Source organism: Pyrus communis, chromosome 16, assembly GCF_963583255.1.
Source record: "Pyrus communis chromosome 16, drPyrComm1.1, whole genome shotgun sequence".
Lineage (NCBI taxonomy): Eukaryota > Viridiplantae > Streptophyta > Magnoliopsida > Rosales > Rosaceae > Pyrus > Pyrus communis.
In genome coordinates this window covers 7,290,711-7,427,837 of record NC_084818.1, presented here as the reverse complement: position 1 = coordinate 7,427,837, position 137,127 = coordinate 7,290,711, and the positions used below count along the sequence as shown (strand labels likewise).

The 137,127-nt window shown below is 37.5% G+C and overlaps 19 protein-coding genes, 1 long non-coding RNA gene and 1 pseudogene across 28 annotated transcripts in view; 12 read left to right on the top strand and 9 right to left on the bottom strand.

The window, feature by feature from the left end:
* Positions 1-8,013: 8,013 nt before the first annotated feature.
* Positions 8,014-19,529, bottom strand: LOC137720221 (regulator of nonsense transcripts UPF2-like). 3 transcript variants are annotated; one of them, XM_068459261.1, is made up of 18 exons: positions 19,428-19,529; positions 18,592-18,682; positions 17,980-18,067; positions 16,892-17,094; positions 15,690-16,034; positions 15,399-15,503; positions 15,157-15,284; positions 14,162-14,338; positions 13,924-14,005; positions 13,348-13,626; positions 12,986-13,183; positions 12,769-12,870; positions 11,868-12,119; positions 11,553-11,771; positions 10,658-10,828; positions 10,035-10,220; positions 9,352-9,807; positions 8,014-9,101 (listed from the first exon to the last, which is right to left on the bottom strand). In XM_068459261.1, exons 2-18 carry the CDS (start codon positions 18,652-18,654, stop codon positions 8,595-8,597), a joined length of 3,561 nt encoding a protein of 1,186 aa, XP_068315362.1. In that variant the 5' UTR covers positions 18,655-18,682; positions 19,428-19,529; the 3' UTR covers positions 8,014-8,594. The 3 variants fall into 3 exon arrangements, with proteins under 3 accessions (XP_068315362.1, XP_068315364.1, XP_068315363.1); XM_068459263.1 differs by having other exon boundaries at positions 19,250-19,499; XM_068459262.1 differs by having other exon boundaries at positions 19,302-19,499.
* Positions 19,530-30,457: 10,928 nt separating this feature from the next.
* LOC137721501 (uncharacterized) lies at positions 30,458-33,773 on the top strand. Its single transcript, XR_011066646.1, has 3 exons — positions 30,458-30,810; positions 31,412-32,416; positions 33,065-33,773. It is a non-coding gene; the product is annotated as an uncharacterized lncRNA (long non-coding RNA).
* A 22,267-nt stretch (positions 33,774-56,040) lies between these two features.
* On the bottom strand, positions 56,041-60,776 carry LOC137720364 (zinc finger CCCH domain-containing protein 11-like). The gene is made up of 8 exons (XM_068459424.1): positions 60,358-60,776; positions 60,126-60,210; positions 59,854-59,997; positions 59,680-59,768; positions 58,667-58,855; positions 58,361-58,491; positions 58,179-58,278; positions 56,041-56,533 (listed from the first exon to the last, which is right to left on the bottom strand). The coding sequence occupies exons 1-8, from the start codon at positions 60,517-60,519 to the stop codon at positions 56,333-56,335; spliced, it is 1,101 nt and encodes a 366-aa protein (XP_068315525.1). The 5' UTR covers positions 60,520-60,776; the 3' UTR covers positions 56,041-56,332.
* A 2,265-nt stretch (positions 60,777-63,041) lies between these two features.
* Positions 63,042-66,138, top strand: LOC137719527 (probable disease resistance RPP8-like protein 2; annotated as a pseudogene).
* Positions 66,139-67,486: 1,348 nt separating this feature from the next.
* On the top strand, positions 67,487-69,491 carry LOC137720340 (serine/threonine-protein kinase ATG1t-like). The gene is made up of 8 exons (XM_068459396.1): positions 67,487-67,746; positions 67,876-67,993; positions 68,092-68,150; positions 68,363-68,427; positions 68,561-68,654; positions 68,732-68,812; positions 68,890-69,001; positions 69,109-69,491. The coding sequence occupies exons 1-8, from the start codon at positions 67,498-67,500 to the stop codon at positions 69,207-69,209; spliced, it is 879 nt and encodes a 292-aa protein (XP_068315497.1). The 5' UTR covers positions 67,487-67,497; the 3' UTR covers positions 69,210-69,491.
* Positions 69,492-69,530: 39 nt separating this feature from the next.
* LOC137720339 (leucine aminopeptidase-like) lies at positions 69,531-72,395 on the bottom strand. The gene is made up of 4 exons (XM_068459395.1): positions 71,356-72,395; positions 70,571-70,804; positions 70,159-70,485; positions 69,531-70,072 (listed from the first exon to the last, which is right to left on the bottom strand). Exons 1-4 carry the CDS (start codon positions 72,337-72,339, stop codon positions 69,776-69,778), a joined length of 1,842 nt encoding a protein of 613 aa, XP_068315496.1. The 5' UTR covers positions 72,340-72,395; the 3' UTR covers positions 69,531-69,775.
* A 601-nt stretch (positions 72,396-72,996) lies between these two features.
* On the top strand, positions 72,997-75,845 carry LOC137719729 (probable disease resistance RPP8-like protein 2). The gene is made up of 3 exons (XM_068458763.1): positions 72,997-73,280; positions 73,449-74,050; positions 74,302-75,845. The coding sequence occupies exons 1-3, from the start codon at positions 72,997-72,999 to the stop codon at positions 75,843-75,845; spliced, it is 2,430 nt and encodes an 809-aa protein (XP_068314864.1).
* A 5,407-nt stretch (positions 75,846-81,252) lies between these two features.
* Positions 81,253-81,612, bottom strand: LOC137719728 (leucine aminopeptidase-like). Its single transcript, XM_068458762.1, has one exon. The coding sequence runs from the start codon at positions 81,610-81,612 to the stop codon at positions 81,253-81,255; it is 360 nt and encodes a 119-aa protein (XP_068314863.1).
* Positions 81,613-82,357: 745 nt separating this feature from the next.
* On the top strand, positions 82,358-83,430 carry LOC137719727 (putative disease resistance protein At1g50180). Its single transcript, XM_068458761.1, has 3 exons — positions 82,358-82,985; positions 83,049-83,129; positions 83,237-83,430. The coding sequence occupies exons 1-3, from the start codon at positions 82,358-82,360 to the stop codon at positions 83,428-83,430; spliced, it is 903 nt and encodes a 300-aa protein (XP_068314862.1).
* A 177-nt stretch (positions 83,431-83,607) lies between these two features.
* Positions 83,608-84,879, top strand: LOC137719726 (probable disease resistance RPP8-like protein 2). Its single transcript, XM_068458760.1, has one exon. It carries the CDS (start codon positions 83,608-83,610, stop codon positions 84,877-84,879), a length of 1,272 nt encoding a protein of 423 aa, XP_068314861.1.
* Positions 84,880-86,205: 1,326 nt separating this feature from the next.
* Positions 86,206-88,165, top strand: LOC137720664 (serine/threonine-protein kinase ATG1t-like). Its single transcript, XM_068459755.1, has 8 exons — positions 86,206-86,458; positions 86,587-86,704; positions 86,803-86,861; positions 87,053-87,117; positions 87,251-87,344; positions 87,422-87,502; positions 87,580-87,691; positions 87,799-88,165. The coding sequence occupies exons 1-8, from the start codon at positions 86,210-86,212 to the stop codon at positions 87,897-87,899; spliced, it is 879 nt and encodes a 292-aa protein (XP_068315856.1). The 5' UTR covers positions 86,206-86,209; the 3' UTR covers positions 87,900-88,165.
* A 61-nt stretch (positions 88,166-88,226) lies between these two features.
* LOC137720663 (leucine aminopeptidase-like) lies at positions 88,227-91,045 on the bottom strand. Its single transcript, XM_068459754.1, has 4 exons — positions 89,853-91,045; positions 89,216-89,449; positions 88,804-89,130; positions 88,227-88,717 (listed from the first exon to the last, which is right to left on the bottom strand). The coding sequence occupies exons 1-4, from the start codon at positions 90,960-90,962 to the stop codon at positions 88,421-88,423; spliced, it is 1,968 nt and encodes a 655-aa protein (XP_068315855.1). The 5' UTR covers positions 90,963-91,045; the 3' UTR covers positions 88,227-88,420.
* A 774-nt stretch (positions 91,046-91,819) lies between these two features.
* On the top strand, positions 91,820-94,662 carry LOC137720648 (protein TONNEAU 1a-like). Its single transcript, XM_068459737.1, has 8 exons — positions 91,820-92,071; positions 92,411-92,543; positions 92,636-92,724; positions 92,838-92,960; positions 93,453-93,586; positions 93,694-93,719; positions 93,804-93,960; positions 94,367-94,662. The coding sequence occupies exons 1-8, from the start codon at positions 91,985-91,987 to the stop codon at positions 94,416-94,418; spliced, it is 801 nt and encodes a 266-aa protein (XP_068315838.1). The 5' UTR covers positions 91,820-91,984; the 3' UTR covers positions 94,419-94,662.
* A 698-nt stretch (positions 94,663-95,360) lies between these two features.
* On the top strand, positions 95,361-97,955 carry LOC137721185 (probable adenylate kinase 6, chloroplastic). The gene is made up of 4 exons (XM_068460291.1): positions 95,361-95,850; positions 95,938-96,078; positions 96,943-97,215; positions 97,457-97,955. Exons 1-4 carry the CDS (start codon positions 95,542-95,544, stop codon positions 97,598-97,600), a joined length of 867 nt encoding a protein of 288 aa, XP_068316392.1. The 5' UTR covers positions 95,361-95,541; the 3' UTR covers positions 97,601-97,955.
* A 1,287-nt stretch (positions 97,956-99,242) lies between these two features.
* Positions 99,243-104,098, top strand: LOC137720948 (two-component response regulator-like PRR73). Of its 3 annotated transcripts, none has more exons than XM_068460076.1 (9): positions 99,243-99,422; positions 99,911-100,316; positions 100,930-101,091; positions 101,201-101,334; positions 101,500-101,670; positions 102,097-102,193; positions 102,273-102,726; positions 102,818-103,601; positions 103,701-104,098. In XM_068460076.1, the coding sequence occupies exons 2-9, from the start codon at positions 100,025-100,027 to the stop codon at positions 103,806-103,808; spliced, it is 2,202 nt and encodes a 733-aa protein (XP_068316177.1). In that variant the 5' UTR covers positions 99,243-99,422; positions 99,911-100,024; the 3' UTR covers positions 103,809-104,098. The 3 variants fall into 3 exon arrangements, with proteins under 3 accessions (XP_068316177.1, XP_068316175.1, XP_068316176.1); XM_068460074.1 differs by having other exon boundaries at positions 99,243-99,486; XM_068460075.1 differs by lacking the exon at positions 99,243-99,422 and having other exon boundaries at positions 99,494-100,316.
* A 3,676-nt stretch (positions 104,099-107,774) lies between these two features.
* LOC137721325 (elongator complex protein 6-like) lies at positions 107,775-109,977 on the bottom strand. Of its 2 annotated transcripts, none has more exons than XM_068460423.1 (5): positions 109,701-109,977; positions 109,436-109,505; positions 108,843-109,039; positions 108,601-108,747; positions 107,775-108,160 (listed from the first exon to the last, which is right to left on the bottom strand). In XM_068460423.1, the coding sequence occupies exons 1-5, from the start codon at positions 109,914-109,916 to the stop codon at positions 108,038-108,040; spliced, it is 753 nt and encodes a 250-aa protein (XP_068316524.1). In that variant the 5' UTR covers positions 109,917-109,977; the 3' UTR covers positions 107,775-108,037. The 2 variants fall into 2 exon arrangements, with proteins under 2 accessions (XP_068316524.1, XP_068316525.1); XM_068460424.1 differs by having other exon boundaries at positions 108,981-109,039.
* A 1,774-nt stretch (positions 109,978-111,751) lies between these two features.
* LOC137720886 (probable serine/threonine-protein kinase PBL7) lies at positions 111,752-114,832 on the top strand. Its single transcript, XM_068460007.1, has 5 exons — positions 111,752-111,893; positions 112,555-112,745; positions 113,215-113,404; positions 113,628-114,019; positions 114,246-114,832. The coding sequence occupies exons 1-5, from the start codon at positions 111,794-111,796 to the stop codon at positions 114,516-114,518; spliced, it is 1,146 nt and encodes a 381-aa protein (XP_068316108.1). The 5' UTR covers positions 111,752-111,793; the 3' UTR covers positions 114,519-114,832.
* Positions 114,833-115,660: 828 nt separating this feature from the next.
* LOC137720706 (uncharacterized) lies at positions 115,661-123,142 on the bottom strand. The gene is made up of 18 exons (XM_068459809.1): positions 122,692-123,142; positions 122,066-122,135; positions 121,188-121,805; positions 120,915-121,100; positions 120,690-120,803; positions 120,081-120,139; positions 119,777-119,843; positions 119,639-119,690; positions 119,454-119,546; positions 119,270-119,353; positions 118,704-119,128; positions 118,457-118,518; positions 117,504-117,573; positions 117,080-117,160; positions 116,884-116,985; positions 116,551-116,672; positions 116,258-116,372; positions 115,661-116,117 (listed from the first exon to the last, which is right to left on the bottom strand). The coding sequence occupies exons 1-18, from the start codon at positions 122,745-122,747 to the stop codon at positions 115,998-116,000; spliced, it is 2,496 nt and encodes an 831-aa protein (XP_068315910.1). The 5' UTR covers positions 122,748-123,142; the 3' UTR covers positions 115,661-115,997.
* A 4,643-nt stretch (positions 123,143-127,785) lies between these two features.
* LOC137720739 (CDP-diacylglycerol--glycerol-3-phosphate 3-phosphatidyltransferase 2-like) lies at positions 127,786-131,319 on the top strand. The gene is made up of 7 exons (XM_068459855.1): positions 127,786-128,569; positions 128,945-129,042; positions 129,144-129,194; positions 129,341-129,454; positions 130,120-130,176; positions 130,299-130,384; positions 130,503-131,319. Exons 1-7 carry the CDS (start codon positions 128,014-128,016, stop codon positions 130,621-130,623), a joined length of 1,083 nt encoding a protein of 360 aa, XP_068315956.1. The 5' UTR covers positions 127,786-128,013; the 3' UTR covers positions 130,624-131,319.
* Positions 131,320-131,855: 536 nt separating this feature from the next.
* LOC137720557 (protein IN2-1 homolog B-like) lies at positions 131,856-134,505 on the bottom strand. The gene is made up of 10 exons (XM_068459640.1): positions 134,271-134,505; positions 134,022-134,093; positions 133,872-133,932; positions 133,378-133,464; positions 133,004-133,102; positions 132,824-132,926; positions 132,662-132,738; positions 132,403-132,510; positions 132,198-132,278; positions 131,856-132,116 (listed from the first exon to the last, which is right to left on the bottom strand). Exons 1-10 carry the CDS (start codon positions 134,480-134,482, stop codon positions 132,105-132,107), a joined length of 912 nt encoding a protein of 303 aa, XP_068315741.1. The 5' UTR covers positions 134,483-134,505; the 3' UTR covers positions 131,856-132,104.
* Positions 134,506-135,014: 509 nt separating this feature from the next.
* LOC137720634 (probable protein phosphatase 2C 38) overlaps positions 135,015-137,127 on the bottom strand; it is a 4,019-nt gene continuing 1,906 nt past the window's right edge. For 2 of the 4 annotated variants that reach the window (XM_068459721.1, XM_068459722.1), the window contains exons 3-5: positions 136,697-137,079; positions 135,839-136,075; positions 135,015-135,652 (exon numbers count right to left, since the gene is read on the bottom strand). In XM_068459721.1, the coding sequence (XP_068315822.1) occupies positions 135,425-135,652; positions 135,839-136,075; positions 136,697-137,079 (848 nt within the window). In that variant the 3' untranslated portion in view covers positions 135,015-135,424. Of the gene's footprint in view, positions 135,653-135,753; positions 136,076-136,696; positions 137,080-137,127 lie in introns of all 4 variants that reach the window. The other 2 variants (XM_068459724.1, XM_068459725.1) reach the window with 2 other exon arrangements.

Genomic DNA, 137,127 nt, shown 5'->3' with positions numbered 1-137,127 from the left:
CGAAAGACTTTTTTTATAAAGAAAAAAAAATGATCATTTGACAACTAATTGAATCATATTATTATATGCGTGCAAAAAACTTTTTTTTATAACTGACACTATACATCTCTTAATTAAAAATTGAGAAATAATATTTAATAAACAATCGCATGTAAAATGTATTTTTTGAATCACAGCGCGTCACCCGTGATTTATACATTTTAAATGTTTTTATCATTTGTTTATTTTTTTCTTTCTTCCCTTTCATTTTTTTTTATTCTTTTATCTCTTCCCACTTATATTTATATTATATTTTATGATAGTCAAATTACCAAATTACCCTTACTACATTCAATTTTACTATTTTTTGTGGCTGAGGGTCATTTTGGTCCAATCATGCGTGAGCCCAAAGTTTTGGCCGAGGGGTATTTTCGTCAAAATATTTTGTCGGTGACACCAAAGTTTTGTCCGCATGCTGTGACCCAAAACCACTGTTTTGCACTATTTACTTTTCCTCCGGCTTTCTATGTATATAAGATATGTGGTATGATCCTAACTTGACATCCAAATCATTAAGTTAGTTGTGCATGTTGGTCAACTGCAATTTACAATATAAAACATGTGACACACAATTTTATAATGGAAGGTACTTGCTGCACTTTTATACAGTAATCTTATCTAGATAATTAAATAATAATAATAAAAATAAAGGAGCCAACTGTTCCCTGCTTTTTTTGCAGCGAAACCAGCCACAGACGTACACTGATAATCTTTCCACGAAGAAGGAGATAGTAATGCACGAGAGGGGCTCCTCCTATCAGTTGCCAGTTGTTCATTCGTCAGTGTCTTTTTATGTAAATTAATTAACCCAACCGCCAATCAACTCCACCTAGAAAAGCAAAAAAAAAAAAATATATATATATATATATAATAGTTGTAATATGGTAATACCATATATGTGTATTGGACGATGATTGACAGACGACCAAATCTGGCCGTACGTTTCTCGATATGGGAACAAAATGGTTGACAGAGGGAAGCACGAGGGACTCAATCGTTCATACCCGCGACGCCACGCGTAGGAACATTTCTGCTTATAGTAACCCTAGCAAGCTTCCTTCTACTTTAAATCTTATAAATTAACTTTCTTTTCTTTTGTCTATGTATGTATTTTGACCTAAAACTGACATGCTAGACTACTACTTCTGGTAAATATCTTAACATAGTATCTTCCAGCTCACTTCTGGTAAATATCTTACATAGTATCTATTCTTTCCAAATTTCGTCCCCACCAATCTTCTCCTTTTTCATTTTTCTCTTTTCTTTACCTTTTTGTAAAGAAGTTAACACTTTATATTTAATTGTGATTATTCAAATAAAAAGAACGAAAAAAAAAAAATTTTAGAGAGAAGAAAAACCTACTCTCCAATTTAGAGGGAAGATGATCATTTTCTCTATGTAATGTATACAAGATACCATTCATCGAATAATGTTTGCCTCCACCAATTCATTACATTTCCTTCTTATTTTGTTGGCTTTTGGCTTTTGCTTTCCCCTTCTCTTTTTTTTTTGGGTTTTCCATTTCTTGGCCATATATGATTCATCGTGATGAAGATGTAGAGCAACTTTCAAGTTTTCCACGAGGAGTGATCGTTTACTCTCTTAAGCATATGGCACAAGAACAACTTCGTATCTACATTTTCTTTTCTTTTAATTTACGTAATTGATTACGCAATAAGAGAAATGATTAGAGAGGTATATCAAGTCAGTTCTTCGCTCTAGCATTCTTAAGTAACGTTCTCATAGATGTGTGCGCAACTCCTTGAGAAGATATATGTATTAGGGTTTTATCGAAGAAACGGATTTTGCAAATCATTTTACTTTGTTAATTTAGTACGAGTCCAAACCAGTATATTCTACCAAAAATCATATTATTTATGTATTTGACAATAACTTAATGTGTTTTTTATTCATGTCGATCAGTCAATTACAAGTTAGTAGTCCTTGCTAAGGAGCTATATTTCACAGCTTTTGTGTTGAGAATTTCTAATTATATATGTTCATTATAAAAATCGTCAATCTGAAAATTAGTACAAGTTTGTGTGGTCAAGAGCGCATGAACCGTAATCAACTGTTGAAGTACGTCATTGCTTATATCATTGAGGATTATTAAAATATTATCTTCTGTAAACTAATAAAATTAAAAAATTGATCCCTAAAAAAAGGGGGTCAGATATTCTAAACTTCTTTGGACAACCAAAGAAGAAATATTCTTGAGTTGTCTCACCTGAAATACAAGGTCAATGTAATAAGTATCGCCTAATTTATAATTAGGGCTCCCCAAAGTTTCCCTAATCAAAAACAATAATTTCCAAATTTCCTAACCAATAATACTAAACATTCGTGTTTTTTTTTTATAAAAAAAATCAAGTTGTATTTTTATCATGACAATTCACCTTTCAGAAAATTATGAGAAAACTAACGAAAACAAATATTCATGTTTATTGGGAGGGGCTATAAAAGTGGATGATATCATTTTTAATAATTAATTTATTTCGAATGAAGGACCAACATGTGTCGGATTAAATAATGCCGAACAAGATAAAGCTCTTTTGTGTGAATTAAATATTCAATATAAATTTTTTTTTTTCTGTCAAATTAAATCTAAGTTGTTGGTGTGGCAAGTTGGGACGATATGTGCTTTAAATCTCCTTTTTGGAAATAAATTATTTTCGAACCTCTTTCATTAAATCTATGTAATCAAGTAATTTAGATTTTTAAAATTTGATCTAATGACTACAAATAGAGATAATTTAAAAGTTATAATAACTTTAGCCGTTAGATTAAATTTCAAGAGTCCGAATTCCTTAATTTGGTGGATTTGGAAAAAGGGATCCAGATCTGTTCTTTTTTTATTATTTCTGTTGGAATATGATTATTTTGAATGAAAGATAACCAATTGGTTGGAAGAGATAAGAAATAATTGCTTCTGCTGTATTTGTCGGCAAGTTTACGAGGTTTCTAAGGTTCTGACTAACGTGGCTGCTTCCCCTCCTTCCGTACTAAAGTTTTCAATCTTACAGCTTTACTCAGAGATTTGCATCTATTTACAGTTTTACCATTTATTTTCTCGCGCGTGTTATTAAACGTGGACTCGAACTTGAGCATTTTTTTGGGAGGTGATTGATCGGATTGGATCGGAAATATGCATTGTTTCGGAACTAAATATTAGTTCGAAGTTTAAAATTATGAATTATCAAAGGAGGCAGATTGTCTGCCCTCCTGTTTGGTGCTCTTCTTATCTTCTTCTATTTTATGCAGTCACGGTTAAATCACGTCAATATTTTATATTGATTTTTTTTATAGAGATAATAAAACAAAAAACAATAGGAATATAAAATGTTAACGTGACTTAACCGCAACCACACAAATAGGAGGGGATGAGAAGGGTATTCAAACAGTAGGGCAGACAATCTGCCTCCATTATCAAAAACTTAGAAATCAATTTATTTTGAAATTTTAGGAATATGAATTTGAAAATTTCAAACTTTTACGTATTCACTATTTAGATCATCTCCAATGGAAGGCTGGCCAAATGGCTCATTTTAGACATCTGGTCCTCCAAGAAATTAATATTTTAATAAACAGTGCAGTGCCATATTTCTTACCATCTCCAACCGAGAGCCAAAGAGCTATAGTATGGAATGTGAAGAATTGAAATAAAATAAGCTAAGATAGTATGAAATTGTGAAAAATATGGCGTAGGAAAAAAAATTAGAAATTAAGATTAAAAAAATAAAATGTCCAAAAAAAGAAAAGAAAAGTTGGCTGGGCATAAAAAATAAATGTTGGGACAAAAAAAAAAAAAAAAAAACCTAAGCCCTAAACCCTAAAGTGGGCTGGGCAAATGGAAAAGAACCACAAAAAAAAAAAAAAAAAAAAAAAAAGAAACCAAAGATGAAAATGGGCTAGCCAGCGGGCTGGTTGAAGATGGCCAACCGGTTGATCCTTTGGCCTTTTTTATCCAGTGGGACTCATGAGTTCTTTGACCTGGCCTTCAGTTGGAGATGGTTTTGGGACTATTTTCGGCCCTCTTTACCCTTCAAATGGAGATGGCCTTAGTATTTTTTTTTCTTTTGAATTTTTGTAGTGTTCGTAGCCAGTACGTGTGTATGAGATAAAATTATATTAAACAAGACAAAATAGTATGTATTATTCTACTTTTTAGTATTAATATATAATAATATGATTAAAGAAACAAAATTTCAAATAAAACATATCTATATACACCATAAATAAACATGACAAAATATGTTTGAGAAATTTTGAATTAAAATTTCAGAATTTTGAATCGGATATGTAAATTCCAATTACCACCCAAATCGAAATAAAAAATGTTCGGATTCAAGACGGAACTTTTCGGTTGAATTGGAATTTCCAATCGAACTTTTACCTCGATGGAGGTCCAATAATTCCAAACATGAAATAATGCGAGTACTGTTTGAGTGTTTGGTCGGCCATTTTCCATATTATTTTAATACATTGTGACAATGTAGCATCTTACTTATATATAAGTAGGGTAATTATTTTTCCCAACAAACTTCACTATTAGTTTAGTTGGTGATTTAGTAACCCAATTAAAATTTATCACAAATGACACAAGTTTTATCATTTTTTATCTTTTTGGGGAAATAATTATAAGCTCTCAATGTGTCTTCATTGTTTTTAGAAAGATTATTTTATATCTTAACTTTGTGCAAGTGATACAAATAATTCTTATATGAACATTGGGTTTTTGGTTCATGATCTTTGTTATACAAGCTTCAATTTTTTTTTTTTTTTAACTATTTGCATTTCCCATTTTATGTGATAATGTGTATGGATGGTCACTCCTTTATGAACGTTTCTCATCCATTCTCATTCAATATGATAATTTCAAACATAACTTGTTAACTTGACATGAAGCGACATGAAAATAACAGGTTTTGTTTCCTACTCTTATTACAATGAAAACCTCATAATTCGTCGTGTCCTACAAAATCGTAAAGAGTAATTCTTTGCGTATGTTCAAATCTTACCCAAATAATCTTGATTATATACTAGTATATAGTATGATATATGAATTCAAAAAAAAAAAAATTATATTTCAAACTAAATCTTTGACTTGAATCCTTTTACTTGATTTCATACAATTAGAAGAACATTATAGAAGACAGTAAAATCGGAATTTCTTCTTTCTATGGCCAATGAACAAGAACAAGCAAGCACCCTTGCAATAATCGTGGATCGCATGAAGCAAAATAATATATGTGTATACATACGTACGTACATACATACATACATACATACATACATGTATGTATTAATCCTTCTAGTTAGATAAGTGGGTTGTTAGGGTTGATATGCTAAATTTTGCGGCAAAAGGTGAAAGTGGGGAAATGTGGGAACCACATGTTCCATTTATAATAATGTGCTCCTATAGCTTTGCTTAGATTAGTCTTTGGAAATAAGATAGGGCATAAAAATTTTGGGAACCAAAAATTCCACACTTTGGTTCCAGCCTCTTCTTTCTCGAAAGGGAAAATTTTGGTTCGTTTCAGGGATTACATCTCCAACTTGCAAGGCTATTGCCAATATCTCCAAGATCTTAAAGGGGACACATAATTCTTGTTTGATACAAACGATATTGAGGAAGAAATCAAACACATAATTTTTTTTGTGTAAGAATGTACGTAATTAGCTATTAGAGTTACAAACCAAAAAATAGATTAAGTTACATGTGATTTTTTTTTAATACAAATATATGTTTACGCTAAAGAATGTGAGAATAAATTAGTATTGAACTCGATATTTTATTTCTAACTTACAAGTATTTTACATTTGTTAAAGCTTTGTACGAATGCATAAATTGTAGAAAGGTTGTACAACCTACCAACCTCTAGAAACCCATCCAAAAAGGCTAATCATAGTGTTTTGATATAATATAATGCACAACTTTTAAATTTGGTTCAACAATCTATGTCATTAGGAGTCAAATTCCACTCATTAAGGCAAAGAAGTACAAGGCTTTTTCACTCATATCTGGGGCCGAGGTTTCCTTTTGTTTTTGACATGCTTCCTTGCAGGGTTCTTCCAAGGCCAACTTAATAAGAAATTATAATTAAAGGGTTCGGGGAATTGCAAAGTAAAGAGTTAAGCTCCAACAGAAGAAGCAAAGAATAAATTACTAATAATCATAAAAGTATTGGAGTGGACCATCAGCATAATGATGAGATGCGACTAAAGCTAATGTGAGGTATCAAGTTTGCCTCACTTAGATGATGAGTTTTATATTTATTATTATAGATGATTTATTGTATAACTTTGCACAAATCTATGACCACTTATTCTTTTTCTTGCCGAAACTTGAAATAGGTTCTTCTTTGGATTCTCTTTATGGGGATCCGGTGAATCAATCAATTGTGTCTATTTATCTTATATCGTACAGTTAGAAATTATTTTAAATTTAAATTTAAAATTAAATATAAATAGTACCAAATGAAAACTGACGACACGATATACGTGAACATACATGATTGATTGATCCCCCGGATCCCACAAAGAGGATCCGGAGAGGATCCTTATCCTTGAAACTTGAGGTATGTCATGTTGAAATACCTCACATCAACCGCATCTCTAAGAAAATAAGAGTTTAAATATCAAAACCTCACTCCAAACCGCATCTCTAAGAAAAGAAGAGTTTAAATATCAAAACCCCACTCCAACTAATACCGAGGCCTTTTGTGATAAAACTCCATACCTGACGGATTGTGTAGGTGGTAATTTCTACATCTCACACCCTGAAGGGAAGGACTAATCCCTTGTAAGGCCTAAAAAGTCAAAGACATTTCAGCCTACAGTCAAATAACACACATCCTTCAAAAACTTTCAACCAAAGAATCATTAATTTTTTTTGCTAACTTCGTATCGAACTAAATTAAAGAGCAAACTTGACTTAAAATTTACCACATTTTTGTTCAACCACTTGTTGTGGTTAATCTCTCAGCACTTCTTAGAGTAGCATATCATTGTGAAAAACGAAACTAAAAAAGAACTAATATGCAACCAATTTTAACAGTGAATTGGAGTGGACCATTAGAACAATGACAAAGAGTGCAAACACATGCAATCAATTTGTTAAACCATATATGATTATGCAGGTGGAAAGTGTCCAAATTGACCTGGAAGAAAGTGATCAAGCTAAATTGTGATGATCTCTTACCGTTCATCGTAAATTGTGCAGTTAAAAATTATTTAAAATTAAATATAATACCTAACGAAAGCTGATTATATAATATATGATAAACGATTAGCATGTGAGAATCCTAAGAAAATCTTCATCCAACAACATGACATATGGCTCAAACGCTTGGGACTAGATTCTCCGCATATCCGCACGACTCTTCAGGCAAACATGTGGCCACTTTGCTCATGTTTTACTTTACCTCTTTAAAAGAAAATGTCTTTCGGTTGTGCACAGAGTTAAGAATTACTTAATTAAGAGCCGGTACGGTCCGGTTTTTATTTTAAAATTATGGGCCGAACTGAAAACATATACTTTGTTTGGATCGGTTTCAAAACCGATGATTTTGAGTGGAAACCAAAACATTACAATTTGGGACGGTTTCAGTTCGATTTCGGTTGGGCTGTTCAGTTTTGGGATGCATGGTGGTGACGTCAGGGTTTAGATCTTTGGAAAATCAAAAGAACAACATAGACTTGTAAGTAGGACATCTGATGATAGCATGCAACTTTATTGTTAGTGATAACACATTATTATTTTTATACAACAATATTCTACAAGAACGGAGGATTTGACTAAATTTTACACGATATCAAATAATCTAACATCAAACTCGTCATCTAAACGAGCCAAACTTAAAACTCAATTGCAAGTGAAGAGAGACCAAAATTATAGTGCTAGTGAAATATGAGTATAAGACCAACTTTAATCACCATTAACGTATCTATGATGGTAGTACTAGAAGTTTAGAGTAGTTTAAAATAGAACATCGTTCGAATATTAAAAACAAAAATTAAAATGACATCCGGGTAAAATTCCATTTAATCATTTCTGTCTAGGCAGTTCTTAATCCACATGGGCACATACAAGGTACACAAAAAAGCCCAAGCAAGTTTGCATCAGATCTTTTACTTCATATCGACAAATTTACACGCAGGGAGACCCATACTTCAGGTTCTAAACTAAATGTAAGATCGATCTAACTAACGACGGAACAACCCGTGTTCGCAGAACAGTGACTCAGTACCACACGAGCACCTTTCTTGTGCACTGCTGTCTCGGTTCCTGGTTAGCTATCCCGATTTCCTTCTATTGGTTATTTCTTCACACCTGCAACTATCTTCTAACAAGACCACAAAACATATAACCCTTGCAGTAAGGAGGAATGGTCCGAGTTGAGTGTCCCAAAAAGGCATGGCTTCTCTGTCAGATAGGAACGTCAGTTGCGATTATTGTTGGAAAAGCACGAGTTTGCGCAGAATGAACCGCATCTGCAAAATGAGGGATATCCGAAGAGAGTTTCTGGCGTTCCATCGTTGCAAAATCACACTTTTTACTTTTTCCTGCTGTAGTGAACTCCGCTACCGGAATAACTACTGTGATATCTATGACGTGCTCCACCACCTCTACCGCTAGTTCCTTCCCAAGTGCTGCCACGACTGGCAAGTCTATTGCTGCCACTCTGCATATAGTTCAGAGTTTGGTTCCCCAATCCATTAAGCTCCTCTTCTTCTCTGTCATTGTATTCCAAAACCAACCTCTTGATGTCTTGTTTCTCTTCAAACTCTGCTGCTTCTTTTTGTTTCGTGCTCTGGATAAGTGAGCAATCCCGAGGGATGTACATCTGCTTTGTTTGTTGCTTGTTACCACGCTTGACAAGAACTTTCACCTGGACCTCCTTGCTTCCTCCAGACTCTTCATCCAACGCCTCATCTCCACTTTCCCCTCCAACCACTCTTCCATGATGGTCCTTGGTGGACCCCTCAAACACATTCATCGGTATCGTCATGTTTAATGTTGGTCGGCTTCTCAGCTCTAGCCTACGTTGCTCCATGCTTTCCTGCATTCAGAAATTGTTTAATGGGTTAAAAACTGCACTCAAATAATATAACACCCTTCAGCATCAATACATCATGTACAAAATCATTTCCAGACCACGGACATTAGGACCGCATGATTTTCAATTTTTTAGTGACCGTGATTGCATTCGTTCAGAATGTGCTAACAAATACATGCGATACCATAATAAATGAATCTGTTGTGCAAATCATGCAACAGCAAGAGCACATACAACAGTAATATGATCTTACCTGCATAACAGCTTTGAGATCCAGCTCAAACTTTTCTGCTTCTTGAGGGTCCACTTCTGCAACCTTCTGTCTGACATGGACTTCATCGTCCTCATCGGATACCGGTCCACCACCACCATCATCATCATCATCCTCATTACTGTCAGATCCACCATCATGATTCTCTTCACCCAATCCTTCTTCATCATGTCTATCTCGATTAATGGTGCCACTTCCTGAATCACTGTCACTATCTCCAAGGTCTCCATGATCAACACCATTTTCCTCGGTTCCATTCACTGACATTTTGTTGGAGGTGTTCCTCCTTGAAGGTTTTTCAGTGTCGGAGTGCTTCTCATTATTGTTCTTGTCAATGGAGACAGTACGATCACGTTCCTCAAGTTCTACAAGAGCTGCATTAACTTCTTCAATGGAAGAGTATCGAGTCATGTTGGGGCGTAGATCGGCAAACAAGTCCTGCAAGTGCTTTACTACTTAAGCTTTCCCATGTGGAATTATAGATAAGATAGATTATTGGAATAGCGTATTTCACATAAAGGTACAGTAGTAGTTAAGAGAAGAAAAATAGATAAAGGTCAGTTTACTTCAGAATTTATATATGATTCTAGTTTTTCATTAGCAAGAAAAACAGAAAAATATGGAGGGTGGGGTACAGAATACAATATATGGGCAGCATGACTGACCTGTAAGTCAAATTCAACATCAAGCGGTAGTACACCTTTACTTAGTATATATCTCTGAAAGTGCATCAAGAATCGATCAAGTTTCCTCTTGGAAGAGCCTCGATCAAAGTAGTGACCACAGGTTTCAAGAAGAGTAATGACCATCCTCATGCGGAAACAATCTTCTGGTGGATCCAGTACATCTTGCTGGTGAGACAGAAAAGAAAGTATGGCCAATGTAAGAAGATCATCATGTACACAATTTAAGTAACTTATGATTCATAATTTAAAAAAATGGAAATGATTAAATCATCCATATCTTTTTGCTTTCTTATAAAAATAAGAGACACACACAAGTAAGTCTTTAAAAAAAAACATAAACACTAGAATCGTGAGTAAACTTGGGTGACAATCAATTGTGGAATATACATTCTTGGAGATTTCAATTTTACTCCCCAAAGTTTCCTAAACATAAAAAATATTAAGATTGGAAAGATGTCCAATAGTACTATATATTCTAAATATGCATTTAAGACACCTAATTTAGTATATTGTTACCGAGATAAGTGTGACTAGCACTGACTATGGCAATAGTCCTCAAGTACTATATGGTGATGTATGGAAATGCACGGAAAATTACATACCTCTGGTGTGCCGTGGCCAAAGGCAAGAGTCAAATACAGAGTCTCAAAAATAACAGAAGAATCTACATGCTCATAGTTGTATAGCTCTCCTAAGAATCGCATATGGGCAATCCGTCTTTGCTGCATCCCATACTCATTTAATTCTAGGCCAACCCGTACCTCCTCTAGAACCTGAAAGTGAAGATATAACTTTGAGAAATCTCCAGTGGGTCAGACAGAATCAGAAATGTCCGAACTTGCACACATATGCACACTTCACATCTCAGAGATGTCAATGTATATTTAATTTCTCCCTTTTCCCCTACTGGTTCCAAATATATTTTTTAAGTTGAAAAACAATTATGACCATAAAATGGAGGCAAACTGTTAAGACTGCTAAAAATGACCTGTCCCCTCCCTCATCTTTCCTTTATCCTTTCCCTAGAATGATTATTGTACTAGCACCAAGACTACCTAGAATGATTATTGTACTAGCACCAAGACTACTGTTTGACTAAAGTATGAGACAGGCAAATCATAAGAAAGTATATTGAGCCTCAAGGCGTTAGTGACTTCAGAATTACAACCTACCAAGTCTGTTGCAGCATATAATTTATTGCTACATTAAATTTGTCACAGCGGGCAGCTTACCTCTCAATAAATACAGAAAATAAGCAAACAAGTAAGTTAAAATGTCCTCGATGTTAAATGAATGAACAATTAGTACACGTTTTTCTTCTGTATTCTAGTTAATAGCAAGAGACGATAGCCTTCCCCTTCCCCTAAATTACCCCACACTTTGTGCATCTGGAGTTAGACAAATCTAAAAGAGATACTACTGCACAGCAAAGGGCCAGTCATATTTAACATGGAAACTAAAATGCTACAAAAAGATTTTTGGAATGAAAGAGATCACCTCGTCAACAACAGATACAGCAAATTCATCATGATAGCGGCTCAAACCAGCGGTGAGAGAAGCAATCAAGTGGATCTGACCATACTTCCCCTTGTGAACCTTCAGAAAGCATTTTAAAAGATACGGCTCACATTCACCCCATGGTAGTTTACGCAGTTGCCTGAGCACATGCTCTATGGTAGACTTGTCAAGATCTGAGAAGAGCAACTTTCTTATATACTGCAAAAGAAATAAATGAATGAAAGGTTAATTCAGACTTTGGATATTACCAAAATAAATTATGAAGAAGAGTTGAACCAATAAAATGATTTACACCTGATGCAATGGAGGACGGACTTTAGTGACCCGTGCGGATCTCTCAGGTGGTTTGCATAGGTAGTAGGCATTTTCAACAAGGGTGCTGTGCCGAGGGTCTAAATTTTTTACATTCTTCAAGCGCATTAATATTTCCAACATGTTCGCCATCCGCACAGTAGTTTCAGGAGATCGATACAGAAAGCGCCCACAAGTCTCAAGAAGATTGCAAGCAACATCAATGTTATGATGACTGAAATCATCCAAACAAGCCTGGCAACAAAGTAACATCAACTGCTAAGTAAACAGCTCACAAACTAAATGCCACTATGATATTAAACTTAAATCTCACTGATAGCACTGACTGTGCTTCAAGTCTTCAACCCATCTTCTAAATTATGATTTACCACACAGATGTTGCAGTTAATAGACAAGTAAAATAAAATGAGAGCGAAAAAGGTTGACTGCAAAGACGTGCATTTCATGGATTCTCCTGCAACCAAAAGGGGCAAAAAAAATTTGATACAAGTTTACAAAACACAAATTGAAATCTGTAGGCAAAAAATCTAATAATATTTTCAGCAACTCCTACAAAGAAGTATGATATAGCTAAAAGAAAGGAAAAGGTAAGAAGAACCCTTCTCCAAGCATGAGTGCACTCAAAGACCTTTCTGAGAGATATATTATGGCTGATATACAAGGTACTGAAGATATTATCAATCAGGCGATGCTAGATAAACCATATTTTGAAAACTACAAGTAAACTCTCTCTCTAATGGAGGAAGGGCCCACCAATACAAGTAGGTCCCAACTCTATTAGAGGTGGTACACATACAAAATGTGGTCTCCCTAGCATTTTCCTTATCAATAATGCACAACTGTACCAGAAACCTATGCATCAATTCTGTTATGTGCGTATTACCTTCAAACAACTAAAGACAAGACCAGCTGGTGCAATCTTAAACTTGCAGAGTTCTCCAATAAATCTAATGTTCCTAATCTTTGTTTCAATGTTCATTTGATCCTGCATAAAATTAAAATTATATATGAAAATCATGAACTTCTCAAATGAAAGCGACACAAGTGAGCTTTGTTAAAGAACTCCTATTCGACAAAATAAATGACTTGTAAAACCCAACCTTTTTATTAATTAAGAAGTTGAACTCTTCTTCCAACATCGCTAGGAGCATGGATGAGACGTCCTTCATACAAGTTGAGAGTGTGGCAACCAAACGTGAATAGTAAGCTAGTAGCTCCAATGAGGTTCTAGGGACATTAAATACTGCCCTCACAAGCTTTTTCCGATTTGCTTTTGAATTTAAATAACAAAACTCTACCTGAATATATATAATAAATTTCAACGTCAATCATAAGGTTAGATAGCCAAATGTGTGTGTATTGTGTATGTGAGAGAGAGAAAGGAGTGGGAGTGGGGATGGGGGTGGGGGTGGGGGTGGGGGTGGGAAAGGACAGTACTAAAGCTCAGACGGAGGTAAATTACAGTCAACTGATCAATAAGATCACGGCTCACGCAACCAGGAAGCCTCTGCAGTAAAGCATCCAAATTTGTCCCTTCAATACTTTTGAGCTTCTCTTTCTCATGCTCTCCTTTTCTATCACCTTTCTCTTTGTCTGGATCTTTGATCTTGTCTTTTTCTTTTTCTTCCTTGTCCTTTCCTTTCTCTGTGGTTTTGCCCTCTTGTAAAGCACCAACATCTGCAGAAGACTCTCCAGTATCTTCTGTAGTTTGTTGACTTTGGTCTGATTCAAGCGTGGGTTCCTTAATAAAGAAAATTAAAAAAATGTTCATCTGAGTATATAACTACAAGTATAAACTTTTGCTAGAGTAATTGGGAACCTTATTCTTCCAAAGAAGGCAAAGTACTTATTTAGTCCACAAATTAAGCCACACAATGTTATGAAACCCAAGTGAAAACAGAAGATAAATGAGGAAAAAGATCACAGAAAAATGATCTAGCTCCGGAAGACCGAGATTAGTGAATACAGAACCAATTGGATTACAGAATAGCAATAACTGATGATAAATGATGATAAATGCTGAGATTTTATTCCTTACAGTTGATTGTTCCTGGGTCTTTGCAGATTGATCACTGCTTTTAGACTCTGCTTCTCCCAATAATACTGCCGGAACAAATGCTCTGGAAATAACAAAAAGATACATTTCAGGTCAATCTCTGCTGTATAAGAAACACCATCTAAGAGAATTATAAAGACTGACACAAATGAAATATATAAGACTTATTCTTTTCCCCATTTGACAAGTGACAGAAAAATATCATTGGACTGAAACAAACCTAAGATCTGGTAAGCATTCATAGAAAGCCCTTGTATCTTCATCATCCCATATGGCTTCAAGTGCTGAAGAATCCTTTCCAGCAGCAGCAGATGAAGCATCCTCCCCACTAGTAACCCTTGTTGTGTGACCATCATCTGGCATTACTGGGGGCTGCATATCAAGTGCTTCTGCTAAACTGTGAGAAAAACAGTTTCTAACATAAGTTATCCAGAAACTAATAAAGAAAAATAATCAAAAAAGAGTTTTAGTAAACTAATGGCTAGTGTGACTTCAAATTAAAGAAAGCAGGAGCATCTGGCACCACAGTAGAGATGTTAAAATGAGATGCTTTCATTTGCATCTATGGGTATAGTCCCCATGCTGCTGTTAAATTTCCAAGGCATTCTCTCAGGTCACAGTTTGCTCCTACTACTTCTCTGATTTTTTCTTTTCTTTTCTTTTGTTACATATAAGGGATTATCAAGTATTATGCACCTAGCCAATGCTTACTTTAGAGTGGTTTAACAAATTTAATTACTTATCCAATAGGTGAAAGTAAAGTTACATCATCTTCCTCATACTTGCAATCTCCAGCTAGAATCTTCAGGCCATGCTAAGATTTCATGACATATACCACTATCTAAAATTCAGGAGGGATTATAAAATTCCCATGTCAGAACCACAAGACTAGTATGCCAAGCTAGTTCATTAAGAATTGGGTAACATCTGGTTCATTTCATCCTATGTTATTGTATTATTTATGTTGGAGAACTATGCAGGGTTTTTGCTAAATGACAATCCATGAAAATTGGGGATGACAATGATCATTACATGTTCAATAGAGTAATTGGAACAATTAAGGTGTGCAAGGTTTGAAAGAAGGATCCTGGATCCAATGTCACATAGAAGACTAGAAAGTGAAAGAAGACTCAGACCACAACATTGCCAGACCAGGTCACTAGCATGATAACAGATACAGACAAATAATTGCAGTGAAATAGTACAGCAACTTACGATGAGATATTGCGGTACAAATGTTCATATGATTTCCGCAGCTTCTCATATGATGAGACACTTTCATCACTGAGCTCTCCTTTAGCATTAAGGATTTTAGCATTTTCATGCTCCATTTGGCGAAGTGACTGAAAGTATCAAGAAAATTCATTATTTACAAGTTGTAACCAGTATTCCACTATGTGAGAGAGAGAGAGAGAGAGAGAGAGATATATATCTTAGATCAGGCAGAAAACTCTTACAGTATGCTCGGATTGCAACAGTTCTGCAGCAGCAACATAATATGTTTGAAATGCCTTCCTGAAAAATTTCTTTTGATCTGTCGTGATATTAAGGCCCTTAAAAAACTGTACCAAAAATTCAGGATAAATATAAGTGACATACATGGTAATTACGTAATTACAGAGAGTCACTTCTTGTGCCTATATGATACTATAAAATAACTTCAATGGAAAGTCAGATAAGGCAAATAGAACAACACTGAAATACGAGGAATGGACTAAATAACGAACAAAGCCACAGAGAGTTCATACCTCTTCATGAATTTCCGGCCCAGAGAGTGGAAGGCCAAGAAACATTCTTCCCTGACGAGCAAAACTAGCAAGAAGAGTCAAATTTGTCTGAGTAGTATCCCAATCCTTTAAGTGTTCTCCGCTGGTAAGATCCTTAATGATATTCACGAAAACACCACCGTCTTCTATAACTCCAACAAAGAAAAGTTCCACAAGGAGTTTCAAAGTGCTTCGCTTCTTCATGGCCCTCAAGTTCTTGTCTGCTTCTAAGTCATCCCCAGACTTTCCCGGAAAAAATACTTTCAAAAGACCTTGAAGCAGAGTTGGGGAGAAGTCTTTGTACCTTTGATGAAGCAGAGAGCAGATCTTTGAAAAATAGAGGCGTGTTAGAAGTATTGCATTCAAAAATGTATTTTATGCTATACAAAATGAACAGGTAAATCTTGCAGGTGTGCATGCCCACTCGACATACTGCCCGTTTAAAAGTAACTTCCTTTTTCTCTATGAAAATTCAATTACTGCCAAACCTATCAACCTTACATACTAGCTGAAAAGTGTTACCGACTTTTTTCCCTGTAAAGACCTATGTGATACACCCTGCTAGTTTTCTCTTTTAGGCTAAAAACATCCAACTAGCTAGCAACAGCAATATTCAGAATTTTTTCCCAAATTAAAATGGGGAAAACACCAAATACCCAAAGACGTCTAACTAGATGCATGTGAAACAACAGAATGAGAAGTAAGAACCTTGAAAACCGATACAAATAACGAGTGGTGAGGCAACTTATCACTTATCCAAAGACCCAAAAGCTAGACAACATCAGCATCAATTTCAGCAGAAAAAGTACTAAGCATTTGACAATTATACACCTCGTCATTCAGCAAGTGCTGTCGTCTTTTCTTAAATAAAATCAGAAAAGATCAGCATTTGGAACCTGCGAGTACAACACTACATGACTAGAAGTTCGTGTCATTCTAGAAATGTTAAGATCTGAAAATAACCGTAGTGTTTTCTTAAGCAAACGCACTATGCAAACAGCATTAGCCAAGCACTTTCTAAGTCATTCGCCGGATGAAATCCAGACTAATAAGTTGAATGTAAAATCATGGGTAGATGACCCAAAGAACTTGATTAACTAAAACTTCAAAGGAAATGTAAAACGAGTAAAAAGGAAAACATATATAAATGCTTTTGAAATATTAATTAAAATAAAAAAATTAACCTGGACTGCTGCTTGTATGTCTGACGATCTAAGCTTGGCATCACAAATAGCAGTAACAGCTTCACTGACAAATTTGCTTAGGTTGACACCTCTCAAGTCATCCATCAAACCTTCCCGCTGCTCTTCATTTATCTGCTTCAGTTTTTTAATAACTGCTGTGTTGCGCTTAATGCTAGAATCCAGTGTCCTCAGAAATCCTGTGTCTGGAAGTCAGAATAAATTGGTTTATTCTCCAGTATCATGCAGCAATCATACATGTCCACCATGCTATCAATATTGTGTTTTTGGTTAGCCAGGTGATTATGTTGAAAAAAGTATAAAATAAACATGTCAACAAGAATATCTGAAAAAAAAGAAAGACATATAACCCCGAAGTACAAAATATATTCGCAATGAACTTATTTAATATTTATATATAACAATTATATAGTAAAAACCTTCATTAAGATGTAAAACAGGAGTCATGACTCATAATACATCACAATTAAATCTAAATGTAACTGTCAAAAGTAAACCTACCCAAAACAGGGAAAAAAAAACTTGAAAGGGCTAAATGGTCCTCAATCCTCATCGGTTTAATGATCAGTAGCCTTTTTAACGAAAACACTGATAACCTCAAATGAAGTAAGAAGCTTCCCCAATATCCCAAAATGTAACTTGGAAGCGTCAACAAAGTGTAGGAGGGTAGAGGAAAGTTTATCAGCGTTATAATATTACACTAACACACTAGTTTCGAAAAATTACCTGTTATTCATAGATTATTAGACATCTAATTTAGGGTATGACTTCAGATTGAAAGCAGCTAAAGGTAACTTATGTGGAGGACCTCAAGTCGTTTGAAAAAAGATAATGTTGTCAGCCCAATTATTTAGGATTAAATCAAAGTATAACTAGTAGAAGCAAAGAACAACCTTACAAAAATTGCCAGCCATCATCCCTTTATTAGCAATTTATGTCATTAGGAATGGCAACTGTGCAAGCTTTACACGAATCTTCTTTCCACATACATTTTCACTCATTCTAAGTACTTAATAATTAGTTCATCATTCATTGGCATGATCAATACAAGAATACCACTATGGTCTTACCAGGCCGCTCAGGGTTCAGATTGCTTTGACGAAGAGCCATCTTTGCCTCAATAGATTTCTTGACTTCCTCAAGCCGAGCAGCGGCTTCCTGCAGAAAAGAACCAATAACTGCCTTACCAAAATCACTTCTGAAAGACATTCCAATTTCCAAGAATGCGCGCAAGTAACCAAACTATTAATTTAAGTTTCAAATTTTCCTCTACAATATTATTTTAAAAAAGGGAGGTGATTTTTACACACCCTTTTTAGCTTACACACCCCTCTTTATTTTTTGCCATCAGATTGAATAAATCAAACGAAATCAATGCGCAAGATTAAAAGAGGTGTGGGAAAGGCTTAAAAGGGTGCATGTTAATCATTTCACTTAAAAAATTGTCCAGCCTTAGCTCAACTGAGGAATAAATATAACGTAAGTAAAATGGTCCCAAACTTATATCCAAAGTCTAAGAAACTTCTTCTTTTCAAATTACTAAATAGTTCCCAGAAAGTTCCATCTGACTACATGTTCCACGACTCAGGAATAAAAGAAGGAATGTTAAAAAGAACAATGAAAAAAGCAATACAGAGAAGAAGTTATAAGGATCTCTAAAAGTGCCAGATGCAGTGACTTACCTCATCATCTTGCTTCCCATGAGGTTCACTGCCAGCACCGCCTTCCTCCTCATGGTTCTCCATCTCCGTACTTGTCTCCACTCACAGAAACCTATATAAAAAGAGTTACAAGACATTGCAGGCTTAATTAACACCCAATCCACAAAAACAAAAGACGACGTAAAACTGAAAAAAAAAAAAAAGAAAAAAAAAATTCAAAAAACTAACAGAATCAAACAAAGTCACATCACAAAATTGATATATTAAACTTCCAAGCATATTAACCCCATACACGCAAAATTTCACTTGAGTTTCATCGAATAACCAAGGAATCTTCAAAAGAATCAATAACTTAACTTCTTTTCTGATTATGCAACTTGAAATTACACTATCTAGACTGATCAAATGCACCCACAACACAAGCCCCCTTTCCCTTAAAAAAAAACCCTAAAAACAAAACAAATGGGGTGTTTCCTCTAAAGTCCTCTTAGAAACTTAGTAACAATATACCACTATTGACAAAAAAGAACCCAATTGGCATGCAAAAGAAGAATAATCATCAAATAATAACTCACTATTTGATTTAGGGCAAAACATTATCATCTAATATAAGCTCCAATTAAATTCAAACGAACTTTTAGCTTTGATTCCAATAATTCTAACCCAAATGAGCACGAACCCTATCACAGCAACACGAATTTGATTCACAAACGAAGATTACTGAAGCTTACGACGTCGATTACGGCGACTGCACTCCCTACCGAGATCTCACTCGCGGAAAAACCGCAATATGCACACACGTATATCTCTGTGTGCGAGACTCTGTGTGTGTGGGAGAGGGAGAGGAATTGGGTTACCTGATCGATTAGGCCGCGACGTGATGAGGATTGCAGGGAAAGAAAGGAACACAGCGAGTCCAGAGGAGGGAGGAAGGGGGGGGGGGGGAGAGGGAGGGAGAGACAGGGAGAGCGGGCCGAGCCCAATGGATAGAGAGCAATGGGGCTTGAGTTGCGACGAGGCGAGCGAGACGATGATCCAAATGGAAAGAACCGACTGGTATCCGTGAGTTTCTAGGGTCGGACTCGGAGCACGGGTTTTTTGTTAGAAAGGTAGCCCACTTAAATAGCCCATCTCAAGTGCTGTCTTTGGGCCATTGGTTTCTCTTCCTTTTTCGGTCCAATAATTCTTTTTTTTTTTCTTTCCAATTAAGGGCAAAAATATGAGTTAGGGACTCGTTCGATAACCATTTGATTTTATTTACTTTGTTTTTATTGATTGGCGGAGCAATAATGGTAGGAGATGCGTTGAAAACATGTATAAGGAAAAGGAATACATGATGAAAACTGAAAACCAAAAATTATTTTAAGTTATTTTTACTTTTAAGACTTTATTTTCATTCATTTATGTTTGTTTTTCCCCTCCCTCCCCCAACTCTTCTCCATCCGGACCATCCCACTCTTTCTCTCCATATACTTTTTGCACAACTTCAGCACAAAACGTAAAAAGTGAAACCATATACTTATCGAATGAGTCATAAATTATTGGTTCAATATTAATTAAAAAATAATTTTAGGAAAATCAAATTTTTAGATCGTATTTGTAAATTATGTGATGTGACATCAATTAAAAACAAGCACGTTAATCAATATTTAAATAAAATTTAGTCATCAACAACCAAGTCATATAGTTTACAAAGTTTGTTCTAAATAGTTGGTCTTCCTAACATTATCCTTAGGTTAATCTGATAATTATTAGTTATATTCTTTTAACACATGATACCATTCTAATAGAGAGGTGAGGTTACATACACGGTTAAACTAGTTAGTTAGGACAGTGTGTTCACCTTTTTTAAAAATAGGGTACTTACTAAAGGGGGTGTATTCAATTGAGATTTTGAGGGATTTTAATTCTTTTAATGAATCTAGGGGTTCAATGTGTATTCAATCAAGATTTTCAGATAGTTTATTAAAATCCTATCATGATGTATTCAATTAGAATTTTAAATAAGTTTATAACATTTCAGTTGTATTCAATTAGAATTAGAATTTAAAGAATTTGGGAAAGTTGAGGAATTAGAGGGAATTGGAGATATTTTGTAGTGTATTTTAAGTATCCACAAATCTTATCTCCCCATGAGATTTCGAGGGAATTGAATCAAAATTTTACATGAAATCTCTACAAATCAGTTAAACTCCATAAAAATCCATAGATTTATAAATCCATTAAAAATCTCTCAAATTCTTAATTGAATACATCCCCCTAAATTTGGAATCTAGATATATACTAGATATAGCCTCAAAACAAATTTGGTTTCATCACTAACTAGTGACCGTGGAAATAATTAAATAAATCCAACCAATTTCTAACTGTGATAGATTCTTCTAATTAACCAACTCCAGGCGTGGGCTAGAGGGCAACCCACCATTTTTAAGAACTATGTCTTCCAGCAGAAAAATAACCCCAAATTACCAAACTACTACGATTTTTACCTTCCATTTAAACCAGTTGACCGTTATTAGGACCTAATCACAAACTATATAAATTAATAACCATCCAATTGCAAGTCACATTTAGGAGTTCAAGACAATATCCTTCTGAAAATTAAGTTAAAAACAATTTCTTCAACATGATGAACATGTCTACCAAGGTCCTAGCAGTGCTGCTAGCGATTCTCGTCGTATGTTCACCAGCGTTGACACAGGCACGACATAAACATTTGCATGTCACCCAGCACGACAAGGCTTTCATTGTCAAATCGCCGCCTCAATACGAAGCGAGAACTTTTGCTGATTTTAAAGTTGGGGAGCCACTCTATAGGGTCAAGGAAAATGCTGATGAGGTTTTAGTGCCTGCAACCCAAGTTGCAAGCATGTACCGGATTAGAGAATGATCGCACCCTAATTAAATTATCTTAGTATGAGAGCTGTAATAGTAATACGATGAGTTAAAAAAAAAATACTACAATTATCACAGTAAAGTTAGCGGAATTATTATTGTTCAGGATGTTGATGTGTTTATAATTTATCACTCGTATCTTATTTTATGTGTAATTTTGTGCCATAAAACATCAGATCATAGAATAGAATTATGTGTGTAATATTTAATCACAAGTGTAAGAGATCAAATAAACATAAGCCTCTGTCCTCGACAGAAGGTTAGGGTTAGGGTTGATCTCGAAAGGAGGGGTTTTTTGAACTAAGATCTGTGCGGCAAGTGTTAGGGTTAATTGTGACGGTGTTACGATAGACGTGCTCATTTATATTGATGACACATTATTTAGTTTGTAAATTTAGTCTATAAATTAGTTTTCCTAGCAATGCTATGCCGTTATTATTTTGTTATTGCATTAAAAGGTTTTATTGCACTGTTTGTAATTTTCAAGCCGCTTCTCCCTATAGAATCGTATCATTGAAATTATTGTGTGGTGGTTTCTTTCATTTATTCTACCATACAAAAGATAAGTATTTTATGTTATTTTATTTAATAAATTGTGGTAATAAAAATTGTCATTTACTAATATTAGTTTTATGTGATTTATTGTACGTAGGAAAAGTAACATCCGCCAAATATTTCCAATGCTACCTTCACTTGTGGCATATGGTTATTCTTCTCCGGTGGGTCGACTGATCCAACGCTGCAGTGGGCTGGGTGGAATGGAAGGAAGGCTATTCAAGCCTGCAGTTCTAGTTTTGTTGATTTGGGAAGGCATCGTGGCTGCCATGAGGATCATCTGTTGGAATTGTCAGGGTATGGGGGACAGTTCAGGATTTGGAGGATCAAAACAGGCTTCGTTCGCCTGAATTGGTGATTTTGCTGGAAACGAAAAACCATAGTAGAAATTACATGTATCTAAAGAGGCGACTGGGCATGCAGTTTTTACACTCGGTGGAGCCGAGGGGTATTGGTGGTGGGTTTGTGTGTATTTTGGAAGAAAATTGTTGACCCTAAAAATTACAAAACCTACGTGGCGCGCAGGCCGAGTAACTAATAAGCTAACTACGTCCTTCGGTCGAATGCGGGGCGTGCCAACTCGTCGGCCGAGCCTGGCCGAGGAGTAAAATTTGTTGATGTAGCTTTGAGCGCGTTGCTGACTTCTTTAACTTGCGATTGCGACCGAGGAAGGAACACTCTCGGTCTCTGGGTTCTATAGCCTGAAGACAAGGCTGCTAATTCTGCGGAGTTCACAAATCGTCCGAGCCCGATTCGGTCACTGTGATTATATTCGTGAGAGTATAAGCACGTCGAATCGAGACCAAGGTGTATGGGCACAGGTACTCGAACGTGATATATGTCTTGATGGTAAACGTAGTTCGGCCGTCGGAATGCCGAACCCTGAAACTCACCTGTGAGTATCCAATCATAAAACCACTCGGCGACCAGTACGCCGAGCAATGTGATTCGTAACACCTAACTATGCCGAGAAAGCTTAGCAAGGTGACCTCTGCCAACAAAGGTTCGAAAACCTTTCTCGACCGAGACTTGGATAGATAATCGGTCGACCTCGACGCAGTGCTGTTTATCCAAACTGAAGATGCTTCTCGGTCGGCTGATTCTGCGGCAGCAGTGCTGTTTATCCAAACTGAAGGTGCTCGCCGGGCGCTTCCACAGTGCTGTTTATCCAAACTGAAGGTGTGTCGGCAGAAAAAGAAAAGGAAAAATCTCAAGATGTTGAGAGGTTTTGCGCAGGGCAATTGTATGCTGATTTGAAGGTCCTCTCTATGGTGTTCGCAGCCTTGTATTTATAGAAGCAGATGTGTGGTGCGGCTTCACTGGTGTAGAATTTGATTTTAATTCAAACTCATCAGCTAGAGTCTAGGTCAAAGACTTCTCAAGGTAAGCAACAACCTATCTTTTAGATATCATTTATCTTTAAACGATCCGCTGGATATATCCAATATTAGGCTTAGATAATCCAATATATATTAAGAGATAATATTATGATTAAAACCACAATATTATTCCTTAATAATAATTGAAAATTATCTCAACCACTTTATCATCCAACGGTCTAGAACTTTACTCATCTAACGGCCTTGATTGTATGGGCCGATAGCGTAAATTTAGGTCCAAACAAAAATACAGCAGCTTGTTTTAGTTAATTACATATGATAATTTCTTTATTTTAGTTGTGTTGGAGGGATGAGTCAACTAAAGAGAGGTGGAGATTATTTGCTATGCATGCTAGTACAGATTATAAAACTAGGAAGCAACATTGGCGAACATTGCAGGGGCGTACTTAATAATCAAGTGGCGATTATTGCTTCGTGATTGGAGATTTTAATGATTTATTAGATGGATCAGAGAAGACAGGCGGCAATCCAAGAACAGTAGTGCTGGGAGCATGCGTCGTTTTGGAATTTTGTGACTGACAACAAGCTCTTGGATTTAGGGTTTATTGGCTGCCCATATACATGGCGTAATAGAAGCGAGGGCGGCTTTCAGGAGAGATTGGATAGAGCTTTCGCATCGGAGGGCTGGGTGCAATTATATCCGAAAGCTTGTTTTGAGCGTGTTAGAGTGGTCGGAGCCTCGGACCATGCCTTACTGGCGTTGAAAACGAGCCAATTGTGGCAAAGCGGAAGAAGCGGTTTATATTTGATCCGAGATGGGGAGAGGAACAAAGATGTACGGGTGTGGTGAGTACGAAATGGCACTATAATGGAGAAGTATAGTGAGCAAACCAGTTCGAAGATGAGAATTGAGGAAAAAGAGTGTGCCAAACTCGAAGAGGAGAATTGATGATTTGAAAAGATTGCTGCGTGAAGAGTATCAAAAACCTGCGTTTAAGGAGGAAAAAGGGTATTGGAAGCTTAAAAGCAGAGTCCAATGGTTGAATGAAGGTGACAAGAGTACGAAATACTTTCATGCTAAGACGATGAAACGCAGACGCCATAACCAACTAAAAGGTTTGGAGGATGATGGTGGTGTGTGGATGCGATGGAAAGGATTATGGTGGGATATTTTGTTAAGTTAGTTCAATCCAACAACCCAAGACGGATTGATGAGGTGGTAAGTTGTTTGGGAACTCGAATTGGGGATGTGGAGAATAATTTGCTTTCTGCCATGCCTAGTAACGAAGAAATAAGTGAGGCTATTTTTCAGACGAATTTTGCCGCTGGATTATGGACTGTGTTTCCATGGTGTCTTATAGTGTGATGCTACATGGAGAACCTAATATATTCATCCTTGTCATGGACTGCCACAAGAGGACCCAGTCTCCCCATATTTGTTCTTGCTTTGTGACGATCGAAGAAGTGACGTAAAAATAAACAAAATTAAGCCTCTAATGATAAAGCATTTAGAAACAAAAACTTATCTGCAATGTCTAGTAATGATCAACTTTGCCCAACTTTTGATTGCATTGTTTTAGGTTTTTAGTGGGGAGAGCGTAAATATGCGCATGACACTTCAACGCGTAAGCAAACTTCCAAGCTGCCCACGTTTAGATGAGGCTAGTCTGTCAAGAGAAACCTTCCATAGTCAAATATTGACCTTACAAGTTTCAATGGAAGATAAAACTCTCAAACTTTTGTTTATGGGGAAATATAGACGTGAGTAGTACATGAGTTTGTATGTAAGAGGTTTATTTTGTAAACCGGGTGTAGATAAATTTTCTTGTTTGATTGACTTATACGAATTTTTAGAATAATGATTTTCATAGAGTGATTCCTTTTATATGTATTGAATGCGAAAAAAATAAAAGAATGCGAGAATCACTTCTGTTTTTTATTTTTTTTTATTGCAACTCAAAATCCCAAAATCGATTGGCTTAAGAATAAAGGCCTATAAATCTCATTAACATAAGCGCACTAATTGCCATAGAAATTTCATTGAAGCGATGTTGTGCTTCGTACTAAACAGAGAAATGAGGGTAGGTTGGAAATTTTGAAAGAAATTAATCTGCATTGTTCATCTGCCTATTGGAATGAAAAAAAAAAGGTTTTTGAAAGCTCCTTATTGCTGCTTTGGGTTTTTAGTCTTTTTCACCTAAATTGTGAAAAAAGCTGCTTGAGGATGTTAACCAAACACCAAATCTTCCCGGCTTTTTCGAGTCGCTGCTTTTTTTTAAAAAAAAATTCAGCTGTACCAAACTGTTACTAAATCCAACCTCCCTCAGAAGAATAAAATGCAACCTCCCTCGGAAGAGTAAAATGCAACCTCCCCCAGAAGAGTCAAATGCCATCCGTTGCCAACATTTGTCTATCTGAGGACCAAATACCTTTCATACTTTTTTCACCAATCAAATAGAAAGCTTTCGTATCGTGTGGAGGAGGGGGTGTTGGTGATGGAGTGGTTGGCCTTATGACATGGCAAATAATTCAGTTTGTACTATGCATAAGGATGACTTGTAATACTTGTAAGCATTGTTCTAAAAAATACTTGTAAGCATTGTTCTAAAAATCACCGTTTAGTGTTGTTTAGGCATTTGCATCGATTGTGATTCTTACTAAGACAGAAAATAGATAACTTTTATTTTGCATTTAATTTTTTTAATAAATATATGAAACTTGTTGAATAATTGGACTCATTAAATGCTTGTTCTCAATGTCTTAAATATGTTCTAATACTTTATAATTTATATGTCATTTTGTAATTTATATGTCCCTATACAATTATATATATATATATATATATTTTTTTTTTTTTTAAGTACAATTATATATTTGTTTATATGTTATATAATAAATTTAATTAAAATAAAAAGAACTGCCTAGGTCAGACACCTAAATGCTAGGCTCTTATCCTTGCCGGACTAGTGCCTAGAACTTTTTAAAACCTTGCTTTTAAGTCTTTGATTCATCTCCTTTGGCTCTAAACACGGACAAGTAGACCTTATCTTCTACAGAGACTTGAATTAACAACCCTTTTTTAATGATATTTAGTAACTTAAAAAACTTTAATTCTTCAAAAAAGGGTTATCAAGATCTTATTAAACATTAACTCCTTTCACTGAAGAGATGGTGTGTCTTCATAATTATGGGTATGATATATAAACGAAGTTGGATAAGTTCCATTTTATTGTAGGTAAATTACAATTTGATAGATGTACAAAAATTATATCAAAAATAATTTATATAGAGCGAAAAATAATCTCAAAAATCCAGAAGACGACACGTGAACCTTTTTCCAAAGAATACAAGATTCAGGTCACACATGTTACAACCAATCAAATGTCAAGTGTATATTATATAACAATTTGCACAGTTTTATTTCAAATGGAAAAACTCAACGACAAACACAATATATTAGAACATAAACACTTAATGAGATTATATATAAAATCACAAATCACTGACTTGTTTCTTGAAGATAGAGGCTTGCAAAAGCAATCTCCTAAGACATAAATTCGTCCCTACACCAGTGCAGCAGTCCTTAGACGTCTATCTTGCAGGATACAACTATCTAATCCAAGTTCTTGCACTCGAACTCGGATTCTTGGCGAATTAGTTGTGGTGTTTCTCTGTAAACTGTGAAGAATTTGATGGAAGATATATTTTTTTGTTTCTGATCCGACAGCCATATATAATGGCATAAACGAGCAGTTGAAACTGTTCATAAATGAGCAGTTGAAACCGTTCATAAACGATTGGTTTTATCATTTCAGAAAAAAAAAACTGAATGAAAAGATCAAAAACGTAAAAATGATACTTGGGTTTTTCATCCATCTGAGCCCCAAGGCCCACATCTTTGACATTTAATATATGCACCCAAACCCTCCAAGTCTAAGGCCCAAGGTCCATGGCTTTGGCCCAAATCAATTCAAACTATAAGTGAGTCCATTCACTTATAAAGGTGATGTTCAAGGAGTGTTTGGGCGATGTGGGACTCCAAGTCCCACATAAAACACAAGTTCCAACAATACCCCACATTCTCATGTGCAACTGATCAACATCTCTATAGGCCTAGCAGCTACACCAAGCTCCCTGCTTGTGGCATGGAAAAGTAAAGACATAAAAAACAGGATCAATCACCAAATCCTATCTTTATTACATTCCTGATCGAAGATCAACTCAAATAAGTAAGGGATCCTCATCATCATCAATCAAGCATACTTACCTCATCATTTTAAGATATCATCTTGTAATTAATATTTCAGTATAATTCTTTATTTATTCATCCTACAAATAACATACCCTGACCAATTCATGGCTTAGACACTGCGTGAAGAACATTAAAACAGTTGGAATTACATTATTAGTCTGGGGTGCTCGGCCGAGTATTGGGGTGTAAGCAAGTTCTTCTCTTCCATAGGGGGGATTAGATTTAGCCAGCCACATTTCAAGTTTGGAATAATTTTGAATTTTTGTAGTTTTTGATTGGTTTTTCTCCCCTCATGTATACAAATAGAGATTTGTAACTAAAAAGACCAATAGGGTCACGCCAGTAGGGAGCATATGGCATTTAGTTGAAGTGGGAAGTTGGGTAGTTTAGGGAATTACTGTATTTATGTACCAGTTTCAGGTTCTTTGGAAATTTCAGCTATGAATTTCTGGGTTTGTGTTTTTTTCTTTTCATGTTTTGTTTTTTGGGGCTTAAGGAGAACATAGTTTATCTATTATGCAATTTTTAGCAGGAAAATAAATAAAAAACTAAATAAATGAAAAGCAGTGGCAGCATAATCAGTTATCAAGTAAGATATGTGGTAGCAAGAATCCGCCCGCCATCTTCAGTCTTGACGAATTTATAGAGAGGTGAACGGCCTTGGGATAGGGTTTTGTCCTACACATGACGGCTTTCCAAACCCTACACCTAGGTCGGCTTCCCATTGGCCAAGGTTGTGGCATCCTTAGGAAATAATATTCCCAAGATGATGGAAGCATCATTGATTGAATGTGATAACGATTCCTTACTTTTTTGAGTTGATCTTTAATTGATAATGTATTAAAGATAGGATTTGGTGATTATATGCCTTTGACTTTTCCATGTCAAAAGCAGTTAAGCTTTGAGCAGTCGCATTCAATTGCTTCGACCTCGAGAGATGCTGAGTTGTTGGTGTGAATATTTGTGTGCCCTGACCATTTAATGAGATAATCTCGTTTTCTTCAGGAAAAAAAATTACATGTCGTCTCCAAGATTTTTAAAATTTTGTTTTTGGCTCCAACGATCAATGATTAAAATACTTGTGTGTAGAAGAACTTGGTTCTCTTCCAAACTCAGAACTCTATTTTATTAGGGCATGCATGTCACATCTCAGTCTTGACTTCGCCGTAGCACGATATTGTCCGCTTTAGGCTTACCATTCCCTCACGGTTTTGTTTCTGGGAACTCACACGAGAACTTCCCAGTGGATCACCCATCCTAGGATTGCTCTCGCCTGAACTCGCTTAACTTCGAAGTTCTGATGGAACCTGAAACCAATGAATTTCCAAAAGGCATCGTGCTATATGGAGGTGGGCATGTACATATGAGACACATCACCCCCTCTCTGTTGGTCAATGTGGGATGTTACAATGCATGTCTGCATGTACTAATTTAAAAGGGAGAGGACAGTGCTCCCAACACATATGATTAAGTAAATGGGTAATGCTAGGAAGACTAAATTTGTAGATAAAATTTTGAAAACTAAAAACATGAAAGTTGATGATTGGTTTATCACTTAAATATTGATGAACATATTTATTTCTATTGATGACATATTATTTAGTTTGTAAATTTAGTTTCTGTATCATTATCCTAAGTAAATACATGCTCTCTTTGTTTTATAGAGGTATTAGCATAGTCCTAGGTACGCATGGGACTTTATATGTATATTTTATTTCATTATACATATAAATGTCAGACGGTTGCTTTCAGGTGTCTGGCTTGGTTAAAACCTTAAAACAGCCTGTCAACAGTAGAAATCCATCCACTTGTATAATTTAATGATTTTTCTCTTTGGTTGAACAGTTGAACTTGAAACCTGAGTTCAGTGTTCACACGACGTGGAATTCATTTGTTTAGGAGTAATGTTATTCATACTATGTTTTTGTACCATATTTTTATACCACCTTAGGTGCCATTTGATGTGAACAGCCACATCATTTGAATTAATTAGAAATTTAGTTCATTATTTAATAAATTAATAATTAAGACAAACTAGTTAATTAAATGATGATTGTGGTATACGAGAAGTTTTTCTTCTCTATTTCTTTGGATTTTGCAAATTTTTTAAATGATTTGATTGTTTATATACCACCTAAGATGGTATAGAAATATGATATAAAAACATGATACGAATAAAATTAGTGTTCACACTTCGTCAAAATATGGATTTGGATTCGGTACTGACCTTAGTGTCAGAGCATAGAGATTCATATTTCTAAGCCACACAAATTAAGTTTGACGATATAAATTAACCCATTCTGCTGATTTATCTCATATGACCTAACAACTTTGATTTTTCTTTTTTAGGAAAACTAATGAAATGAGTTTGAAAACTTTAAGTTTTAGTGATAAGAACAAAATAAAGGGTAAAATAAATAGTATCATGATTGACTTTTTAATACAAAAATATGATTTTTTGTTAAAGTGAACAATACTGTGAATTTTTCGTTAAAATTTTTTTTTTTTTTTTTTCATACAAATATATGGCCCAAATTTATAGATCCTTAAACTTTAGACACTATGGTCCATAATGGATCTAGTTCCTCAAAATATTTCGCCGCTCACACAATCGGCTTAATTAATATAGAAGCAATTTCCACACATAAATTTTTTTCTCTTTTTTTTACCAAAATATTTTTCTTTTTGAACACCTTAATGAATACCGCTTTCATTTTCTTTTGTTTAATCCTTAAAAAGTAAAAATAAATAAGAGCGCAGAAAAAAAAAATTTAATGGAAATCTCCCCTTAATATGTAGCTGCCTTTCTTTGATCTATAAAAATCCACCAACTATTCTTCTTATTCTTCTCTTCCTCCTCCTCCTCCTCCTCCTTCTTCATCTTGTCAATTCTTCGCCTTCTCATTCTCGTCAATTCTTCTTCTTCTTGTAAATTCTTTTTCTACACCCTTCAATCTCATATCCATACCCCTACAAACTCAAAGATGGATGACAAAATTACTAATAAGTCATCAGTTCATAAAGAAGCAGCCACCCTTCCACCCAAGAGAGGTAAAATCAAATCCAAAATCTTTGAGGACATAAAAGAGACTGTCATCAATCTGATAGGAATGGGAAATGCAAGTGACAGCTCATCAGCAGCTCCAGCAAATCAGCAGCCAAATGAAAAGAAAAAGGCTTGAAGAGCAGATTCTTTCTGTTGGTGAATCTTTCAAGTTTTTTACTGTGACAAATTTCCTGTTTTAACCTTATGCACATTGTTATGTTGTAATTTTTACAATCGATTTGTTCTTGCTTGAAGTCAAATTATTCCCCTTTTACTAACTAATTCACATGTTTGAGAAATTTGAAAATGTCCCATTTTTTGAAGATTATGTAGGAAATGAAGGTGTTAAATTGCTATAAATAATAAACAGAAATTAAATATTATGAATATGCACGCAATAGAATGGAATTAGAAAAATCTCAATTGAGTTTAGGCAAGCTTTCGACACTTTGACCTTAAGACGATTTCCGCCCCATATTTGTTCTTGTGGTTTACTATGGTGTTCATCTCCAATACGACGACTCCCTCCTTGTGAAAGAAGTACTGCAATTCATAAGGCTCATTTGAACTCGAATATGCAGGAACTTTCTTGAACGAATTATTCTATAATACATGCCTAAATGATCTCTAGTATGTAGAAGTAGTGAGTGAAATTGAATGAATAATTTGCAGGAGTATTCCTATATTTATAGAGAGTCGCTTTGTGTAATTTAACATGGGAAAGGTTTCTATATGAGTTTAATTTATGGGAAGGTGGCGGCTAAGGATTCGAAGAACTTAGGAGATGGAATACATCTCCCTTTTAGCGTGCAAGAGTTGCCTGATGATAAACACGAGTCCCCCAACGATGAACTAGAGAGTCATTGTTGTGAAGAAGAAATCAACTTTATCTGGAGCCTGGAGTTGTATGAGGTTCTTAACTTTGATCCCTGTTGTATAAATTTCAGCCAGCTATCTTTTTTACAATATATGATCTAACTTACACGTTATAATTCTGATATTAGGATCGCCTCTGGAATGCCTGTTCAGGTGAGCAGTTGGTACTTTAGGTTAATAGTTTTAATTCGTGGATAGCCACAAGTAAGTGTGCTGTGACTCCGTATGAGGATCTCCTTCCCTTCTGCCCACTCTCCGTTCTCTATGGAGTGGAAGAGGGAGATTCATTGCATGAAATAAAGCCACAACTGAGAAGCTCTAGCCATCCCATTGACTAGCAGTCCCGCAACTTGTTCACACATTTCATGTTAAACAAGGTGGAACCAGTTGTGAGCTATATTGCTTCATCATAAGCCCTGACTGAACGCAAAAATTGCTTGACAGAGAAGATACCAAATTTTTTAGACGTTCTGGTATTATGAATCTATGCTTCAAAAAATGTGATATGTTCTATGTAATATTCTGGTTTCACATTTTTATAAATACATTGAAGAAATTAAAAGATAAACAGTTTGATTAATATATATGTGTAGATCAGAATTACGCATGTTTTAGAATTTCAATCATTGCATGGTCTCGTCTATTTCCACAACAGTCTGAATGCTATGTAAGGATTATCTCCGTTCCTTGAACAATCTCCGTGTGTTGTTTGTTTATCTATATCCTTCCCCTCTTCTGGATAAGAAGTTTGTGTTTCTTAGGTACATAGAACTTGAGTCTTGACAGAGATAGTAGTGCTATCCTGGTGATGGGAAGGACACAACCAAGTGCGACGTTCTGCATTCCATCTTCCGTAAGAAAACTGCTTGAGCATCAAATGATGTGAGTGACTGTCAATTCTTTAATTCTATGTTGGTGCTTGTTTATGGAATGACCCGTGCTTGTTCATGTCATGTTGCGAGGCTGTTAGTTTTTACATATTTCATTTATGCTTAATTGTACATACGCACTTGCCTAACTTGCTTATATGGATTGGACTTTCTATTGTGCATATTAGAGACACTAGTAGTTGATCTTGGATATTGGATGTTTGCTTTGAAGAGACCTAAGAACTATCATAGTTCTGTCTAGGGTTGTAGTACTTATGTAAAGTTGTAAATAGGCAAATCAGACATTATTGTACTTGTAAATGCTTTTTACATTCGTGTAGAACAATTGATACATTGTTTTTATCATTCAATAAAATGCATATTTCTGAATGTTGCCTGGTTTAATATACTGTTAATTACTCTAAAGCATTAGAAAAATGTAGACGAATTTACAAACATCTTGACCATTGCAATAGCACAAAAAGAGATATTCGTACTTTTCAAATGCTAAAAAAATTTTATAATATCACTTTAGAAACCCCTATAATTCTCATCTATAATAACATTTCTAAAACGCTATCAAAACCATATTTTGTGTTCTAAGATGTTATGTGGTGGAGATTGTGTTCAGAGTTGAAAATTAATAATAATTTATTTACAGGTGCGGAGATTGTGGTAAGGTGTATTACATAGAATGATTCTAGATCATGCTGGCAGCATGTGTGCCGTCGCTATGCAGAGAAAGAAGATAGTGCAATGTTGTTGCAGATGACTGTGTTTGGTTTATAGAGATTGTGGAAGTGTAGAACAAGTTTGCATTTAACGGGGCAATGTCACAACCCTGGGGAAGTAGTGCAGCTACTGCTACACCATGTGAATGAATTTAGCGCTGCAAAGAACACGAGCAAGTTGCCAAGTCCTTCAACTACTCGTAGTATGCAGATGGGTGTTGTCTGAGGTACCTTCGTGGAAACGGCCTGCGGTGGGGTATGTTAAAATAAATTGTGATGCGTCATGGTGCTCGCAGACAGGTTTTGGTGGATACGGGTGGGTTGTGCGGTCGTCGGCTGGTATATTTAAAGAGGCTGGTGGCTTTCTGTGCAGCTCTAGTGCGACGGTGGAGCCATATACCATTAGAGCAGGACTAACCGCTTGTCTAGAATGGGGTTTTAGGAAAGCTGAGTTGGAATCAGACGCAAAAAGAGATATTAGATATGGTGACGACAGGGAAGACTACGGAAGGGATCATCCACGACATTCATATCCTAGCTTCTCAGTTCGAGTCAGCTGTGTTGAAATTTTCCGCTCTATCTTTTGTGGCTGCCTACGCTGTTAAGGAAAATGGTGTTGTTGAGTGGGATGGTTTTGAGCTGTCACGACTATTCATCTCCAAACAAGATGTCAAATATGCCAAAGAGAACTAAAAAATATTGAGGTGTTCTCCAATTTTTTTTTCTTTTTAAAAAGGGAACAACTGGTGGTAAGTTACAGTTATCCACCTTTTCTGGGAGCCGAGAAAACTCACAATGACATTTCAGCCTCTCCCTGACCACAAGTCTGACCTCCACACCAGCAGTTTCAAACTCAAGACTTCAAGTTTTTAATTTGGATGAAGCCTCAGCAATTCATCATTTAGCTCGTGGTAAAGGTGTTCTCCAATTGACATGTAATATATGATGTGGTCTTCTAGCTTATCTTTTTTATTACAACAAAGCAAAGAAGAAGTCAAATATATTTAATATAATTTTTTAATGCATAGGTCCTATTGACAAATAGATCGTAAAAGCTAAAATTGATTTTAATTATTTTTTATTAGTTAATCTAACTATGGAACTCAATATAATAAAAAAAAATACATATCCATTAGGAAAAAAAAAAAAAAGATTTAACGTTTATATTCACATGGTCACATCAGCTAGCAAATAACATTTGGACATATTATATTTGTCATTATTTCCTTTGAAGGTCTAATATCCTGGCTGTTGATATTCATGTTTCTATCCGTATATGATTACTAATGAAATCTAACTATTGTTTGTGGAAAAAAAAAAAGGTTGAAATAAACATAAGCCTAGAATAATGAAGCATTTAAGAGTTTTTTGCTTCCAAAAAGCATTTAAAAGTTCACCAATGCAAATTGATTATTTTCAGTTATCTGCAATGTCTAGTAATGATCAATTTTACCCAACTTTTGATTGCATGGTTTTTAGTGGGGAGACTGTAATAGGAAATGGACAAATAAATCCCTTCAACAACTAAGCAACAACTAAGCAAACTTCCGAACTGCCTACGTTAGATCAGGTTAGTCCTTGTCAAGAGAAACCTTCCATAGTCAAATATTGACCTTTTTCAATGGAAGATAAGCTTTCAAACTTTTGGTTCTGGGAAATGAAAACATGAGTACTTCATGAATGTATATGTGAGATTTATTTTATAAGCCGGTTGTAGATAGTTCTCATTGATTGATACACTTTTTCAGAGCGACTTTCGAATTATAATTTCTTTTATATGTATTGCGTGCAAAAAAAAAACAGGAGAGTGGGAAAATCAGTTTCATTTTTTTTTTCTTTTTTTTGCAAACTCAAAATCCCAAAATTGATTAGCTTAAAAATAAAGGCCTTGAAATCTCATCAACATTGGTAAATTCAATCAAAGTTTGACCTGAGACTTATAGTTTCCTTTGTTATTAATCTCCCCTCATCACTATCACTTGATCAGAAGACTCAAATGCCATCTCATGCCACCTGTTGCCTCTCTGAGGACCAAATACCTTTCATAGTCTTTTCACCAATTAAATAGAAAGCTTTCACAACTTGTGGGGTTGGAGATGGAGTCGTTGACCGTAGATATGAATAATTCAGCTTGTACTACGCATAAAGGATGGCTTTTAATTCTTTGATTCATCTCCTTTGGCTCTTAAACATGAACAAGAAGACCTTATCTTCTACATAGACTTAATACTGACATCCCTTTTTATAATCTTTAGTAACTTTGAAGAACATTAATTCTTCTAGATAAGGGTTATCAAGATGTTAACTAAACATTAACTATAATTACCCTTCAACTGCTGACATAGTGTGTCTTCATAATTATGGTTACAATGTGTAAACAATGTTAGGTAAGTTTCATTTCATTGTGGTTAAATTACAGTTTGATGCATGTGCATAAAATTTTATTTTACTTTTTTTTTTGAAAAATTATATCACATATTCAAAAGGATTTTCACACATTATTTTCTCTTTTTGCGCACCCTTATTTATTAAATCCAAATACCACAAATAAACGTGTATGAGAGAAAAAAAACGAAGAATATATAACTTCATAAATATTTAGAACGCAGTGTTGCTTCTCCAAGTCAAGTGAATTCTTGGAGACTTTTTGATTGGCCTTTGTTTGCTTGTTAGAAGATTCTACTACGTTCAAAGTTCAAACCATCATCCCACGCATGTTAACATCTAATACCACATAGACTTTACATTAAAAATTAAAATAAAAACCAGCTGTCTCTCCTTGGACACACACACTCAAACCCCACATCACATATTTTCCACTCTTTTTTGTTTTTTTTTTTTTTTTTTGCATTTCCTTTTCACACTATTGTGAACCCTTCTATGATTCCCCCCACCCAAAAATTCCCAATGTGTATAAATATATGTATCCCACCAAGTTTTATTCTCCCACAAAATCTTCCCTCTTCTGAAAACTTGAAATTTCTTATCCTCCTCCGTCTTTTTGCTCTGTATTTTTTTATGGCTTCGGTTACTCCAGTAAAATTCAAGTCCATGGAAACTGAGCTCCGCTCAAAGAGGCCACTGATAAGGCTGCCTCCACCAAGAGGTCAGATTAAATCCAAGATTTTCAGAATGTTGGGGTCAAAAGTAAAAACTGCAGCATCATCAGTGATGAAAAAACTGGGAACAAAGAAAGGAGGATGCTGTGGAAGCTGAGCCTCCACTTTCATAGGAAGAGAGGCTTCCATGCACGCCCTGTACGCCGCTATGTCATTCCAGGCCAATAGTACAATGACGTCACGTGGGGAACATTGAAACAGTTGGAATTGCTGGGATGCTCGGCGGCGTATTGGGGTGTAAGCAAGTTCTTCTCTTCCATAGGGGGATTAGAGTTAGCCACATTTCAAGTTTGAAATAGTTTTGAACTGTTGTCGTTTTTATGGGTTTTTTTTTCTGCCTATACCTACGCAGATAGAGAGTTGTAATATAAAAAGACCAATAGGGTCATGCCAGTAGGGATCTATGGCATTTAGTTGAAGTGGGGAGTTGGGTGATTTAGGGAATAACTGTATTAATGTTCAAGTTTCAGGTTATTTGGAAACTTGAGCTACGAATTTTGTAAGTTCTGTTTCTGGATTTGCGTTTTTTTGTTGTCATGTTTTGTTTTTGGGACTTCAGAGGAGAAAATAGTTTATCTATTCTGCAATTTTTAACAGAAAAATAAATAAATAAATGAAAAAACAGCAGCAGCAGCAGCAGCACTACCAGTTATCAAGTAAGATCGATCAATGATTAAAATACTGATGTGCCGAAGAACTTGGTTCTCTTCCAAACTCAAAACTCTATTTTTTAAGGCATGCATGTCAGGCATGTCCTAATTTAAAAAGAGAGGTTTACCAACTCTCTCTGTCTGATGGAGGTATTAGCATAGTCTATAGGTGTGTATGGGACTTTCTTGCATCACGAGGCTCAAAAAATATGTATACTGTCTTTCATTGCATGATCACGTAATGAGAGAAGGAAGTTTCAACTAGGCTATCCAGGCTAGGCCTGAGTGCCGACCCCGTCCACAAGCAACGAGGGCAACGGCTAGGACTTGTATTGACATCGGCCACAAAAAATATTTCAAAGTACAAATAAATAAAAAGTAAGCGACATTCGCATAAGTGACAATTAATATGATGGCATAGATGAAAAAGTAAGAACTACATGATTCGTGTTTGATTTTAATTTTTCTTCTATAATTTTAGACTATTAAGTAATTCAAAAAATTGAATAGTGAAAATTGTTCCTTAAAAAAAATTGAACAGTATAAATTGTTTGAAAAGCAAGACTACCAAGTAAGTTGAACGATGAAAGACAAACGTGTTTGATTTATTTGAAGCCCTACTGTTCTTTTTTCCGTTTTTTTGTTTTCATCAAGAGAGGGAATAATCATATTAAGATTTGGTAATAAGAAAAAACACAATCTGATGTGATCCATATATTATTTGTCAGATGCCAAATGGTGTCTGGTTTGGTTAAAAAATCAAAAGCAGCCTCATTGGCAAAAAGCAACAGCAGAAAGACATCCCCTATTTTAATGATTTTTCTCTTTGGTTGAACTTGAACTTGTCTACTTGTCTCTTGACTCTCTTAAGGAATTCCTCACGTGTTCAATGTTCACATTGTATTAAATTATGTCACGCTCGCACAACTGGCTTAACTAATATAGAAAAATAATTCTTCCTCATAAATTTTTTCTTTTTGAGGACGTCATTGAATTTCGCTTTATTTTTTTAAGAAAACTAATAAAAAAAATATAAAAATTTTGAGTTTTAATAATAAGAAAAAATTAAAAGATAAAGTGAATAGTACTATGATTGATTTTTTAGTGTAAAAATGTGGGTTTTCGTTAAAGTGAACAATACTAGGAGCTTTTCGTTAAAGTTCTTTTTTTTTATATAGGTTTTTTAGTTAAAATGGTTTATGAGATTTACATAACTCCTCATTTTGATCTCTGAGATTTGAAATCAATATAAGTGGTCCATCAGAGACTAACATAAGAAGTTATGCAAATCTCAAAAACCATTTTAATTAAAAAGCTTTTTTGTATTAACAGTTTGCATGAAGCAAAAAAGAGATTAATGGAGATCTCCTCTTAATCTATAGCTGTCTTTCCACTGTCCATGATCTTATAAAAATCCACCAACTATTCTTCTTGTAGTCAATTCTTTTTCTACACCCTTCTGTCTCATATCCATACGGACCATACCCCTACAAACTCAAAGATGGATGATAAAATTACTAATAAGCCATCAGTTCATAAAGAAGCAGATACCCTTCCACCCAAGAAAGCCAAAATCAAAGCCAAAATCTTTGAGGACAAAAAAGAGATTGTAATCAATCTGATGGGAATGGGAAATATCCTAGTGACAGCTCATTAGCACCTTCAGCAAATCAGCAGCCAGATGAAAAGAAGAATGCTTGAAAAGCAGATTCTTTCACGTTTTTAACTGTTGACAAATTTCCCGTTTTTACTGTCTGCCCATTTTTATTTTGGGGTTCGGGAATAGAATCATCTCCTGATCCTGTGGGGATTTAGAAGATCAATCAATTGCGTTCGTTTATCGTATATCGTATAATTAAAAATTATTTTAAAATTGAATATAAATAGTACCTAACAAAAACTGAATGCACGATATACGATGAACATACACGATTAATTAATCTTCGAATCCTCATAAAGAGAATCCAAAAAGGATCCTTGTCCATTATACCGTTGTTCTTTTTCAGTCGATTTGTTCTTGCTTGAAGTCAATTTATTTCCTTTTTACTAATTAATTCACATGTTAGAGAAATTTGAAAATGTCCCGTTTTGTAAAGGTTATGTAGGAAACAAAGGTGATGAATTGCTGTAAATAATGAACAGAAGTTAAATATATAAATACGATAATAGAACGGATTAAAAAACCTTCGGTTGAGTCGAGGTAAGCGTTCGACGTTCTAATTTTAAAATGATTTCCACCACACTGGTGCTTATAGTTTGCTATGGCTTCCGTCTCACAGCAACGACTCCCTCCTTGTGATAAAGAACATTGCAATTCACAAGGCTCCCTTAGACCCAAATATGCAAGAACTCTCTAAAACGAAATATTATATAATAAAGTAATACTAATAAATCAAAATTTTAAATTAAATTTATTAATTATATGATGCATCACCCTAACATTACCCTTCTATAGTACATGCCTAAAATGATCTCTAGTATGTAGAATGCAGTGAGTTTGCACTGGTTCTGGATTTTCCTGTGCACAATAATTCTATTAAAAAGAGAGAGGAATTTCGCCGGATTCTCTTTATGAGGATTATAAGGATCTTCCAATTACATCTGTTCATTATATATCGTGCTGTCAGTTTTAGTCAAGTACTGTTTATATTCAACTTTAAATAAAAAAATTAAAATAATTTCTAATCACATGATGTACGATGAACATATTTGATTTGAAGATTTCCGGAATCCTCACAAAAAGAATCCAGTGAAAATCCTCAATCCTATTAAAATAGCCTTATAAGATTAATTCCATAAAAGATCAAATCGGCCTTATCTCATTACCCAATGGACTGTTAAGAAATTTAATATTAAATTAGGCCCCTGTTAAATTAATATCAAATTTCCATCAGATTCATATTTCATCCTTATTTCTGGTTGGTAAGGTCCAGAACCAGTTCGCCAAAATCAATCACAATCTGATCCTACCACACCAGACTCTGGTTCTTCAGATTAGAATTATATCTTTTGCCATGTACTTAATTGAGCCTTGATCTATCTCAAATAGTGTCATTTAGGACTATGATATTCCATTTCATTTATACTTAAAATGTTTTAAGTTCGAATTTTGTAATGACGAGTTTGTAACTAATTTATTAGTTGTATATAAAAAGAGGAATAGTGTCAATTTAGTCTTTAAATTATTACTCGAGTGAAAATTAAGTTCCAAACTATTTTTTTTAGAAAAATCGGTCATTAAACTATTTAAAATCTACCAATACAATGCTAATATTATATTCAAAGCTATTCTATTTAGTTTTCCGTTAATTTAAATCACATGACTTGCATGTGATAAACTTTGAAGGGTAGATTAGTAATTTTTCATGAGTTTAAGGACTTATTCTTTTCGAAAAAATAGTATATGAAGTTAACTTTAGAAGGTAAGTTAGAAGTTAAAGTAGCCACCTATATGCAACGTTGAGAGCTTATAGGTAAGAAAATGACGATATTACCCTCTAAAATGTGTCACGTGCAAGTAACATGACTTAATTTGACAAACATTTGATATAATAACTTTAAATATTATAGAAAGGATGAAATTAGCAGTTTTTAATGAATTTAGAAACATATTATACCAAAAACTAGAATAATTTAGAGACATACTTTTCACTTGGGTAATAATTTAAGAACTAAATTCACAGTTAACCCTTAAAAAAATAAGTAAAGTGTTTAATTCATTGACCATTCAGCTTTGTCTTTTATTTTTTGGGGATTTTCCTAACCAACATGCAACATGTAAGCGATATTCTTAGCTGTTGTCGTTTCTAATTTCTTTTGTGTCCATCTATATTATTAAGAAATATAAACACAAAGTACTTTATAACTAGTTATAACTTTGATTCTATCCGATGCATCCACGTGCGTTTCTTGTTTTCCTCGATAATATATCCATCCATGCATGCATTGTTGTGTACCAAACATGACTTTTTTACACTAAAATTGCGAGGAGGATGGAATCTATGTATGGGGGATCCCAAACACCCCCCAATAGTTTATACAGTGTTCACACAGCATGCCATGAGTGATATGATATCACTTCTCAGTCTTTTTGACAAAGTTACCCTCATTAATAATAATGGCTTCCCCAACCACCAAGACATATAAAGCCCTACGCTTTCACTTCCGCTCACTTCACCACGACTCTCCTGCAGCTTCCTCCTTCTTCCTTAATTTCTCTCCTTTTGCTCACAAAACAGCTGAGAAATGGAAAGCAAAAGCAATAAGCCAGTGAAGAGCGGGAAAGGATCAAAAGCCGCGACCAATACTATCCCACCAAAAAGAGGTCAAATCAAAGCTAGAATCTTTGAGGAAATAGTGGAGACTGTGACCAACATAGCAGCTGCAGGAGCGGTTGGAGGAAGGTGTGGTGGCAGTTCTGTGGAAAAACCAGGCTCATCATCAACTGTTTACTCATACACTTCCGAATGAGAAATACACTAGCACTATTTGGGGAAAAAAGGGCAGAGAGAGAGAGGAAAGGTATTTTCTTTCTTTTTCAAATTTCTACTTTTAAATGTCTGAGGGTTTGAAGTAAGCATACAAGTTGTTTAAGTGTGCACTAGGAGTTAGGATTAGTACAGGTCAAGTGTTCGATCGATTTCCTTGACTGTAACAAAAAAGTAATGTCGTCCATGTTGTTTTTGCTATGAATTAATTCTTCATCTTTCTTAACAATATGGATTATCTTTTAGATGACAGTTTATGTACACAAATAACTACAACTTCTATTTGGGTTGCACTAGTTGAACCTTAGCAAGAGCTTTTGTAATGTTCTTAAACCAATTCTTAGTAAAAATGCAAGTGAATTCTTAACAAAAAAAAAAAAAAAAAAACACTTGAAGTGCTTTTGGAACTCAAAAATATTTTCTCTAAAAACACTTTCAGTCATTTTAAAAGCACTTCTAAATTCTAAATGAGCTCTACATTTATCCTATTTGGTTTGCATGCAAGAATCTCCGAAAGATAGTGAGAGAGAGGTTTGCTAATTATATAGAACAACACTTTCTAATGTGGTCCAAATTAGGCCGTTCTTTGTTTGTTTCTAGGAATAAATTGAGTCTTTGTTTGTTTTGTAAGTATGTGTTTGTTTTAATAAAAGTTTCTCGTTGGCGATCCTTTTGGATCCCACTCACCAAAAAAAAAATTTATAGTATTTCTAATTGGTTGAACTTGTCCAAAACTTTGCTCAAACAAGCAAAAACCACCCCCCCCCCCCACCCCCAAAAAAAAAAAATCCTCTACATTAGTATTTGTAATTGGTTGAGAGCTTTCAATCTAATAGGATGGGAAATCTATAAATATATATAGAGCTATGCTAGTTATGAATAAATTAAACAATGTTAAATCCATCAGTTTAAATTTTGACATTTTTGTCGCATTAAAATCTGATTTTTGAGCCACTTAACATCACGAATGATCACATAAGCCTGATCTCGAATGTAAAATCAACCCAAATTATTAACTATTTGAGCTATAAGTATCATTTGTTTATATTTTTTTGTTTAAAAGTAATTGTCTGAACAAAAAAAAAAAAAAGAGGTTGTTTAGAATTAGCAAAATAAAAATGGGACAAATGTAATCACGTGGCTCAGCCAAGTCTGTTTGTGAGGGAGGGCCGCCCCTCCTAAATCCCTGATTGACAACTTACGTTATCTGGTATGAGAATAACTTCAAGCTGTTCTGATATGAGATCAACATCTCGTAATAATTTACTAGCTGATGAGCACATATTCTCTGTGTGTGTGAATAATTTCATTTTGTTTTTTGTTTTTTTAATTAAGGCATGTGATTATTTTTTAAAATTTTAAAAAGAGTATGAAAAAATGATGGTGAGACAATTTTTCTGAATAAGTGCATATTTTATCTTAATATTACATAATTACAGTTTCATCCTCCTTAAGTAAATATTGTGTATCAAAAGTGAGAGTAAAATAGAAAAAATAGGGATATGATTGTCATTTTATCAAAAGATACAAAATTACTATTTTGCCCTCATTGTCAAAATAGTAAGAGAACCCTCCTTGTCACACATATTTTATCTATACTATTTATTAAGAGAACCCTCCTTGTCTCTTAGTAATAGGAAAAATAGGGATATGATTGTCATATTATCTTAATAATCTATACTATTATTACTATTATTAAGAGCAACTCCACCCCTAAAGACTTTGCGCCAACACCCAGCCCATTTATCCACTTCAGTGAACAGTAATAGACCCTAATGAACAATAATAGGTCAAAGCATCTCCACCCCAAAAAAAATGTGCTGACATCCAGTCTAAAAATGCGCTGGCACCCAGTCCATTTAAAATATTAAATAATATTTTTATAAAATAATAAATAAATAAAATAGTTTTAATTTCGGATAGGATTTTTAAACAATCTCGTCACGCCACGTGTCATTATCCAAACGTACTATTTTGTGAATAGATTTCCGCTAAGATTTTCAACCAATCCCGACAACCCACGTGTCACTTCCTGTTTACAATAATTTAGGCAAGATTTCGATAATATTTTTAACCAATCTCGTCACCCCACGTCATGTTCTTCTCTTTCTCTCTATTCTTCGTGGGCCCACAGTTATTTTTTCATAAAATATATATATATATATATTTTAATTATTATTTTCTTTCCCTTTCCTTCTCGAACCCATGAATAAACCCTTTCTCCCTCCTACCATTAACTCCACCTCTGGAACCTTCTACAAACAACAAAAGCGAAATCCTCTCCCTCTCTCCACCCCCTCACCCTCTCCTCTCTCTCCCTCTCTCTGAGCTGCTGGTTCCGGTACTGCCTGCCGCAGCAAGACCAGCAGCGGACGAGATTGATCGAGTTGGCTTTCGTGTCCAATCCAACTATTCTGTTTGGTTGGTGGGAAAATCCCTACTCCCAGTTCATCCCCAAACCTTTAAATCCACGCTTTCAAGGTAATACGCCGCTGGCTCCTTGATTTAATTCCTTTTATTTATTTATTATTATTGAGTTTTCCATTTCCAATACCTAGAAATCTAATTACACAAAAAATAATAGGAAGTAAAATTTTGTATCTCCAGAAAATTTTGTTTTCTAATCATCTGACGCCACGCTGGCGTTTGCATGACGTCATACGGACCAGTCCATGGCTCTGTCGATTTTAGGCTGGCCTGGAGACCAGCTTGGGCTGGGTGCCAACCTATATGCTGGGCTGGAGTGAAATGGCTAGGTGCAGGGCCAATAATTTGGCTGGGTGCCGGCTTATTTGTTCTCCGGTGGAAGTGCTCTAAGAGAACCCTCCTTGTCAACTTTTTGCCACTTTTTTTCCTATTTTGCCCTCACTTTTTATACACAATGTTTACATAAGATAAAAAATATGCACTTATTAAGAGAAATTGTCTCACCATCATTTTTTTTTTCATACAGGTAAGTGAAATCATGATGTTTTTTTTATAGTTTGAATGAAATGAAGCGGTTGCACTTGATGTGAATGTGGGAGGAGGTGGGCGGTTGAAGCCTTTTGACAAATAAACCAATCATATCCCTATTTTTCCTATTTTACACTCATTTTTTGAGAAAATAACAGTCATATACCTAGTTTTCATATGACAAAATAGTACTTATGTAATATTAAGAAAAAATATGCACTTATTAAGAGAAATTGTCTCATCATCATTATTCCATACTGTTTTTAAAATTTTAAAAACTAATCACACTCCTTAATCAATAATAAAAACTAAAATGAAATTGTGCACACACACAGAATGTGTGCTCATCTGCTAGATAGTATATATTATGTGTTAATGTTGGAAAAAAAATATATATATACTATGTGTTAATGAACGCATAATATACAATTAAATATATATATATATATATATTTTTTTTTTTTTTATTTCTGTCATTCTTCATAAATAAAGATACCAAGTATATAACACATCACTTGACAGTTGACGCTAAGCCAATCATGGACCCAAAAGATCTCTTTATATACTATGTGTGTTAAGGGTAGTTTTTCATTTTTTGTGTTTGCATATTTAACTTTCAAGTTTGAGGGTTTCAAGCAAGCGTGTTAATTATGTTATCCAAGTTGTTTCACAAGACGTATTTAACCCTTCCTCTTTCTTGGCAGTAATAAGAAATAAATCAGTGATTAAGTTCCATTTTCCCTACTTCTCTAGTTTTCTGGATCTTCCTTTCTGCAATGTAATTACAATCTTGAATTTTATGGCAGATTTTGTATCGGTGAACATCTGTTTTGAAAGAGCTCCATGTTGAATTTTAGAGTTGTATATTTCATAAATGAAACCTTTACAGGAACTAAACATATAAAGGAGAGAGGAAAGAGGAGAGTGAAGAAACAGACTTCAATCAATCCCCTTAATCACTCTTTGAAACACTCCTAATCTATTTACAATAACAAGAAAAGCAAAGTCCCTTAATTGAAGGGAAACTACAACGTGAATAAGTATCTAGGATAAAACCCTTAACCCTTGCCGAGAGCTATACACTGGATAAACAACCAACCCTAATTGACAATGATTGCTGCAATGAGACTTCCAATAGCGTCCAACTTCCAACACTCCCCCTCAACTTGGATCAAGGGGATTCCTTGAGCCAAGCTTGCACAAAATTCGCGAAAACTGAGCAGTGGGAAGGGACTTGGTAAAAATATCAGCCAATTGATTATGATTGTGTGTATAGTGAGTGTCGATGACCTTGGATTGCACTTGTGCCCGAACATAGTGACAATCTACTTCAATATGCTTTGTTATCTCGTGAAAGACAAGATTAGAGGCAATATACATGACAACTTGATTGTCCCAGAACAAGGACATTGGTTGGTTATTGGAGAACCCTAAATCAGAGAGAAGGCTTTTCAGCCAAATAAGCTCACAAGCAATGGAAGCCATGGCTCGATACTCAGCCTCAACACTAGATCGAGCTATGACACTTTGTTTTTTGCTTCTCCATGTGACCAAATTTCCACCCACAAAGGCACATAATCCGATAGTGGACTTGCGATCAAGGGAGTTCCCAGCCCAATCTGCATCATTGTATGCCATGACTTCAGTGTTGTCATTTTTCTTCATTAAGATACCTCGACCAACAGACCTTTTGAGATAACGAAGAATTCTCTTAACAATTTGCATATGAACCACAGTGGGGGCATGCATAAACTGACTCACTATGCTCACAGAGTATGAAATATATAAGCTTGCCTACCAACCTTTGATACTCAGTAACATTGGTTTGAGTTTCACTATGTGCATTGAGCTGAAGCTTGCTGTTAAAAGGGGTATGTGCAGGTTTGCAATCCACCAAGTTAGCATCCTTCAAGAAATCGAGAACATATTGTCTTTGGTTGAGAAAAAGTCCCTTTTGGGATGTAGCTAGCTCAATACCAAGAAAGTACTTGAGATTTCCCCAAGTTTTTAAGAGAAAATTTTGGTTGAAGGCTCTGCTTAAAGGAATGGATTTCTTCAACATTGTCACCTGTTGTGGTGGATTAGGTACATGAGATGTAGGCTCAGAGGTCATAACTAGGGTATCATGCACTACATGATTGTCTTGGCAGAGAGGAACGCTAAGCAAAGGGAACAAGTCATGTAAGAACTCCCCCTGACCTTCATCACCCACTTTTCTTGAGAAATAGGGAGTTGTTTCATCAAATTTAATATCTCTTGAGACAACAAGTTTTCTAGTGACTGGATTGTAGCATTTGTATCCTTTTTGGGTAGAGAAATGACCCATAAAAACACACTTAGTTGCTCTAGGATCAAGCTTGTCATGGTGAAGTGATTAAATGAGAACAAAACATGTGGAACCAAATACCCTCATGTGAGAAAAGTCAACCTTTCTATCCTTCAATACTTCATAGGGAGATTTGAAACTTAGCACCTTACTGGGAAGTCTATTAATAAGGTAGGTGGCTGTAAGCACTCCTTGTGACCATAATTTTTTTGGTACATGCATATAAAGCATGAGAGCCCTTGTCTTCTCAAGAAGGTCTTGATTTTTTCTCCCGGCAACCCCATTTTGTTGGGGTGTGCCAACACAATATGTTTGATGTAAGATGCCATGAGTGCTTAGGTATTGAGACATGTTATGGGACATATATTCAATGCCATTGTCGGACCTTAATATGTAAATTTTAGATGAAAATTGAGTACCAACAAGTTTATGAAAATCTTGGAAAACATTTACAAGCTCACTTTCGAATTTCAAAAGATACAACCAAGTGATCCTTGTAAAATCATCAACAAAGGTTACAAAATACCTATATCCATCAAAGGACTCAAGGATTGGACTCCAAATATCTGAGTGTATGATTTCAAAAGGATTACTAGCCCTAGACATAGAGGGATCAAAATGTAACCTAGCAAACTTAGACAAGTGACACACATCACACTGTAACTTGTCTTTACAAAGCTTTGGGAACAAAAAAGACATCACTTTCTCATAAGGATGTGCCAATTGTTGATGCCAAAGTTGTTGGTCTTGAAAAACACAGGAACTAACTTGAAAAACCTTGGGTTTCTTGAAGTCTTTAGCTAGATAAATATAGTCCATTCAAAAAGAAACCTTCATCAATCTTCCTCATGGTGGTAATGTCTTGAAAAACAACATTATGAAGAGAGAAAATGGCTAGGCAATTTAGAGAGTTTGTGATGGTTCCAACTGTTAACAACTGAAAAGGAAAAGAAGGAACATAAAGAGCTACCAACTCAATAAAGTCTTAAAACAGTTTGATTTTTTCCTTTCCTTACAACTGAAGCACTTTTTCCATTGGCTAATGACACTTGAGATGAATTAGACAATTTTTTTAAATCATGCAGGTTAATGAGCTCGTTGGTCATGTGATCCATGGCATCTGAATCTACAATATAATAATCATGCTCACTACTAACATTAAGGGCAGTTAAGAATGCATTCATTGTACTTGGAACACCTCTATGTGGAACACAATCACTGTTAGCTAGAAAGTTGGCAAACTTTCCAAGCAAGGCAGTGTGGTTTTTTACTTTAGACACAAGAGCTTCTTCACACTCAGTGTGCAACTGCTTTTTATTAAGATAAGTAGTAGATTGATTGATCAGCTTGCAAGATTAGCTGTGAAGTTTGACATTCCCTCAGTTGCAAAGGTAGCTGCATGATTGGCCTTGTAAGAAGAGTGACTTGGACCCTTTTGGGGACCTTTATTCTTCTTTAAGAACTTAGGTTCTAGCTCAGGATGAAGGATCCAACACTTGTCTCTAGTATGCCCCGTGGTATCATAATAATTGCACTTTAAATCAAGTTTTTTTTCCTATGTAAACCTTTGCTTCAACTCGATTATTGCTAGATATATAAGCTCTAGTTTCAGGTGTACTAGTCTTAGTCTCTTGACTCATCACTTTCTTCCTCACTTCTTCATTTTGAATGATAGCACAAACTCCAGTGAAGGAATGAAGCTCAAAGTTCATCAGAATATGGCTTTTAAGATCTTCGAACTATGGACCCAAACTTGCTAAGAGTTGAAAGATCTTGTCTTCCTCAGCTCTCTTGATTAAAATAGTAGCATTAGTCGTATGAGGACGATAAACATCGAGCTCATTCCACATGCTTGTCAGGTTACCAAGGTGTTGAACAAAGGGCTTCCTTGCTTGTTGCAAACTTGAGATGTCTTTCTTGAGCTGGAAGACATGTACAACATTATTTTGGTTGCCATACATTTCTTGAACTTGCTTTCATAGGTGCATAGATGATTTCGAATAGTTGAATATTTCAACAATTCTATGCTCCATGGAATTAAGTAACCAAGACATGACCAACTAGTCCTTACACAACCCCGACTTATATGTAGGAAAGGTGGTTTCAGGTGCCTCAGTAACACCATTGACATAACCTAGCTTGGATCTTCCTCCCAATGCGAGAAAGATAGTGACACACCCGACCCTGATATCCTTCAAATACCAAGGTAGGCATGTGCTAGCCGACACCCGAAGATGACGAAGCCATATTAGAATGCATGAGAACTAGAAAGAAATAACTAACATAAATAACTTGTAAAATTAACTACAATGAATATGCAATTAAGGAACGTGTTCAGAGCATACAAATAATCCGAGACACTAAAAAGGAATAATATATAATTGAATGAACAAAAGGATGAGTCCTACACCGAGAAGACTAGAAGATGTCGATGCGAGAGTGCCTTGACGTCGAGATTGTACGCCTCGATTCTAAGTCCTGAAAGGGCGCAAAACAAAACATGAGTGAACCAAGTTGATATATATAAGTAGTACTAACATAGTTATTCAACAACGTATTGACCCCCAAAGTTTATGAAAACTCATGTAGCATAATCAAAAATAGGTTTTCCAAAAACCCTAGCATGCCATAAAACTTCATAAAACATATATTATATATAGTGTGCTAAATAATGGTATCAGTATCGCTCGAAGGCATATAAAACTCTTCATTTGCCCGAAGGCATATAGAACACTTCATTCGCCTGAATTCGCTCGAAGGCATATAGAACACTTTATTCGCCCAAAGATATATAGAACACTTTATTCGCCTGAAGGCCTTCATTCGCCCATAGGCTCCTACAACACCCGACCAAAGCCATATATAAATATTAATCACCTAGCACCCGACCAAAGCCATATATAAGTATTAATCGCCCGTAGGCTCCTATAGCACTCGACCGAAGCCAATATAAAAGTATTATTCGCCTGTATGCAGATCGTATAAGTAACCACTAAATAAACACATAAGAATATTAACATAATATTTCTAACATATATATATATATACACACACATATATATCTCAAATCGGAGCTCAGTAACTAAAACGTCATATCGTGAAACCACGTTCATAAGTATGTATATAGTCATTAATCATATATACATCAAAGAACGTAAATCCGATAAAGCATAATATATCATAAAGTGTGAATCGAATTTGCTCATAAATGTTTCATAAAACGTAACCAATAAATCATGTTTTTCATACATGCATTTTGGAAGGAGTCCGCTCATAGATATTTCGCTGTCGAAGAGCCGTGCAAACTAGAGAAAACGGAAACACCATAAACAATTACACCTAAGCACATAAAGGTACCAATTAATAAAACTAGACTATAATGATTGAATTTCAGGAAACAAACGTCGTAAATGGGGACTTAGGGTACCCCCATGCGCCACCACATGGAGGCGGCCCGGACGGCCACGCGCCGCCGCACGCACCGATTTAGGTCGTCGAAAAGTTAGCTAGAAAATTAACCGGTGCCGCCGTCATAGTATTTCTGATGGAGGCGTGTGTGCTCCACACGCAGACCTATGCGCTAATTGGGTTCTGGGTTTGGGGCCAGTTCAGTTTGGGGTTTGGGTTTGGGCTCAATGGGTTTAGGCTTGGGCAATTGGGCTAGGTAATAGGGTTTGGGCTTGGTAGCCCGGCCCAAAGGTTTGGGCCGGTTTCTGGGATGGGTTTTGGATTCGGGTTAAGGATTTAGGTCGGGTCGACCCGGTTTCAGGCCAAAGGTTGGCCGGTTTCTGGGCAAGTTTTCAAACGCTCATAACTTCTTCGATACTCAACCAAATCGAGCGATTCAAAAACCAAAGTTAGTACTCAACAAGATGAAGAGAATGATACCTTGCACAATGGCTAACTTGCCGTGGTTTGGCCAGAAAACACCTCAAAAGTGGCGGTGTTTGTCGGAAAACTAGGAAAAGCTACTCTGAGCTATTTTCGATGATTAACACGTATGTACAACTTAAAACAAGTTTTGATCTAACCCTAAAACATATCCCAAGGGTTTCTAGAAGCTTACCAACATTGGAAAATCACAAAACACATGGGGAAAAATGATGAATAGTGACAACGTCACTGTGGAGTTCTTCGGTATTTGATACGGGGTTTCGAGGCTTCTCCGTCCAAGTGGTGGTGGTTTAAGGTGGTTGTGGTTGCTCTGTGTGTGTGGGTCAGAGAGGAGAAGGAGAGTTTGCAGAGAGAGGGCTCGGGGAGAGGGGAGAGATAGAAAGAATGAGCGAAAGTGAGCGAGAGAGATGAGAGAGTTGTGAAAGAGAGTTCACGGGTTCAAAATGAAGAAAGGAAAAAGAACCAGGGGATAAAATCAAGGGTGGGCCCCCTTGGGCACACCAATTAAGATCAAAAGCATAATTTCAAAATAAATATCCCAAACTTAGTGAAATTACAAAAATACCCTTTTGTTCCGTAAATTTCGGGACGGGTTGTCATAGATAACATAAGCCCAGGCAAGGTAATTGAATTCATTCAATAAAACGGAACTGAGACGTTGGTTGGGATTAACTTCAACGTCAGATTGAGCTGAAGTAGCCAATGAGCTTTCGGCTTTAAATGAATTTTCTTCAACCATCTTGGCATGAAGGAAAAGAAAGAAAACACAGCGAAAACAACATAGGTAGGAATCTAGGGTTCCTGCTCTGATACCATGTTGAATTTTAGAGTTGTATATTTCATAAATGAAACCTTTACAGTAACTAAACATATATAGAAGAGAGGAGAGTGAAGAAATAGACTTCAATCAATCCCATTAATCACTCATTCAAACAGTCCTAATCTATTTACAATAACAAGAAAAGCAAAGTCCTTTAATTGAAGGGAAAGTACAACATGAATAAGTATCCATGATAAAACCCTTAACCCTTACCGAGAGTTATACACTGGATTAACAACCAACCCTAATTGACAATGATTGTTGCAATAAGACACCCAATAGCCTCCAACTTCCAACACTCCAAGATCACAAATTTCTCACCTATGGTGGAATTTTTTTTATTTGATTGTTGAGTATTCTCGTATAATAGTTGATCTCAACTCTATTGTTGATTATCTTAAATATATATATATATATATATATATATATATATATATATATATATATATAATTTTAGATCCCATGAGGCTTTGCCTTACTCCTCAAGGCTTTTGCCTAGGCAGTAGGCAGGGCTATTCATAAGACGCCTTGATTTTGCTTTCGCTTTTTAAAACATGCTGGTTGTGAGGCTTTAAAAAAAGTAAAAACTATTTTGTGTTCAATTTAGCATATTACAATAACTTTTATTTTAGTTATTTTTATTTAATTTTGTTTGACACAATTAATTTAGTCTTTTCTCATTTTGATTGACAAAGAAGGTTTTGATAATGGGTAGTTTAAATTGTTTATGTATATCTATGAATTATGAATGTAATTTCGATAAAAAAATAATCAGAAAAAATTCATAAGAATTAAAGTTGCAAAAAAGTACATTCAAGTGTGACAATTTTTTAAGCAGTTCATGAACCAAATCATATCCATCCAATATTCTTATTAATTAAATTAGCTTTTTTAATGGATTTTTTTTTTTTTTTTTGGATATTTGGGAATCTTTCTTATCCTATCATTGGAAGTGATAACTGAATACTCATTGTTTACTTGAGCAAATTGTATTCATTCTTTGACTTCAATTGTCATCTTACGTCACAAAAGCCAGTGTCATCAGCATGTCACTCAATATCATCACAACTTTATAAATTAATTTAATTGTTGGGGGTTTGTTTAAATGTTTAATTAATTAGGATATCAATACGGCAAATAATATTAAATGAGAATGCTTGCTGCACGAGTTGTCCAAAAACAAATTGAATATTTGGCTAATAAAAAAAGATATTTTTCAAGTGATAAAGTCTACCTATTTTGTCTGAGAGTGAAAAGATTATGTGCTTAACTTAAAGTTCGCTGGTACCCACTCACCCATAGTCTCCTATTCCCTTTTTGTAAAAGTTGCAAGCATTAACCCTAGCCCTGGAGAGTGGCCACCACAGCTGCACATATGAGAGAGAGAGGAGGAGGAGGAGCAGGATACTGTATCCTTCTATTCATATCCTCTTCCATCATTTCTTCTTATATATTATTTTTTGTCTTATTATGTCTATAACAAAAATCAATATAAGATGTTGACATGACTTAACCGTGACCATTCAAATAAGAGGGTATAGAATAGTATAAAGATTATGAGGGTAGAGAATCTTCCTATGAGGTTTAAGTGTGTTCAAACTTTGAAAGACTATTTCTTTAGGATGATGATGAGGACTTGAAATCAAGAAAGCAATCTTTCCAAAATATTAGATTTCACATTTCACATCAATTGCATGCATAATACTAACAAGTGGTGTTAGTTTGGAAAGAAAGGTACCTAAAAGATGGTTTGGTCTTATGTTTTACTAAGACTAGATTAAAGCATGCATCTTGTAAACTAGTCTTTGATCTTATCCTATTTGGACTGCAATGTTATTGATAGTCAATTGATCAAAGAAATTGAATTAGAATTCCTGAACAGAAACAAAGGAAAAAAAAAAGCTAAAAGAGAAAACAAAAGTGAGACCATATCCCCGATAAACATGCATTCACAATGATGATGGTGACTTCTTACAAACATCTGTTGCTGTTTGCATTTTTCACATTTTTTTTCCCTCTGTTTCTGTTCCTATGATCAATTGACTAGCTAAAAAAATCAAGAGGACTGCAGGGAGAAAAATAGAATACTCTCCAATTTGGATTCGCCTCCTAACCCAATTTTCTTGCTTTCTTAGAGATCAACGTAAAAGTGGATGACAGCTTCGCTTGGAGCCCAAGTCACAGATGTCAGTAAGAAGTCACCATCACGGCATCACCGTTGTGAATGCATATGGTGCATTGGGGACATGCTCTTTCATAATTATAAAACTAATAGTGCACCAAATGGCCTGCAGCCCTAAATTAATTACCCCCAAGATTATCAATGGCTTAAATATAAAAGGATAATTAACTCGTCAAATCGTGCCTAAACGCATCATTCATTTTCCCGTCGAAAAGATTGTCAAGGGACAACATATCTGTCATGTTCTTTATTTGACAGAAACATATACAGAGGTTCCCACATGGAAATTCAGGAAGATTATGTTTTGAAATATAAGGTAATCTTAAACAAGGACATGTGAACTTTTGACTATCCTTTTGCACTTATCTCTACAAATAGAAAAGAGTTCCCACCATTCAATTCACGTTTCTTTGTAATTACGAATGTTGCCCGTCTTACTGGTTGACTGAGACCGAACAATATTAAAATTGGATCCAAATTAGTTCTATAGAATCTTGATATTAAAAGACAAGATATTCTTCTAATTTAATTGAAATAGGTCTTTGGACCGAGCCAGCAGAGCAAGTGAATATGTTGAAGCTTTTTGACTGGAAGTTTGGATCCCAGTTGTTTGTTGCCCCTAGTGAAGTTACTTTGAAGGTTGATCAAGCAAGTCAAAAAAAGCCATCAACTTTTGGGGTTGCCAAATTGTAACTGGTTACTAGATACAGCTGTGTCAATACATAACTCTAATTTGAGTTAAATTTAGAATTAATCTGTGAACTATAACTCTAATATAGATTTCATCTGTTAATTTTGATCCTTAAATTTAACAGAACATGGAGCAATGATCCATTCCGTTAACTTCTGTAAAAAAAAAAAAAAATTGTCCTTCATATACTTAGGTTCAAAGTAAGTTTAATCCTCAAAGACGCCAGCGATGAGACCAGTGCCATCATCACTGGTAAACCGGCTAAACGTTTATTTGGAACTTCATGTTATGATTTAGTTGTCGAAAAAGGTTTACTGATCAACAAGAGTTACCATATGCAATTCTCTAATGTCGAGGGCAGATCAAAAATTTTCAACTTCAATTTTGAAATTTGAAAAATGATTTCAACAGAAATGATCTTTTGATCCAAGCGATTTTCGACGACAAAATACAAGATGTTCAATCAAGCTCCAAGCTTCAAATAACCTGACATTTACTAATGTATTAATCGCTCTTCTGTTTATATGGATTTAAGGGAAACTGAAATTACTGAAGAAATAGATGAACAAAACACTTCGGACACTGAAGATTTTCCCATCAAATCTCTCAAGAACAAAGTGTCTCCAAACAAATCTGAAATAGTGTTTACTACCAAAACCTAGTACGTTACATCTATTTGTTATTAATACATGTAATTTCATAACTCAAATTTTATCATATTTCTCATGCAAAGAATTTAATTTCAATCTACAGCAAGAACAAGTGCAAAGATGACTGAAGTTCTATGTAACAATATAGAACAAAATATTTTTTTATGAGCCCAAGGACATAGTCGTTCAAATATGCTTTTTTGGTTGTACATAGAACTTTTAACATAGAGTTGGTAAAATACAGGTGCAAAATGAATGACTAATCAATGTGGGAGACTTTTGGAAGTGTATAATTGTAACTTGGAAATTTCCCCTTTGGATTGTAAATATGCTTTTGATGTAAAGTAAATAGAATGTCATATAATTGTGATAGATTTTATTGCACCACCTCCTTTTCTACTTATGCTACAAGGAATCATGACTTGATTTTGAGTCTCTCATTTTAGCCACATCACTGCCAACTACTATTGCACCTTAGATACCAATTAAGCAGCCATCACTCTCAAATTCATATGGAAAACTCATCATATGAATGGTATATTGCTGGTACTTAGAAATCCGATATTGATGAATTATTTAGAAATAAACGTGTTAAATTGTGATTACTGATTCATAACCTGCAGCGGAGCGCGGACAATTTTGCTAGTTAGTTCTATAGAGTCTAGTCATTTATAAGAGGATTTATAAGACACAATATGTTGTACTGTTTTTCATTTTAAACGTCCGGTCATAATATTTATAAGTTCACCAAACAAAGGACAAGATATTCTTCTAATTTAATTGAAATAGGTCTTTGGACCGAGCCAGCAGAGCAAGTGAATACGTTGAAGCTTTTTTACCGGAAGTTTGGATCCCAGTTGTTTATTGCCTCTAGTGAATTTACTTTAAAGGCTGATCAAGCCAGTCAAAAAAGCCATCAACTTTTGGGGTTGCCAAATTGCAACTGGTTACTGGATACAGCCTAATTTGAGTTAAATTTAGAATTAATCTTTGAGCTATAACTCTAATCTAGATTTCATCTGTTAATTTTGATCCGTAAATTTAACAAAACATGGAGCAATGATCCATTCCGTTAACTTCTGTGAAAAAAATGCTGAGCCCACGTGTCCGGTTTATGATGCCACGTAGATAATTATGAAAAATAAAATTGAAATAACAAAGTTGAAGTTAAGTCAGCACTGTTTGAAAATGCAATTATAATAATACAGAAGACTACCAAAGTAGATGGTAAGAACAGCAATCTTAATCAAAATTTGGATTTTTTTTTCTTGCATAAAACACCAAGTCAAATCCAGAACACCCAGAATTTAGCATAAAGACAGCATCTCAGGATGAATAATACATTATTTCCTCTCTCATTTCTCGATATCTCGTCTCTTTCGGCCCCCAACAAGCAAACTGTCAACAGTACTCTCTCCCCCTCTTCAAGATGTCTCTATACCGGGCTCCCGTATCTGAATGGATGTTTTCGACAAACTTGCTTCAAGTTCATTTAACTCATCCAAGTCCAGCTCGTCGTCATCATCATCATCATCATCTTCATTATCATTATCGACGGGGACTTCAGAACCAGCAGCACTAGTAGAGGCGCTTGGTCCTACTCCTGCTGCTGAGTTGTCTTTGGCCTGAAATGGAACACAGTCAAACTCGGATAACAAAATAAAATGGAAATTGTCAAGGCAATATAAATTGTCCATGTAAATGGGAACCATGCGACATTATTTGAACCAGGTAATCTAAGAGTTTAGGAAAGCACTGTATACAAAAGCACATCCATGATACAAATGCTCCTTGTTTCAGAATATTTGTTCCTCGGGTAATGAGCGAAACATAGTCCTTCAAAGTTATGATAATACTTGTCCGCCAAAACTGGAATTACCAGAGCGGAGATTTTGGTTCATGGGTTACTGATTAATAGTCTTTTTTATACGAAACAAACTTTTATTAATGAAAAAAATAGGACAACAAAGGTGAACCAAGTCGTCCACTACTAAGAAAGTATGAAATTTTCTCTCCATAGCGTTTTCACATCAACATTAAACTTCAATCTCAAAATGTCTTCATTTTCTTTGGCATAAGCGAAAAGCGTGTATTAAGGTTAAAATCATGCTTTGAAGAAAATGGTTTTTATCACCATAAGTCCCGTAGATTCCCCCCATAGACTATCTATAAGTCAAAAGGGCACCACTCCTTTGAAACAGGAGGAACCTAAACTTTTGAAACAAATTAAAATGACCAGTTTTATAAGGTTTGACCTCCTTGATCACAGGAAAGACGGGGAGAACAAACAATAATTCATGGCCAAACAAATGAAGTAACAAGTAGCGAAATGAATATGATCACACAAGTGAACTACGGAAGTTCAAAGCACCAGCCAATTAATAGAATTTTTGTGGCCTAAAATAACATGGCAACAATTAACATGAAGACAGTGCACATACATGTAGGTATGTTAACGGTAAGAGCACAAGTTTACGAGTCACAGATGCTCGCTTTACACGGTTCATGGTTAGAACAGAAGTCAGTCAGAGAGTATGCTTATAATGCATGGAACAAGGCAACAGACAGAACCAGAAAGGGCTAAGAAAAACATAGTATAAACCCTTAAAAGGATCTTGATGCATGCATCTGTAATCAAAATTTTATGATCTCACCAGAAAAAAAACTTCACACCATGATCTACTATAAACGAAACCAACAAAGAGATACAATGTGAAAAACAAAATGAGATAAGAACAAGGATTTGAAAGAAAAAAAAAAATCACATCATGACATTACCAACAGAGAATCTTATTGCATAGCTTCAATCACATTTTGGTATTACCTTGGCGAACTTATAAGAATGTTCAAAGATCCCTTCAACCCATCTTTCACAGCGTTATTACTACAATAACTGTCAATTCTGCAAACCCGCCCCCCCCCCAAAAAAAACAACAAAACCAAAATGGAATGACCTGAACCCCAGCATTAAAATTATGTGATTGAAAAAGAGCAGATGTGGACTCTTATCTCTGTTGGTAAGCCAATGATTTTATTTGGCAGCAAAAAAGCTTTCTGACTTGAGATACGAAAACCTCTCTTAATACAAAAAGGAAGCAAATTCACAGATAGAAATAATATTCACACAAGACAGCAATGAGATGTTGGAAGTTAAATTTTAGCCAAAATAATACCAAAAGAACATACTAAGGCTTCACCGACTTCAAAATGGAATGGTATGCTATCAGTCCATAAAATCAATCGCACGCATATACCGAAGGGACATATTACCTTCTCTTCAGAAGCCTCAGGATCTTGTCTTTGGTATTTTTCATATGCTTCAGCATCATCCACAAACACACTAGCATCCGAAAGAAACAACTCACGACCACTGAAATACAGGAAAACTTCAGTCAATAGCATAAAACAAAAAAATTTACAAAAATGCAAAAAAAAATAGAAAGGAACAGAACCTCATGCGGTCATTCTTAGCCCTCTCAGCTCGTTGTGCAGCCAAGCCAGCCTCCTTCTCTTCTGTCTTTTTATTCCTCCATTGCATGAACAACTCAGTGGTCATTGGAGTAATGGTTGTTACTTTTGCACGCTGCAGTAACCAGCAGATGATCAACAGTAAGAATTAGATATACAAAACTGAAGAAATAAAGCTAAAAGTACTTAGGGATACAATACATATAGTTGCAAATGTACAAAAGGTCTCTATCACAACACATATGGATAAAATGAAAACGTAAAGTCAACAAAATCAATATGATCATCACCTGATTTTCAATTTCATCCTCAATGGCAACTTTTTCAGCCTCTTCATCAAGAAGTGCCTTCATCTGAGATTTCAAAACATAACCAGGAGGAAGAGCATGTCTGTAGTGGCACTCTTTTCCACCATTTGGACAAGACCAAAACCAACCATACTGTTTCTTTTCCACTGCATCTAAGAAGTGTTTGCAAACCTGTACATATAGAAAGCCCGCCTTAGATTCATAACTACATTCAGAGATTTCACATTACCAAATGAATATGGCCAAAATTAGAAAAAGCATGTTACTTTCTACCAGTCACTATTTTTAATGCTTATATTTTCTCATCTCGAAGCCAAAAAATAATTCCGCCTCTATTATTCTACAACTCAACCCAATTTAACTCACTAGCATAGCCTACAAACGAGAATCCAAACTAAATCCCAAATATTGTTTCACATTACAGATTCTTTACAAGAATGTCTTAAGTAACATTCAGCACCGCAAACAGCCAAACAGAGTAAACGAACAACTGAAAAGAGTAAAAGTAAAAGTATCCACCCGCCAAATCTATCTACAGAAGACATAAATTGATCACCTGAACTCTATATGTACTTGCATAAAGTTGCAGCATACCCTATTGTCAATGACTTGTTCTTTCAGTTATCAGATTACGACATTAATAATTTAACTCTTAACATAACCCTTAGGATCAAGGATTGCAAAACTGACCTACATTACCTAAACTAGTATTAAAAGAAGACCGATGTCCCATGCAACTAAGACTGTGCCTCCCTCGTTTTTTTTTCCTCCTCATGAAACATATTATTGATGTAATGGGTAATATGCCCAGCAATGCCTCCATATTCCATCCTAAATCATCAGAAACATTTAAAGGGTGGGTATGGAGGAAGGAAGGAGGGATAGATAGATGAATATCTAAAGACAGATGGAGAGCAACACATTCAAATGCAAATTACACTAAAAGCTTCTATGTCAGATATAAAAAACAATTTACGATAAGAAAACCAACATACAATTTCGGTGGGCTTATTCTGGTTATACTCATTCTTCTTTGACTCCACAACCTTTTCCAACGTCGCTTGATCCCAATCCTCCATAGTGTCTGAAAAATAATCAGTCTAGAATAAGCAAAACATGTGCGATAAATTAGCATCAGAACATTAAACACGATATGTCAATCCTCTCACCTTCATCATCACGCTTATCACTGTAAATATCAATCTTTTCACCCTTCCTCTGGACATTCAAGTCATGCGAAAACTTGCACTTGAATCCCTTGGTACATTGCCCAAACTTGAAAAACTCGCATAATATAGACTTGGGATCAACACCTATTCAAATTCCCAATTCGATTACAAGCATATCAAAACCAATCCGCGATCGAACACAATATAATCGACCATCACCAAACAAAATTAGGAAAAATGTGAGAGTTGGAGTACATACTAATACTACATACCAGCTGGCACTTTCGGCTGACTAACAGCAACCTTAAACAAATCATTGAGCTCCTTCTCTTTGGCTTTCTCTTCCTCTTTCTTTTTCTGCAAAATCCATCAAAATTTGATAAAAACCAATTCCAACCCAAACACTAACTCCAATAAAAATAGTTAATTTACATTCTCAGCTAATTTTCTGCGTATCCAAACAGAACCCAATGGGGGAAAAATCAACAAAGATATAAATCGGACCTTGGCTTTGGCTGGGTCTACTTTGGGCTGGACTGCCTGCTTGAGATTCTGGACGTACTTCTGGACGTTCTTGCTCTTGTTCTTGTTCTTGAGCCCGAAGGTTTTGTCCTCCACAACCTTCTGCTTCTTCGCCAAGTCGGCCTTCGATGCCTTTGGCGGCATGGCTACGTCGATTCAACGAACAGAACAAATTAATGGAAAAAGGGGGAAATTGGAGCAATCAGTGTTTCCGAATTGAATAAAAGTTATTAACTTCCGGTGGGGATTTTGCTTAATTTTGAATCAGAGATGGCGATTAGGTTTTCGAGAGCCCTCTCTGTGCGCGAGAAGGAAAAGCGAGCGGCGGTCGAGTGAGGTGTTTTGTTTGGGTGACATAAAATGTCCATTTTGCCCGAGCGTCGAGTGCGGCATCTCCCTACCAAAGGTAGAGGCAGAAGCGAAACGCGTGCAATTTATCATATTATTTAGGTTTCGTAATTCTAACATAAAATGATTGCAAGTAAAGAGAGAAAGAGATGAATATTGATATTATTACTTTCATTTCTCTTCTTTTTTGTATAAAGAGAGGAAGAGAGGGATATTGATATTATTGCTTTCATTTATATTATTGCTTTCATTTCTTTTCTTTTTTGTGTAAAGAGAGGAAGAGAGAGATATTGATATTATTGCTTTCATTTCTTTTCTTTTTTGTTGTGTATTGTGATCATACGCAGAGTGTTCTTTAAATAAAGTCACACCCGTGAAAACTTATAAAGGTGAAATGAGTGTTCTTTGAAAAACCTCATACAACACCAACATGGTCACTATTCTAAAATCTTCCTCACATTTGGCTAACAACGTGGGACATTTACTCCCACAACTTTTACAACAATAAGTTTGTATTTTTTGTTTTTTTTTTTTTACGTCAAATTGCTTTTAGAGTTTTGAAGTTTGAAGATATCTAAGTTCAATGTTCAAAATCTACTCAAGGTTTTTAAGTCTAAAGAATACCAAATTTTCGAAGTTGGCGTCATCTGTAGGCTGTAGCCAATTTGGTATGTTTGCAGAATCCAAATTGGCGTTAAAGCTATGTGACAGGGAAAAAAATCAAGGGATTGACCATCAAAAGTATGGTTCCTGAATTATGTAGCAGGCTTGGGGAAGGAGGAGAGGGTTTTTACAAAATCCAACATGGGCATTCTGTTATGATTACACCTGCTGTGAGTAGATAATTTCCGTTGCGTTTTTAGGATAATATTTTGAAATGACAATAATAACTCTCTTTTCTTTTTCTTATTTTTTCCCTCGTTTTACAGATACGTATGGGGCTGGGCACGGCAATTTTAGGCAGATGTCAAGCAGCTTATGCGTAATCTCAACGAGTTAAGTGAGAACTCTGTTCCTTGTTAATGAGTAAATAAATGAAGTTAGCAAACATCCATTATCTAGGTGCTATATCTAAGTAGTACTTTTTCAAGCAACACTTAAAGTCAACATGCTTCTACTAAAAGCACTTATAGCAAAGTATGCTTACGCACAGCAGGGTTCTATACTTATATTGGATGCATTTTCCATGTCTAACAAAAGGGTTCTATTTGGATGATTTGCTCCATTCCTGTATTGAAGAACATCGTAGGTTATTAATTTTTTTTGTTTTCGTTGTCCTTTGTAACATCATCAACTCCCTTTTCTTTCAACTCTAAGTTTCATACTATAATTGGAATGATCCAGATCAGCCGCCTGCTTACACACAAACAGGCTGCATTTCTTCCACGCGACTTGGAACGGGCACTTTCAGAATTTCTCCAGCAAGCATCTTCCAACAGGTGAGACTGGGATTCCTGTCATGTTCAAATTGTTTAACACCCTACCTGTGTGCAGACGTGGGTGGGTGTAGCCACATTGGCTATAGCAAATTTCTCCCCCTATGCATCCGAGTTGGAAACACTCCTGGCACTGCATTTAATTTAAAGTTGAATATCGCTTGTTAAAAAGAATCTTGAACCGTACACTATCCTGTCTCACAGAATATATGATACGGGAGTGCTTATGCATATTTGAAACACTTATAATGTACACTGATATGCATATATCATTAGATTCATTACCATACTTGGTTGTGGATACTGGAGATAAGTCTCTCACCTGCAAGTCTAAAAATTGCGTAGTAACTTATAACTTGCATTTGATTGCATATTGTGTTACGAGTGAAATGAATTCTATGCGCGCTAAGAAGTTCCTTCCCTTTTGTTCTTTTTGTAGATTGTGGATAACGTAGAAGCGGCAGTGGACTACATTCTGCAGAGGAAAGGAACTTTTTAGCGCAGAATTCATTTCACCCACCTGTAGAAAATTTACCTGTGATGATTTTATGCAGACTGGTTTTTGCTGGCAGATATAAAATTGGATTGACCACCTCTTCAAAATATAATTGGCAACTTGCATAGGAAACTTCACTATCATATATCGTTGACTTTGATAAGGTCTTTGTAAGATTAAATTAAGAAATCTCGAGTGCTTTGCTTGTTGTTGAAGAATTAACAAATATTAATTTGACTTTGCAAAATATTTAATTTGAGTTTGAATCAGACAGGCAGGATTATACTGTTCTTCTTTGGTGGCATTATTTCCTGGATCTAAAAAATAAGAAGAAAAAGGAAAACTGCTTAACTTAGTTGTTGATCGTCTGAAGAAGAGAGATTAATATGGCCGATGCTGTTGTTTTTATGGTGCTTGAACGACTCACGGACTCTATCATTCCGGAATTGAAACTCTTGGGTGGTGTAGGTGATCAGGTTGAGCTTGCACAAACCAAGCTACAATTTATGCAAGGTTATCTGAAAGATGCAGATGCAAGACATGGACATGATGATGATGGAGTACCCACTTGGGTCGCAAGCGTAAAAGATGCTGCTTATGATCTGGAGGATGTCGCTGAAGCTTTTGTCTTAAAAGTTGCTTCCATGAGGAAAGGAAGCGTTCTGAAAAGGTTTACTTGCATCTTCTTAGAAGGAGTTCATCTTCACAAGATTGGCTCGGCAATTGAGAAAATTACGACCAAAATTTCAAAATTAAGGTTAAGTTTGCCAAGTTATAACCTACAAGAGATGATGGAGACTGGAGGCGACACTTCTTTCCGGAGGCAACAAGACCGGAGGCGATCTTTTCCTCATGCAATTGAACCTCGTGTGGTTGGGTGTGCCGATGGTATAGAGATATTGGTTGCGCATTTGATCAAAGAAAAACATCATCGAGTTGTTTCTATATGGGGAATGGGTGGCTTGGGTAAGACCACGCTTGCAAAACAAGTTTATAATCACGATGGAGTGAGGTGTCATTTCGACTGTTTTGCTTGGGTGTGTATATCTCAACAGTGCCATGGAAGAGAAGTTTTGGAAGAACTTCTAAATCAACTCAGTTCTACCAATGAGGAAAGACAAGAAATTGTAATACTCAATGAGGACGAGATAGCAAAGAGGCTTTGTACTAAGCAACGAGAAAGGAAATGTTTGGTGGTGCTTGATGACATTTGGACATGCGATGTGTGGAATTCTTTACAAGCGGGTTCTCCGATGAATGAGGAAACTGAACCGAATATTACTCACCACTCGCAACAAAGAAGTGGGCTACTGTGCAGATGAAAATGGTTTCATCTACCAACCGCTGTCATTGAATGAAGATGAAAGTTAGAAACTGTTTGAGAAGATAGCAATGTTTCAAATGGAAGATACAAGTATGTTCTCTTCTCACACAAAGCTTTTATCTCTACTTTTCTTATTATTTATCAATTGAATAGGGATTATATCGTTTCATTTGACACTAGAGTTTGTATGGAATAACGAAATATCAAATCACACCACGGATTCAAGAATTTACTGTACCCTTGATCTAGCATAGAAATAATTTGTTATTTCTGTAGTTCCAATTTCTAGTTCCCGAGAAACATATGTAGTTAAATGATCTGGTTTTAATATTGTTTCTCAGACCTTGAAATTTATGCAAAGAAGAAAGATCTAGGAATGAAGATGCTTCGACATTGTGAAGGTTTGCCACTTGCCATCACTGTGCTTGGAGGACTTCTATCTAGAAAAGACTCCGTTGATGAGTGGGATATGGTGCATATGAAGGTGAAGAATACGGTGGTGTATTATGGTTATTGGCTTTGAGTTATGATAATTTACCATATCAGTTGAAATTATGCTTTCTCTATTTAGCCCATTGTCCGAAAGATTATGAAATACCGGTGAATAGATTGACTCAACTATGGATGGCTGAAGGTTTTGTATCAACATCCATGGAAAAAATGGAAGATGTATCTTACAGGTGCTTAAGTGAGTTGGTAGAGAGGTCTATGGTTCAAGTTGGACAACATGGTTTAACAAGGAAGATTAAGACTTGTTGTCTCCATGGTCTTATGCGAGATTTGTGTATGGTCAAGGCAAAAGAGGGGAACATTCTTCGTATTATCAATTACTCTGCAGCCACGGTAACCAAGGAAACACCGAGCGGTAGAGTTCAAAGACTTGCCATCAATTTGGAAAAGGAGCTTGATTTTTATTATCTAAACAGAGATGAAAGAGATAGACATCTTAGGTCTATGCCTTTCTTTGTCCCAAAACAGTTTATTTTGAACCTAAATTTCGGCCAAAGAGTACTACGGTCAGTGTTAAATAGCTACAAACTTCTGAGAGTTTTGAAGTTTGAAGATATTTTCATGAGAAGAAGCTTCAAGTTACCAGGTGAAATTGGGAATCTAGTCCATTTAAGATTTTTAAGTCTAAGGAATACTAAGATGCAAGAGCTTCCATCGTCTGTAGGTAATTTGGTATGTCTGCAAACTCTAGATTTACGCGGCACTGACGCTCATGCAGGGTTGCTGCTGAAAGTTCCAAACGTGTTTTGGAAGATGGAGAAATTGAGACATGTGTATTTACCCTCGATAATAAGAGGAGGAGAGAGACTGTCATTTGCTACTCATGCAAGTAATTTGCAGACGGTGGTCAATGTTTCAGTTTCAGCATCTGATCTGTATGATTTTGTTAACTTGACCGACCTTCAAAGATTGGAGGTAACGCTATTTGGCAACGAAACCATCGAGAAAGGGAGCCTTACATTTGACAATCTGCAGTCTCTATCAACGGCATCTTTTCATGATGGAGCATGGAACGTAGTATTAAGCTGCCCTCGTATATACAAGCTGCGAGTAAAGGGACGTATCAGACAGTTACCAGAAGACCTCCTGTTGCTTCCAAACCTCACAAAGCTAACACTCTGTGGAATTCATCACGATCGTCTCAAGGACGATAACATAGAAATACTAGAGAAGCTGCCAAGCTTACGAATGCTTTTCCTGGATCATAATGCTGCCCTCGGCTATTTTCCCGGACCACTTGTTTGCTCAGCAGGAGGCTTTCCTCGTCTTGAGTTCCTTTCTCTTCACAGCTTGATATAATTAAAGGAGTGGAGGGTGGAGAAACGAGCCATGCCTAGTCTCTCCAGGTTGCACATTGAGCGTTGCTCGCCCTCGTTTACAGTTCCAGACGGCCTTCGGTATGTTACTACCCTCAAGGAATTAACCATCAAAATGGTGACTCGTGGATTCGGTAGCAGGCTTGAGGAAGGAGGCGAGGAATTTTACAAAATCCAACATGTGAACTCTGTTTTGGTTACGGATTTTTTCGCTTCCCCTTCACTTGAATATTGGAGGACTTAAAAGTTCCCTTTACTTGAACATTGGAGGACTTAAAAGTTCGACTTCTCTGAATGACGAGTTTGTTTACCATTTTATGAGAAACATTTGGTGTTGACATGCTTTTAATAAAAGCACTTTTAGCAAATTATGCTTATGAAAGAATCACGGTGAAGCTGAATGTATTTGAATACTAGTTTTAAAATTCTTGATAATTTGATGTAAAAATAGGAGATTTCTCTTATTTGAGCATGTCAGCACTCACTCCAAATTCACAATTCACACAACATAAATATCAACCCGTTTGAGATTGTTTATGTAGTGACATAAATATCAACCCGTTTGAGATTTCTCTTCTCCCATCCGCTGTGTTTTCCCTTGGTTTTCTTCGCTGATTTGCCTTCTTCTCACCCTTGTGACATCTCTCATCCATATTCATCCAATTTTCAAGCTTCAGTCACGCTTTGTTGCAATTTGTTGTGTTGTTTTGAGCTGGTGAGTATAGATCTGGTGCTTCCATTGGATCGGATGTTTCTCGCACCACCACCTTCTCTTTGTTGTTTGCTTTTGTTGGCAGTGTTGCTTGTGGAATCCCACGAGCTTCTTTCAATTGGTTGTAGGTTATTTATTGTCTGTAGTTGTGCTAGGAGTGAATCTTGGGATTGAATGCTAGTATCGATGAGACGAGGCTTAATTAGGGGTAGGAATTTTTGTGGATCGACATATATGGCTACCGTTTTGGTGGTTGCAGCTGAATCAGTTGTTTTGAGTTTTCTTTTGTTTCGATCTTAACTTTTGGTTGGCCCACTGTTGTTTGTTTGTGCTTTTGTTTTTGGGCCTTTTTGTTGTAAAATTTGACCATTTGTGTTGTAAAGTTTGTTGTTGGGAATGTATATTGCCTTTGATAAAAATAAAAAAAAATAAAAAAAATTCAAGTGTTTTTTGTCTGTCATCGATTAAAAAAATAAAGAAAAGAAATAAAAGTTAGTGATTGCCTAATCATTTTCAGCATAGCTCATTTGGAAATGCGTTTTTGGAAAAAATATTTCTTAATTTTAAAATTTGAAGTGTTTTTTGAAATAAGCGGTTATATGCTTCTTTAAGAAATATTTCAAATGTTTTTTCAAGATTACTTGCATTTTACAAAGAATTAGTTTTAAGAATATTTTTATAAAAAATGCCTTCATTCATTTTAAAATCACTTGCAAACAATCCAAAGGTACCGAAATGTAATCACAATATTATCACCGGAACCTTCCACCGAATAAAAATAAAGAAAAACTAATGAAAATGGTTTGAAAACTTTAAGTTCTAATGATAACGATAACATAAATGATAGAGTGAATAATATCAAAATTAACATTTTAATGTAAAAATACGATTTTTCGTTAAAATAAACGAGACTGTAAATTTTCCATACAACTCCCTAAAAATAAATAGAACCGCTTGTTACTTGTTAGCTCAAAGATTCTATGGAAGCTGAAAGCAAGGGAGTTGTCTCCGCACTCAAAGGGGACTATATCGTGATATCAGAGGTGGGACGAGGCTCTTTCTCCACCGTTTGGAAAGCCGTGCACCGGCAAAGCGGCAAGGTGGTGGCTCTCAAGCAGGTCCACCTCTCCCGCCTCAACCGCCACCTCAAGAACTGCTTGGATTGCGAGCTCAATTTCTTATCCTCCGTTAACCACCCAAACATCATCCGCCTCCTCAATGCTTTCCAGGTTCTAAAATCACCCTCCTCGCCTCCTCAATGCTTTCCACCCAAACATCATCGGCCTCCTCAAGGTGGAGGACTGTTTCTTACATGCTCAATTTGTTTTCGTGAAGTCAAGCTCATATGTTCGTTGCAGGATGAAAGCTGCATATTCATGGTGTTGGAGTTTTGTGATGGGGGAAATCTGGCTGCTTATATCCGGCAGCACGGGCGAGTTGAAGAACAGATTGCCAAGAGATTTATGCAGCAGCTTGGTAGCTTCATAACTTTTTTGCATCTTTACTTGTACTAGGGCTTCAGGCCGCTTTGATTCTCCGGTCTGAATATAATCAAATTCTTGTTTTGGTTGCAGGAGCCGCGTTGAAATTACTACATTCGCACCACATCATTCATCGAGACTTGAAACCGGAGGTAAAAACAAGAGTTTATGGAAATATGGTAACAAAATGCAATTAGAGATCTTGAAATCTATGCTAAACAATTGGATTTGTTATACAAATTGAATGTATATTGATTGATTTCGATCCTTTCGGATTGCATTGCACCCTTAAATGTGGAATTGAATCGTAAATCTCTATCAGAATTCTGTAAATCGGCTGAATTGTTGTATTTTGTATTACTAGAACATTCTACTCTCTGGCACTCAAGATGATGTGGTGCTAAAGGTAGCTGATTTCGGTCTCTCAAGGTAAACTCTAGCAGAGAGATCCATATGCGGAAATTCATCCGCTAACCCGGTTTAGGATGTATTTAGTATGATTTAAAGCAACCAACTGTGGTGGTTTCGTTCCTTGTTAGCTTATCTTTGCTACCGTGTACAGAAGTTTACATCCAGGTGATTATGCGGAGACAGTTTGTGGATCCCCGTTGTACATGGCACCTGAAGTTCTTCAGTTTGAAAGATATGATGGGAAGGTACGGTCTTGTCTATAACTTGTGTCATTTTCCCCTTTCAATCACGATGAATCAAAATTGACGGATTCAGTTTATAGGTTGACATGTGGAGTATTGGCGTAATTCTTTTCGAGCTTCTCAATGGTCGCCCTCCTTTCCCTGGTAGGACTAATGTTCAGGTACTAACTTCCCACTTTTTGTCGGAAAAGGTCCTTTAGTCTTGCTTGGCCAAATCTTTGATAAATTTACTTTCCAGGTGCTTAAGACCATCAAGTCATCCACATACCTTCCTTTCGACCAAGTCATCCTTTCTAGATTGCATCCTGACTCGGTCGATATGTGTTCAAAACTGTTGTCTCCAAATCCAGGTTTAGCATTTTACCAGCCTCACTTTCATATTATTATTGTACTTATCGCCAAAACTCGCTATACATTATGTTTAGTAATTCTCTGACGTACTGATGCACTACTGCAGTTACGCGCCTGTCCTTCAGCGAATTCTATTCGCACAGTTTTTTTCAAGGTTTTCTAGAAGAGTTGAGATGCGAAACAATTACGGGTACACAAATGTTCTAGCACTCTGTACAGAAGATGATTTTACTGATGTGTATGATTCCCATTACGATAAACTGCACTAGAAGAGGTGTTGAACAGAAATGTCAAGATCTCCAAGCTCCACAGCTTTGCCATGGATCGGGAGAAGTGCAATTTCACTGTTTTAGACAGATTTGGTGGTAACTGTGTAGAAATCATAAGTGAATACCGGAAGTCCGTTGATTCCAACAACTCTTGAGTTATTTGCTTCTGTAAATGGACATGTTCATGATATAATAGAAATTGAAATCCTCCTACGAAAGCGAGACTCGATGAGTATTTTCGTTCCTGTCATGCATCGAGTAAAATTGATTTTGCAGGCATAGCTTTGATTGGTATTTTCGAATTTACACATAAAATATCATCAGGCATCAGCAAACGAGATACAAAAGTCAGCTACATTTTATTTACGAGATCATTCACATCAGCAGAAGCATCAACAAAGATGCACAGCCTACAGATCTCAGAGATTAGGACGTAGCCAACAACGAAGTCAAGGATTGGCTTCCAGATTGCGGTTCGTGTACTCTACATTCTCACACACAATTTCAGCAGTGCTTGTTTAAAATTGTCTCGATAACGCCTTGAGCTATAGGGTGGTAAGTCTCGCGAGCGGCTGCAAACACCTGCTTGGCCAGAATCTTCTCTTCTTCATTTCCATTGCCTTCCACAAGAGCCCTGTAGAGGAGGACAAGGTACTTCTTCCTCCCAACTTCCTTCAAAGTTCTCTCCACGTCGCCCAAGTAGTCTTTGCACTTGGAAGCAATGGCCAGCAGAAGAAATGTCACCTTCACGTCATAATCTTTCGATTCTGCCAGCCTGAAGCGCGAGTTCAACTCTACAATCTGCAAATCAAGTCACAGGAGCTAAGAAATTAAGTAACTACGCGTGTTGAAGGCCGCTATGGAATCAAGTCATAGAAAATAAGTACCTGTGAAGGTTCAATAGGCTTGGGGAGGTTCTCCAAGTAGAGTTCCCACTCCTGCCCTCTCCAGTCAGCAACTTCATCCTCCCCCGGCATCCTACCAATCTTAAATTCATTTGCCATGGACACAATCTTTGCATATATGTTAGAAACCGGTTCATACGCATCAGGAGGGATACCAGTGCCCTCAGTCCACAACACTAAGTCAACCTCTTTCTCTATTCCAGGTAGGTTTGCCTTCAGAAACTCGAGAAATGTATCGGTATCAATTGACTGGAACTTGAAGGTGGCAATGTATTTCTTCAGAAACTCATCAAACGCAGGCCTTCCAACCTTTATATTCCGAAAAACAAGTGCCAATCAGATCGTCTTTACAGAACAATATCAAGAAACAAAAGAAGTTACAACTTCAACATACCTGACGTTCGATGCGCCATAGAAACTGGAAACCCTTTTCATATGGAACTCTAGAATACACATCATCTGGATCAACTCCTTCCTGGTTGGTTTTCAACTTTGTGACCTCCAAGCTATCCTTGAACCTCTCCATTTCCTTGTGCAAACCCCGCCAGCCGATTCCAATGTTCAATGCAGCTCTGTCCTCGCCTTGCACAGCCTCAACAATTCTCCTATCAGCATATGTCGTGAAACCCTGCAGCAATAAGTAAATGTTAACACCCTGATATCAACTACAACCGGAAGCTCGTAAATCAGTAAGACATTCTTCACATTCTCCTAACCCAGAATTATACAAACATCCTAGTGCGTTATGCTTCTAAAAGGGAGGTTTAACGAAACACTTCCAGTATTATTCAGTTTTAACGAAAAACCACATTTTTACCTTTCCTGGTACCATTCACTACATCTTTATTTGTCTTTTTTCATTAAAACTAAAGTTTTTTTTAATTTTTCGTTAGTTTCCTTTCTAAAACTGAAATACATCTAAAACAACGCGGCATCACACCGTCAAGCTTTCGCACATTGCGGTTTTCACAAGATACATACTGGAAACTGACCTCAAACGCACTGTATGCAGGTAGTATTACATCAAATGAAGAACACAAGCAACTTGAAGTTATGGAATTGATCAGTTATGAACTTGGCATCACCCAAATATGCAGAACAAACAACATCTATGTGTGAATTTTTCGATATGAAGCCCGAAAAGTTGAACCAGTGAATGTGTGAATGTAAATTTAGTACCTCATTCAGCCAAAAATGCTCATTAGTTTTGTTGGTGATCAAGTTCCCAGTCCAGCTATGAGCCAGCTCGTGCGCCACCAACTGCGCGCCGCTGGCGTCGCCTTTGAGCACCGTCGGCGTCACGAACGTCATTCTCGGATTCTCCATTCCAGCGTACGGGAAGCTCGGGGGCAGCACCAAAAGATCGAACCTTTCCCACACGTACGGCCCAAACAAGGCCTCCCCTTGCCTGATCATGTCCTCGGTGCTCGCGAACTCCGTCGCCGCCGATTCAAGCACCGCCGGCACCGCCTCAGAGTAAACCCTAGTCCTCGGGCCCACCTCCCGGAACCCCAGCTCACCGACGGCGAACGCGAACAGGTACGGCGGGATTGGCTGCTCCATGACGAACTCCTCAACGACCCTGTTCTCAGAGCACCACAAGGCGTCGCCGGAGACCAGCGCCGACCCCTCGCCGGCGATCGGGTCGCGGCGAGAGACGTGACGCGCGGACATGACGGCGGAGAGCTGGCGGGGGACGTTGAGCTTGGCCGCGTAGCGCACACGCGCTGCGGGAGTGTCCTGGCAGGGGAACACGGAGCGCGCGTGGATGGGGTGGCATTGGGTGTAGACAAACGGCAGCGTCTTGTTAAAGGTCTGGGGAGGGGAGAGCCACTGGAGGGCGGAGGAGGAGGGGGAGGTGGAGTACAGTATTAAGACGGAGGCTGCGTTGGAGAGGGTGAAGGTGAGGTGGCAGCCTTTGATTGGGTCAGGATGGGAGATGACGTAAGAGAGAGGACGGGAGGGCTTATGGGGGTCGATGACGGAGTGGACGGTGAGGGCACGGATGTCGAGGGAGAGTGGGCCGGAGTACGAGGCGGGGAGCGTGAGGAGGGCGGAGGCGTGGATGGTGGAGGAGGGGAAGTCGAAGAAGAAGGAGAGGGAAATATGGGTGGCGAGTAGGTGAGTCGAGTCAGTAAACGAGTGAGGGTCGATGGGCGCCATCGGGAAATGCTTAGGCTTTAGATTTTGCAGGCATATATAAAATTGGATTGACCGCATCTTCAAAATATAATTGGCAACTTGCATAGGAAACTTCACTATCATATAATTGGCAACTTGCTAAGAAGTTCCTTCCCTTTTGTTCTTTTTGTAGATTGTGGATAACGTAGAAGCGGCAGTGGACTACATTCTGCAGAGGAAAGGAACTTTTTAGCAAGTTGCCAATTATATGATAGTGAAGTTTCCTATGCAAGTTGCCAATTATATTTTGACCCACCTGCAGAGTTCATTTCACCCACCTGCAGAAAATTTACTTGTGATGATTTTATGCAGATTGGTTTTTGCTGGCAGATATAAAATTGGATTGACCACCTCTTCAAAATATAATTGGCAACTTGCATAGGAAACTTCACTATCATATATCGTTGACTTTGATAAGGTCTTTGTAAGATTATATTAAGAAATCTCGAGTGCTTTGCTTGTTGTTGAAGAATTACAAAATATTAATTTGACTTTGCAAAATATTTAATTTGAGTTTGAATCAGACAGGCAGGATTATACTATTCTTCTTTGGTGGCATTATTTCCTGGATCTAAAAATAAGAAGAAAAAGGAAAACTGCTTAACTTAGTTGTTGATCGTCTGAAGAAGAGAGATTAATATGGCCGATGCTGTTGTTTTTATGGTGCTTGAACGGCTCACGGACTCTATCATTCCGGAATTGAAACTCTTGGGTGGTGTAGGTGATCAGGTTGAGCTTGCACAAACCAAGCTACAATTTATGCAAGGTTATCTGAAAGATGCAGATGCAAGACATGGACATGATGATGATGGAGTACGCACTTGGGTCGCAAGCGTTAGAGATGCTGCTTATGATCTGGAGGATGTCGCTGAAGCTTTTGTCTTAAAAGTTGCTTCCAAGAGGAAAGGAAGCGTTCTGAAAAGGTTTACTTGCATCTTCTTAGAAAGGGTTCATCTTCAGAAGATTGGCTCGGCAATTGAGAAAATTACGAACAAAATTTCAAAATTAAGGTTAAGTTTGCCAAGTTATAACCTACAAGAGATGAGGGAGAGTGGAGGCGACACTTCTTTCCAGAGGCAACAATAGCGGAGCCGATCTTTTCCTCATGCAATTGAACCTAGTGTGGTTGGGTGTGCCGATGGCATAGAGATATTGGTTGCGCATTTGATCAAAGAAAAACATCATCGAGTTGTTTCTATATGGGGAATGGGTGGCTTGGGTAAGACCACGCTTGCAAAACAAGTTTATAATCACGATGGAGTGAGGTGTCATTTCGACTGTTTTGCTTGGGTGTGTATATCTCAACAGTGCCATGGAAGAGAAGTTTTGGAAGAGCTTCTAAATCAACTCAGTTCTACCAATGAGGAAAGACAAGAAATTGCAATACTCAATGAGGATGAGATAGCAAAGAGGCTTTGTACTAAGCAACAAGAAAGGAAATGTTTGGTGGTGCAAGAAAGGAAATGTTTGGTGGTGCTTGACGACATTTGGACATGCGATGTGTGGAATTCTTTACAAGCTGGTTTTCCGATGAATGAGGAAATTGAGAGCCGAATATTACTCACCACTCGCAACAAAGAAGTGGCCTACTGTGCAGATGAAAATGGCTTCATCTACCAACCGCTGTCATTGAATGAAGATGAAAGTTGGGAACTGTTTGAGAAGATAACAATGTTTCAAATGGAAGATACAAGTATGTTCTCTTCTCACAAAAAGCTTTTATTTCTACTTTTCTTATTATTTATCAATTGAATAGGGATTATATCGTTTCATTTGACACTAGAGTTTGTATGGAATAACGAAATATCAAATCACACCGCGGATTCAAGAATGTACTGTACCCTTGATCTAGCATAGAAATAATTTGTTATTTGTGTAGTTCCAATTTCTAGTTCCCGAGAAACAAAGGTAGTTAAATGATCTGGTTTTAATATTGTTTCTCAGACCCTGAAATTTATGCAAAGAAGAAAGATCTAGGAATGAAGATGCCTCGACATTGTGAAGGTTTGCCACTTGCCATCACTGTGCTTGGAGGACTTCTATCTAGAAAAGACTCCGTTGATGAGTGTGATATGGTGCATATGAATTTCTATGCACACATAAGGAGAGGCACAAACCTTGGACCTGAATACGAAGGTGAGGAATACGGTGGTGTATTATGGTTATTGGCTTTAAGTTATGATAACTTACCATATCAGTTGAAATTATGCTTTCTCTATTTAGCCCATTTTCCGAAAGATTATGAAATACCGGTGAATAGATTGACTCAACTATGGATGGCTGAAGGTTTTGTATCAACAACCATGGAAAAAATGGAAGATGCGTCTTACAGGTGCTTAAGTGAGTTGGTAGAGAGGTCTATGGTTCAAGTTGGACAACATGGTTTAACAAGGAAGATTAAGACTTGTTGTCTCCATGGTCTTATGCGAGATTTGTGTATGGTCAAGGCAAAAGAGAGGAACATTCTTCGTATTATCAATTACTCTGCAGCCACGGTAACCAAGGAAACACCGAGCGGTAGAGTTCAAAGACTTGCCATCAATTTGGAAAATGAGCTTGATTTTTATTATCTAAACAGAGATGAAAGAGATAGACATCTTAGGTCTATGCCTTTCTTTGTCCCAAAACAGTTTATTTTGAACCTAAATTTCGGCCAAAGAGTACTACGGTCAGTGTTAAATAGCTACAAACTTCTGAGAGTTTTGAAGTTTGAAGATATTTTCATGAGAAGAAGCTTCAAGTTACCAGGTGAAATTGGGAATCTAGTCCACTTAAGATTTTTAAGTCTAAGGAATACTAAGATGCAAGAGCTTCCATCGTCTGTAGGTAATTTGGTATGTCTGCAAACTCTAGATTTACGCGGCACTGACACTCATGCAGGGTTGCTGCTGAAAGTTCCAAACGTGTTTTGGAAGATGGAGAAACTGAGACATGTGTATTTACCCTCGATAATAAGAGGAGGAGAGAGACTGTCATTTGCTACTCATGCAAGTAATTTGCAGACGATGGTCAATGTTTCAGTTTCGGCATCTGATCTGTATGATTTTGTTAACTTGACCGACCTTCAAAGATTGGAGGTAACGCTATTTGGCAACGAAACCATCGAGAAAGGGAGCCTTACATTTGACAATCTGCAGTCTCTATCAACGACATCTTTTCATGATGGAGCATGGAACTTAGTATTAAGCTACCCTCGTATATACAAGCTGCGAGTAAAGGGACGTATCAGACAGTTACCAGAAGACCTCATGTTGCTTCCAAACCTCACAAAGCTAACACTCTGTGGAATTCATCACGATCGTCTCAAGGACGATAACATAGAAATACTAGAGAAGCTGCCAAGCTTACGAATGCTTTTCCTGGATCATAATGCTGCCCTCGGCTATTTTCCCGGACCACTTGTTTGCTCAGCAGGAGGCTTTCCTCGTCTTGAGTTCCTTTCTCTTCACAGCTTGATAGAATTAAAGGAGTGGAGGGTGGAGAAATGAGCCATGCCTAGTCTCTCCAGGTTGCACATTGAGCGTTGCTCGCCCTCGTTTACAGTTCCAGACGGCCTTCGGTATGTTACTACCCTCAAGGAATTAACCATCAAAATGGTGACTCGTGGATTCGATAGCAGGCTTGAGGAAGGAGGAGAGGAATTTTACAAAATCCAACATGTGAACTCTGTTTTGGTTACGGATTTTTTCGCTTCCCCTTCACTTGAATATTGGAGGACTTAAAAGTTCCCTTTACTTGAACATTGGAGGACTTAAAAGTTCGACTTCTCTGAATGACGAGTTTGTTTACCATTTTATGAGAAACATTTGGTGTTGACATGCTTTTAATAAAAGCACTTTTAGCAAATTATGCTTATAAAAGAATCACGGTGAAGCTGAATGTATTTGAATACTAGTTGTAAAATTCTTGATAATTTGATGTAAAAATAGGAGATTTCTCTTATTTGAGCATGTCAGCACTCACTCCAAATTCACAATTCACACAACATAAATATCAACCCGTTTGAGATTGTTCATGTAGTGACATAAATATCAACCCGTTTGAGATTTCTCTTCTCCCATCCGCTGTTTTTTCCCTTGGTTTTCTTCGCTGATTTGCCTTCTTCTCACCCTTGTGACATCTCTCATCCATATTCATCCAATTTTCAAGCTTCAGTCATGCTTTGTCGCAATTTGTTGTGGTGTTTTGAGCTGGTGAGTATAGAACTGGTGCTTCCATTGGATTGGATGTTTCTCGCACCACCACCTTCTCTTTGTTGTTTGCTTTTGTTGGCAGTGTTGCTTGTGGAATCCCACGAGCTTCTTTCAATTGGTTGTAGGTTATTTATTGTCTGTAGTTGTGCTAGGAGTGAATCTTGGGATTGAATGCTAGTATCGATGAGACGAGGCTTAATTAGGGGTAGGAATTTTTGTGGATCGACATATATGGCTACTGTTTTGGTGGTTGCAGCTGAATCAGCTGTTTTGAGTTTTCTTTTGTTTCGATCTCAACTTTTGGTTGGGCCACTGTTGCTTGTTTGTGCTTTTGTTTTTGGGCCTTTTTGTTGTAAAATTTGATCATTTGTGTTGTAAAGTTTGTTGTTGGTAATGTATATTGCCTTTGATAAAAATAAAAAAAAATAAAAAAAATTCAAGTGTTTTTTGTCTGTCATCGATTAAAAAAATAAAGAAAAGAAATAAAAGTTAGTGATTGCCTAATCATTTTCAGCATAGCTCATTTGGAAATGCGTTTTTGGAAAAAATATTTCTTAATTCTAAAATTTGAAGTGTTTTTTGAAATAAGCGGTTATATGCTTCTTTAAGAAATATTTCAAATGTTTTTTCAAGATTACTTGCATTTTACAAAGAATTAGTTTTAAGAACATTTTTATAAAAAATGCCTTCATTCATTTTAAAATCATTTGCAAACAATCCAAAGGTACCGAAATGTAATCACAATATAATCACCGGAACCTTCCACCGAATAAAAATAAAGAAAAACTAATGAAAATGGCTTGAAAACTTTAAGTTTTAATGATAACGATAACATAAAGGATAGAGTGAATAGTATCAAAATTAACATTTTAGTGTAAAAATACGATTTTTCGTTAAAATAAACGAGACTTTAAATTTTCCATAGAACTCCCTAAATAAATAGAACCGCTTGTTACTTGTTAGCTGAAAGATTCTATGGAAGCTGAAAGCAAGGGAGTTGTCTCCGCACTCAAGGGGGACTATATCGTGATATCAGAGGTGGGACGAGGCTCTTTCTCCACCGTTTGGAAAGCCGTGCACCGGCAAGGTGGTGGCTCTCAAGCAGGTCCACCTCTCCCGCCTCAACCGCCACCTCAAGAACTGCTTGGATTGCGAGCTCAATTTCTTATCCTCCGTTAACCACCCAAACATCATCCGCCTCCTCAATGCTTTCCAGGTTCTCAATCACCCTCCTCGCCTCCTCAATGCTTTCCACCCAAACATCATCCGCCTCCTCAAGGTGGAGGACTGTTTCTTACATGCTCAATTTGTTTTCGTGAAGTCAAGCTCATATGTTCGTTGCAGGATGAAAGCTGCATATTCATGGTGTAGACATCGAAATTTCAGTGAAATAAATGTTAACCAATACAACACTTATTTCACCTATATCATTCCCTCACTTCACCAACAACCTCCACTCATTTCACCTACATCATCCATTTACCTTACCTACAACCTCCACTCATTTCACCTACATCATCCACTTACTTCACCTACAACCTCCACTCACTTCACCTACAACCTCCACTCACTTCACCAAAAAAATGAATGGTGGTGATTCACTCTCAAAACCTATAAATAGGCTTCTCCATCAAGAGGAATGGAAAACCAATTCACAAATACATTTCTCTACTCCCAAAATGGAAGAGAATACTCCCCACACAGGGACCAAAACCTTGAGGCCTTAAAGTTCTAAAGCTCTCAAGAAAATCCCGAAGGATCAAGAAAGCACTCTTCGTTTCTTCGTCAAATCCTCCTTCAAGATCAAGCCCCAACGGCCCTTGAAGAACTTCCACCAACTCAAGATCAAGCCCCGACGGCCCTTGAAGAAAGTGTTCATTGTTCATCATCCGTTCATTCTAAAAAAAACCAATTCACAAAAAACCAATTCACAAGGAACCAATTCACAAATACATTTCTCTACTCCCAAAATGGAAGAGAATACTCCCCACACATCCAAAATCCTTGAAGCTTTGAAACTCTAAAGCTCTCAAGCATCCAACCCCCAAATTCCCAAGAATCCCGAAGAATGGAGAAAGCACTCTTCATTCTTTGTCAAATCCTCCTTCAAGATCAAGCCCCGACGGCCCTTGAAGAACTTCCACCAACTCAAGATCAAGCCCCGACGGCCCTTGAAGAAAATGTTCATCGTTCATCCTAAGATCAAGCCCCAACGGCCCTTTGGATCAACAGCACAAACAAATCCACACATCCAATCATTCTTCAAGATTAAGCCCAAAAGCCCTTGAAGATCCGCTCATCCATCAACCTTCAAGATCAAGCCTAAAAGCCCTTGAAGAAATCCACACAACCATTATTCAAGATCAAGCCCCGACGGCCCTTGAAGAAAGTGTTCGTCATTCATCATCCGTTCATCCTAAGATCAAGCCCCAACGGCCCTTTGGATCAACAACCTCAACAAATTCATACACCCATTCTTCAAGATCAAGCCCAACGCCCCTTGAAGATCCATTCATCAACTGTTCATCCTTAGATCAAGCCCCGACGGCCCTTTGGATCAACAACTCATCTACAAAGACACAGACCAAAACCTTGAAGCCTTAAAGTTCTAAAGCTCTCAAGAAAATCCCGAAGGATCAAGAAAGCACTCTTCGTTTCTTCGTCAAATCCTCCTTCAAGATCAAGCCCCAACGGCCCTTGAAGAACTTCCACCAACTCAAGATCAAGCCCCAACGGCCCTTGAAGAACTTCCACCAACTCAAGATCAAGCCCCGACGGCCCTTGAAGAAAGTGTTCATTGTTCATCATCCGTTCATCCTAAGATCAAGCCCCAACGGCCCTTTGGATCAACAACCTCAACAAATCCACACATCCAATAGTTCTTCAAGATTAAGCCCAAAAGCCCTTGAAGATCCGTTCATCCATCAACCTTCAAGATCAAGCCCAAAAGCCCTTGAAGAAATCCACACATCCAATCGTTCTTCAAGATTAAGCCCAAAAGCCCTTGAAGATCCGCTCATCCATCAACCTTTAAGATCAAGCCCAAAAGCCCTTGAAGAAATCCACACAACCATTATTCAAGATCAAGCCCCGACGGCCCTTGAAGAAAGTGTTCATCGTTCATCATCCGTTCATCCTAAGATCAAGCCCTAACGGCCCTTTGGATTAACAACCTCAACAAACCCATACACCCATTCTTCAAGATCAAGCCCAACGCCCCTTGAAGATCCATTCATCAACTGTTCATCCTTAGATCAAGCCCCGACGGCCCCTTGGATCAACAAACAAATCCACACATCTATTCTTCAAGATCAAGCCCAAAAGCCCCTGAAGAAAACCAACTGTTCATTCAAGATCAAGCCTCGACGGCCATTGAAGAAAACCAACCGTTCTTCAAGATCAAGCCCAAAAGCCCTTGAAGATCCGCTCATCCATCAACCTTCAAGATCAAAGCCACGAAGGCCCTTGAAGAAATTTACAACTGTTCATCCAAGATCAAGCCTCGACGGCCCTTGGATCAACAAATCTACATCTTACGGAGATCGAATCAGAGGACCAAATTTGAGAGATCGTAACCCCAAAATCATTAAACACAAAAATATTATTTTGTACACGTTATTCTTGTGTTCTTGTTTCAAGAAATTTCCGTGTTCACAAATTTGGCACGCCCGGTGGGATCATCTCTACCTCTCATCTCTGTCTCCGTTCAAGATATTCAAGCACACTCCATGGCTTCAAACAAAGAACAAGTCATGACCATCGGCACTACCTCCATTGAAAAACAGCTGGTTCAGATGAAGGAAACAATTGCAAGGCTGATAAAGACTGCAGATGAAAAAAAAAAAACTTGCAAACTGCCAGACTCATCAACCGTCTGGAGGCGCAACATGGTGTCATAGTGAAACCAAGCTCTCTTCCAACTAAGAGGACCGAAGAAGGCTTCAACCCAAATGCCTACGAACTCATGTCAAAGGCTAGGCATGACTTTGCTTCCTCTTCAAATCTTGGAAAGAAGGTTTCAAACATTGTCAACAACAAAGATCGTGACCTCACCAAAACTCAAAAGAAGTTGAAGGAGCATGGTTACGGAGTTGACAACAACAAAGCCGGACTTGGCTTCACACCAAATGCACCCGTGAAGATTTCAAGCAAAGTGAAGAAAGCTAGCGCTCAACACATCAGCGTGAACATTGAACAAGACCAAAAAGAGCCTAAACCCGCCCCTCGGACGTCGGTCTTTGATAGGATGAGCCATTCAAGCTCCAGAATTTCAATGCTTAATCGCATTGGTAGTCAAGACCGAACCTCTGTCTTCAAGAGGCTTAACACGCCAACATCCCAAAGCTCTATTTTTGAAAGGTTGTTAAAGCCTAAGAAACAAAGCAACACAGCTATCTCTCCTCTGCGACGATCAGCTTCGGAAAGATTTGAAGATAATGAGAAGCCTTTTGGAAAGAGGAAGACAACACCAAAGGAAGAAAAGTTCAATGGGTTAGCAGAAAAAGGCGACGTTCGAAGCTTGATTCCTTTAAGGATGAAGCGCCAAGCAATCCTAGAGGTCGACATAAAGGGACCACTGAAAGTAAGGAGGCGCATCATCGTCCACACTGGCAAATCTTCATGCCAACAAACCCAAGAGGACGGCACTGAAGATGAAATCCCTAAGAAAGATGTCACTTCTGGCTCTTTCGACTCAAATTCTTCACCTCGACTGTTGGGGAGGGGAGAGCCACTGGAGGGCGGAGGAGGAGGGGGAAGTGGAGTACAGTATTAAGACGGAGGCTGCGTTGGAGAGGGTGAAGGTGAGGTGGCAGCCTTTGATTGGGTCAGGATGGGAAATGACGTAAGAGAGATGACGGGAGGGCTTATGGGGGTCGATGACGGAGTGGACGGTGAGGGCACGGATGTCGAGGGAGAGTGGGCCAGAGTACGAGGCGGGGAGCGTGAGGAGGGCGGAGGCGTGGATGGTGGAGGAGGGGAAGTCGAAGAAGAAGGAGAGGGAAATATGGGTGGCGAATGGGTGAGTCGAGTCAGTTAACGAGTGAGGGTCGATAGGCGCCATCGGGAAATGCTTAGGCTTTAGATTTTGCAGGCAGATATAAAATTGGATTGATCGCATCTTCAAAATATAATTGGCAACTTGCATAGGAAACTTCACTATCATATATCGTTGAATTTGATAAGGTCTTTGTAAGATTAAATTAAGAAATCTCGAGTGCTTTGCTTGTTGTTGAAGAATTACAAAATATTAATTTGACTTTGCAAAATATTTAATTTGAGTTTGAATCAGACAGGCAGGATTATACTGTTCTTCTTTGGTGGCATTATTTCCTGGATCTAAAAATAAGAAGAAAAAGGAAAACTGCTTAACTTAGTTGTTGATCGTCTGAAGAAGAGAGATTAATATGGCCGATGCTGTTGTTTTTATGGTGCTTTAACGGCTCACGGACTCTATCATTCCGGAATTGAAACTCTTGGGTGGTGTAGGTGATCATGTTGAGCTTGCACAAACCAAGCTACAATTTATGCAAGGTTATCTGAAAGATGCAGATGCAAGACATGGACATTATTATGATGGAGTACGCACTTGGGTCGCAAGCGTTAGAGATGCTGCTTATGATCTGGAGGATGTCGCTGAAGCTTTTGTCTTAAAAGTTGCTTCCAAGAGGAAAGGAAGCGTTCTGAAAAGGTTTACTTGCATCTTCTTAGAAAGAGTTCAACTTCAGAAGATTACCTCGGCAATTGAGAAAATTACGACCAAAATTTCATAATTAAGGTTAAGTTTGCCAAGTTATAACCTACAAGAGATGAGGGAGAGTGGAGGCGACACTTCTTTCCAGAGGCAACAAGAGCGGAGGCGATCTTTTCCTCATGCAATTGAACCTAATGTGGTTGGGTGTGCCGATGGCATAGAGATATTGGTTGCGCATTTGATCAAAGAAAAACATCATCGAGTTGTTTCTATATGGGGAATGGGTGGCTTGGGTAAGATCACGCTTGCAAAACAAGTTTATAATCACGATGGAGTGAGGTGTCATTTCGACTGTTTTGCTTGGGTGTGTATATCTCAACAGTGTCATGGAAGAGAAGTTTTGGAAGAGCTTCTAAATCAACTCAGTTCTACCAATGAGGAAAGACAAGAAATTGTAATACTCAATGAGGACGAGATAGCAAGGAGGCTTTGTACTAAGCAACGAGAAAGGAAATGTTTGGTGGTGCTTGACGACATTTGGACATGCAATGTGTGGAATTCTTTACAAGCTGGTTTTCCGATGAATGAGGAAACTGAGAGCCGAATATTACTCACCACTCGCAACAAAGAAGTGGCCTACTGTGCAGATGAAAATGGCTTCATCTACCAACCGCTGTCATTGAATGAAGATGAAAGTTGGGAACTGTTTGAGAAGATAACAATGTTTCAAATGGAAGATACAAGTATGTTCTCTTCTCACAAAAAGCTTTTATTTCTACTTTTCTTATTATTTATCAATTGAATAGGGATTATATCGTTTCATTTGACACTAGAGTTTGTATGGAATAACGAAATGTCAAATCACACCGCGGATTCAAGAATTTACTGTACCCTTGATCTAGCATAGAAATAATTTGTTATTTGTGTAGTTCCAATTTCTAGTTCCCGAGAAACAAAGGTAGTTAAATGATCTGGTTTTAATATTGTTTCTCAGACCCTGAAATTTATGCAAAGAAGAAAGATCTAGGAATGAAGATGCTTCGACATTGTGAAGGTTTGCCACTCACCATCACTGTGCTTGGAGGACTTCTATCTAGAAAAGACTCTGTTAATGAGTGGGATATGGTGCATATGAATTTCTATTCATACATAAGGAGAGGCACAGACCTTGGACCTGAATACGAATGAGAAGAATACGGTGGTGTATTATGGTTATTGGCTTTGAGTTACGATAACTTACCATATCAGTTGAAACTATGCTTTCTCTATTTAGCCCATTTTCCCAAAGATTATGAAATACCGGTGAATAGATTGACTCAACTATGGATGGCTGAAGGTTTTGTATCATCAACATCCATGGAAAAAATGGAAGATGTATCTTACAGGTGCTTAAGTGAGTTGGTAGAGAGGTCTATGGTTCAAGTTGGACAACATGGTTTAACAAGGAAGATTAAGACTTGTTGTCTCCATGGTCTTATGCGAGATTTGTGTATGGTCAAGGCAAAAGAGGGGAACATTCTTCGTATTATCAATTACTCTGCAGCCACGGTAACCAAGGAAACACCGAGCGGTAGAGTTCAAAGACTTGCCATCAATTTGGAAAAGGAGCTTGATTTTTATTATCTAAACAGAGATGAACGAGATGGACATCTTAGGTCTATGCTTTTCTTTGTCCCAAAACAGTTTATTTTGAACCTAAATTTCAGCCAAAGAGTACTACGGTCACTGTTAAATAGCTACAAACTTCTCAGAGTTTTGAAGTTTGAAGATATTTTCATGAGAAGTAGCTTCAAGTTACCAGGTGAAATTGGGAATCTAGTCCACTTACGATTTTTAAGTCTAAGGAATACTAAGATGCAGGAGCTTCCGTCGTCTGTAGGTAATTTGGTATGTCTGCAAACTCTAGATTTACGCAGCACTAATGCTCATGCAGGGTTGCTGCTGAAAGTTCCAAACGTGTTTTGGAAGATGGAGAAATTGAGACATGTGTATTTACCCTCGATAATAAGAGGAGGAGAGAGACTGTCATTTGCTACTCATGCAAGTAATTTGCAGACGGTGGTCAATGTTTCAGTTTCGGCGTCTGATCTGTATGATTTTGTTAACTTGACCAACCTTCGAAGATTGAAAGTAACGCTATTTGGCAACGAAACCATCGAGAAAGGGAGCCTTACATTTGACAATCTGCAGTCTCTATCAATGGCATCTTTTCATGATGGAGCATGGAACGTAGTATTAAGCTGCCCTCATATATATAAGCTGCGAGTAAAGGGACGTATCATACAGTTACCAGAATACCTCCTGTTCCTTCCGAACCTCACCAAGCCAACACTCTGTGGAATTCATCACAATCGTCTCAAGGACGATAACATAGAAATACTAGAGAAGCTGCCAAGCTTACGAATGCTTTTCCTGGAGAATAATGCTGCCCTTGGCTATTTTCCCGGACCACTTGTTTGCTCAGCAGGAGGCTTTCCTCGTCTTGAGTTCCTTTCTCTTCACAGTTTGATAGAATTAAAGGAGTGGAGGGTGGAGGAACGAGCCATGCCTAGTCTCTCCAGGTTGCACATTGAGCGTTCGGTATGCTACTACCCTCAAGGAATTAACCATCAAAGGGGTGACTCGTGGATTCGGTAGCAGGCTTGAGGAAGGAGGAGAGGAATTTTACAAAATCCAACATGTGAAATCTGTTTTGATTACGGATTTTTTCGCTTCCCCTTCACTTGAATATTGGAGGACTTAAAAAGTTCGCTATAGTTGAATATTGGAGGACTTAAAAGTTCAACTTTTCTGAATGACGAGTTTGTTTACCATTTTATGAGAAACACTTGGTGTTGACATGCTTTTAATAAAAGCACTTTTAGCAAACTATGCTTATGAAAGAATCACGGTGAAGCTGAATGTATTTGAATACTAGTGTAAAATTCTTGATAATTTGAAGCAAAAATAGAAGATTTCTTTTATTTGAGCATGTCAGCACTCACTCCAAATTCACAATTCACATGACATAAATATCAATCCGTTTGAGATTGTTTATGTAGTGACATAAATATCAACCCGTTTGAGATTTCTCTTCTCCCATCCGCTGTTTTTTCCCCTGGTTTTCTTGGCTGATTTGCCTTCTTCTCACCCCTGTGATGTCTCTCATCCATATTCATCCAATTTTCGAGCTTCAGTCACACTTTGTCGCGATTTGTTGTGGTGTTTCGAGTTGGTGAGTATAGATCTGGTGCTTCCATTGGGTCGGATGTTCCTCACACCACCACCTTCTCTTTGTTGTCCATTTTTGTTATCAGTGTTGCTCGTGGAATCCCACAAGCTTCTTTCAATTGGTTGAAGGTTATTTATTGTCTGTAGTTGTGCTAGGAGTGAAGCTTGGGATTGAATGTTGGTATCGATGAGGCGAGGCTTAATTAGGGGCAAGAATTTGTGTGGATTGACATGCATGGCTGCTGTTTTGGTGGTTGCAGCGGAGGATGCAGCGGAATCAGCTGTTTTGAGTTTTCTTTTGTTTCGGTCTCAACTTTTGGTTAGGCCACTATTGTTTGTTTGTGTTTTTTGTTTTTGGGCATTTTTGTTGTAAAATTTGGTCATTTGTGTTGTAAAGTTTGTTGTTGGTAATGTATATTGCCCTTGATAAAAATTAAAAAAATTCAAGTGTTTTTTGTTAGTGATTGACTAATCATTTTCAACAAAGCTCATTTGTAAATGTGTTTTTAGAAAAAATATTTTTTAATTCTAAAATTTGAAGTGTTTTTTGAAATAAACGGTTATATGCTCCTCTAAGAAGTATTTCAAATGTTTTTTCAAGATCATTTGCATTTTACAGAGAATTAGTTTCAAGAACATTTTCATCAAAAATCTCATTCATTTTAAAATCAATTTCAAACCAATCCAAAGCTAATGAAATGTAATCACAACATAAAAACAAATAGAACCGCCTGTTACTTGTTAGCTCAAAGATTCTATGGAAGCTGAAAGCAAGGGAGTTGTCTCCGCACTCAAAGGGGACTATATCGTGATATCAGAGGTGGGACGAGGCTCTTTCTCCACCGTTTGGAAAGCCGTGCACCGGCAAAGCGGCAAGGTGGTGGCTCTCAAGCAGGTCCACCTCTCCCGCCTCAACCGCCACCTCAAGAACTGCTTGGATTGCGAGCTCAATTTCTTATCCTCCGTTAACCACCCAAACATCATCCGCCTCCTCAATGCTTTCCAGGTTCTCAATCACCCTCCTCGCCTCCTCAATGCTTTCCACCCAAACATCATCCGCCTCCTCAAGGTGGAGGACTGTTTCTTACATGCTCAATTTGTTTTCGTGAAGTCAAGCTCATATGTTCGTTGCAGGATGAAAGCTGCGTATTCATGGTGTTGGAGTTTTGTGATGGGGGAAATCTGGCTGCTTATATCCGGCAGCACGGGCGAGTTGAAGAACAGATTGCCAAGAGATTTATGCAGCAGCTTGGTAGCTTCTTAACTTTTTCGCATCTTTACTTGTACTAGGGCTTCAGGCCGCTTTGATTCTCCGGTCTGAATATAATCAAATTCTTGTTTTGGTTGCAGGCGCCGGGTTGAAATTACTACATTCGCACCACATCATTCATCGAGACTTGAAACCCGAGGTAAAAACAAGAGTTTATGGAAATATGGTAACAAAATGCACTTAGAGATCTTGAAATCTATGCTAAACAATTGGATTTGTTATACAAATTGAATGTATACTGATTGATTTCGATCCTTTCGGATTGCATTGCACCCTTAAATGTGGAATTGAATCGTAAATCGGCTGAATTGTTGTATTTTGTATTACTAGAACATTCTACTCCCTGGCACTCAAGATGATGTGGTGCTAAAGGTAGCTGATTTCGGTCTCTCAAGGTAAACTCTAGCAGAGAGATCCATATGCGGAAATTCATCCGCTAACCCGGTTTAGGATGTGTTTAGTATGATTTAAAGCAACCAACTGTGGTGGTTTCGTTCCTTATTAGCTTATCTTTGCTACCGTGTACAGAAGTTTACATCCAGGTGATTATGCGGAGACAGTTTGCGGATCCCCGTTGTACATGGCACCTGAAGTTCTTCTGTTTGAAAGATATGATGGGAAGGTACGGTCTTGTCTATAATTTGTGTCATTTTCCCCTTTCAATCACGATGAATCAAAATTGACGGATTCAGTTTATAGGTTGACATGTGGAGTATTGGCGTAATTCTTTTCGAGCTTCTCAATGGTCGCCCTCCTTTCCCTGGTAGGACTAACGTTCAGGTACTAACTTCCCGCTTATTGTCGGAAAAGGTCCTTTAGTCACGCTTGGCCAAATCTTTGATAAATTTACTTTCCAGGTGCTTAAGACCATCAAGTCATCCACATACCTTCCTTTCGACCAAGTCATCCTTTCTAGATTGCATCCTGACTCGGTCGATATGTGTTCAAAACTGTTGTCTCCAAATCCAGGTTTAGCATTTTACCAGCCTCACTTTCATATTATTATTGTACTTATCGCCAAAACTCGCTATACATTATGTTTAGTAATTCTCTGACGTACTGATGCACTACTGCAGTTACGCGCCTGTCCTTCAGCGAATTCTATTCGCACAGTTTTTTTCAAGGTTTTCTAGAAGAGTTGAGATGCGAAACAATTACGGGTACACAAATGTTCTAGCACTCTGTACAGAAGATGATTTTACTGATGTGTTTGATTCCCATTACGATAAACTCCACTAGAAGACGTGTTGAACAGAAATGTCAAGATCTTCAAGCTCCATGGCTTTGCCATGGATCGGGAGAAGTGCAATTTCACTGTTTTAGACAGATTTGGTGGTAACTGTGTAAAAATCATAAGTGAATACCGGAAGTCCGTTGATTCCAACAACTCTTGCGTTATTTGCTTCTGTAAATGGACATGTTCATGATATAATAGAAATTGAAATCCTCCTACGAAAGCGAGACTCGATGAGTATTTTCGTTCCTGTCATGCATCGAGTAAAATTGATTTTGCAGGCATAGCTTTGATTGGTATTTTCGAATTTACACATAAAATATCATCAGGCATCAGCAAACGAGATACAAAAGTCAGCTACATTTTATTTACGAGATCATTCACATCAGCAGAAGCATCAACAACGAAGTCAAGGATTGGCTTCCAGATTGCGGTTCGTGTACTCTACATTCTCACACACAATTTCAGCAGTGCTTGTTTAAAATTGTCTCGATACCGCCTTGAGCTATAGGGTGGTAAGTCTCGCGAGCGGCTGCAAACACCTGCTTGGCCAGAATCTTCTCTTCTTCATTTCCATTGCCTTCCACAAGAGCCCTGTAGAGGGGGACAAGGTACTTCTGCCTCCCAACTTCCTTCAAAGTTCTCTCCACGTCGCCCAAGTAGTCTTTGCACTTGGAAGCAATGGCCAGCAGAAGAAATGTCACCTTCACGTCATAATCTTTCGATTCTGCCAGCCTGAAGCGCGAGTTTAACTCTACAATCTGCAAATCAAGTCACAGGAGCTAAGAAATTAAGTAACTACGCGTGTTGAAGGCCGCTATGGAATCAAGTCATAGAAAATAAGTACCTGTGAAGGTTCAACAGGCTTGGGGAGGTTCTCCAAGTAGAGTTCCCACTCCTGCCCTCTCCAGTCAGCAACTTCATCCTCCCCCGGCATCCTACCAAGCTTAAATTCATTTGCCATGGACACAATCTTTGCATATATGTTAGAAACCGGTTCATACGCATCAGGAGGGATACCAGTGCCCTCAGTCCACAACACTAAGTCAACCTCTTTCTCTATTCCAGGTAGGTTTGCCTTCAGAAACTCGAGAAATGTATCGGTATCAATTGACTGGAACTTGAAGGTGGCAATGTATTTCTTCAGAAACTCATCAAACGCAGGCCTTCCAACCTTTATATTCCGAAAAACAAGTGCCAATCAGATCGTCTTTACAGAACAATATCAAGAAACAAAAGAAGTTACAACTTCAACATACCTGACGTTCGATGCGCCATAGAAACTGGAAACCCTTTTCATATGGAATTCTAGAATACACATCATCTGGATCAACTCCTTCCTGGTTGGTTTTCAGCTTTGTGACCTCCAAGCTATCCTTGAACCTCTCCATTTCCTTGTGCAAACCCCGCCAGCCGATTCCAATGTTCAATGCAGCTCTGTCCTCGCCTTGCACAGCCTCAACAATTCTCCTCTCAGCATATGTCGTGAAACCCTGCAGCAATAAGTAAATGTTAACACCCTGATATCAACTACAACCGGAAGTTCGTAAATCAGTAAGACATTCTTCACATTCTCCTAACCCAGAAATTATACAAACATCCTAGTGTGTTATGCTTCTATAAATCGGACTACATCTAAAACAACGCGGCATTACACCGTCAAGCTTTCGCACATTGCGGTTTTCACAAGACATATACTGGAAACTGACCTCAAACGCACTGTATGCAGGTAGTATTACATCAAATGAAGAACACAAGCATCTTAAAGTTATGGAATTGATCAGTTACGAACTTGGCATCAACCAAATATGCAAAACAAACAACATCTATGTGTGAATTTTTCGATAGGAAGACCGAAAAGTTGAACCAATGAATGTGTGAATGTAAATTTAGTACCTCATTCAACCAAAAATGCTCATTGGTTTTGTTGGTGATCAAGTTCCCAGTCCAGCTATGAGCCAGCTCGTGCGCCACCACCTGCGCGCCGCTGGCGTCGCCTTTGAGCACCGTCGGCGTCAAGAACGTCATTCTCGGATTCTCCATTCCACCGTACGGGAAGCTCGGGGGCAGCACCAAAAGATCGAACCTTTCCCACACGTACGGCCCAAACAAGGCCTCCCCTTGCCTGATCATGTCCTCGGTGCTCGCGAACTCCGTCGCCGCCGATTCAAGCACCGCCGGCACCGCCTCAGAGTAAACCCTAGTCCTCGGGCCCACCTCCCGGAACCCCAGCTCACCGACGGCGAACGCGAACAGGTACGGCGGGATTGGCTGCTCCATGACGAACTCCTCAACGACCCTGTTCTCAGAGCACCACAAGGCGTCGCCGGAGACCAGCGCCGACCCCTCGCCGGCGATCGGGTCGCGGCGAGAGACGTGACGCGCGGACATGACGGCGGAGAGCTGGCGGGGGACGTTGAGCTTGGCCGCGTAGCGCACACGCGCAGCGGGAGTGTCCTGGCAGGGGAACACGGAGCGCGCGTGGATGGCCTGGCATTGGGTGTAGACAAACGGCAGCGTCTTGTTAAAGGTCTGGGGAGGGGAGAGCCACTGGAGGGCAGAGGAGGAGGGGGAGGTGGAGTACAGTATTAAGACGGAGGCTGCGTTGGAGAGGGTGAAGGTGAGGTGGCAGCCTTTGATTGGGTCAGGATGGGAGATGACGTAAGAGAGAGGACGGGAGGGCTTATGGGGGTCGATGACGGAGTGGACGGTGAGGGCACGGATGTCGAGGGAGAGTGGGCCGGAGTACGGGGCGGGGAGCGTGAGGAGGGCGGAGGCGTGGATGGTGGAGGAGGGGAAGTCGAAGAAGAAGGAAAGGGAAATATGGGTGGCGAGTGGGTGAGTCGAGTCAGTGAACGAGTGAGGGTCGATGGGCGCCATCGGGAAATGCTTAGGCTTTAGAGCGTGGAACCGGAAACGGACAAATAAGGAATTTAAATAGACAGAGAGCAATAAACAGTATTTCTTCAGTTTTCTGGTTATTATTTTGGCTATGCCTTTCAACATTTTGGGTAAAATTTTAAGGATACAAATTCCTTGATTTGATGGATTTGATGGAAGAGATTCAGAGATAATCCATTTCCATTATTTTGGCTTTGCCTTTCAACATTTTGGAGGGAGAAGAAAATCATACACCGGCATATATAAGGTAAAGTTTTTACATTATTTACTAAGAATTTGATACTTTTCTTTTTCTTTTTGAAGTCTCAGATTCTTTCTTAAGCGTGAAAATTCGGCTAAGGATAGAATGACATTCCTAAGTAAACAAAAGAGCATAACTTTTTTATAAAGTGGTGAAAATTCTTGTACGTTTCGAATGACGTGTATTGAATAAACAAAAGAGTATAATTTCTTTCTAAAGTAGTGAAAATTCTATCAAGTTTCAAATGACATGAACTGAATAAATAGAAAATTGTAGCTTCTTTCTAAACTGGTGAAAAAAAAAATTTCTAAGAATTTGAGTTGTCTAACGGCGCCACGCTCTCTATATCATCTGATTTGTATTGTTCATATACTAGATTTTAAAATTCGTCATAGCGTGTTGAAAATATCAATTCCACATCAGAAAAAGAAAAGAACTTTGATGTACTTATAAGTAATTAGAACCTCATATTACCAATTAGTTTTACAATAGAACCTCAATTTTCTTCAAAAATTATATTCAGTTGCAACGAATCACGTGATGAACGAGACAAAACAAAAAGGGTATTTAGCAGGCTGATACCCAAGGGCCAGAAAAGAACTCACAGGCTTAATACAATAACGGCCCAAAACATCGTATTTCGAATTTCACAGCTGCCAGCCCAGATGAAATTACCAGGGTAACTGCTAGCCTGCAGTGGAGCCCACCTTCATTCCAGTGACCACCATCATTCCCAGAGCAACTTTCCCCTCTCTCCTCTCACTCTCTCTGAAGAATCCAAACATCGAGGAAAGCTGAGAAATTCAAAACGCAGAGAAAGCGAACTCACTCGCTCTCTCTTTCTTCACCAATCAAAACCCTCTCCCTCTGAAAACCGAAGAACAAGATGGACGACTACACGAGGGAGATGATGGACCTCAAGACTCTCGTCACTCGCACCCTCGAGAAGAAGGGCGTACTCGCCAAGATCCGGGTACAATTTCAAATTCCCTTTTTTGCCCATTTCCCCCTTTTCTTAATGTTCACCATCTTGATCTCCTTTCTGTGATTCCGCAGCTGATTTTACCCCAAAAACGCGGTTTTTTTTCTCGGGTTAATTGAGTATATGTCCCCCAGCTTTGTTGACTTCGGCTAGGGTTTTGCAATTTCAAAGCTCGTTGCTTTGTATTTGCTTAACTGTAATTTGAAGCTTCGGATTTTGAGAAATGTGATCCGTTTTTTGAATAACTAAGCTGTGATTTGTGAATAATCAAACTTATTATTCGGGTTTTCGGCTTGTTTTCTGATTAATTCAACTGTTTTGTTTTGGTAGGCTGAGTTGAGAGCAAGTGTGTTTGAGGCAATTGAGGAGGAGGACAAGGTCATTGAGAAAGACGAAGGCTTGCCTCCGGCATTGCTTGGTAGCTGCAACGATCGCGCCAAACAGCTCCACGCTTCCCCTTCGGGTTCTTCTACTCATCCCACGCTTAAAGAAAATTAATTTCCTTTTGGTTTTTATGCTTATCGGCTGAATTTTACTTTGGCATGCTTGTTATAGGAAGGTTGTTGACGGCACTGATATGCGAATACCTAGACTGGGCGCAACTAAACCATACGCTAAAAGTTTACCAGCCCGAGTGTAATTTGGTAATCATGTATAATTTTGAGTGCAGAAAGTGTCGGCTTTTTGCAAAAAGTTTGAAGTAATATGTTGCTTTCTTATGCTAATGATTGCTGATTTTGTTTTTGCTGAATCGCAGCAAAAGGATTCTTGGAAAGCTGAGTTGAAGGACTTTAGTAGCAAGAATGGGTATGATCTGAACCGAAATGGAGATAGCTGTCCTTTGCTTTTGGACGTGCTTGAAGGGTTCTTGAAATTTGAGGTTTGATTTTGTCTGAGTTAAAACACAAAATTTTCAATTTCATTTCAGTATTTGCATTAGGACTGTTGTCTTTCGTGGCGATGTTTTCTTTGCTTCAAGGTACGTTTAACTGATTTTTAAGTTTTATCACGTAACCAAGTCATGGCTTCAATAAATGTGTGTTAGTTCGACAAAAATAAAATAAAATAAATGTGTGTTAGTTCTCTGGACATAGTACAAATTAGTTAAGAATCAGATTGCATGATATGTTCTCTGTTATATGTGCCCGTACGTTTTCCTTTTTGTTTAAACCTATTGGTCAGTTATAGGATGGGATTAATATACAATTCAGAGGTTCAACTGACCATGGGAAAAAGTTTCCCAGCCAAAAGAGAAAGGGGATGATATCACCCTGGATTGCTAATGAAGCAAAAATACAAATTCCTTTAGCCTATTGTTTGCATGTTTTTGTTCCTTTAGCAGATTGCTTACCATTAGATTGTTTTACTGCAGAATTTATCTCAAGCAAGGGGTACTGGAAGGAGGCTAACTACTTCGGAAACGGAGTCCTTATCCAATTTAGATTCTCGGAACATGCGAAGACCTTCTTCGTCATCTGTTGCGGGAGGGCTACCTCCACTTGGAAGGTGTTGAACCTACATCACTATCCAATATTTTGTGTTTGCTTTTGTCTCATTTTCCTTTTTCCTTCAACTCTTAATTGATATGAGTTTGTTTGTGTGTTTATACTTAGGCCTGGTGCATCTTCCCAGTCAACTGGTGAGTGACAAAGCTATTTCTTGTGTCTTCCCCTTACGTGCTTCCTTTTGTTTCTCTTTATCTGATGCATTCTAGCATATTCAGATCGAAGAGGTGGGTCCTCCATGTCTGGCTACAGGAAAGATGACTACAACTATAGGTATGACAGTGATGAAGGTCCTGAGGATGTCATTCGAGCTTCAAGTGCAATGGAAAATCTCCAATTGGATAGAAAAGCTCGCAATCTAACAACATCTTGGCGGTATGATCTCAACCTTTTCTTTTTGTTCTATCCACTTTAAACTAAGACTAGGATAAGCTTTTCTTTCCAAAGAAAACTGAATGAGTGATGAGAAATGGTGGAGAGATGGATTTTCGATGATATTGAAAATCAAAGTAGGGCTATTTGCCTTGTGTTTCATTTTGTAGGTGGTTACATTGTCCATGAGATCATATTGTGTTGACCGGTCAGTAAATGCTTAGAATTTACCAGTAATGACATGCCGATCCCACCTTTGTCATGTATAAACGAAGGATGTGAAATTTTGAAACCCTGTGATTAAGGTTCATCTTAAGTCATCATCTAGTAGCAATTGCATTCAAAAGAGTTGGGAACCGTACTTCTTGTGCATTGTTCTCTTAGCTTTGTTTGCTTGATCTCGCCACAGGCACGCAGGCGATGGAATTAGTGAGGATGACGGCAGGGCTGACCACATGTAGCTGAGCGATGACAACCTTTGTATAACTGCACGTGTATTTGATTTTGTATTTTGTACTTTTCACCCTCAAATGATAGGCATGTATTGTAAGATCGTACCATATTCCGATTTGATTTAGTGCTTTGTTCGAGTGGTTTTTGATTGATGTAATTTCATTTTCACCCTTTCGTGAAATTTAAATTAGTAACTGCTGCATGCTTGCAATTTTCATTATAATGAAGGCTATGGAGTTTCATGTAATTCATGAGATTGAGATATTGAGGGGCTTTTTCTGAGATCAGCTGGAGCCACACTCAATGAAGCAGTATTGCTAAGGCAGTTATTTGTCTCTTTGGAATGTATAGTTGTAATTTTGGGTCCACATGGCAGTTTTTCGTTGGATACGTGTACTCTTTGAACACATGGTAAGCAATGATACGTCGGGTAATGGCACTGAGACTATGAAATGGTTTCAAAAAAGAGAAACTCTCTAGGGGTGAGGAATTTGGGTAAGCTGCACAAGTTTGCCTCCATGAAATTCGAACTTAGACATTCTTATGTACAATAGAGAGTGAACACCGCGTGAGATGTAGTATTGTAGCCGATCCCATGTGTAATTGATTTAAAGATTTTTAGTTGAAAGTAGAACCCAAAAGACATTAAGGACTCGTTTACTTATCAGTTGGTAATGAAAAGAAAGAAATTTTGTTCCCTTCATGACTTTCCCTTGTTTTCTTGCATGTAATTTGTAACCGAATTATCTAAAATCGTAATGGAAAAACCTAATTTCAGGAATTTTGCTAAGAAACTAAATTTTTAAACTAAATTTACAAATTAAATAATATGTAATCAATAAAAAATAAACACGTTAATTAACTTTTAAATAATATTTTAATTACCAACTTCTACGTTATTAATGAAAAAGGAAGACAAATTCCAACAGAATACAGAACACAAGTGCACTTTTTGACATTCGTTATCGTGGACAGGAGAGCGCTCTAGATTTTATTGCACGTGCCGTGGCGCGCCTAAAACCCACCACCACCCCTCTGCCCTCCCGGAACACATTAAACTCCCTCTCTCTCTGTCTCTCTCTCTCTCTCTCTCTGTGCAATCCAAAAGGACTTGACTTTTTAGTCCCTCCCATGGCGGTTTTGGATCGCGTTCTGAAATTACGACGACCGGGAAGCTACTTCTCACTCCGGAGCTTCCGCTTCTCGCCTTTTCTAAATTCCGAAACTGACGTCAAAGCGTCTGCCTTCGTCATCCCAAAGCCTCTCCCCCTGCATCGCGACGTCGAGGGCAGGAATGTCCAGTGGGTCTTCCTCGGCTGCCCCGGCGTCGGCAAAGGCACCTACGCCTCCCGCCTCTGCCACCTCCTCGGCGTCCCCCACATCGCCACCGGCGATCTCGTCCGCGACGAGTTGTCGTCCTCCGGCCCCTTCGCTCTTCAGGTCCCTCCCCTTTGGCCCCTTAGGGTTTCTGTAACTTCTGTAAATTTAAGTTGTTCAAAACCTAAAAGAATATATGTAAAATTGCAGCTTGCGGAGGTTGTGAATCAGGGGAAATTGGTTTCGGATGAGATTATAATAAACTTGTTGTCCAAGCGTCTTGAGGCTAGTGCAGCGAAGGGTGAAACTGGCTTCATCCTTGACGGCTTCCCTCGGACGATTCGACAGGCGGTAATACCATCTTTTCCATGAAATTTTTAAAAAATGGGAGCTTGAATTTGCTTGAAATATGCACAAAATGATCGTGCAGGTGTAGATAACAAAATGTAGTAGTCAGATATGAAGATTTAGTTCAGATTAGTAGAGTTGAAATGTGAAAGTCGATTTGTGGTGTTTGAAAAGTGACTGCTTGTTGATTGTGTAATCGCGCAATTGCGTTACAACAATTTATACTGGCACCCGAATTCCTGCACAGCGGTATTTCCGTTGTGCTTCTTTTCATTTCAAAAGTTGTTGCATTTTTTGAATTTAATGTTTGGATCCGGAAAATCTGAATTCAGATGGTTCAAGTTTTAATAAGGTTTCCTTTTGTGTTATATTTGCTTATGGGGATCAACTTCAGTACTTCACTTGGTTTGAAGTTCTATCATCTTGCATATCTACACAAGGAATTTGCACCCCATCACGAATTCATTGAGTTTCAATATGATTACTACACCGGAGGCATCTACCATTTATCGAACGAAGATAATTACTTTGTGTGCTGTTTTACGAGAGTACTTATTTAGTGGGAATTTCCGGGTTTCTATGACCTCTGGAGGGCACTAAGTTTTGAAACTAATATGTAAGGATACTTATTGAGGAAGTAGTGCGAATTTTCTTTCTTTTATAATGTCTTGAGTGGCTACAGAGAGAAGAGTAGGCATTGACTTAGTGTCATTCAATTGGCAACAGAGCTTATTGTATGGTGCAATCGTATATTTCCATGTCGCATTGATTCAGCTTCTGTGCCTTTCCCTCCTTCCTTCCTCTCAAACATAACGCTCTGGCCTCTCTTGGTTATAACTTGCCTTATAATTTTTTATGATTTTACAGGAAATTTTAGAGGGAGTAACAGACATTGATTTGGTGATCAACCTAAAGCTTCGTGAAGAGGCTTTGCTTGCGAAGTGCCTTGGAAGAAGGATTTGTAGTGAGTGTGGAGGAAATTATAATGTTGCCTCCGTTGACATTAAGGCTGAGGACGGAAACCCTGGCATGTACATGGCTCCACTTCTTCCCCCTCCAAATTGTGCATCTAAGCTTATCACACGATCCGATGACACTGAAGAAGTTGTTAAGGAACGCCTCCGTATTTACAATGATATGGTATTGTTTCACTATCTTGGGAATGCTCTTTTATATTCTTTTCAAGTATTCAAGCATCTAACTTATCCGTGTTTAAGATTAAAAATACATTAACGTGACTGAAACACTGCCACCCATAGTTTATAAGGCATTCCACCTTCGTACAGATCTACCTCAGAGACTATTTTACAGGCTGAGTGAACGGTATTCGGTTTTGGTTCAGTTAGTAATCTGTGCATCACATTCCATCATCTTCTTGCAGAGTCAACCCGTGGAGGAGTTCTACCGAAGTCGAGGAAAATTGTTAGAGTTTGATCTTCCTGGAGGGATTCCCGAATCGTGGCCAAAGCTACTTCAAGCTTTGAAGCTGGAAGACAATGAAGACAAATGGTCTGCAGCAGCATGATTCGAAAATTCTGTACTACATACACCAGACAAGTTAGTTTTCATTAGGTAAGCTATATCATTCTTTGCATTGTCATCGAAGCAGATGCATATAATTTGAAATTGAAGGGGAAAAACTTCAGTGTGCGATAAAAAGCAGGTATGGTATTATTCGTTTGCCAAGTTGGGCATTTGTAATATTCAGTCGTGTTCTTTGTGTGGCAGATGCTTAGATCGTTGTGGTGGGAAGTAAAATTTTCATTGCACCACAAGTTTGCCGTGTTTTAATGAAATTGTATCGATTAACGAATTGTAAACATGGAATTCTGTACACAAACCATAGGAGGAGAAAAACATGAAAACTTACCATTTGTTTTCTTGTCATCTTTTTCCTTTGCATTCATCTGCTCTCGGGTTCTTGTTGAGAACATTCTCTAAAACTGTCAAAAACTGGGGTTACTGATATCACATATTGCCCTCGTTGCAATTTGCTTGGGTCATAGTGATGCCTCGCTTTCCAGTGTCAGAAGAGGTTTCAAGTTTTGAGTTTCCCTCGCCCCTCATTTTGAGGGGCGAGGGGAAATGGACATGTTGCATTATGCGGGACAAAGGGAAATGGACACGTTGCATTGTGCGGGATGTAATCGGCCTAAATAAACTAGGAAAAATTTCACAATATTGCTTTGAACTTCACACTTTTGTGCAGACACCCATCTTAACTAAAATTTGTACAAGCAACTACCCAAATTCGAAAAAAAACAAAACTACCCAAATTTCGGGTTGTGCGACAATTGGGCACCTCCATTCACTTTCATCTCGATTCTCTTCAAATAATGGCACTTGGCAATTAGGTGTCACTTTTAAATCATTTCGGTTCGAGGTTGTGGGTAAGTTTTGGTGTTGGTAATAAAAGTTAACAAACTTTATTTGATAAAAAAAATAATAAAAAATATTTCTAATAATTATTAATACATGGAAAAAAAGTCATTATTAAAATACTATGATGATATTTCTAAAATCTTAATCCTAAGTTGAAAACCTATTGAAATTATGTGAAAATGGATGAAGGTGTCAAATTAGCAATTTATATATAAGAAAATTAGAGCATAAAGGCAAGATATATAAATTAATAACGTTTTAAACATAGAAGTATGATTGGACTCATTTATTAATAGATCAAGTGGTATATATACTATCAAAATTTTATGAGTAGTGAGATTAATCGATAAGATCACGTGACAACAGATTTTAGATTTAAAATGACATAAATAGATATTGATACAAACTAAATTACCTAAACATTTAAAACGAAAAACCGAAACGAAGACTTTTCTTTTGGTCGTGGGATTTCCAAGCAGATATTTTTATGATGACGTGGACCAATCTGTGAAATCGGGAGGGCATTTTGGTCCTCTCACAAGCCGTCTCTTCCGCCGTTGGTGTGCGAACCCGCCAAAATTCGTCTCCAGTTACGTCGACGAATCCAAGCACCCTCAAACCATTTACTCGTCTCAAAACGCGCCACGTGTCACGGCGAGTTCCCCGCATGGCCTACTCCCCCAGTTATCCCTCGTGGCAGGCACATGACGTGGCAGAGTTCCCGACCTCCACTCCGTCCACGTCAGCAAATGGCCTGCATATAATATCTTTATCTCAATTTCAAGACATCCGCCTTTCCCCTGCCTCTTCTGCGCCGCCGTTCCGCGACCGCTGAAGCCCATTTTTTTTCTCCGATGCGTATTTTTCTCTTTTTTCTTTTGTTTTTCAGAAGAGAAAAGCCCTAACGCGCTCTCACTCAGCTCGGAAGCTTGCGACTTTCCAACTCAAAAAATCTGCATTCGGAGGTCTGGATCGAGCTCAAATGCAAAATTTTTTAGTATTTTTTGGCTATTTTCTCTGGATTTAGAGGTAAATTCGACTGCTCTGAAATCGAAATAATAAAATTATTCTTCCAGTTTATTCAATTTTTTCATTTTTATGACAGTTTATTCTGTTAGGTTTAGTTGATGTGAGTGCATTCTGTTGTTAATTTCACTTCAATTTCCTACTCTTTTTGTTTTTATTTTTTATTTTTTTTGTATATCTGTTGAAGCTTAAGGGAGCAAATTTGTTAAATCTTTGGTATGCTTTGTTGCTGAAATGGAAATTGTGTGAGAAAAATAATTTAGTGAATCAATTTTCATGCTAAAGAGAAATAATGGGAAGATTGTTTGAACTTCAAGTAATCTTTGCTCTGGTTAGATATATCAGTGGCGATGGAATGTGCATCGATTTCCTAGACCATGTAATTTACAGTTCTTTTGAATCTGATTGTTTCTTGTTTGGAGAGGAGGCTCGTGGAGCTTCACTCCATTTCAGGTCTTGTTAATGCTTGCATCCTGAAGACACTGGGATGTGCAACGTGATCCTGCTGTCTCTTTGAATCTGGTTGATCGGGAAAGTTGGGATGAATAGCAAAAGTCGTGTAACCAAAGAGCGTGCGGAATTAAATTGCCACATTCGAGATGAGAGCAAGGAAATTAAGGATGGCGCCATGGGAGATGGCCGACAGCTCTCAAAGGAGGAAGATTTTCGGGTTAATGAGGACTTGCAAGGCGTAAATGGTGGGCGGCCAGAACAACAGCTTCAAGGATGGGAGGAGTTCTTATCTGTCAGGTCTCTGAAGGTTCTGCTAGTGGAAAATGATGATGGAACTCGCAATATTCTCCGTGCTTTACTGCAAAATTGTGGCTACGAAGGTTAGTATAATGCAAAATATAAGATCCTATGTGTAGGACTAGGATCAGTTGAAGTGTACTGGTGTAAATATTTGTATGAGCTGATATTTCAAGTGCAGATATTAATGATATGAGATATTTCCCTCATACACAATGTAATGATAGAACATGCTTACGACAGATTTTCTGTTTAAGCATGTTCTATCATATTTTTCGCAGGTTGATATTGTTAACAAAGGATTAAAAAAAGTCATAGTTTCATCCTTGTGGCTGCCTACGCCTATTTTACAGAACTTCTGCAGACTCCGATGCTTAATCTACTAAGGTTGTCAGTAGCTGTGGCATCTACAATCTTAGACAATAAACAATTATGCAGTCTTCAAGCCAAAAGCTTTTCTTATGATGTTAAGGCTGTGACTAAAACATTGTTTAAGATTGTAAACATGGGTTTTGTGACTCTAATTTTCATATGCTTTACAGTTGATAGTTCTTTGAGAAAGCTCACTTTGCGAGAGTTATAGACTGATAGTTTACTTCCAATTTATCTTGAATAATTTAGGAAAATGAGGATTAATTCCTGTTCCTTTAATTGCTTGTATTTTGGTAAAATTAACAGTGGATCCAACCTTTGCAGTAATAGAGGCAGATAATGGTATACGAGCTTGGGAAATCTTAGAAGATCTTACAACTCATGTTGATCTTATTTTGAGTGAGGTTGTCATGCCCAGTTTGTCAGGCATGGATCTCCTGACCAACATAATGGACCACAAAACTCGAAAGAATATTCCTGTAATTAGTAAGTACATTTTTCGCATTTTTACTCAGGCAAACGTAATTCTGATTTACCTATAGTATTTTTTAGCAGGTTGATGCTTTAGCTACTGAACCTTGTGTGTCTTGTGCAGTGATGTCGAGTCAAGATTCTATGAGTACAGTTATTAAGTGTTTATCAAGGGGCGCTGTTGACTTTTTATTGAAGCCTATACGAAAGAATGAGCTTAAAAACCTATGGCGGCATGTTTGGAGGAAATGCCAAAGGGTGAGTCGCTCTACTTATTTCATGTTTTTTTTTTTGTATCATACTATGTCGTGGAACTATTATTTTCAGTTTGGTTTTCATTTCTACATTCAAGCATCAGTGCATCACCAAGGCATGTGCAGAATCTTGATCCTCTGTTTTTGTGTTCATTACTCATCCTTTCAGCAATCTAGTGGTAGTGGAAGTGCAAGTGATATCGGGACTCAAAAATCTACAAAGTCGTCAGGTTTTGAGGAGTCCGACAAGAACACTGGTAGTAATTGTGAGGATAACGTTGCCCTCGGAAACATTAGTCTGACTGACAAGGATGAAGGTGACAATGGAAGTGGCACTGAGGTATAAATTCATCCTGTCTAGTATCTTTCTTGTTCTACGTTTTTAATCGTATATCCTTACTTGGATGGTTTATTCTATCTCCTTTCTCATGTATGTTAGATGTTGATTGGCAAGTATCAGTCAGCTTACTAATTGCCTTCACTTTACTAGTATCATATAAAAGAGTAAACTAGTGTTTGAATTCTTTTTTATTGCACTCGATTTGCATATATGCATGCCTAATGTTTAATCTTGAACATGAGTAAAATTAAACATAATTTAAATCGAAAGGCAAAAAGATCATTTTCAGGAAAAAGTACCTTTTCGTGATGAGGTTGTTTAGCTGCAATTTTCCATGCCACCCAGAACGAAAATTTATCTCCCAAAAGATCTTTCTGGAGAGGTACTGATCAATTTCCAAGCATTAGCTTGGATTTATTCTTTCAGACCAGTCAGGTTGATCCTTCAAGGGATGACACTTTTGGCAATGACGGGGTGCCTGCATTTAAAACTAGCGAGGGTGAAGGGCAAAATGAAGAGCTTGGTAGGCATCTTATTCTAAACGTCTTTTGTTTCCTTGTCTCTCTTTTTTCGGGGTAAATTTTTCTGTTTTTCTCCTTCAGGTGATGTTGTCATGGGCAAAGACTCGGCTATAGGACTTCCTAGAACTTCAGTTTTGCAGCTTGATGAACCAAAAGAAGAAGGGTTAACCAACACGACCGGCACTAATAAAGACAGACTTCCAGAAATGGACTCAAAGAACGATGATGAACAAACAGACAAAGGGCAACCAGAGCTCAACAATGAAAAACCAAATCGGGAATTGAGAAACCAGGCTGTTGATCTAATGGGTGGCATCGGTAACAGTACCACCTTTCCTCAGATGCAATGTATTATGTTTGACGTTCCAAATGGTGTCTTCAAGCTTCCAGAGATAAAAGCTAAGGCCATCCATGACAGTAAAGAAATTCCTTCCCTCGAGCTCAGTTTAATGACGCAGAGAGATGTTCAAGATGCCAGGTGCAGTGGTCATGATCAAAATGTTCTGAGACATTCAAACAATTCAGCCTTCTCAAGGTATGCAGATACTCAGAAATTGAATTAAACTCATCTCTACTGACGTTTACGTCAACTTTTTTAATCTGAAAACATTTTCGGTACTGTTCAGGTACAAGTTTTCTACAAATTCGAAGCAGACCCCATCTGGGAGTATTGGTAGCTATTATCCTCTCGGTAATAGCTCAGGGGGAGCAAATGCAAAATCATTTCAAAATTGTCAATCTAAATCATATGGCACTCCTCTCTACCAGCGTTCCAATGGCTGTAGCAATAACAATGACACAGGGTCCACTACTAACAAGTTCTTTGCCAACGAAGAGATATCGGAGGACAATGCAGGCCCCAGATCAATCGACACTTCCTGTGTCTTCCAACCAGACCACAACAGGATTATGTCTTATAACCAGCCTATAAAACAAGGTCAGGCTGATGCTGCAGTCCATAACACAACTTTATCACAAGAATGGGGAATGAATCAGCACCTGCAAGTGCTGCAGCAGCACCACCATATGCATAACATGCGTCTGGACCAGCACCAGCAGATGCTGAATCACGATGGTTTGTCTCTGAAAAATCTGGCGGCAGCAGCTCCACAGTGCGGGTCATCCAACGTGCAGGGTGCACCAATGGAACCAAATGTTGGCAGTAACAGTTTGCATGGGTGTGCCTTAGAAAGAAACAACAGTATCAACGGTCAGAGTGGGGGTAGCTCTGCCATAAATTCTAGGGGAACTTACATGGAATCTGATAAGCACATAGCTGGAGAAGGAGGAACTATCAGTGCAACTGAAGGTGGTAGCAAAACTGAAATTGATCAAAACCGTCTTGCACAAAGAGAGGCTGCTTTGCATAAATTCCGCCAGAAGAGGAAAGATAGATGCTTCGAGAAGAAGGTAACTCTAGTTGTGTTTTGAGTTTTATCGCGTGTAATGCATTACTTCTATGGTTAATTTTGATCGAGTATTTAACAAAATGATTCTTCACCTCTTCAGGTTAGATACCAGAGCAGGAAAAAACTGGCGGAAGAAAGGCCCCGTGTTCGTGGACAGTTTATTCGAAATGTGGTAAATGAAACCAAAGGCAACGATACAGATAGCTAAGCTTACTCAACTCATTGCTAGTGGTTTTGTCCATGAGAACAGGACTAGCCATGGATACCCGATGAAGCATCTGTTTCGATGATGCAGGATAGGGGCATACGGCATTTGGCATTCAAAATCTACATATCTAGTATGGTTAAAGACTAGATTTACTACAGGGGGACAACAAAAGACACATGGATTTATGTTTATTGATTTTTTACTTGAACAATTTCTTTTGCGATTTTACTGCAGAAGGCAGTAATTCTTGATGGCGTAGCCTAGCCTTCTCCAATACAAACATATGTTTAGAGCGTTGTTAGTCAAAACTTGAATTTACACCATTAGACGATGCTTCGTATTCATACATTCATACAGAACAGAAGATGCTATATGTATATAAGGGCCGAAGAGGGTCAGAAGAAGGAAAAACTGCAGAGATTGCACCTGCATATTGGAGAATCAGATTTCACCCCTTTTGCATACGAACATACACAAAAAATGTCACTTAGCAGTTACAAAATTTACAATATAATATATTGTAGTGTGTGACTGAGGGAGGGAGAGACTAACCGCAGATCATTGCCGGCGCACTGAATTCAATCATTCAGCGGCTAGATAGAGCTATGTAGCCGCTGGACAATGCGAACGCACTTGAACGAAGGAGAAAAAATGAATTTCAGAGAAGCAAAAGCAAATGGCGTGGCCTAACTTCCTCTTAATTAGGGATTCAAACCTTCTGTAGTACCGAAATGCAAGTATCCCAATTAGACCAATCTCCGCCCCCGGCCACCCTCACACGCATCCCTAGCCGCGTCACTTTCTGGTGGCTCAACTCGCTTACAGAAATGGTTCGGCGGCGAACTTCCCTTCCATCAAACAAAAGACTGATTAAAACTTTATCAGCTGCGTAATATACAGTTGGGCAAAAGTCAGCATGAAAAGCACGTTCCTTTTTACTACGGAATTGGATCATATCCGGATCCACTTTGTGGGATCCAGGGATTCCTACATTTTAGTCCCTCATCGTATATCATGCGGTCAGAAATTATTTAATTTTTTTATTTAAAATTAGACATAATAGTATCTGACAAAAACTAATTGCACGATGTACGATAAATGGTTAGAATATGAAGATCCCTAGGATTTCACAAAGTAAATCCGGAGAAAATCCTCTTTCTTTTACTACGCCTTATAATTAGGCAGATTTTTCACGTGTCAAATTTAGGGTTTAGGCCAAAAAGCCAAATGAAGAAAATATATGTTTCGTCCTGACGGATCACGTCATCTAAACTACCTACTCACAAAAAATACCCCGTTGTAGCCTTGCCTTGCATATTGTAGTCTCATCCACTCCTCTAGTGGTTCCTATACCCCTATCTTGGTTGCGGGCGACAATTCCATGAACCTTTTGCTTGGAAGGACTTCTATGAAATAGATACACAATTAATGATTTCGGAGCTCATCCTACATTTAAAACTTGTTTTGTTGCTTTATAATTGGTCATTTACTAGGGCTCGCACGATTAATTATTTATAAAAGAAAAAAGAATTTGTCATTATATGTTATCAAAATTGGCAGCAACGTTTTTTATATCAATCCACGTAGGAATTAACACTTTAGTTAGGATCTTCTTTCATGCCATCAAATTGTGTTACGTGGTATTCCACCTTGGATTTGAGGAACTGTGTACTGTGAAATGGAAGTTATTCTTTGTAAGTGTGGACATGGTGGAAGAAGCATGTCAAGAAAAAAGAAATACAACAATTGCAACCCTATTTTCAAAAACACATCTAAAATTCATAAATCCCATTTTTATTTATGCAATGGAAAATAAATACAACAATTAATATCAATGCATGGAAAACTCTAATTCATTAAAAATTCAAAATCGAGATCAGGCTAATGGTTTGAGTCCAAAACACACTTCTCATGTTTTTTTTTTGGTAAGAAAGTAAAACACATGAATATAGCAGCTTCATGCATTTTTCATGGTTTTACTGCAAGGGAACGAAAATTATATAAAAACTTGATAATTTTTAGTATAATTGGAGTAAAGATCGCTGAGAATATGAATTACTTGTCCAAATATTACCGATTATCTAATCGTCTTGTGGGATATTGGGGTGGTATTGTGAGATATCGGAGTGAACTAAAGTTGTCCATTTAAGGCGTGTTTACATATAGGGAATGTACATGGCGGAGTGGGAGTCGTTCCCCATTCTTCACCATTCATTCGTTTACTAACACTTGGGAATGAAAAATGTGTGTGGGACCCACTTACTAAAGGGAATCACACTCCCCAACCTCCCGGAATTAAATTCTCGACGTTAAGGTGGTAATTGAATTCCCCGAAATGAAGCCTATCAAGAATCCACCTTTTGTACCAATATTACCCCCATAGTTTTTTTCTAATTCCAAAACACTCCTTGTGCTTTTACCTTCCAACTCCTCTGCAACCCCACACCACTCTCTCAATCTTTTGTCTTTCCCAAATCTACCACCATGAACGAACACGGACACAATAACAACCGTACCGACCACGCCTATCACAACCCCTCCTAAAACCACCACAAATATAACAGACACAAATTTAGAGAAAATAAAAAGAAAAAAGCCAGATATCATAGGCGACCTGCTCATAAGCATATATGAGATCTCTAAACTTTGACCCACTCATCAGCTTTCACAAGCACGTTGGATTGAACGGCGTTGCGAACCATGATGGAAGTAACCAAGAAAGCGACGAGGGAGGGCATAGAGGAGAGAGATGGAGGGTTTCAGAAATTGGGGCTAGGGGCGGTGGCTATAGGGTAAGTGGGATGGAGGGCAAGAAAAGGCGGGGATGGGGGAGGGCTATTGCGGTTGGGAAATAAAGTCTTCATGATGAAGGGGTGGTGTGGAGGGCAAGGAAAGGCGGGGATGGGGGAGGGCTATTGCGGTTGGGAAATAAAGTCTTCATGATGAAGGGGTGGTGTGGGGAAGACAGACACAGGGTTTTTGGGGGGGGGGGGAAGGGGGGGAAATGGAAATAACCATCTTCTAACAAAAAGAAACTTCTTTAATTATTTTTTATATAGATAAATTTGGGTATATAAAATTAGTTTGATTATTATTTTATTTTATTTGAACAATAAATTAGTTTGATTAATTAGTATAAAAATAATTTATTTATATAAGGGTAATTTAGTAATCAAGCTAGTTTTAATTCCGATTCCAGTGAATTAGTAAACAACTTATATAGAACCAACATCATTCCTCTCCGATTTCAGACAATTTTATTAAACAACTTCAACAAAACACCACCAAAACTCTACCTGCCAATTTCGCTAAAAAACCATGCAATCACAATTCTGCAAACGAGGTGGATATATTCCAAATTCAACGTCCTTTTAACGTATCTTTAAAATTAAAAGGTAAATCCAAATCACATAACAATTGCATTTGTTTATAAAAAAATATTTTCCACCTGATTATTGTGCCGGTATACGATATAGACCCCATGGAAAAGAAAAAATAAATTAGTTTGATTAATTAGTATAAAAATAATTTTTTATATAAGGGCAATTTAGTAATCAAGCTAGTTTTAATTCTGATTCTAGTGAATTAGTAAACAACTTATATAGAACCAACATCATTCCTCTTCGATTTCAGACAGTTTTAGTAAACGACTTCAACAAAAAATTTATTTACTTCCATCTAATTCTAATTCCTCCTCAATCCAATTACACTCAATCTGATCACGGATTAGTAAACACGCCCTTAGAGTCCATTTAGAGGATTCATTTCAATGACGGTATCCGATATTGACCACATAGAAAAGAAAAAATAAAACGAAATTGTTTCCTATTGTTATCATCGTAATGCAAAGATGATGGGAATGAAACAAATTCATTTGATCCTTGGGATTATTGTGCCTAACTTAACCCTATGACCTAACTATGTCAGTCAAATAGTCATTCAACAACAATGTGATGCAAAACATACGCTCTAATTGTTTACCAAAAGAAAATATGTGCTAATAATCCTCAAATGCTCATTGAGCATGTGCTAATTAACGATGATAAGAGTCGCATTCACAACCCATTTTATTTCGGTTTCAGGGCAGGTCGGGATGAGAATAACAACATTCATGTCGCCACATTAGTACAACCCGTAACGCAGATATACTTTCCACCATCCCAAGGGAGCCCCAATCGCTATATTCACCCACAATTTGAAATTCCTTAACAACGCCGCGTATATGGTCCTCAAGTCTTGCTTCCGGGATAGAAATACTCGACACCATTTTCCTTTACTTTGAATTGGAAATTCGACACCTTGTTTCTCGATCCCTCATGCCCATCATAAATCCCCCTGTTTTTAACTGTCAACTGCAACCAAGTACAACAATCAGGATCATAGCTCATGCATCCGTGCAGCAATGTAGGTATTATCTATAACTATTAGGATGAACCTTTTGTGAAGTAATAGAGACTACAGTCGTAACTGGCAAGTCACAAGCAGCACGGTAGCAAGCAATACAAACGGACATACTTCTCACAATTTTTCAATTTTTAACACCAATTTGTGAAGAGCAAAGAACAAGGATATCAAGAAAAAGGACCATGACACAAAAGCCCCAATCATACATATGAGCATAATATGGTTAACAAAACTAATTAGATTATCTGTTTTCATAACAACCAAAGACCCATAAAGTAAGCTATTAATCACAAATGAGAAGAGGGGACCATACAAGAATGACGTGACAGGATATAATTCCTAGCACTCTCCCTCTGAAGAGAGACATAACATTTGTTCTAGCAAATACCTGCCCGTGCACATCTGAGGCTAACCCAGTGGCCAACGGTTCTGCCCTTATCAGAATGTCCGCTAGATACTCCATCTGTAAAATAAGGGTAGGCTTCGCTGTGCCTGAATAGATATCCTCGTGATTGAGCATGATTAAAGAACAACCCTGAGACAAGAAAAGGACATAAAATAAATAACGGAACAAAAGGAGTGGAAGCATGAAAGGCAGAGAAATTGAGACAGTTGCAAGCACTGCCTTACAGATTCTGATATTAAAGTGTGAGAGTAATGCAGAAAGTCTAGCACAAGATTTGTAGATCCCTTGGCAGCCACCTCCATGAGGGAAATATCGTCAATCATAACGGTGACACAGTTGTTCTCTTGAGCTAAGGCACTTACAGTCTTTTGGATTTTCCCATACAAAGCAATTAGTCCACAATCACTGTTTTTCCCTTCATCTGCATCACAATTGAATGAGATGATTTCTTGTCATGAATTTAATGATACGAAGAAACCCGATAATCCAACAATTTCTGAAACCAATACTAACAACTCTTACACTTTTCTCTTAATGAACAAAGATTTATAAACCGAAATGGAACTACGGTTAACATCAGTCCTGCAGTAAATCCTACATCGCTTCAAATTACAGTGATTACAGCAACCTAAAGAAGATTTATTTATCTGCAGGTCTCTTATATGAGGGATCATTAACTAACTTTGAGCTACTCAGGACATGTAAATCGATAAGGATATGTCGGGGATTTGCATTTGGTGGAAAATTAATTAGTAAATAAGAGTAAGCCGGGCTGAGCCGGTAAACTGAAAGACCAATTCATACCTGATTTTCTCACCTGGGCAGTCCATAAGCATGTCAAGAAAAAAGAATCTATTATTGTCCCTCTGTGCAGCCAAATTGCAACCCTGTTTCAGAAAACACATTCAAAATTTAGAAACCCCATTTTTATTAATGTAATGGAAAATAAATACAACAATTACTAATAAATGTTTAACCAAAGTAAATTAACACAAAAATTAGCAGCTAAACATGAAACTATGAACAATCAATCGAAAGTAAAAGTAACAGTTTAATTCTTTGTAAAGAGAGAGAGCGAGTACGAGTCTTCGGAGGATGCGATCGTAGTGAGAGAAGGGGTGGGCGAAGGCAACAAAAACGACGGCGTTGGAGGTGGAGTGGGGAGACTGAGAGAGAGAGCGCTTGAGAATGTGGTGGAGGACGAAAGCGGCGCTAGTGTCGACGCAGTCTTCGAGGAGCACAACGCGGCGGCTGAGATGCCCTAGCGCTTCGTCCAATAAGCCTCCTCCCGTCTCCATCTTCGTCTTCTTCCTCGCAGTCAGCTTTTAGGGTTTAGGGTTTCTGAACTTCTGATTTCAACGGTTTGTTATGCAGAACTTGATTTCAACGGTTTTGGGCCTGCTACCCACTTCACCCGCGCCTTTTTTTTTTACTATTTTATTATTATTATTTTTTTTTTACTATTTTATTATTATTTTTTTTTTTTTGTTGGGGAAACAGAATTAGAATTGTGATTTTCAACCCACTTTTTAATGTTATTCTAATTGCTCAATCTAATGACGACGAAATTAGAGGGGTGCGTATGAGGTGAGAAATGGTAGATGAAAATTATTTTTCAAAATTAATTATTTATGTAAGTGAATAGTAAGAAAATTAAAAAGAATTATCCAACAAATAGAACTTTCGAACTCAGGCATATAATAATTAAAGATTTGATTATTGAAAAACACCCATCGAATAGCTTGCTTTATGAGTTCAAGCCAAGTGATATGAGACTCACTTTAAAGTGCAAATAGAGAAAAATTGTATGCCAGACTCATAATTACTTCTTAACTTATCTCAATCTCTCTTTACTTACGTTACCACATCAATTGTATCTATCATCCATTCGTTGCTTTACACTGATTCAGTAAGCAAAGTGTTATTGATACTCCAAAAATCTCATTCTACATTCCTCACAAGTGTATTTTTCTTTCCTAGTATAAAAAGTATAAAGTGTAGAACGAGAATTTTGGAATATCAATAACAATTCCCTTCAATAAAAACTACTCAAATTTGCGCTATAGAAATTCAAATCCAAATTCACCTTTTACTAATTCTTAAAGAAATCACCCATAGGTAAATTTAACCCAAGTACTATTCATTTCAAATTACGACATGTTTAAACATAAATTCCTTGAAACGCGGTCAAAGTCACGTTGAAAATGATGTTTTTGAAATTGACATTATTATGCTTTTTTAAAATTTTTGTTCCAAGAAACTGGCCTTATTTTTTATTATTTTTTTAACAAAAAAACTGGCCTTATTTTTAATTTAATAGTATATTACCTTTCATATCCAGCTGTCCATTCTGCTTCTAGTTTTTTTTTCCCCTCAAGTGAAAGCCAAATATTGTATTTAAAAAAGCAAAAAAGTGAAACCCAATTATTTGGTTTTGTATTTAATCATGAGATGTTAACTGTTTAGCTCGTGGGTGAAATTTAAAATGCTACGGGGGGTCAGCCATTTAGTATTAAGATTTAGTAATATATAATTTTTTTTTAAAGTGAGAACTTTTAAATTTGAATTTTGTAAATAACGAGTTTCTAAGAAAAATTACTTTTGCATCAAATGACATGTTTGAAATTTTTTTATCATTTTTTTTAAATGTCATTATTGCTTTATTTGTTTACAAATATACCCTTGAAATAATTAGATGCGAATTTCGTTCAGTTTGTAAACCTTTTTATTTGAAGGGTGTTTTTGTTCAAAACTTTTTGGTGAAGCTCGTGATCCCAAAATAGGGTTCTAACTTTCTAATAGTACAGATATATTGTTGTATATATATAAAAAAAATTGTTACAACGTGAGCATAACTACATTAATTAACGAACGTATTTTCCCGGTGCATCACATCAGAATTACAATTGTTATCTTCGTTAGCTGCCAATTGTCATCATGTTTCGGAGTAAAGTGGTCACTTGAGGCTGAGCTGAGTCAAAGCAAAACAATGGATATACTGAGACTCTGTGGGATGAAATACAAATTCAGAAAAACTACAAGGGCACCCTTGCAAAAAAGGGTTTTCAAGAATTAAAAGTATATAATGGGAATGAACAGGTCTGTGAGAATTTAACCAACTCTGCCTCTCAAGCAACACAAAGGTTAAAAATCGGTAAGAGGTAGAAGAAAAGCCATGAGTTGGTTCCTGTGTTCTGGCAAATTAAGCAGAAAAGCTGCAAAGAAGAAGAAGCTCAAGAATAACAAGCCACAAGATCAGATCTCATCGATTTCAGGTAACATTTCTGGAAATATTCTAAAGACACCATTTTTTCAGAATTTTTTACTGTTTGGAAGATGCTTGAAGATTTGAGCTTTGTGAGCCAATGTGTGCTTTTTTTTACCGCGTTGAGTTACTGTTGATGAATGCAGGAATCCCATTTTTGTAATTGCTTGAATCTTAGTGTATTCGATCCCTTTTGAATATTGGCATTGTCGGGAATAATGTGGGTTTGTTTGTTGTCATGTGGCATTTGGCACTCTGGGTTGGATTTACTTTGGTGTTTAGCATTCACAGTTATTGGGAAAGAGTTACTTTCGATTTTTAACTCTAAAGTTGTGTTCTTTACTGCACTGGGTTTTCTACTGTTGCTAACCATTTTTGTTTAATCAAATCAAAATCATTAGTTTCTGTGTGTTTTTTAGTCAGAGAGATGGCTTAAATGTTTACTTTTGATCAGGAAGAAAAAACGTGGAGAGAGAGAGGGAGAGAGAGTGTGAATTTATGATGAGTTCACTCGATTACGCGTTCATTTTTTCAAAACTCTGAATGATGGTAATTAGTACTAGAAACTTTTTGGATCATTATGCAATCGAAGTTTGGTTTGAATTTTATTACACAGTGAACTGTTTTTGCATTGTTGTTTATTTACCTTTCGCATTTGTTCTTTTACTTAGAACAACTGAAGGCAAATTTGGGACCATCTGTAAAGGAGGCTCCTAAGGATGGAGGCCCCGGTCACATTGCAGCACATACATTTACATTTCGAGAATTGGCAGCAGCAACAAAGAACTTTCGAGCAGATTGTATTTTAGGTGAAGGAGGTTTTGGTCAAGTATATAAAGGGCGCTTGGAGAGCACTAATCAGGTTCTTTCCAAAGCTTTGACGATCAACGACATGAAAAATTAAATTGCCTGTCTTTCCTTTTTACAATTCTTTACGCCTTTCATTTCCCATTCTCAACCTCACCTTAACTGTAAGATTTATTTCTTGCATCGTAAATTTTGATTTGTAAAATTAAACTTTATTTCATATGATGTACTTACATATTATGATTTTTATATGCTTTGATAAAGTAGAGTGTTGCAAAGGATGACCGAAGTAATATTGTTCGGTGAAAGACCGGAAAGGTTTTGAGTGTGGTGCTAAGCCTAATTCTGGGTGGTCTCCAATTTGATAAGATCCAATTCACTTATCACTGCAGATAATAGGGGTGTACTCATGTCTACTGTCATTGATATTTTTCCTTCTGTCCTAGAAGTTCGTTTGTTGTTGTATCTTTGACTTCACATGCTTTGCTTGTGGTAGGAGCTGAACCTTGTTCCTTTTGGTGTAGGTAGTGGCCATAAAGCAACTTGATTCCAATGGGCTTCAAGGGAACAGGGAATTCCTCGTTGAAGTATTAATGTTGAGCCTACTTCACCATCCCAATCTTGTGAACTTAGTAGGCTATTGTGCTGACGGGGATCAGAGGCTTTTGGTATACGAGTACATGCCATTGGGATCTTTGGAAGACCATCTGCACGGTATATACAGCAGTAACAGCACTTGGAAGCCATTATTTCTTTGCTCGAAGTTCATAATTTGATGTTGCAATAGAATGCAAGCTAACACGTTATTACCATGTCATGGCATGTTCAATGTGTCCGTGGTCATATGGTGCCTAAGCACCAATTTTATTTTTCGGTCTAACTTCTATTTGGTATCTTTTAACGTTGTTAATGACTTTTATTTATCGCCATATGCCAGATCTACCGCCAGATGGAAAACATCTTGACTGGAACACGAGAATGAAAATAGCTGCCGGTGCTGCAAAGGGCTTGGAGTATTTGCACGACAAAGCTAGCCCCCCTGTTATTTATCGTGATCTTAAATGCTCAAACATTTTACTTGGTGAAGGATACCATCCTAAGCTATCGGATTTTGGCTTGGCAAAGTTGGGTCCTGTGGGAGATAATACTCATGTTTCCACAAGGGTGATGGGAACCTATGGATATTGTGCCCCTGAATATGCAATGACTGGTCAGCTCACATTGAAATCAGATGTATACAGCTTCGGGGTTGTTCTTCTGGAAATCATTACCGGAAGAAAGGCAATTGACATTTCCAGGGCTGCCGGTGAACAGAATTTGGTCACATGGGTAAGAGAGTTGTGTCTTCTTCTTTGCTTTTGTACATTTTATTTTCTCTGCTAATATGAAAACATATGAAGATTGCTTGGAACACTCAAATGAGTTTCGTATGGGGTTGCAATTAACAACTGCAATATTTTATGAGTGAAATCAACAATAGGAAGGACAAGCTATTTCTTGCTAAATGGCAGTCTCGACTCTTGTGAACTTTCTGCTCATAAACTCTTTGTCGCAGGCCCGTCCCTTGTTTAGAGATCGGAGGAAATTTTGGCAAATTGCTGATCCAATGCTCCAAGGTCAGTATCCGGTGAGGGGAATGTATCAAGCTCTTGCCGTGGCTGCAATGTGTGTCCAGGATCACCCTAATATGCGACCTGCCATAGCGGATGCAGTGACAGCCCTTAATTACCTTGCTTCCCAAAAATATGATCCTGAAGTACGGCAATCACACAGCTCTCACACAGCATCGTCCACTCCTAGGTCTAGGAGGGAACTTTTAAATTCATAAGATAAGTCTTAGTCGACACAGTTCCATCTTCGGAAGCTTGTGATGAGAGCAAGGTTGTTGTCACCAATATAGCCGTCGTGTTTCCCTTCCGTAGTGGGGTTTTAGTTGTGATTCAAAAGTCATTTTGTTTGGAGCTGGGTGGTATTTTTGTTGGCTGTAAATGCAATGTTGCCTGTTTATCGGAATTTCGTTCACTCCGGTAGCTGGTGCGGTGGTCGCTCCCCCGCTTTTCCTGTTTTCCTTTGCTTCCTCCTCCGCCCTTTTCTTTCACTCGCCTTATACAAGATTCTTTGATTTGATGTACAACTGAGCAATAAGAATTTTTTGTCGAAATTGGCCTCCCAATAGAACCATAGAAATGTATCCAAATTATTTGATAATTGTAGCAATGGTCTCCCAACTGAAACGTAATTGGAGGAATGGTCTCTCAACTAAAAATCTTTCACCATTGGTCCTTTACTCATCAAAAGGTGCAACTAAGGTCTTTTTCGTCAAAATGAGCTAGAATTGTATTAAAGTTGAGAGATCATTGTTCCAATTGGGTTTAAGATGAGGGACAATTTTTCCAATTGGGTTAAAGTTAAGAGATCATTGATATAATTTTCTCATTTGGTTTTTAATATTTGCCTTGATTAAGCCTCGCATGAGTGACATGTGATTCATTTTGACTGAAGTTCTGATAGAGTTGACAAAAACATTTTGATGAGTTAAGGAATCAAAGATCATGAATTTCTAATTGAAGGACTATTATTCCAATTAAATCAACGTTAATGCACCATTACTACAATTTCCTCAAATCATTTATAGGAATTTTACAGATTTTGGTGAATGCATTACCTCATCCTGTGCAACTGCATGGTTATTGATTATCACTTCCATTGTCTCCTACGCTCGCTTGGTTTCTGTCCCCTTTTTTTTATTCAACCCCAAGAGCTAAAAAAAAGTGCACGAGAAGAAAAAGAAAATGCGGAAATCACTCTGCCAACATTTTCAGACAATTTTGCCCCTGCTCAAAATTAGTAAACGAACTATTATTAGTCTCATATTACATATTGAACAGTAAGTAGCAAAGAGATAGACTTCGTGTGGTGCTACTTTCACCCAAAAACGTTAATTTTGAGAGAGAGAGAGAGAGAGAGAGAGAGAGCAACATAAGTACATTTATCTGATCAAAAGAGAAAAGAAGAGGAACTGTACGTTTCAAAAAGTCATACAAATACAAGAACGACGAAAATTATACCTATGTAAACCATATATCATCCATATTTTCTACATTTTCTTCTTCCTCCCCTACATTATTATTACCACTACTTAATGAACAATCAAACAATGAATGGATAAAAAATTACATACGAAACTATATCTCCCTGGACCGACGGACACAGAAAAGCATACTACCAAAGCTTTTGCACATTTGAGTAATATACCATCGGGCACCGAATATCTATAGGGATATACCAATAGAGACTTTGGTCTGCTCTATTCTTTATCTTCCGCTTTAACGACATTCGTCTCTTTTACTTCTGCTTCCGCAGTGGGGCTCTGTCCTTCACTGGTAGACTTGCCATCATTTGGCTCCTCACTGTTAGCAGGTTTTCCCTGGTGCATTCAATAGGTGATATTAACCGCAAATAATATGGAAAGATACCGGTGATCTTAGTCAAAAGACCTATTAATCGTATTCTCCTACTGTTTTTGTCACACAAAAGTTAGATGTCAAGGGTACAAGAAGGGCTAACCTTGTTCCGGTCGTGCCAGCCAAGGCCAAATGGTCGACCAAGCAAACTAATCTTTCTAGCAGGAATTTCTTGTGTCAGCTGCTCTTGATTGCTTTGTACTGGTGAAGATGCAGATCTGCAAAACAACCTTTTACTTCAATTTCCACTACCGAAAGCTGAACAACCTTTCATATATCTACGCCACAACTAAAGGAAGGACTAAATCAAGGTAGATACGAACAAAACCAAGAGTGAAAAAAAGGTGATCGAGTAACTTTCAACAATGAATAAAATAAGACTGCAGAGACTGTTACCGTGGAGATTGTGCTTTCACTTGACCAGATTGGTATTGCAAAGTAGCCTCCAACATTGATTCTGCCATAACAGCTCTCTTCTCCATTTCCGTAAGCGCAGCAGTGGCCTCTTCATACTTCTCCTGCAAGAATGTGTTTACAATTTATAAAATAAGAATAAAAAGTATTGACCTGAAAATTTTTCACTCTGCAGTCGGAGAATAGTTTGGTAAAACACTACATGCGTTAAATTAGTAAACTAATCTTATACATGTGGTGGTTCTAAAATCTAACATAACAGTTTTTCATTATTACATAAGAGAACGAGTCAGATATATGGTTTATCTAGGCAACCTGAAGCACTTGAGCAGCATATCTCTGTGCTTCTGCATCTTGCTCAGAAAATCTGCGAGCATCTTCTGTTAGTTTCTGCTCTTGCTCTACTCGCATTAAGACCTGTAAGATAGGAAGCAATCTTTCACTGCTTACAAACCCAGAACCAGTATGGAAAAGACAGAACTCCCAATGACAAAGGACGAGGAGACAAAACCTGGAGCATGACGCTCTCCTGTTCCTGCTTATCCGAAAGGGCTAGGCGAAGCTCAGCAACCTCTTGCTCTAATTGCTCAACCTGATGAAGCGAGAAACTCCATGTGAAATATCTTTACTAGTAACTTTCCAAGTACAAGGACAAATAAATGAGAATTCCACACTAGAAACAAAGATGTGTAGTTGATGCAATAAGCCAGTGAAAGATCTGATCTCAAAGCATATTAGCTACTCATTTAATCATCATAACTAAAATGCTTTGTTGCCCTAATATTAGATGTAGCAAGTAATAAACAAGTTTTGCAGTAACATATCTAAAATTATTCACCAATGAAATGAGGCAGATTCAGAAAAGAAATAAATATATAGAAAACCATCTCTTTCATTAACAAATTAAGCTATGTATAAAAGTTTCTTGGATGTACCCTGGCACTCAGTTGCCGACGATTATCTTGCTTGACCATCTCCATCAATGCTGTCTCCAGCTCCTCAGCTCTGAAAATTTGGGAAAGACCCAGAATATCAGCATTACTTTAGAATAATAATCTGGCTCAATAACAATCACATTTGTTACTAGATTTAATAGTTTTTACTGAAGCATAGTGTGAAAGATTAGAAATGGTCCTAGAAACATTAGTAATGGTCGTCAAACTGTTTAGATATTTGTACTCTTGTGAATGTAGGTGTCAGTTGATGCGTAATTAACATAAAGATTTGGCATAAATCTAAGGAAAATAAAATATTTCAACTTAAGGATTTTATCACTAGTTTAGAAAGCTAGTTTCCTATGTGATATTTCAGGATTCCATGGAATCACACAAAGCTGCTTCATTTAACGGTGGTCGGGATAATGTTGAGAATGATCTGTTAATGGAAGTAAAATTAGCAGGAGGTTCATAGAAGAAAAGTTAAATGTCTAAGCAATCAAGTATGTTCCCAACAAGTTTCTAGCACTTCCAACTAAGGACATTTTCACACAAAAACAACTCCATAGGCTCCTGTTGTTCATAATGAGGGCTTCAATGAATGGTTATAATAGTGTTTGCAGAAACCATCATACGATGGTTGGACTTGAAGACTGCAATGAATGGTCGTAAAGTGTTTGACCCCAAAATCCTAGATGCCCTTGAATGGTCAAGATTAATACCAACTATGAAGTAAATATAAACTATTTTTCTTTTTGAAATTTCTTGGCTTACATTTTTCCTTCCAACCTATCAAAATGAGCTATTTTTTATAAGTATTTAACCAATGCATTGGGGAAATTGAGAGTCACATTGGCATCCAACATATCAAAAAGGAGTATTCTGTTAAGTGAATATAGATTTTACAAGGAAAAAACAAACAAACAAAAACCGCTTAACACCATAATATGAACCTGAGTTCAGCAGATCTTTTATCCTCCAGCAGCTTGCATAATTCAACCTTCAACCATACCACCTGCACGAAGAACCTAATTTAAATCTCAAAGTTTGATTATGAGGAAAATATTTCAACAACCAGCCAAAAAAAAGTTAATACAGATTAAGTGGCAACCCATGGACAGAACAAAATGCACTCCACTACTTTGGCAAACAAAAGAAGATTATAATGAGGGTGTGGTTGCGTTGAAAAGAAATAGCAACCTGTTCTTGAAGATCTGGAACGGAATCTAATTCCCCATTTCCAGTCAGGCTAATAAGAATTTCATCTGCATTAGAGGACCCAGACTCTGAACGAGATAAATCACCATTTGTCTGTGAATTGACCAACCGTTCTGCTTTCTTTGCCTCTATTATCAATGATTTAGGATCTTGCTTAAAATTATAAAGCTTAGATGCCAGACCCTGAGAATCTTTCAAAGCCTGAAGTCCCTTTGATCTTTCATCAATAGCGACAATTACAGCTGGCCGATGTTTATTTCTCAGCTCTTGTAATCTAGTTTCATTTACATTTTGGTAACCCATGCAAGCTGTCAATACCAGTTGACTGCTATCGAATGTAGAGCCAGCCAGTGATTGCAGAAGAGTGACTGCATCTCCAGCATCCTTAGTAGTAACCAGTGCAGGGCCTACACGCAACTGAGCCAAATTAAGTTTCATAAACCAGAGAAGCCTACAGGCCACATGGTACCATATTCATATTGAATATCCATATTATATGCAATCTTTTTCTTTGAAAAAAGGGAAAATAAATCTGTTTTATCCAGTACCATATAACTCCATCAAGGCAAGTGCTGTTCTGAACAGCATCACGCGGTTCCCCTCAAAAAGAAGAACGTCCCAGACCCGAAGAACTGAAGTCAATAGGAAGCAATCATATTAGAGGGTAGGCTATAAGATGTACCTATAAAAGAAAAGTTAGTTTTAATTACAAAGACACATATAAAACCTGACCACTTTCCCATGGAAGCATGTTCATGAAAATGGTAAGGAACCATGGCCCGGTAACCCATGCCACCTGCACTCCCAGGTAACCTAGATGGTTGACTGCAATGTGATTAAAGGTGACATTAAGTGATCACTCAACAAATATATAATACAAAGAGAAGCATCTACTGTGTACATAATAATATACAAACCCAATTTAGGAAATCTCTCATGCACCAACTCCTCAAAAACAAGTTGATCCACCTGGTAAAATACAGACCATCAGTATATTAAATGTCAACCATCTGCAGTTATACAGTAACATGGTTTTCACAATTTCGTTAATGTACCTGAGATTCTATCATTTCCTCAGAGTAATAGCCATCAAAATAATCATCTAAGAGCCCCATTAAAGCCCTGAAAGTTTTGCCAATTTTGTCATTACACAAATCCAAACAAGTGTAATCAGTTCAAATGTAACCATATGCAACAAAAACTTCTAAATTTCAAGGACAATTGTTATTCCTTTCAAAAGAAAACTCTGCTCTCTAATTCTTCAAGCTAAGCCTCCAAAATTAAGTCAAGTAATGACAAACAAAGGTGATTATCCTTTTGGGGAAGTTAATAAACAGCGAATCAAGTTTCAGATCTTACCAAAAGGCATTTTCTTCAGGCATGAGAAGTAGTAATAAGCCAGCAAAAAAATTCATGGCCTGCATGTAGAAGCCCAACAAGCATTAAAGTCAGTTAGAAGTGAAACAAAGAAAATAATTGATAACACTGGTTAAATTTAAACACAAATATTGACGCATTACAATCACTCAAATATTGAAGGGGGTTCAGTTACAGCTCCATCTAAGTCACATCCATAACCCTCGGTAAGATGCAGACTTAATGTAACAAATAATCTTGACATTTAGAAGTTAATATAAGGCTAAGATTCTCTGTGGATCACAAATTAATCCTATAGCCTTTAAGGCCTAAATTGGCCAGATCCTGTATTCATTAAAACTACTCCATTCACAATAAACTTATAAACTTATAGAAACCCATAACCTATTTGTAAGATGTTGTTCATAAATACATAAATCAAACTCATGAGCATTACAGTCTCGGTATAATTGTACAAATAATCCCAAAAGTGTCATTTCACGGAAAAACAAAGTACTATTTTGATCCTCGAATTTCATGGCCAATTACAGTAATGGCAACTTTACAACTTAGCAGTTACCTGAGCATAGAACATGTTCCAGAACCAATTACCTGACAGTACCCAACAGTGGGATTGTGTCGCGCATATGCAGTAAGCAAACGCCTCAAAGCATTTCTACCATCTTCATCAAGAGCAGGGTGACCTGGAAATGTTCGAGGTAGATCCTGGAAATCAGATCATTGCCAATAAGTTAATAACTTTAGTTGATAGTTCTTTTCAAATAAAGGAGCAGCCATACTGAAGACAAAAGTTTTTTATATAAAGTAGTGGACAACCTTTTCAATCTGCCCTTTCCATTTTTCAGGTACAGATACAGGATCTGTTGTTGACAATTTGCTATCACTGTCTGATTCCGAGCTATGTTTTTCCACATCACCACCAGCATTAGTTTCAGAAGCTAGTAGATCCTGGTAATAGTTATCCGCGCGCCGTGCCTTCACACCCACAAAGGCTTGCCAAAGCTGAAAGTTGGAAGTAAGCAATAATCATGTTTACTCATTATAATGAAATTCGCGAAATAAAAAGAGATAAAATAATTAAATATGCACCTCTCCCCTGAGAGCCATTGGCACTCCCCCACGAACAAGAACCTCCAATTCCTCTTTCCAAGGAAATAAAGATTCTGAACCAACTGTGTCAGAAGCAGCACCGGTTGCAGATGTACTCAGACTGTCACTCGAAGGGACATCTTGAACTGGGTCTGACCTCTCCACATCATAGAACTCATCCTCGGAATCCTCCTCAGATGCTCCTTTTGGGGATCTAGCCTCTTGAATAGAAGTAAGTGGCTTCCCAGTTCCTGTGTCCTGCTCATGCTTTGATAAATTGTTCTTCTTCTTCTTTATACGAATACTCATCAGATTCTCAATGGCATGAAGGGATGGTCTAATCTCATTCCATATTTGGATGCCATGAGCTTTTTTGTCATTAGCTGCCAGTTCCTCCTTGTCATTGTCGCTTTTGGTTGGAGAATCAGAACCTGTCTTCTGGTCACTTAAATCATCACCATCAACACCCTTTTCTGAATTGGAGTCTAGTTCTTTTGCTGAGGCTTCGACAAGCGAGTTATCTTGTCCCTTAGATGATCCATCTACTGGCAATTCAGCAGACTCTGCTTGTAGTTCCAGGAAAGACTTCCACCTTTCTGATCTTTCCTCCTCCTCTTCCTGAAAACATATGTATATTAGAGCACAACATAGCTGGAATTTCTGATAAATAATTCACTCATCTAGCCTTCACTGTAAAAAGTGAAAACACTGGCCGAAGGAAGCCAAACACATTCTTTGTTTAGCTTCTCAGAATGTAAGAAACTAAACGAACATAGTTGTAAATTTAATGTTTGTTCTCTTTTCCATGATCATCAATTTTTATCATAAACCAAAACGAAACATGTTAAGATAGAAGAAAACAAAAAAAAGAACAAAACCTTGTAGATACTGGCATATTCTCGGTATCGTTGTACATGCTGAGGCCTCACAGCAAATCCATAAGCATCCCTGTCCAAACACCAATGCCCGTTCATTCGAAATCGCTACCGAAATAGAAATCTTCTTTCACAAACAACAAACATATCTAACCTTAAACATTACAACACCTCCATACTAATCAATCCACAATCATATCCCAATCCAAACAGCCCAATAATGAATAACATCAAATCCAGAGCACGAAAACCAAAATTCCAAGCACGAATCGTGCTCGGGATACCTGTAACCGGCCTCGAGTCTCGATCGCAGACTCGGGCTCGACAATTCTAGTTCCCATAGCACTCGGCATTGCCTCAGATCAGTCTCAATCTAATTATACTACAAATCACACCGCATTTCACACTAAACAATCGAAAATCAACTCCCTCAATGCACATACACAATCAAATAAACACACAAATCCTACCAAATTACACACTAATCAATCCAACGGTCAGGATCTTAATCCCCGAATCAACATATTTCTGCGAATCCAGCGAAAGAAGCAAAATGATGAGGATTACAGAAAACCTAGGAGGGCGCGTGGCGGGAAAGGAGAGGGGTAGCACAGAAGAAGAAGCGTTACCTCTTGTGCTCGTAGGCGCCGAGCGGGTTGAGCGAGACTTTGGCGGCGGATTTCATTTGTATCGGGTCCGGGTGAGCGCAGAGATCGGGTTTCGTTGCCGCGGCTGGGCCTTGATTTTCTGCAACTGAATTTTCAACTCAGCGTCTGTGCGTGGGAGGGAGGCAGTCAGAGAGAAGACTGGGTAGAAGTAGAGTGTGAGTTGGTTGATTGAGCAAGGAAGTTGGAGAGAGAGAGAGGGAGGAGAGAGAGGGAGGGCGGCACATGCAATGAGGGGCGAGATTGCCGTGGCATTATTACATGTGCGCCATGTCTCTTACACGGAATCCGAGATGAGGGAGACGGACTTATTTTCTGCAGAAGCAAGAGTAAATAGAAAGTTCGGTTTTTATTTTACTAAAATGGTTGATTTTGGTAGGCCACGTTCAATATAAATAGACGACATGATAATATTATGAAAATAATACTAATAAACAAAGACAAACAACTAATGAAATACATCTTTGAAAGACGCATGAACTCATGCAGAAAGACTAATATAATATAAATAGATCAATAACACAGTTTGTCTTAGTGCCAAACGTATCAAGAAATTAATATAAAAAATATAAATCGAAATCGTGACGTAAAATGTGAGAGTAAATACTTCCTCATCATGGTTAGAAACTTCTATTAAAAGAGGGAGAATTTTATTAAGGATTTTGGATAATTGGATTCACTTCACATAATTGTTTAAAATGAGTTTTGAAAAATGGTGTTGAACTGTTTACCTAATTTCCTTGATTTTCATAAAAGTTAATGCTAGAAATTAATTGTTTAAAAACAGTTTTGAAAATGGTGTTGAACTGTTTAACCTAATTTCCTTGCTTTTCTTAGAAGGTTAATGGTAGAAATTAAATATGATGTTATTATGCTAGGAAATTGTATAAAGAAATTTGGTTGTTTGCCTTATTTTTCCACGTGTTTTCCTTGTTTCCAAAAATTTGTTTTAGGAAATGGAAATTTTATTAGGATTTTTCGTAGAATTTTAATTATAATGTTATCTTTTATTACCGTCAAATTAGTTGACTTATAGCTCATACCCCATTTGGAATTGTGTTTTTTTTTTTCATAGAAAAGCTGATTTACTTTATAAAGTTTTTAATATTTTTTTCAACTCCCGTTATAACTTTATTTATTTTTAGAAATAACATCATCTACTATTTTCTTATAATTTTTTTCCGTGACAAAAAGTTTAGAGGGAGGGGACTCAGGGCAGGCCACAAATGAGGACTTATAGAGGGAGTTTTAACCCTTTTTTCCACACATACGCTATATCTTAAATCTAAACTCACCACCTCTCTTTTTTCCAACCCAACTCCACCACTTTCTACCTCCATCTTCTATCGCCATCCACTTTCATCGCCTCCACAGTCGCCACCACCATCACATAGAGCTATGAGCGGTGGCAAATTCATAATTTCTTTTCTAACAAGTAAAATAACCTTAAAAGAATTTATCCGCAATTGGTGCGCTCCAAATGAGTAAGCAAAAGCAACCAAGGCGCCAAACATGGAGGCCCACCGTCATCATTCACACTTTATCCGTATGCAATGAGAGTATGCACTTCATTCGTATGCAATGTGGTGGCTTCGAAAATTACACTTGTAATTCAGTTGGTCACAACAGCGTGCTCGTTATTTTCATTCGAGGTTAATTTACCTTACGAATAAATTAGAATAATTTTTTTTTATACAAGTAAAACTGACGAAAGGAAAACTAAATCAAACACCTCGAGTGAAGCGGATAAATATTCTTAATTAGTAACATACAAATTAGAATAGTTTAGACTCTAGAATGACAATGCAATGTTAAAAACTAAAACTAATGTATTTTCACACACACGCCCTCTATCACGTTGGTGGAGATGAGTGGTTTCCTTGCATCACGGTGTAGGTCCAAACCCTATTGGTTCTCTAATCTAACATTTAGTCTGATAAATCTATCGTTTGACCAAAAAATCTATAAGTCATAACCACAAATATTTCAAAGAAAATTTTATATAAGTTAGTTACAAATAAGTATAAGAATGGCTTCACCTTGGAAGCCACCAAATTTTTGTCTAAAAATACTTGAATTTAAACAACAACATTAGATTAGTGGAAATTTAACAAAGGCGAGTGTCATTAATGGATTTTGTAATTTTTTTACTCGAAAAATGTTGGAGATAGACAGTACTTTTATATTATATGTTGTAAAATAAGGAAATTGATGATTGAATTTAATGATTTAAAAAAATAAATTAAATTATCACTTAGCACATTATATAATATATAATATACAAAATATCATGTAAATAGATGATTTATCTAATATTATTCTTTTTTATTTAGTTAACTTGTCATTTAGTAATACGGTCCTCTTCATTTGTAAGTGAGAGATCTTAGGTTTAATTTCCGTTAAAAATGAATTTGAATCACATTATTATTAGCCCAACTTCACCCAATAATTTAGATAACATGGTTTGTAAAAAACTTGGCAAGACTGTGAACTTCTCCTGTCGGCGGGAGGTTTTCGTTAAAAGGACCTTTTTTAAATGCCAAACGTCCCTTATTTTTTATCCGATCCTACTCAAAGATTTTGTGTCGGTAGAAGACAACAAATTTGAGTACCCTTTATGCATGAACCTATGAAATTTGAGACATCGCTTTTTTCTTATGAAGATATTTCTTGTTATGATTTCTTTGCAACTATTCCAAGCAACAACTATACATTATCGACACAAATTTGACAATTAAAATCCGATCAAAACCTTTTCTGTCACTGAATTAGCACTAATTAAATATTATGGTTAAATATTATTTGATACTGCATATGAGCATCTTCATAATTCTCAATTTTGTTCGAATAATTTTATTCGTGAGAACCAACTTGAGTCTTTGACATGTCAAGACTCGTCTGTTAAAAAAAAAAAAAAAGACTGAAAAACTGTGTATTTATTTCCAATAAAGCCTAAAAACGAAATTAAAAATGTATTATGCTTTCAAATGAAGCTAAATTATTCATATTTCCTTTTAATGCAAAATTATTATTTTTTTAATTTCGAGAAGGTTGCTTTTTCCTCCTTTGAAGTTACATGGACCTTTTACGAAAAGATTAACAGTGTTTAAGGCTTAAGATAAGCAACTGTGTCTACGTTATTGGGAGAAAGATAATGGCACCGAGTGGCGGGTCATGCTGCTGCATATGGATATGGGGCTTTGGAATTTCCTCAGTTGATGATTGAGTAAAACTAAACGTGGGAGTTGTAATGATTAGCTAAATGCAGATGTAAATAATCACAACCTACCAATACCTATTTTTCCTTTGCACTTTCGTATTTGTAGTTTCATTTCGTTACAATTGTTAGTCCAATCCGTCACAAATTCGGGATGTTTTGAAATTAGAGGATGTGCACAAAAATGCAATTACCGGGGAAAAGGAATAAAAAATATACCATATTTTACACACTACATTTGTACCGTTTCTTATTAATTAAAAATTTAATATCAAAATGTCTCTCACTCTTCATTACCAATGCTATGAATCACGGTTGTTCGTCACAATCTCGTCTTACTAATAACACTAACTCGTGAGCTAGGAATTGCAACACATTCCCACAAGCCAAAAGCAGCCTTGGAATTGTTATTCTCACTGAATAATATCAGATTTTCTTGTGTTTTGATTTAAAACGACCATGGATAAATAATTATATTTTAAGAGAATTAAATTAACCATTTAAATTTTTTTCTTTTAGAAAAGTAACTTCACTGGCCTTTAAAAATAAAAGTGAGTGGGATTTTGGGGGCCCAATAGGACTGCCAAGATGGAGCCCAACATATGTGTTTAGTGATCCCTTGCCTCGGTTGAAATATATTTTGGAATGCACACCATTTTAAAAAAAGAAAACTAACTAAAAGTTCAAAAAAAAAATTTTTTTAATGAAAAACCCTTTTAAATGTATAGTGAATAGTATAAGGAAAATGTATAAATGTGGTTTTTTGTTAAAAGCGAACAGTACCAGAAGTGTTATGTTAAAACTTCATTTTAAAAAATGAAAACAACTACAAAACATTAAAAGAGGATCAAATTTTAATTAAGGAACACTTTTTTTAATTACAAATCTAAACTAAGAGGATGGGGATGATTTAAACCAAAAAGCAATGGTTTGAAGAGTAAGACGTTAATCATTATGACAATTCACCACTTTGTAATTAAAGAGTATTTACATCTAAAAAATCATGGTGAAGCAAAAAGCCTATGCCTTTCATTTTTGGAAAATTGGTTTAGTATCCCTTTACAAACCCACCAACCAAAAATAGCCCGGATCTCCAAATGTATCTCTTCTATCCCTCTCTAACGAAAATGCCTTCAAGTTCATATATTATCAACATAATATTAATACATTACTGAAAAAATATTGATAAATAATCAACACAATATTAATATTTTTTGTCAAAAGGGCCAGTAGAGATTGTATTTTAAAAGCATAGTTAATTTTGATTGGTATTTTATAAACGTGCTAGTAAGCCCAATCTCCCCTTTTTTTTTATGATGTTATCTTTTATCTTTTCACCAAAATAAGGAGAAAATTATAGGCTTTGTGCTTCACGACAGAGGCAACTTCACACAACAACCAAGCTTTCGAGGGATCAAGCTTTTAAGGTTCCACCAAAGATTTTGGACCAAGAAAACAGCAAGAAGAAACACCTTGAGGTTATAGGGAACAGACAAGGGCCAAATAAGTTACATGAATAAGGTTGTGCGACGGAAGAAGAAGACGACTATACCTAAGTATTACATTTTTCTTCAAAATCTCGGTTGGGCAATAATCTACTAGCTGGATTCGTTATTGCAAATCTAATCATATCATTTACCCCAAATATAAAATGTGGTGAATTTGTGGACATTTACTAGTTACGTACTTTATTACATATATTGTAGCCAATCCAAAAAATAAAAGTGCAAATAAAATAAGTGAGAACCCTTTTTCTTTCTAACTTTGACAAAAAAATAAAATAAAAAAGGCAAACAAACAGAGAACTAACAAGTGGAATGGAACCATGGAATAAACTTAGCTCTAGAATTCTCCAACCAAAATCAAAGCAACCCAACTTCCTTTCTTCCCAAACGCAACAGATAATCAACAGCAGAAGAAGAAAGAGAGCTGCTAAAATAAGCAAACGCAGACCTCTCCAGCTTCTAGTTGTGTTAGTTTTTATAACCGTTTCACCTGAAAGTGAAGAGAGAGAGTCCTGCCGAAACTTAAAAAGCACTTTTTGTAGAAGTTGTTTTGGTTGGCCAGCCATGTCAGCCCTGGTGCTCAAAATGACCACAGCAGCCTCCTCTATATACCCCAAAAAGCCCTACCAAATCCTCTTCAATTCCATCTCCTCTCCCTCCCCTCCCCCAAATCGTAAAATCCTCGTTGCAGCATTATCGCAAACACATAAATACTCCGGCTGCAGGATAACCCCCTGCGCACCATTCCTTCCTTTTCGCCAAAACCCGTCCCCCAGATTCCCTGAATGCTTCTCCGCCTCCTCTTGCTCCCGCAACCGCAGTGACGCTAGTGGGGTTTCCTCCGAAGATCGCGGAGAGTCCTCTGGTGGGTCCGGCTCTGAGTCCGGCCCCGGTGGTGGTGGTGGTGGTGCTCTTATGGCCGATATGGGTTCGGCGAATCATAAAGGCGCCGATTGGTACGACAGCCCATTGTACCCGAACCAAGACGAATTGCTTTCTCCTCTGCAACATCAACAACAAAAACAACAGCAGCTGCAATCCCAATCCTCCTCCAAATTCCTCACCTTGCCCACCATTCTAACACTCGGCCGCGTCGCCTCCGTGCCGGTTCTCGTTAGCAGTATGATTTCGATTGAATTTTTTATTTCGTTGCAAATTGCATTGACTGCAATTGTGTATCTGGCTGATTTTTGAATCGCCGGTGTGGGTTTTGTTTGTTCTTTGACTTTTGTGTCTCTGTTGGGAGATCCAATGCAATTCGAGTAATCATATTTTGGCAATGATGTTGATTTGTATGATGTATTTTGCTAACTTTTGAATTGCCCTTGTGGTTTTCGTTTGTTTTTTGATATTGATGTCTCTGTTGGGAGCGTCAATACAATTGACATCTGGGTTTTGTATGCATTCTCGGTTTCTGCAGATTTGGTTTTGGTAGCATAATGTCCTTGCATTTGATTAGGCTAACCTTGGTTTTTTCTTTCTTTCAATGTCGTAGCTTTCTATGTCGATAGTTGGTGGGGAACAACTGCCACGACTAGTATTTTCATTGCTGCAGCAATTACTGATTGGCTCGATGGGTATATTGCTCGGAAGGTTAACTTATTTTCTTTTCAATTGATTTTGGGAATTTCAATTCTTGAGGTTGTTCATCGGGGTCAAATTATTGACTTTGTAAGAGTTTATTTGCGTTTCAGATGAGATCAGGATCTGCATTTGGCGCATTTTTGGATCCGGTAGCTGATAAGGTATTGTTTTCCCCACCAAAGTTAAAATGAAACACTTCCATTGTCAGTTTCAGCTTATTGAAATAAAAGTACTGCTTTTGTTATTATAATTCTTCTCTAAAACTGTTCTAGGGTTCTAAATTGATTGTCATTCCTGCTGAATGCAGCTCATGGTTGCAGCGACACTGGTTTTATTGTGTTCTAGGCCTTTGGATGTTGCTATGTTTGGGCAAGTTCCATGGCTCTTTGTTGTTCCTTCAATTGCCATAATTGGTAGAGAGGTATTATATTGTTCTATTTGTCTCCTTCATTTTCTTAGTTATTAATTAATCGGTTCAGGGCTTGCTTTCTTGTATGTCTTGTATTGGTGGACCAATAAAATATTTCACTGGTGTATTAGTAAGTCAAAATTAAAGTTGATTGTATTTTTTGCCAGGAAGTTATGGTTAGTAGAAAAATGAAGTGTGCCTGTATTTAACATGAAAATATTTGGGCATGATCTTGAATGTAGAAAAAGTACAAAGGCATCTTCATAAAGATGTTGGGTGTGCGTTGGGCTGGGGAGGCGGGGGGGGGGGGGGGGGGGGGGGGGGGGGGTGGGGGGGTTGTTTGTTCAGGATATCATGTACTTGGACAGTATGTTGAATTGCGGTTTGAAAATACATTGGCATATCATTTCATCCATGTTAGGTATAGTGTGGGCTTTTACTCTTTTTTGTGCATTCGTGTGCATATTCTGCATGTGAGTTTCCAAGTTCTACTGTTTCAGGTTCATAAAACAAATCTTTTTAACCTATATTCTGCTCCAACAAGTAATTATCTTATCGGCTATTCTCTCTTCCCCCACCCAACTTTTTCATTGATCAATTATTTACATCCTGTAGTTTTATGGATTCCTCATGTTAATAACACTGTCTCACTAATTGCTTCTGCGTCTTACTTTTAGATAACCATGTCTGCAGTTAGAGAATGGGCTGCTTCTCAGAACGCTAAACTTTTAGAGGTTTGTTTTCCTTCCCCATGCGACCTCTGAACAACTGCCTTCTCATTTCATAACTCATAGAAGATTTTAGCTGTAACTCAGATCGTAAATTAAGTTTTCATTCAAATGATAAATATTCTCAGGCTGTAGCTGTAAATAACTTGGGAAAGTGGAAAACAGCCACACAGATGATAGCACTAACTATCCTCTTGGCAACCCGAGACAACAGGTACATCGTCTGGTTTTCTTGAATTTTGGGCTATTCTTTTTAGGTCAATACAGATGAAATAGTTTATTAGTTTAGTTTCTGACGCCATTTTCATCCATCTGTCATCCAACTTGTGCAGCCTTGGAAGACCAGAGGTTCTAGTAGCTTCTGGTGTTGTTTTGCTTTATGTTTCAGCAGGCCTTGCTGTATGGTCTTTGGTTGTGTATATGAGCAAGATATGGAAGGTACTGCTGAGGTAGTGTGTGCGCGACTCCTCTATGTTCACTGATACACATACTTCTCGATCGAGTAACCATTTCAAATGCGAAGAGGTACTTGTCAGTGCTCTCTGTACATGAACCCAGTAATGATCAATCTTGCACAGCGTTCCGCTGATAGTCAATGGAGGGGACAACACATTATTGCTAGAGATCCTTAAGCATTTAAGTAAATTTTGCTTTAATATTTTGGGGTGGGTAGTATCCTTTTGCTTAATCGCTGCCCTCGACGACTTTATATTCTCACAGATGTCATGTCAGGTTGATCTAATTTTTTGGAGTAATACCTGGATAGAGATGTTGAAACAAAATTTCTTCATTGCGTATCATATTTAAGGCGGTTATTCAATATTTTTATCTGTTCACTGATTCGGGAAGATTCTGGTTCTTTGAAGCGAGGTTAGGATGGATCATGTTGCGTTAATAAGTTGCTTCTGCAGTTTGGTGTTGGAGATGATTTATGTGCTTGTTGATTTCAGAAAGTGTAAACAAAAAGTATCTACGGTTAAATAAAGCAGCTTTCTAAATTCCCTTGGCTATTCCAACTGCTTATGGCTTTTACTTTCAAGCAGAACATTTTTTAGATTTCTGCAGGATCTTATAAGATTGATTAGTTTTCCTTGTAAGGTTGTACCAGGAAAAAGAACTGTTTGTACGTTATGTGGAGGAGTCGTTCCTTATGGCAAAATTATAGCTTGAAACGAGTGCATTAACTTTTCTGTGAGGAATGACTTCTTACGTATAGTTATGGTTATTTTCGACAACTTCGTCAGAATTTTGTCAAAATGAGTTATGTTGGAAGGATCATTGCTACAATTGGGTTAAAGTTGAGGGATCATTGCTCCAATTGGATTAAAATTAGGGATCATTTCTCCAGTTGGATTAAAGTTGAGGGACCATTGATACAATTTTTCTTACATATTTGCCTCTTGATTCAGCCTCTTTTACATGAGCACGTGACTCATTTTAACGGAAGTTCTAATAGAGTTGACGAAAATAATCATAGCTGCACGTTTTAAGAAGTTGAGGGACCATTGATAATGGACTTTTAATTGAGGGATCATTGCTCCAATTGAGTTAAAGTTGAGGGCCCATGACAACAATATACTCAAAATCTAAGTGCTTCATGTAAAATCGCTTAAAAGTGCTTCATGAAAAAATATTTGACAAGTGCTTCTCCAGAAAGCACTTTTATGATTGACAGAAAGACTGAGAAAGTCAAGAAAACCAAGTCCCTAACAATTTGGTTATCACATAAAATTATTCTTAAAAGGAAAGCTGCAAGTACCAATTCAGCTAACTTATTACACAAGAAATGAAGATTCGCTTGAATAATTACACCCCCAGTTTTTGGGAATTATGATTTGGTTGTCCAGGTTCTCCGAACCACCATCAGTACTTTGCAACGCATACGAGCGAAACTTGGAACATCTGCATCGATACCTAACTTTGCTATGCTGATTTCATTTCTGAGCCTGCAAAACCAATGAACTAAGAAATTAGCATTTGAAAACGACGAGAATTGCCTTCCTAGCATGATGCAACAAGAAAATTACCAAAAACCGTCTCTTGTAACTTTCGACAAGCTCTTTGGGATCACGCCGTGTCTGTTTGTAAGCTACATTTTTGTCCATCTCCTACAAGAGCGATATACATATATATTCATACGAGTAACCTTTTCGATGAAATTTTGAATCCAACTTTATAATCTGAATTATGCAATACATAAACTCGTGTTTTAAACTTGGAATCGTTGTGTACCTCAATCCATGCTGCCAGTTTAGGTCTGCCTGCAGTGATGTCATACTTCTTCACGTCCAATAAGAGAGGCTGAAATCTTTCAAGGAATGGAGCATAAGCTATATCCACCTGAAAGTAAGAACAAACTTAAAAAAACTTCAACTGTTGCCCAAAACTTCATATGAATTTTGTACGCGAGGATGGAGACTGTCCTGTAACGCTCAAGGAAAATGAAACTTAAACGCTAATTGACAGAAAACAGATATAGCTGCGATATTACCAGACTGAACTTGCCAAGAAAGAAGGGTCCATCTTCGAATTTGGAAAGAGCAGTTTCGATATAGTCAAATGAAGCACCTGCTTCAACACACGACTATGGTTAATTGGAGCCCAGTTTCAACTTAAATCAAATAACATCGAAAGAAGCAAGTGGTCGTCTCACCAGCTGCCTCGATTTCATCTTCTTTAATTGACGAAAACACAGATTTATTGAAGGTGTCTGTGTAGGACAGCAACTCTTCTGCAAACTCTTTCTTTGCTTGATCCTATATTTGCAGAGTATAAGGTTTTGTATAACATAGAGCAGTCAATATTCAGTAACCAAGTATTCTTGAAATCTTACGTCAGGGAACAGTGAAGGCCCTTCAAAGTGACTGTCAATGTATCTAATCAAATCAAGGCTCTCTCCTTTCACTTCGTTATTGTGTTCAAGTGAAGGCACCTGCGTTCAAATTTCACATCAGACACGCCTTGTAGAGAATGCAATGGGAAATTAAGCATATGAATGACACAGAAATTTTGTGCAGACATAATGGCCGGAAACATCCCATTGGCTCCTTTTTCCATATAATTAACCAGTGTAGTTTCTGTGAACTCCACAACAGGGCGGTATTTTAGATGCCTTATGATACGGGAGCATTTCGTTGTAATGCAGCACAAAACAAATGAAAACAGCCTTGTAGACTTGTAGCATATGCTCTAGGTTCAAAATTTCACCTTGTTAGCAGGGTAGACTTTCTCCTTGTACCAAGCAGGCCTGTCTTGCAGATCAATAGGAACTAACTGTATCTTTTCCTCCAATCCCTGTTCATAAGAATCATCAATGATTAAAAGGTTTGATCTTGGCGGTGAGAACAAAAACAGCCGAAGTACCAGCGTACTCAACACAGTAGCAAACATCCACAAACCAGCAAGCATTAAGAGTTGCCCGCAGAATCAATATCCAATTTGGGAGCTCCGAAAAAAGTATGCCAAGGAAACAGATTAAGTTTTCCCTTTTGTTTCTACTGGAACTTAAGATACAAGAATCCGATTCACAAGTCCCGGCCCTTCTACTCTAAAAGCTTCACTTGAGAAGTTCTATTCACTTTTTGCAAAGCCAAACGACACGGATGAAATACTCTCAAAGTTCTTTTGTTCTCCTTAAGTATTTTTGCAGCCGTTCTAATCAACTCAAGTAAAACCAAACAATGAAATGTTCTTGAAACAACCTTACAATTCCGGGCAATCCACGCACGCTGCGCATACGGGCACTGGTAAGATATATACAACCTTCAACAATCCAAAAACCCAACATTTTCCAACGGTCAGATTCAAACTGAATGCAATTAAGTACTGAAAACCTAGTAATCTACACCAACCTTGTATTTCCATCGAAGATTGGAGGTGGGTCCGATGTAGAAGTAAGAGCTGGTGGAAGAACCTCTTGCCCGCTTCCCACATAAGAACAAGAAAACCAAAAACAAATACGCAAAACAAGATTGCTCACTAATTTATGAAGTAAAAGATGGAGACTTTTACAATTCTAGCAACTGGGTTCTTAAAAACAGAGAAGAAAGGTAAGAACTTTAGTTTGAACTGCACGAAATTTCCCATCTACTGTAACATACCCAGTCGCCATAGTTGCAGAGACTGAAGCTCTGGTTTTCTTTCCAGGGGAAGCTCGAAGACGAAGCTTGGGTGGAGACAATACGGCGGCGTTTGGAAATCTGGCTGTCACTGATATCTTGGAGAGAGAATCTGAGATGCGCGGCCAAGATTTCGGAGATGGTGATGGTGAAAAAGCAGCAGTGCCTCTCAATCTCACTTTCAAAGTCGCCATTTTGCGGTTTGAGTTGGTTTTGATTGGTTGTTACGTATTTATGTTCTTAACGGATTTTACAGAAATTTTCCGGGAAAAAATAAATAAAAATTATTATTTGAGAAAATTAAAGGCCAAAAGGAGAAAGAGTCTGCATTTTAGATTAAGATATAAAATATCCAATCATTTTTGGATTTGAGCCATTGGTTAAAACAAAAGCCTGAAAAGTTATACAAACGGTATGCTATTTTAAATTAATCTTTTAATATTCCAAAAATATGGCTACATGTTATTTTTATTGGGCTTTTTAATTGTTAAATATAAATGACTTGAATTTACGGAGATACAATGGTTGAAATGAAAGAAACAAAATTTGAAAGTTGAAAACAAAATTGTGAAAAGGAGTCAAAATTTGAGAAGCGAATATAAGAAATTCATGCTTCAAGCCGAAAAAAGCCTTATGTTTTCACGTCATGTAATTTAAAATACATTACTTGATATAGAGTCCTGGTGCAAGTTGAATTGGAGATTTCGATGGACATAATGCTTCCAATTTTATATTTTCAAGGCAAACATATAATATTCATGCAAATTGTAGCTCTCAAAAGAAAAAAAATTAACAATAATCATGTCATGTTCCAATGGCTAGGAACTTTCTGCAGAAATTTTTCTGAGACTCTCAAGTTCTCTAGCTACTCTCTTTCCATTTATACTGAAACTTCATGTGGCATTAAATGTAAAAATTAAAAATTTTAAAAAATTTTAAAAACCCATAAAGCACAGCTATACTATACATCAGAAGAAGAGAGAAGAAAAAGGGGAAAAAATGGAAAAAAAGACCCAAAAATCTGCCTTGAACTCCCTTCTTTGTATAGAAAACAAAAGCTTTTGTTTGTTTCTTAGTACAAGTGAAGAAAACCAGGGGGTTTTTGAGTGAGATAGATCCATTTGAACCTCCTAAATCTAGGTGCCGGTGGCAGGGACACCACCACCTGCCTTAACGGAAAGCAGAGGCCCGTGCCCGTAGCTATGACTGACCAGATGCGAATCTAGGAACAGAACTACCACTGTGATGTCGTCGTGAAAATGTCTCCTCACCCCTCGGTCTATCTTTTTTAAGTCCGAATATCTCATTTCTCTCTTCTTTGCTGCTTCACGAAGCGCGGCTTTCACAAGTTTCCTTGCAATACCCTGCACAAATACGGGAAAACATTATAGCAGGTGGAATAGCAACTTCAATAAAAGACAATTTCGATCTGAGATATTGAGATACTGAGCTTATGATATCGTACGGGCAAAATAAGACTGATCGCCCGAGAGCCAGAAGATAGTTGAGTAAATACTAAAGAAAGCCAAAACTTGACATAGGAACCGTACATTACGCGGATAGCTCTGGACAATGTCAACTGCGTCCTGATTGCTTAACTGCTCCCATAGGCCGTCTGATGCAAATATGAGAAACTGATCCTCAGGGTAGAGTTTTTGGACTAGGATAGTTGGCTCAGCTTTAAGGATCGGCTTGTTGAAGGGTTGTGATAATCTGAACTTTGCCAATAGAGGTTCTTTGTTAAATTCTTGCCTCTTCAGGTAGGCATCGCCGATGGATCTTGAAACCTGCAAGACAAGCAAACATCTCTAACATGAGTGCTGCACTACTGTGCACGCCATGCCATCTTTGTGAAGAGGACATGCAAATTTGGTCACGAGCGTAGAAGATTTCAATGAATGAGAATTACCAAAACTTCAAAGCAAAAATTATGCCAACCTAACCAGAGGTTTCATAGTTTATCTTAAACAAACTCTGTTCTAATTTAATTTATCCGTTATGATAGGGGAAGACAGGCCTGACCCAAGGGCTTCATAACATATACTTTCACCAAAAGACTAATAAATATTAATGTCCAAAAGATCTCAAATCATTTGTTAAAATGCACCAGAGCATTCCTCCAGCAAATTTGCAAAATTGTTTGAAGCTCCGGGTTCAAAAATAAAAGTCAATACACATAAACCTCAATTGTTTAGTTCCAAATCCATTCCAATAATGGCACCACGCCCTAGTCAGGAAATATAATAAATGAAAACATTGCGAAAACTAAAGGACTTCCAGACGAAAATACTCAGCCACACACAAGTCAAAGGGGAAAACGATCACTATATATGTATGCGTACCCTGGTAACAGAAAATGAATTGGAAAACATTACACGAAATTAAGAACAGATAAGAAAGTTAATCACCTGTATCAAACCCTTCACGCGCCACACCTTGTGCTTTAACATCACAATCTGTGGATCATCGGGATGCAACGAGTGCAACTCCTCTCTCACAGATTCATGACTTGCATTGTGCTCAATCGATAACTGAACTGCTTTTACCTGCTTAACGGTCTTTTCCAGTCTTCCTAGCACCACACGAGAATCCCCCGCATTTGCTATGTATAGCAGCCCACTACATACTATGCCTACTAAACAACATGCACCAACAGAAGCAAGCAGTGGCTTGATTGCCCACTGCTTCTTTACTAGAGAGAGGAACTCCTCTTCGGTCGCCAAAAATGCTTTGGTGATAACATCGGCTGACATTCCTTGATTCTCTGATGTGAACTCTGCACCACGGAAAGCTGTCAAGTCAGTAAATATATGCATTAGCTATCTAAGTAGTGGAAGCG

What these genes read in the sequence shown, in the direction of transcription:
- LOC137720221 (XM_068459261.1), bottom strand. Translation starts at nt 18,654, where the DNA reads ATGGAGAACCATGAGGAGGAAGGCGGTGCTGGCAGTGAACCTCATGGG. An exon ending in ACATACAAGCAGCAGTCCAG is followed by an intron (nt 16,035 to 16,891) that starts GTTAATTTTTTT and finishes TATTTTTCAAAG; the next exon opens with ATCTGCTCTCTGCTTCATCA. An exon ending in TGTTGCAATCCGAGCATACT is followed by an intron (nt 15,285 to 15,398) that starts GTAAGAGTTTTC and finishes TGATACTTTCAG; the next exon opens with TCACTTCGCCAAATGGAGCA.
- LOC137720364 (XM_068459424.1), bottom strand. Translation starts at nt 60,519, where the DNA reads ATGCCGCCAAAGGCATCGAAGGCCGACTTGGCGAAGAAGCAGAAGGTT. An exon ending in AGAATAAGCCCACCGAAATT is followed by an intron (nt 58,856 to 59,679) that starts GTATGTTGGTTT and finishes CTATATGTACAG; the next exon opens with GTTTGCAAACACTTCTTAGA. An exon ending in GCTAAGAATGACCGCATGAG is followed by an intron (nt 58,279 to 58,360) that starts GTTCTGTTCCTT and finishes CCTGTATTTCAG; the next exon opens with TGGTCGTGAGTTGTTTCTTT.
- LOC137720340 (XM_068459396.1), top strand. Translation starts at nt 67,498, where the DNA reads ATGGAAGCTGAAAGCAAGGGAGTTGTCTCCGCACTCAAAGGGGACTAT. An exon ending in GCTGATTTCGGTCTCTCAAG is followed by an intron (nt 68,428 to 68,560) that starts GTAAACTCTAGC and finishes TACCGTGTACAG; the next exon opens with AAGTTTACATCCAGGTGATT. An exon ending in CTGGTAGGACTAATGTTCAG is followed by an intron (nt 68,813 to 68,889) that starts GTACTAACTTCC and finishes TTTACTTTCCAG; the next exon opens with GTGCTTAAGACCATCAAGTC.
- LOC137720339 (XM_068459395.1), bottom strand. Translation starts at nt 72,339, where the DNA reads ATGGCGCCCATCGACCCTCACTCGTTTACTGACTCGACTCACCTACTC. An exon ending in AGCATTTTTGGCTGAATGAG is followed by an intron (nt 70,805 to 71,355) that starts GTACTAAATTTA and finishes TTATTGCTGCAG; the next exon opens with GGTTTCACGACATATGCTGA. An exon ending in TATGGCGCATCGAACGTCAG is followed by an intron (nt 70,486 to 70,570) that starts GTATGTTGAAGT and finishes CGGAATATAAAG; the next exon opens with GTTGGAAGGCCTGCGTTTGA.
- LOC137719729 (XM_068458763.1), top strand. Translation starts at nt 72,997, where the DNA reads ATGGCCGATGCTGTTGTTTTTATGGTGCTTGAACGGCTCACGGACTCT. An exon ending in AAAGGAAGCGTTCTGAAAAG is followed by an intron (nt 73,281 to 73,448) that starts GTTTACTTGCAT and finishes ACAATAGCGGAG; the next exon opens with CCGATCTTTTCCTCATGCAA. An exon ending in GTTTCAAATGGAAGATACAA is followed by an intron (nt 74,051 to 74,301) that starts GTATGTTCTCTT and finishes ATTGTTTCTCAG; the next exon opens with ACCCTGAAATTTATGCAAAG.
- LOC137719728 (XM_068458762.1), bottom strand. Translation starts at nt 81,612, where the DNA reads ATGGCGCCTATCGACCCTCACTCGTTAACTGACTCGACTCACCCATTC.
- LOC137719727 (XM_068458761.1), top strand. Translation starts at nt 82,358, where the DNA reads ATGAGGGAGAGTGGAGGCGACACTTCTTTCCAGAGGCAACAAGAGCGG. An exon ending in GTTTCAAATGGAAGATACAA is followed by an intron (nt 82,986 to 83,048) that starts GTATGTTCTCTT and finishes TCAATTGAATAG; the next exon opens with GGATTATATCGTTTCATTTG. An exon ending in CGCGGATTCAAGAATTTACT is followed by an intron (nt 83,130 to 83,236) that starts GTACCCTTGATC and finishes ATTGTTTCTCAG; the next exon opens with ACCCTGAAATTTATGCAAAG.
- LOC137719726 (XM_068458760.1), top strand. Translation starts at nt 83,608, where the DNA reads ATGGAAGATGTATCTTACAGGTGCTTAAGTGAGTTGGTAGAGAGGTCT.
- LOC137720664 (XM_068459755.1), top strand. Translation starts at nt 86,210, where the DNA reads ATGGAAGCTGAAAGCAAGGGAGTTGTCTCCGCACTCAAAGGGGACTAT. An exon ending in GAGATTTATGCAGCAGCTTG is followed by an intron (nt 86,705 to 86,802) that starts GTAGCTTCTTAA and finishes TTTTGGTTGCAG; the next exon opens with GCGCCGGGTTGAAATTACTA. An exon ending in CTGGTAGGACTAACGTTCAG is followed by an intron (nt 87,503 to 87,579) that starts GTACTAACTTCC and finishes TTTACTTTCCAG; the next exon opens with GTGCTTAAGACCATCAAGTC.
- LOC137720663 (XM_068459754.1), bottom strand. Translation starts at nt 90,962, where the DNA reads ATGTTGAAAGGCATAGCCAAAATAATAACCAGAAAACTGAAGAAATAC. An exon ending in AGCATTTTTGGTTGAATGAG is followed by an intron (nt 89,450 to 89,852) that starts GTACTAAATTTA and finishes TTATTGCTGCAG; the next exon opens with GGTTTCACGACATATGCTGA. An exon ending in AGCCTGTTGAACCTTCACAG is followed by an intron (nt 88,718 to 88,803) that starts GTACTTATTTTC and finishes CTTGATTTGCAG; the next exon opens with ATTGTAGAGTTAAACTCGCG.
- LOC137720648 (XM_068459737.1), top strand. Translation starts at nt 91,985, where the DNA reads ATGGACGACTACACGAGGGAGATGATGGACCTCAAGACTCTCGTCACT. An exon ending in AAGGGTTCTTGAAATTTGAG is followed by an intron (nt 92,961 to 93,452) that starts GTTTGATTTTGT and finishes GTTTTACTGCAG; the next exon opens with AATTTATCTCAAGCAAGGGG. An exon ending in TGCATCTTCCCAGTCAACTG is followed by an intron (nt 93,720 to 93,803) that starts GTGAGTGACAAA and finishes TAGCATATTCAG; the next exon opens with ATCGAAGAGGTGGGTCCTCC.
- LOC137721185 (XM_068460291.1), top strand. Translation starts at nt 95,542, where the DNA reads ATGGCGGTTTTGGATCGCGTTCTGAAATTACGACGACCGGGAAGCTAC. An exon ending in CTCGGACGATTCGACAGGCG is followed by an intron (nt 96,079 to 96,942) that starts GTAATACCATCT and finishes ATGATTTTACAG; the next exon opens with GAAATTTTAGAGGGAGTAAC. An exon ending in TCCGTATTTACAATGATATG is followed by an intron (nt 97,216 to 97,456) that starts GTATTGTTTCAC and finishes ATCTTCTTGCAG; the next exon opens with AGTCAACCCGTGGAGGAGTT.
- LOC137720948 (XM_068460076.1), top strand. Translation starts at nt 100,025, where the DNA reads ATGAATAGCAAAAGTCGTGTAACCAAAGAGCGTGCGGAATTAAATTGC. An exon ending in TTTGGAGGAAATGCCAAAGG is followed by an intron (nt 101,335 to 101,499) that starts GTGAGTCGCTCT and finishes TCATCCTTTCAG; the next exon opens with CAATCTAGTGGTAGTGGAAG. An exon ending in AACAATTCAGCCTTCTCAAG is followed by an intron (nt 102,727 to 102,817) that starts GTATGCAGATAC and finishes GGTACTGTTCAG; the next exon opens with GTACAAGTTTTCTACAAATT.
- LOC137721325 (XM_068460423.1), bottom strand. Translation starts at nt 109,916, where the DNA reads ATGGAGACGGGAGGAGGCTTATTGGACGAAGCGCTAGGGCATCTCAGC. An exon ending in CATGCTTATGGACTGCCCAG is followed by an intron (nt 109,040 to 109,435) that starts GTGAGAAAATCA and finishes ATTGTGATGCAG; the next exon opens with ATGAAGGGAAAAACAGTGAT. An exon ending in CCTCAGATGTGCACGGGCAG is followed by an intron (nt 108,161 to 108,600) that starts GTATTTGCTAGA and finishes ACTTGGTTGCAG; the next exon opens with TTGACAGTTAAAAACAGGGG.
- LOC137720886 (XM_068460007.1), top strand. Translation starts at nt 111,794, where the DNA reads ATGAGTTGGTTCCTGTGTTCTGGCAAATTAAGCAGAAAAGCTGCAAAG. An exon ending in GCTTGGAGAGCACTAATCAG is followed by an intron (nt 112,746 to 113,214) that starts GTTCTTTCCAAA and finishes CTTTTGGTGTAG; the next exon opens with GTAGTGGCCATAAAGCAACT. An exon ending in AACAGAATTTGGTCACATGG is followed by an intron (nt 114,020 to 114,245) that starts GTAAGAGAGTTG and finishes TCTTTGTCGCAG; the next exon opens with GCCCGTCCCTTGTTTAGAGA.
- LOC137720706 (XM_068459809.1), bottom strand. Translation starts at nt 122,747, where the DNA reads ATGAAATCCGCCGCCAAAGTCTCGCTCAACCCGCTCGGCGCCTACGAG. An exon ending in AAAAGATCTGCTGAACTCAG is followed by an intron (nt 117,574 to 118,456) that starts GTTCATATTATG and finishes CCAAATTTTCAG; the next exon opens with AGCTGAGGAGCTGGAGACAG. An exon ending in ATGCTGCTCAAGTGCTTCAG is followed by an intron (nt 116,673 to 116,883) that starts GTTGCCTAGATA and finishes ACATTCTTGCAG; the next exon opens with GAGAAGTATGAAGAGGCCAC.
- LOC137720739 (XM_068459855.1), top strand. Translation starts at nt 128,014, where the DNA reads ATGTCAGCCCTGGTGCTCAAAATGACCACAGCAGCCTCCTCTATATAC. An exon ending in CGTGCCGGTTCTCGTTAGCA is followed by an intron (nt 128,570 to 128,944) that starts GTATGATTTCGA and finishes TCAATGTCGTAG; the next exon opens with CTTTCTATGTCGATAGTTGG. An exon ending in TTGCCATAATTGGTAGAGAG is followed by an intron (nt 129,455 to 130,119) that starts GTATTATATTGT and finishes TCTTACTTTTAG; the next exon opens with ATAACCATGTCTGCAGTTAG.
- LOC137720557 (XM_068459640.1), bottom strand. Translation starts at nt 134,482, where the DNA reads ATGGCGACTTTGAAAGTGAGATTGAGAGGCACTGCTGCTTTTTCACCA. An exon ending in ATCTTCGATGGAAATACAAG is followed by an intron (nt 133,933 to 134,021) that starts GTTGGTGTAGAT and finishes GGATTGTTGAAG; the next exon opens with GTTGTATATATCTTACCAGT. An exon ending in GGCCTTCACTGTTCCCTGAC is followed by an intron (nt 132,927 to 133,003) that starts GTAAGATTTCAA and finishes CTGCAAATATAG; the next exon opens with GATCAAGCAAAGAAAGAGTT.